The 121,896-nt window shown below is 51.5% G+C and overlaps 1 protein-coding gene across 1 annotated transcript; it reads right to left on the reverse strand.

Annotated features, from left to right (window-relative positions):
* Positions 1-29,618: 29,618 nt before the first annotated feature.
* Positions 29,619-114,797, reverse strand: LOC147109988 (phospholipase A2 inhibitor gamma subunit B-like). The gene is given in 7 exon segments (XM_086002451.1): positions 29,619-29,641; positions 30,199-30,288; positions 39,246-39,410; positions 42,100-42,243; positions 113,097-113,234; positions 113,943-114,059; positions 114,734-114,797. Coding segments are annotated over 7 exon segments (741 nt in total).
* Between the last annotated feature and the right edge of the window lie 7,099 nt (positions 114,798-121,896).

The raw sequence follows: 121,896 nt of genomic DNA on the forward strand, positions 1-121,896 counted from the left end.
TGATGGGGTGAGATGAAGAGGGGTGGGAGGAGGCTGGTTTTGATGGGGTGAGATGAAGAGGGGTGGGAGGAGGCTGGTGTTGATGGGGTGAGATGAAGAGGGGTGGGAGGAGGCTGGTGTTGATGGGGTGAGATGAAGAGGGGTGGGAGGAGGCTGATGTTGATGGGGTGGGAGGAGGCTGGTGTTGATGGGGTGAGATGAAGAGGGGTGGGAGGAGGCTGGTGTTGATGGGGTGAGATGAAGAGGGGTGGGAGGAGGCTGGTGTTGATGGGGTGAGATGAAGAGGGGTGGGAGGAGGCTGGTGTTGATGGGGTGAGATGAAGAGGGGTGGGAGGAGGCTGGTGTTGATGGGGTGAGATGAAGAGAGGTGGGAGGAGGCTGGTGTTGATGGGGTGAGATGAAGAGGGGTGGGAGGAGGCTGGTGTTGATGGGATGAGATGAAGAGGGGTGGGAGGAGGCTGGTGTGGATGGGGTGAGATGATAAGAAGTGGGCGGAGGCTGGTGTTGATGGGGTGAGATGAAGAGGGGTGGGAGGAGGCTGGTGTTGACGGGGTGAGATGAGGAGGGGTGTGAGGAGGCTGGTGTTGATGGGGTAAGATGAAGAGGGGTGGGAGGAGGCTGATGTTGATGGGGTGAGATGAAGAGGGGTGGGAGGAGGCTGGTGTTGATGGGGTGAGATGAAGAGGGGTGGGAGGAGGCTGCTGTTGATGGGGTGAGATGAAGAGGGGTGGGAGGAGGCTTGTGTTGATGGGGTGAGATGAAGAGGGGCGGGAGGAGGCTGGTGTGGATGGGATGAGATGAAGAGGGGTGGGAGGAGGCTGGTGTTGATGGGGTGAGATGAAGAGGGGTGGGAGGAGGCTGGTGTGGATGGGGTGAGATGAAGAGGGGCGGGAGGAGGCTGGTGTGGATGGGGTGAGGTGAAGAGGGGTGGGAGGAGGCTGGTGTTGATGGGGTGAGGTGAAGAGGGGTGGGAGGAGGCTGGTGTGGAGCATGGGTCAGTTGGATCAAATGGCCTGTTTCTGTGCTGTAAATTGCATATCATTCTGTGAAGAGTAACTCAATATCATTCGGAGTTTGTAGATGGTAGGAAGACGGTTAGGCTGATTTGAGTACAGGAGCAAGGATGTCTTACTAGTTGTACAGGGCCTTGGTGAGGCCACACCTGGAGTACTGTGTGCAGTTTTGGTCTCCTTACCGAAGGAAGGATATACTTGCCATAGAGGGAGTGCAGCGAAGGTTCACCAGACTGATTCCTGGGATGGCAGGACTGTCGTATGAGGAGAGATTGGGTCACCTAGGCCTGTATTCACTAGAGTTTAGAAGAATGAGAGGGGATCTGATTGAAACGTATAAAATTCTGACAGGGCTAGACAGACTGGATGCAAGGAGAATGTTTCCCCTGGCTGGGGGGATCTAGAACGAGGCGTCACAGTCTCAGGATACGGGGTAGGACATTTAGGACTGAGATGAGGAGAAATTTCTTCACTCAGAGGGTGGTGAACCTGTGGAGTTCTCTACCACAGAAGGCTGTGGAGGCCAAGTCACTGAATATATTTAAGAAGGAGATCGATAGATTTCTAGACACAAAAGGCATCAAGGGGTATGCAATGAAGGCGAACATACCATTTGCCGTCCTAACTGCTTGCTGTACCTGCATGTTTGCTTTCAGTGACTGGTGTACAAGGACACCCAGATCCCTTTGTACATCAACATTTCCCAATTTATTACCATTTAAATAATACTCTGCCTTTCTGTTTTTCCTACCGAAGTGGATAACTTCACATTTATCCACGTTATACTGCATCTGCCATGTATTTGCCCACTCACTCAACTTGTCTAAATCGCCTTGACGCCTCTTTGCATCCTCCTCACAACTCACAATCCCACCTAGTTTCGTGTCGTCAGCAAACTTGGAAATATTACATTTGGTTTCCTCATCCAAATCATTGATATATATTGTGAATAGCTGGGGCCCAAGCACTGATCCCTGCGGTACCCCACTAGCCACTGCCTGCCACTTCGAAAATGACCCATTTATTCCTACTCGCTGTTTCCTGTCTGTTAACCAATTTTCAATCCATGCCAGTATATTACCCCCAATCCCATGTGCTTTAATTTTGCACACTAACCTCTTATGTGGGCCTTCTGATAATCCAAATACACCACATCCACTGGTTCTCCCTTATCTATTCTACCAGTTACATCCTCAAAAAACTCCACATAGAAAAATAGAAGCATAGAAGATAGGAGCAGGAGTAGGCCATTCGGCCCTTCGAGCCTGCTTCGCCATTCAATGTGATCATGGCTGGTCATCAAAATTCAGTACCCTGTCCCTGCCTTTTCCCCATATCCCTTGATCCCTTTAGCCTCAAGAAATATATCCAACTCTTTCTTGAATATATTTCATGAACTGGCCTCCACCGCCCTCTGTGGCAGAGAATTCCACAGGTTCACCACTCTCTGGGTGAAGAAATTCCGCCTCATTTCAGTCCTAAATGTCTTACCCCTTATCCTTAGACTATGACCCCTGGTTCTGGACTCCCCGGCCATCAGAAACATCCTCCCTGCATCTAGTCTGTCCAGACCTGACAGAATTTTATAGGTTTCGATGAGATCCCCTCTCAATCTTCTAAACTCCAGTGAGTATAAGCCCAATCGACACAATCTCTCCTCATACGTCATTCCTGCCATCCCAGGTATCAGCCTGGTGAATCTTCGCTGCACTCCCTCCATGGCAAGAACGTCCTTCCTCAGGTAAGGTGACCAAAACTGCACACAATACTCAAGGTGCAGTCTCACCAAGGCCCTGTACAACTGTAGCAAGACATCCTTGTTCCTGTACTTGAACCCTCTTGCTACGAAGGCCAACATACCATTTGCCTTCTTAACCGCCTGCTGCACCTGCATGCTTACCTTCAGCGACTGGTGCACAATAACACCCAGGTCTCTTTGCACTTCCCTTTCTCCCAATCTATTGCCATTCAAATAATTATCTGCCTTCCTGTTTTTGCCACCAAAGTGGATAACCTCACATTTATCCACATTATAGTGCATTTGCCATGTTTCTGCCCAATCACCCAACCTGTCCAAATCGTACTGGAGTTTCCCGACATCCTCCTCGCAGCTTACCCTCCCGCCCAGCTTTGTGTCACCTGCAAATCCAGTAGGTTTGTCAAACACGATTTCCCTTTCATAAATCCATGTTGACTTTGTCTAATCCCGTTGATATTTTCTAAGTGTCCTGTTATCACATCCTTTATAATAGACTCTAGCATTTTCCCTACTACTGATGTTAGGCTAACCGGTCTGTAGTTCCCTGTTTTCTCTCTCCCTCCTTTTTTCAATAATGGGGTTACATTTGCCACCCTCCAATCTGCAGGAACTGTTCCATAATCAATAGAATTTTGGAAGATACCAATCAATGCATCCACTATTTCCATAGCTGTGCAGTGTAGATTAATCAGAATGATACCCGGGCTAGAAGGGTTAAATCATGAGGACAGGTTGGCCCAGACTAGGCTTGTCCTCCCTCAAGGTTAGAAGATTAAGGGGTGATCTAATCGAGGTGTTTGAGATGATTAAAGGATTCGATAGGGTAGAGAGAGAGAAACTATTTCCTCTGGTGGGGGGAGTCCAGAACAAGGGGGCAGAACCTTAACATTAGAGCCAGGCCGTTCAGGGGTGATGTCAGGAAGCACTTCTTCACACAAAGGGGGGTGGAAATCTGGAACTCTCTCCCCCAAAAAAGCTGTTGAGGCTGGAGGGGGATCAATTGAAAATTCCAAAACTGAGATTGGTAGATTTTTGTTAGGAAAGGGTGCTAAAGGATCTGGAACCGATGCGGGTTGACGGGGTTAAGATACAGATCGGCCATGATCTGACTGAATGGCGGAACAGGCTCGAGGGGCTGGATGGCCTCCTCCTGTTTCTATGTGGCCAACTGTATCGTTGAGATGATGAGAAAGGTTAAACTGCACAGGTAGAAAATGATGGTGGCAATGCCGGTTGACTCAATGGAATGCAATCGATACGAAGGTGTTAAAATGAAGGGTGGCGTAATAAAACTCACTACGCACTTGGTTCGAGTATAAAGCAAGGCTTTAATCAACTTGTTTCAAAACATGGAGGTCTAGTTATCTTTCACTAGTTCCTGTTTACAAAATGTCCTGGGCATGCTGGGCCCACGCCCGAGTATTTATACTCCTTGGACAGCGCCACCAGCTGGCCGTCCAGTGTTATTTCATGAGTCTTTCTTCATGGATCATAAGGTTCATAACAACGGGTTTGTCTTTTTTCATGAACAGTGGACATATCGACGTACGTCTTCAAAGGCTGTGCTTCTGATTTCGTTTGCCGAGAACCAGATTCTTTCAATATCTACGGCGTCTATCCGACCAACGCCTTCTACTGCTGCAAGAACAACTTGTGCAACATTGAGTCGCGGAACTTCACCCGCTCCACCACGCCCCTCCCCTCAACCACCAGCAAAGCTGGCATTTCCACCCAGCTCAATGCCTCCGTTGGCATCACCCTCTTGCTGGTCTTTCTGAAAGTTGTGCTCTAAACGGAACGCGTCACCTCAACAGCCCCCCTTGACTGCTGGATGGTGCGAGTGTCGCTGGGAGAGAGAATCCCAGCTTGCTCTGTGCGCTCAAATTCTGGCAAGCTGATTGATGGACTCACTCAATCTCCTGCAGACAGGAACCCTTCACTCCACTCCTCTCGTCACTTCACCGGCTCTTTGTTAGAGCCAGACCAAAACTAGTCCCACTGCCCCGCTCTCTCCCAATAGCCCTGTATCAATCCCAAACTAATCCCACTGCCCCGCTCTCTCCCCATAGCCCTGTATCAATCCCAAACTAATCCCACTGCCCCGCTCTCTCCCCATAGCCCTGTATCAATCCCAAACTAATCCCACTGCCCCGCGCTCTCCCCATAGCCCAGTTTCAATCCCAAACTGATCTCACTGCCCTGCTCTCTCCCCATAGCCCTGTATCAATCCCCAAACTAATCCCACTGCCCCGCTCTCTCCCCATAGCTCTGTATCAATCCCCAAACTAATCCCACTGCCCCACTCGCTCCCCATAGCCCTGTATCAATCCCCAAACTAATCCCACTGCCCCGCTCTCTCCCCATAGCTCTGTATCAATCCCCAAACTAATCCCACTGCCCCGCTCTCTCCACAAAGCCCTGTATCAATCACCAAACTAATTCCACTGCCCCGCTCTCTCCCCATAGCTCTGTATCAATCCCCAAACGAATCCCACTGCCCTGCTCTCTCCCCATAGCCCTGTATCAATCCCCAAACTAATCCCACTGCCCCGCTCTCTCCCAATAGCCCTGTATCAATCCCCAAACTAATCCCACTGCCCCGCTCTCTCCCCATAGCCCTGTATCAATCCCCAAACTAATTCCACTGCCCTGCTCTCTCCCCATAGTCCTGTATCAATCCCAAACTAATCCCACTGCCCCGCTCTCTCCCCATAGCCCTGTATCAATCGCAAACTAATTCCACTGCCCCGCGCTCTCCCCATAGCCCAGTTTCAATCCCAAACTGATCTCACTGCCCCGCTCTCTCCCCATAGCCCTGTATCAATCCCCAAACTAATCCCATTGCCCCGCTCTCTCCCCATAGCCCTGTATCAATCCCAAACTAATCCCACTGCCCTGCTCTCTCCCCATAGCCCTGTATCAATCCCCAAACTGATCCCACTGCCCAGCTCCCTCCCCATAGCCCTGTATCAATCCCAAACTAACCCCACTGCCCCGCTCTCTCCCCATAGCCCTGTATCAATCCCAAACTAATCCCTCTGCCCCACTCTCTCCCCACAGCCCTGTATCAATCCCCAAACTAACCCCACTGCCCCGCTCTCTCCCCATAGCCCTGTATCAATCCCCAAACTAATCCCACTGCCCCGCTCTCTCTCCATAGCCCTGTATCAATCCCCAAACTAATCCCACTGCCCCGCTCTCTCCCCACAGCCCTGTATCAATCCCCAAACTAATCCCACTTCCCTGCTCTCTCCCCACAGCCCTGTATTAATCCCCAAACTAAACCCATTGCCCCGCTCTCTCCCCATAGTCCTGTATCAATCCCAAACTAATCCCACTGCCCTGCTCTCTCCCCATAGCCCTGTATCAATCCCAAACTAATCCCACTGCCCCGCTCTCTCCCCATAGCCCTGTATCAATCGCAAACTAATCCCACTGCCCCGTGCTCTCCCCATAGCCCAGTATCAATCCCAAACTGATCCCACTGCCGCGCTCTCTCCCCATAGCCTTGTATCAATCCCCAAACTAATCCCGATGCCCCGCTCTCTCCCCATAGCCCTGTATCAATCCCAAACTAATCCCACAGCCCCGCTCTCTCCCCATAGCCCTGTATCAATCCCCAAACTAATCCCACTGCCCAGCTCTCTCCCCATAGCCCTGTATCAATCCCAAACTAACCCCACTGCCCCGCTCTCTCCCCATAGCCCTGTCTCAATCCCAAACTAATCCCACTGCCCTGCTCTCTCCCCACAGCCCTGTATCAATCCCCAAACTAACCCCACTGCCCCGCTCTCTCCCCATAGCTCTGTATCAATCCCCAAACTAATCCCACTGCCCTGCTCTCTCCCCAGAGCCCTGTATTAATCCCCAAACTAATCCCACTGCTCCGCTCTCTCTCCATAGCCCTGTATCAATCCCAAACTAATTCCACTGCCCCGCTCTCTCCCCACAGCCCTGTATCAATTCCAAACTAATCCCACTGCCCCGCTCACTCCCCATAGCCCTGTATCAATCCCAAACTAATTTCAGTGCCCCGCTCTCTCCCCACAGCCCTGTATCAATCCCAAACTAATCCCACTGCCCCGCACTCTCCCCATAGCCCAGTATCAATCCCCAAACTAATTCCACTGCCCCGCTCTCTCCCCATAGCCCTGTATCAATCCCAAACTAACCCCACTGCCCCGCTCTCTCCCCACAGCCCTGTATTAATCCCCAAACTAATCCCACTGCCCCGCTCTTTCCCCACAGCCCTGTATCAATCCCAAACTAATCCCACTGCCCCGCTCTCTCACCGTAGCCCTGTATCAATCCCAAACTAATCCCACTGCTCCGCTCTCTCCCCATAGCCCTGTATCAATCCCAAACTAATTCCACTGCCCCGCTCTCTCCCCACAGCCCTGTATCAATCCCAAACTAATCCCACTGCCCCGCTCACTCCCCATAGCCCTGTATCAATCCCAAACTAATTCCACTGCCCCGCTCTCTCCCCATTGCCCTGTATCAATCGTCAAACTAATCACACTGCCCCACTCTCTCCCCATAGTCCTGTATCAATCCCAAACTAACCCCACTGCCCCGTTCTCTCCCCACAGCCCTGTATGTATCCCCAAACTAACCCCACTGCCCCATTCTCTCCCCACAGCCCTGTATCAATCCCAAACTAATCCCACTGCCCAGCTCTCTCCCCATAGCCCTGTATCAATCCCCAAACTAATCCCACTGCTCAGCTCTCTCCCCATAGCCCTGTATCAATCCCCAAACTAATCCCACTGCCCAGCTCTCTCCCCATAGCCCTGTATCAATCCCCAAACTAATCCCACTGCTCAGCTCTCTCCCCACAGCCCTGTATCAATCCCCAAACTAACCCCACTGCCCCATTCTCTCCCCACAGCCCTGTATCAATCCCAAACTAATCCCACTGCCCCGCTCTTTCCCCCCAGCCCTGTATCAATCCCAAACTAATCCCACTGCCCCGCTCTGTCCCCACAGCCCTGTATCAATCCCCAAACTAATCCCACTGCCCAGCTCTCTCCCCATAGCCCACTATCAATCCCCAAACTAATCCCACTGCCCAGCTCTCTCCCCATAGCCCTGTATCAATCCCAAACTAATTCCACTGCCCCGCTCTCTCCCCACAGCCCTGTATCAATCCCAAACTAATCCCACTGCCCCGCTCTCTCCCCATAGCCCTGTATCAATCGCAAACTAATTCCACTGCCCCGCGCTCTCCCCATAGCCCAGTTTCAATCCCAAACTGATCTCACTGCCCCGCTCTCTCCCCATAGCCCTGTATCAATCCCCAAACTAATCCCATTGCCCCGCTCTCTCCCCATAGCCCTGTATCAATCCCAAACTAATCCCACTGCCCTGCTCTCTCCCCATAGTCCTGTATCAATCCCCAAACTGATCCCACTGCCCAGCTCCCTCCCCATAGCCCTGTATCAATCCCAAACTAACCCCACTGCCCCGCTCTCTCCCCATAGCCCTGTATCAATCCCAAACTAATCCCTCTGCCCCACTCTCTCCCCACAGCCCTGTATCAATCCCCAAACTAACCCCACTGCCCCGCTCTCTCCCCATAGCCCTGTATCAATCCCCAAACTAATCCCACTGCCCCGCTCTCTCTCCATAGCCCTGTATCAATCCCCAAACTAATCCCACTGCCCCGCTCTCTCCCCACAGCCCTGTATCAATCCCCAAACTAATCCCACTTCCCTGCTCTCTCCCCACAGCCCTGTATTAATCCCCAAACTAAACCCACTGCCCCGCTCTCTCCCCATAGTCCTGTATCAATCCCAAACTAATCCCACTGCCCTGCTCTCTCCCCATAGCCCTGTATCAATCCCAAACTAATCCCACTGCCCCGCTCTCTCCCCATAGCCCTGTATCAATCGCAAACTAATCCCACTGCCCCGTGCTCTCCCCATAGCCCAGTATCAATCCCAAACTGATCCCACTGCCGCGCTCTCTCCCCATAGCCTTGTATCAATCCCCAAACTAATCCCGATGCCCCGCTCTCTCCCCATAGCCCTGTATCAATCCCAAACTAATCCCACTGCCCCGCTCTCTCCCCATAGCCCTGTATCAATCCCCAAACTAATCCCACTGCCCAGCTCTCTCCCCATAGCCCTGTATCAATCCCAAACTAACCCCACTGCCCCGCTCTCTCCCCATAGCCCTGTCTCAATCCCAAACTAATCCCACTGCCCTGCTCTCTCCCCACAGCCCTGTATCAATCCCCAAACTAACCCCACTGCCCCGCTCTCTCCCCATAGCCCTGTATCAATCCTCAAACTAATCCCACTGCCCTGCTCTCTCCCCATAGCCCTGCATCAATCACCAAACTAATCCCACTGCCCTGCTCTCTCCCCACAGCCCTGTATCAATCCCCAAACTAATCCCACTGCCCTGCTCTCTCCCCAGAGCCCTGTATTAATCCCCAAACTAATCCCACTGCTCCGCTCTCTCTCCATAGCACTGTATCAATCCCAAACTAATTCCACTGCCCCGCTCTCTCCCCACAGCCCTGTATCAATTCCAAACTAATCCCACTGCCCCGCTCACTCCCCATAGCCCTGTATCAATCCCAAACTAATTTCAGTGCCCCGCTCTCTCCCCACAGCCCTGTATCAATCCCAAACTAATCCCACTGCCCCGCACTCTCCCCATAGCCCAGTATCAATCCCCAAACTAATTCCACTGCCCCGCTCTCTCCCCATAGCCCTGTATCAATCCCAAACTAACCCCACTGCCCCGCTCTCTCCCCACAGCCCTGTATTAATCCCCAAACTAATCCCACTGCCCCGCTCTTTCCCCACAGCCCTGTATCAATCCCAAACTAATCCCACTGCCCCGCTCTCTCACCATAGCCCTGTATCAATCCCAAACTAATCCCACTGCTCCGCTCTCTCCCCATAGCCCTGTATCAATCCCAAACTAATTCCACTGCCCCGCTCTCTCCCCACAGCCCTGTATCAATCCCAAACTAATCCCACTGCCCCGCTCACTCCCCATAGCCCTGTATCAATCCCAAACTAATTCCACTGCCCCGCTCTCTCCCCATTGCCCTGTATCAATCGTCAAACTAATCACACTGCCCCACTCTCTCCCCATAGTCCTGTATCAATCCCAAACTAACCCCACTGCCCTGTTCTCTCCCCACAGCCCTGTATCAATCCCCAAACTAACCCCACTGCCCCATTCTCTCCCCACAGCCCTGTATCAATCCCAAACTAATCCCACTGCCCAGCTCTCTCCCCATAGCCCTGTATCAATCCCCAAACTAATCCCACTGCTCAGCTCTCTCCCCATAGCCCTGTATCAATCCCCAAACTAATCCCACTGCCCAGCTCTCTCCCCATAGCCCTGTATCAATCCCCAAACTAATCCCACTGCTCAGCTCTCTCCCCACAGCCCTGTATCAATCCCCAACCTAACCCCACTGCCCCATTCTCTCCCCACATCCCTGTATCAATCCCAAACTAATCCAACTGCCCCACTCTTTCCCCCCAGCCCTGTATCAATCCCAAACTAATCCCACTGCCCCGCTCTGTCCCCACAGCCCTGTATCAATCCCCAAACTAATCCCACTGCCCAGCTCTCTCCCCATAGCCCTCTATCAATCCCCAAACTAATCCCACTGCCCAGCTCTCTCCCCATAGCCCTGTATCAATCCCAAACTAATTCCACTGCCCCGCTCTCTCCCCACAGCCCTGTATCAAGCGCAAACTAATCCCACTGCCCCGCCCTCTCCCCATAGCCCTGTATCAATCCCCAAACTAATCCCACTGCTCCACTCTCTCTCCATAGCCCTGTATCAATCACAAACTAATTCCACTGCCCCGCTCTCTCCCCACAGCCCTGTATCAATTCCAAACTAATCCCACTGCCCTGCTCACTCCCCATAGCCCTGTATCAATCCCAAACTAATTTCAGTGCCCCGCTCTCTCCCCACAGCCCTGTATCAATCCCAAACTAATCCCACTGCCCTGCACTCTCCCCATAGCCCAGTATCAATCCCCAAACTAATTCCACTGCCCCGCTCTCTCCCCATAGCCCTGTATCAATCCCAAACTAACCCCACTGCCCCGCTCTCTCCCCACAGCCCTGTATTAATCCCCAAACTAATCCCACTGCCCCGCTCTTTCCCCACAGCCCTGTATCAATCCCAAACTAATCCCACTGCCCCGCTCTCTCCCCATAGCCCTGTATCAATCCCAAACTAATCCCACTGCTCCGCTCTCTCCCCATAGCCCTGTATCAATCCCAAACTAATTCCACTGCCCCGCTCTCTCCCCACAGCCCTGTATCAATCCCAAACTAATCCCACTGCCCCGCTCACTCCCCATACCCCTGTATCAATCCCAAACTAATTCCACTGCCCCGCTCTCTCCCCATTGCCCTGTATCAATCGTCAAACTAATCACACTGCCCCACTCTCTCCCCATAGTCCTGTATCAATCCCAAACTAACCCCACTGCCCCGTTCTCTCCCCACAGCCCTGTATCAATCCCCAAACTAACCCCACTGCCCCATTCTCTCCCCACAGCCCTGTATCAATCCCAAACTAATCCCACTGCCCAGCTCTCTCCCCATAGCCCTGTATCAATCCCCAAACTAATCCCACTGCTCAGCTCTCTCCCCATAGCCCTGTATCAATCCCAAACTAATTCCAGTGCCCCGCTCTCTCCCCATAGCCCTGTATCAATCCCCAAACTAATCCCACTGCCCCGCTCTCTCCCCATAGCCCTGTATCAATCCCAAACTAATCCCACTGCTCCACTCTCTCCCCATATCCCTGTATCAATTCCCAAACTAATCCCACTGCTCAGCTCTCTCCCCATAGCCCTGTATCAATCCCCAAACTAATCCCACTGCCCAGCTCTCTCCCCATAGCCCTGTATCAATCCCCAAACTAATCCCACTGCTCAGCTCTCTCCCCACAGCCCTGTATCAATCCCCAAACTAACCCCACTGCCCCATTCTCTCCCCACAGCCCTGTATCAATCCCAAACTAATCCCACTGCCCCGCTCTTTCCCCCCAGCCCTGTATCAATCCCAAACTAATCCCACTGCCCCGCTCTGTCCCCACAGCCCTGTATCAATCCCCAAACTAATCCCACTGCCCAGCTCTCTCCCCATAGCCCTCTATCAATCCCCAAACTAATCCCACTGCCCAGCTCTCTCCCCATAGCCCTGTATCAATCCCAAACTAATTCCACTGCCCCGCTCTCTCCCCACAGCCCTGTATCAATCCCAAACTAATCCCACTGCCCCGCTCTCTCCCCATAGCCCTGTATCAATCGCAAACTAATTCCACTGCCCCGCGCTCTCCCCATAGCCCAGTTTCAATCCCAAACTGATCTCACTGCCCCGCTCTCTCCCCATAGCCCTGTATCAATCCCCAAACTAATCCCATTGCCCCGCTCTCTCCCCATAGCCCTGTATCAATCCCAAACTAATCCCACTGCCCTGCTCTCTCCCCATAGCCCTGTATCAATCCCCAAACTAATCCCACTGCCCAGCTCCTCCCCATAGCCCTGTATCAATCCCAAACTAACCCCACTGCCCCGCTCTCTCCCCATAGCCCTGTATCAATCCCAAACTAATCCCTCTGCCCCACTCTCTCCCCACAGCCCTGTATCAATCCCCAAACTAACCCCACTGCCCCGCTCTCTCCCCATAGCCCTGTATCAATCCCCAAACTAATCCCACTGCCCCGCTCTCTCTCCATAGCCCTGTATCAATCCCCAAACTAATCCCACTGCCCCGCTCAATCCCCACAGCCCTGTATCAATCCCCAAACTAATCCCACTTCCCTGCTCTCTCCCCACAGCCCTGTATTAATCCCCAAACTAAACCCACTGCCCCGCTCTCTCCCCATAGTCCTGTATCAATCCCAAACTAATCCCACTGCCCTGCTCTCTCCCCATAGCCCTGTATCAATCCCAAACTAATCCCACTGCCCCGCTCTCTCCCCATAGCCCTGTATCAATTGCAAACTAATCCCACTGCCCCGTGCTCTCCCCATAGCCCAGTATCAATCCCAAACTGATCCCACTGCCGCGCTCTCTCCCCATAGCCTTGTATCAATCCCCAAACTAATCCCGATGCCCCGCTCTCTCCCCATAGCCCTGTATCAATCCCAAACTAATCCCACTGCCCCGCTCTCTCCCCATAGCCCTGTATCAATCCCCAAACTAATCCCACTGCCCATCTCTCCCCATAGCCCTGTATCAATCCCAAACTAACCCCACTGCCCCGCTCTCTCCCCATAGCCCTGTCTCAATCCCAAACTAATCCCACTGCCCTGCTCTCTCCCCACAGCCCTGTATCAATCCCCAAACTAACCCCACTGCCCCGCTCTCTCCCCATAGCCCTGTATCAATCCTCAAACTAATCCCACTGCCCTGCTCTCTCCCCATAGCCCTGCATCAATCACCAAACTAATCCCACTGCCCTGCTCTCTCCCCACAGCCCTGTATCAATCCCCAAACTAATCCCACTGCCCTGCTCTCTCCCCAGAGCCCTGTATTAATCCCCAAACTAATCCCACTGCTCCGCTCTCTCTCCATAGCCCTGTATCAATCCCAAACTAATTCCACTGCCCCGCTCTCTCCCCACAGCCCTGTATCAATTCCAAACTAATCCCACTGCCCCGCTCACTCCCCATAGCCCTGTATCAATCCCAAACTAATTTCAGTGCCCCGCTCTCTCCCCACAGCCCTGTATCAATCCCAAACTAATCCCACTGCCCCGCACTCTCCCCATAGCCCAGTATCAATCCCCAAACTAATTCCACTGCCCCGCTCTATCCCCATAGCCCTGTATCAATCCCAAACTAACCCCACTGCCCCGCTCTCTCCCCACAGCCCTGTATTAATCCCCAAACAATCCCACTGCCCCGCTCTTTCCCCACAGCCCTGTATCAATCCCAAACTAATCCCACTGCCCCGCTCTCTCACCATAGCCCTGTATCAATCCCAAACTAATCCCACTGCTCCGCTCTCTCCCCATAGCCCTGTATCAATCCCAAACTAATTCCACTGCCCCGCTCTCTCCCCACAGCCCTGTATCAATCCCAAACTAATCCCACTGCCCCGCTCACTCCCCATAGCCCTGTATCAATCCCAAACTAATTCCACTGCCCCGCTCTCTCCCCATTGCCCTGTATCAATCGTCAAACTAATCACACTGCCCCACTCTCTCCCCATAGTCCTGTATCAATCCCAAACTAACCCCACTGCCCCGTTCTCTCCCCACAGCCCTGTATCAATCCCCAAACTAACCCCACTGCCCCATTCTCTCCCCACAGCCCTGTATCAATCCCAAACTAATCCCACTGCCCAGCTCTCTCCCCATAGCCCTGTATCAATCCCCAAACTAATCCCACTGCTCAGCTCTCTCCCCATAGCCCTGTATCAATCCCCAAACTAATCCCACTGCCCAGCTCTCTCCCCATAGCCCTGTATCAATCCCCAAACTAATCCCACTGCTCAGCTCTCTCCCCACAGCCCTGTATCAATCCCCAAACTAACCCCACTGCCCCATTCTCTCCCCACAGCCCTGTATCAATCCCAAACTAATCCCACTGCCCCGCTCTTTCCCCCCAGCCCTGTATCAATCCCAAACTAATCCCACTGCCCCGCTCTGTCCCCACAGCCCTGTATCAATCCCCAAACTAATCCCACTGCCCAGCTCTCTCCCCATAGCCCTCTATCAATCCCCAAACTAATCCCACTGCCCAGCTCTCTCCCCATAGCCCTGTATCAATCCCAAACTAATTCCACTGCCCCGCTCTCTCCCCACAGCCCTGTATCAATCGCAAACTAATCCCACTGCCCCGCCCTCTCCCCATAGCCCTGTATCAATCCCCAAACTAATCCCACTGCTCCACTCTCTCTCCATAGCCCTGTATCAATCACAAACTAATTCCACTGCCCCGCTCTCTCCCCACAGCCCTGTATCAATTCCAAACTAATCCCACTGCCCTGCTCACTCCCCATAGCCCTGTATCAATCCCAAACTAATTTCAGTGCCCCGCTCTCTCCCCACAGCCCTGTATCAATCCCAAACTAATCCCACTGCCCTGCACTCTCCCCATAGCCCAGTATCAATCCCCAAACTAATTCCACTGCCCCGCTCTCTCCCCATAGCCCTGTATCAATCCCAAACTAACCCCACTGCCCCGCTCTCTCCCCACAGCCCTGTATTAATCCCCAAACTAATCCCACTGCCCCGCTCTTTCCCCACAGCCCTGTATCAATCCCAAACTAATCCCACTGCCCCGCTCTCTCCCCATAGCCCTGTATCAATCCCAAACTAATCCCACTGCTCCGCTCTCTCCCCATAGCCCTGTATCAATCCCAAACTAATTCCACTGCCCCGCTCTCTCCCCACAGCCCTGTATCAATCCCAAACTAATCCCACTGCCCCGCTCACTCCCCATACCCCTGTATCAATCCCAAACTAATTCCACTGCCCCGCTCTCTCCCCATTGCCCTGTATCAATCGTCAAACTAATCACACTGCCCCACTCTCTCCCCATAGTCCTGTATCAATCCCAAACTAACCCCACTGCCCCGTTCTCTCCCCACAGCCCTGTATCAATCCCCAAACTAACCCCACTGCCCCATTCTCTCCCCACAGCCCTGTATCAATCCCAAACTAATCCCACTGCCCAGCTCTCTCCCCATAGCCCTGTATCAATCCCCAAACTAATCCCACTGCTCAGCTCTCTCCCCATAGCCCTGTATCAATCCCAAACTAATCCCGATGCCCCGCTCTCTCCCCATAGCCCTGTATCAATCCCAAACTAATCCCACTGCCCCGCTCTCTCCCCATAGCCCTGTATCAATCCCCAAACTAATCCCACTGCCCAGCTCTCTCCCCATAGCCCTGTATCAATCCCAAACTAACCCCACTGCCCCGCTCTCTCCCCATAGCCCTGTCTCAATCCCAAACTAATCCCACTGCCCTGCTCTCTCCCCACAGCCCTGTATCAATCCCCAAACTAACCCCACTGCCCCGCTCTCTCCCCATAGCCCTGTATCAATCCTCAAACTAATCCCACTGCCCTGCTCTCTCCCCATAGCCCTGCATCAATCACCAAACTAATCCCACTGCCCTGCTCTCTCCCCACAGCCCTGTATCAATCCCCAAACTAATCCCACTGCCCTGCTCTCTCCCCAGAGCCCTGTATTAATCCCCAAACTAATCCCACTGCTCCGCTCTCTCTCCATAGCCCTGTATCAATCCCAAACTAATTCCACTGCCCCGCTCTCTCCCCACAGCCCTGTATCAATTCCAAACTAATCCCACTGCCCCGCTCACTCCCCATAGCCCTGTATCAATCCCAAACTAATTTCAGTGCCCCGCTCTCTCCCCACAGCCCTGTATCAATCCCAAACTAATCCCACTGCCCCGCACTCTCCCCATAGCCCAGTATCAATCCCCAAACTAATTCCACTGCCCCGCTCTCTCCCCATAGCCCTGTATCAATCCCAAACTAACCCCACTGCCCCGCTCTCTCCCCACAGCCCTGTATTAATCCCCAAACAATCCCACTGCCCCGCTCTTTCCCCACAGCCCTGTATCAATCCCAAACTAATCCCACTGCCCCGCTCTCTCACCATAGCCCTGTATCAATCCCAAACTAATCCCACTGCTCCGCTCTCTCCCCATAGCCGTGTATCAATCCCAAACTAATTCCACTGCCCCGCTCTCTCCCCACAGCCCTGTATCAATCCCAAACTAATCCCACTGCCCCGCTCACTCCCCATAGCCCTGTATCAATCCCAAACTAATTCCACTGCCCCGCTCTCTCCCCATTGCCCTGTATCAATCGTCAAACTAATCACACTGCCCCATTCTCTCCCCACAGCCCTGTATCAATCCCCAAACTAACCCCACTGCCCCATTCTCTCCCCACAGCCCTGTATCAATCCCAAACTAATCCCACTGCCCAGCTCTCTCCCCATAGCCCTGTATCAATCCCCAAACTAATCCCACTGCGCAGCTCTCTCCCCATAGCCCTGTATCAATCCCCAAACTAATCCCACTGCCCAGCTCTCTCCCCATAGCCCTGTATCAATCCCCAAACTAATCCCACTGCTCAGCTCTCTCCCCACAGCCCTGTATCAATCCCCAAACTAACCCCACTGCCCCATTCTCTCCCCACAGCCCTGTATCAATCCCAAACTAATCCCACTGCCCCGCTCTTTCCCCCCAGCCCTGTATCAATCCCAAACTAATCCCACTGCCCCGCTCTGTCCCCACAGCCCTGTATCAATGCCCAAACTAATCCCACTGCCCAGCTCTCTCCCCATAGCCCTCTATCAATCCCCAAACTAATCCCACTGCCCAGCTCTCTCCCCATAGCCCTGTATCAATCCCAAACTAATTCCACTGCCCCGCTCTCTCCCCACAGCCCTGTATCAATCGCAAACTAATCCCACTGCCCCGCCCTCTCCCCATAGCCCTGTATCAATCCCCAAACTAATCCCACTGCTCCACTCTCTCTCCATAGCCCTGTATCAATCACAAACTAATTCCACTGCCCCGCTCTCTCCCCACAGCCCTGTATCAATTCCAAACTAATCCCACTGCCCTGCTCACTCCCCATAGCCCTGTATCAATCCCAAACTAATTTCAGTGCCCCGCTCTCTCCCCACAGCCCTGTATCAATCCCAAACTAATCCCACTGCCCTGCACTCTCCCCATAGCCCAGTATCAATCCCCAAACTAATTCCACTGCCCCGCTCTCTCCCCATAGCCCTGTATCAATCCCAAACTAACCCCACTGCCCCGCTCTCTCCCCACAGCCCTGTATTAATCCCCAAACTAATCCCACTGCCCCGCTCTTTCCCCACAGCCCTGTATCAATCCCAAACTAATCCCACTGCCCCGCTCTCTCCCCATAGCCCTGTATCAATCCCAAACTAATCCCACTGCTCCGCTCTCTCCCCATAGCCCTGTATCAATCCCAAACTAATTCCACTGCCCCGCTCTCTCCCCACAGCCCTGTATCAATCCCAAACTAATCCCACTGCCCCGCTCACTCCCCATACCCCTGTATCAATCCCAAACTAATTCCACTGCCCCGCTCTCTCCCCATTGCCCTGTATCAATCGTCAAACTAATCACACTGCCCCACTCTCTCCCCATAGTCCTGTATCAATCCCAAACTAACCCCACTGCCCCGTTCTCTCCCCACAGCCCTGTATCAATCCCCAAACTAACCCCACTGCCCCATTCTCTCCCCACAGCCCTGTATCAATCCCAAACTAATCCCACTGCCCAGCTCTCTCCCCATAGCCCTGTATCAATCCCCAAACTAATCCCACTGCTCAGCTCTCTCCCCATAGCCCTGTATCAATCCCAAACTAATTCCAGTGCCCCGCTCTCTCCCCATAGCCCTGTATCAATCCCCAAACTAATCCCACTGCCCCGCTCTCTCCCCATAGCCCTGTATCAATCCCAAACTAATCCCACTGCTCCGCTCTCTCCCCATAGCCCTGTATCAATCCCAAACTAATTCCACTGCCCCGCTCTCTCCCCACAGCCCTGTATCAATCCCAAACTAATCCCACTGCCCCGCTCTCTCCCCATAGCCCTGTATCAATCCCAAACTAATCCCACTGCTCCGCTCTCTCCCCATAGCCCTGTATCAATCCCCAAACTAATTCCACTGCCCCGCTCTCTCCCCACAGCCCTGTATCAATCCCCAAACTAACCCCACTGCCCCATTCTCTCCCCACAGCCCTGTATCAATCCCAAACTAATCCCACTGCCCCGCTCTCTCCCCATCGTCCTGTATCAATCGCCAAACTAATCACACTGCCCCGCTCTCTCCCCATTGCCCTGTATCAATCCCAAACTAACCCCAATGCCCCGCTGTCTCTTTGCTGGCGAAATATATTAAAACCTCAATGCAAGGCTGTAGGACGATATTGTTTAATAATTCATTGCTGAGATATCTCTGCTTGTAAATTCAGAGCTGCTGCTGGTGTCTGATAGTCATCTTAACTCTTTCAGCAGAATATTTGCTGAATTACAATCCGAGTTCTGTGGGGTTGAATGTGCTCAGTCACTCCGCTCTCTATTGCCCTCTGCTGGTGTGTCTCTGTATCACTGGGCACGGGTGTGTTAAGCCTTTCTGCCCCATCCACGCCAGTCACATTAAAGTCGTCACGTTGCAAAGGGCAGCTGTGGGGGGAGTGGGCCGGGCTGAAGTGCTCTCGCAGAGAGCCGGCACGGGCTCGACGGGCCGAACACTCTCCCTCTGTGTTGTAACCATTCTGTGATGCTGCCATTTTATCTTTCGCCTCGGATGCCTTCATGGGATTATGGGAATCTTAATATAGGGTTTCTTAATATATAGGTAGGTTCGAGTGGAGATAACGGGGCAGATATTGGACTTGGGGAGGCAGCGCGAAACTGGCGCTCTCGTAATGGCCATCCGCGGTACGCCCCATTGTGGAATCGAATATCGACTGGGGCGTATAATGGTCGGGCGTATAAAATGGGCGCAGTATAGAATGGGCGGGGTATATAACAGGCGGGGGTTATACGGGTAGAGTATATCACGGGCAGGGGTATATAACGGGTGGAGGTGTAACGGGCAGTGGGTATAACGGGCAGGGGGTACAAGGGGCGGTGGGTATCAAGGGCGTGGGATACAAGGGGTGGGGGGTATAACGGGCGGGGTGTATAACGGGCGGGGGCTATAACAGGCGGGGCTATAACGGGTGGCTTTGCAATGCCTCCCCGGTTGAATTTCCGCCCCGATTCTGTCCTGTTCTTGGAATCTTGTTTCTTTTAATTAACCTCCCCGAACACCCTCACTCACACTAACGTCTCACCTCCGTACCTGCGATGGGTCCAGACCACAGACAGACAGCTGCCGTCGGGTCTTACTGACCACTGCTTTATAAAGACTCGCGCTCACAGTTAACAGACCACGGGCCTCGGTGATGGACATGCACTCGTTTTCACATGCTAATAATTTCTAGACCATAATAAATTGAAAAGAACTTAAAAACCGGAGACTTTCTTTGGCGTATCTCGGGAGTTAGATTACTGCCGTTAACCCGATTAAAATACACGAGTTAATGTTCGCACCTGCGGTCGAGACAAGAATTAGGAACAATCAATTTTTCTTTTTAATTCATTCACGGGATGTGGGCGTCGCTGGCAAAGCCAGCATTTATTGCCCATCCCTAATTGCCCCTTGAGAAGGTGGTGGTGAGCCGCCTTCTTGAACCGCTGCAGTCCGTGTGGTGAAGGTGCTCCCACAGTGCTGTTAGGGAGGGAGTTCCAGGATTTTGACCCAGCGACGATGAAGGAACAGCCGATATATCTCCAAGTCAGGATGGTGTGTGTGACTTGGAGGTGGAACTTGGAGGTGGTGGCGTTCCCATGTGCCTGCTGCCCTTGTCCTTCTAGGTGGAAGAGGTCGCGGGTTTGGGAGGTGCTGCCGAAGAAGCCTTGGCGAGTTGCTGCAGTGCATCTTGTAGATGGTACACACTGCAGCCACGGTGCGCCGGTGGTGGAGGGAGTGAATGTTTAAGGTGGTGGATGGGGTGCAAATCAAATATAAACTAGGCACTAATAAATCCAATAGGAAATTCAGGAGAAATATCTTTACCCAGAGAGTGTTGAGAATGTGGAACTCGCTCCAACAGGGAGTGGTTGAAGCAAATAGTATTTAAGGGGAAGCTAGATCGACACATGAGGGAGAAAGGAATAGAAGGATATGGTGATGGGGTGAGATGAAGAGGGGTGGGAGGAGGCTGGTGTTGATGGGGTGAGATGAACAGGGGTGGGAGGAGGCTGGTGTTGATGGGGTGAGATGAAGAGCGGTGGGAGGAGGCTGGTGTTGATGGGGTGAGATGAAGAGGGGTGGGAGGAGGCTGGTGTTGATGAGGTGAGATGAAGAGGGGTGGGAGGGGGCTGGTGTTGATGGGTGAGATGAAGAGGGGTGGGAGGAGGCTGGTGTTGACTGGCTGAGATGAAGAGGGGTGGGAGGAGGCTGGTGTTGATGGGGTGAGATGAAGAGGGGTGGGAGGAGGTTGGTGTTGATGGGGTGAGATGAAGAGGGGTGGGAGGAGGCTGGTGTTGATGGGGTGAGATGAAGAGGGGTGGGAGGAGGCTGGTGTTGATGAGGTGAGATGAAGAGGGGTGGGAGGAGGCTGGTGTTGATGGGGTGAGATGAAGAGGGGTGGGAGGAGGCTGGTGTTGATGGGGTGAGATGAAGAGGGGTGGGAGGAGGCTGGTGTTGATGGGGTGAGATGAAGAGGGGTGGGAGGAGGCTGGTGTTGATGGGGTGAGATGAAGAGGGGTGGGAGGAGGCTGGTGTTGATGGGGTGAGATGAAGAGGGGTGGGAGGAGGCTGATGTTGATGGGGTGAGATGAAGAGGGGTGGGAGGAGGCTGGTGTTGAAGGGGTGAGATGAAGAGGGGTGGGAGGAGGCTGGTGTTGAAGGGGTGAGATGAAGAGGGGTGGGAGGAGGCTGGTGTTGACGGGGTGAGATGAAGAGGGGTGGGAGGAGGCTGGTGTTGATGGGGTGAGATGAAGAGGGGTGGGAGGAGGCTGGTGTTGACGGGGTGAGATGAAGAGAGGTGGGAGGAGGCTGGTGTTGACGGGGTGAGATGAAGAGGTGTGGGAGGATGCTGGTGTGGAGCATAAATCCCGGCACGGACTAGATGGGCCAAATGGCCTGTTTCAGTGTTGGACATTTGGTGTAATCCATGTCGTGACTAACACTGGAGAAAATAATTTAAACGGACGTTCTTAAGCGTTCAGGGAACAAGTGGGGCTGTTAGACAGTCTGAAGAATTAAAATGTCAGGATTAATCCCATTCACTGCTGAAACTGGGTTTCAACAAGTGGTGGAGGGACGACAAGCAATGGTCCCACACTTCACTCCGGGACCTGGTGTCAGTGGGTTCAGGTCCTTCCAACACAGGGTTACGACGGGTAGGAAAAGATCAGCGGCTCCATCAAGCCTGCCCCAGTCTGACAATGGCTGGAGCTTCAAGACTCGGCACTTCCGAATCTCCCCTCCGCCCAAGACATGGAATCTCCCGGGAGAGGGGAAACAAACCCCAGGGCCAATTAGGGAGAAAACCAAAGTCTGGAAATCCCTCTCCGACACCCTCAGGCGATCGAAACCAGCCCAGGCGATCGGGGCCCTGCGCATGTTAACTGTTAACCCCCTTACCTCCTATATAATGCAATCACGGCCGCAGTCCAGAACCACTCCAGATCCCTCTGGAAGGAACGGCAGCGAGGCAACACTGAACCACACCAGGTCATTATAAGAAAGACACCGAGTGGCTCCTCAGCCCGACAGTGCGGCGCTCCCTCAGTACTGCCCCTCTGACAGTGCGGCGCTCACTCAGTACTGCCCCTCCAACAGGGCAGCGCTCCCTCAGTACTGCCCCTCCGACAGTGCGGCGCTCCCTCAGTACTACCCCTCCGACAGTGCGGCGCTCCTTCAGTACTACACCTCCGACAGTGCGGCGCTCCTTCAGTACTGCCCCTCCGACAGTGCGGCGCTCCCTCGGTACTGCCCCTCCGACAGTGCGACGCTCCCTCGGTACTGCCCCTCCGACAGTGCGGCGCTCCCTCAGGACTGCCCCTCCAACAGTGCGGCGCTCCCTCAGTACTGCCTCTCCGACAGTGCGGCGCTCCCTCAGTACTGCCCCATCGACAGTGCAGCGATCACTCAGTACTGCCCCTCCGACAATGCGGCGCTCCCTCAGTACTGACCCTCCGACAGTGCGGTGCTCCCGCAGTACTGCCCCTCCCACAGTGCGGCGCTCCCTCTACTGCCCCTCCGACAGTGCGGCGTTCCCTCAGTACTGCCCCTCCGGCAGTGCGGCGCTCCCTCAGTACTGAGCCTCCGACAGTGCGGCGCTCCCTCAGTACTGCCCCTCCGACAGTGCAGCGCTCCCTCAGTACTGCCCCTCCGACAGTGCGGCGCTCCCTCAGTACTGCCCCTCCGACAGTGCGGCGCTCCCTCAGTACTGCCCCTCCGACAGTGCAGCGCTCCCTCAGTACTGCCCCTCCGACAGTGCGGCGCTCCCTCAGTACTGCCCCTCCGACAGTGCGGCGCTCCCTCAGTACTGCCCCTCCGACAGTGCGGCGCTCCCTCAGTACTGTCCCTCCAACATTGTGGCGCTCCCTCAGTACTGCCCCTCCCACAGTGTGGCTCTCCTGCAGTACTGCCCCTCCGACAGTGCGGCGCTCCCTCAGTACTGAGCCTCCGACAGTGCGGCACTCCCTCAGTACTGAGCCTCCAACAGTGCGGCGCTCCCTCAGTACTGAGCCTCCGACAGTGCGGCGCTCCCTCAGTACTGAGCCTCTGACAGTGAGGCACTCCCTCAGTACTGCCCCTCCGACAGTGCGGCGCTCCCTCAGTACCGCCCCTCCGACAGTTAAGGGAATGATATCATGGTGGTAAAATTACTGGACTAATAACGCAGAGACATTAGTTCAAATCCCACCACGGCAGCTGTGGAATTTAAATTCAGTTAATTAAATAAATGTGGAATTTTAAAAAGCTAGTAATGATGACCATGAAACTATCAGATTCTCGTAAAAATCCCATCTGGTTCACTAATATCCTTTCGGGAAGGAAATCTGCCGTCCTTACCCGGTCTGGCCTATATGTGACTCCAGACCCACAGCAATGTGGTCGACTCTTAACTGCTCCTCTGAAATGGCCCAGCGAGGCATTCAGTTGTAAAAAAAACCACTACGGAAAACAATAAGAATAAAACCGGACGGATCACCCGGCATCGACTTCGGCACCAGCTACAGACCAGACAATGGTCTCCTTAATGATGGTGGAGCCCAGCACGTGAGTGTAAAAGACAAGGCTGAAGTGTTTGCAATCCATCTTCAGCCAGAAGTGCCGAGTGGATGATCCATATCGGCCTATTCCTGAGGACCCCACCATAACAGAAGCCAGTCTTCAGCCAATTCGATTCACTCCACGTGATATCAAGAAACGGCTGAGTGCACTGGGTACAGCAAAGTCTGTGGGCCCTGACAACATCGTGCTGAAGACTTGTGCTCCAGAACTAGCCGCGCCTCTAGTCAAGCTGTTCCAGTACAGCTACAACACTGGCATCTACCCGACAATGTGGGAAACTGCTCAGGTATGTCCTGTCCACAAAAAGCAGGACAAATCCAATCCGGCCAATTACCGCCCCATCAGTCTACTCTCAATCATCAGCAAAGTGATGGAAGGTGTCATCGACAGTGCTATCAAGCGGCACTTACTAACCAATAACCTGCTCACTGATGCCCAGTTTGGGTTCCGCCAAGAGCACTCTGCTCCTGACCTCATTACAGCCTCAGTCCAAACATGGACAAAGGAGCTGAATTCCAGAGGTGAGGTGAGAGTGACTGCCCTTGACATCAAGGCAGCATTTGTCCGAGTCTGGCATCAAGGAGCCCTAGTAAAACTGAAGTCAATGGGATTCAGGAAAACGCTGCACTGGCTGGAGTCATACCTAGCACAAAGGGAGATGGTTGTGGTGTTTGAAGGTCAATCATCACAGCCCCAGGACATCGCTGCAGGAGTTCCTCAGGGCAGTATCCTAGACCCAACCATCTTCAGCTGCTTCATCAATGACCTTCCCTCCAACATAAGGTCAGAAATGGGGATGTTCGCTGATGACTGCACAGTGTTCAGTGCCATTCACAACTCTGCAGATAATGAAGCAGTCCATGCCCGTATGCAACAAGACCTGGACGACGTTCAGGCTTGGGCCGATAAGTGGCAGGTAACATTCGTGCCATACAAGTGCCAGGCAATGACTATCTCCAACAAGCAAGAGTCTAACCACCGCCCCTTGACATACAACGGCATTACCATCGCCGAATCCCCCACCATCAACATCCTGGGGGGTCACCATTGACCAGAAACTTAACTGGACCAGCCACGTAAATACTGTGGCAACAAGAGCAGGCCAGAGGCTGGGTATTCTGCAGCAAGTGTCTCACCTCCTGACTCCCCAAAGCCTTTCCACCACCTACAAGGCACAAGTCAGGAGTGTGCTGGAATACTCTCCACTTGCCTGGATGAGTGCAGCTCCAACAACACTCAAGAAGCTCGACACCATCCAGGACAAAGCAGCCCGCTTGATTGGCACCCCATCCACCACCTTAAACATTCACTCCCTCCACCACCGGCGCACCGTGGCTGCAGTGTGTACCATCTACAAGATGCACTGCAGCAACTCGCCAAGGCTTCTTCGGCAGCACCTCCCAAACCCGCGACCTCTTCCACCTAGAAGGACAAGGGCAGCAGGTGCATGGGAACACCACCGCCTCCAAGTTCCCCCCCAAGTCACACACCATCCTGACTTGGAAATATATCGTCCGATCCTTCATCGTCGCTGGGTCAAAATCCTGGAACTCCCTCCCTAACAGCACTGTGGGAGTACCTTCACCACACGGACTGCAGCGGTTCAAGAAGGCGGCTCACCACCACCTTCTCAAGGGCAACTAGGAATGGGCAATAAATGCTGGCCTTGCCAGCAACGCCCACATCCCATAAACAAATTTTTAAAAATGGCACACCAGCCTTCTCACCAACATTTGGGGACTTGTGCAACTCCTTCACCACACAGGGACTGCAGCGGTTCAAGAAGGCGGCATCTTCTCAAGGGCAACTAGAAACATAGAAAAATAGGAGCAGGAGTCGGCCATTCGGCCCTTCGAGCCTGCTCCGCCATTCAATGAGATCATGGCTGATCCTCTATCTCAATACCATATTCCCGCTCTCTCCCCATACCCCTTGATGCCTTTTGTGTCTAGAAATCTATCTATCTCCTTCTTAAATATATTCAGTGACTTGGCCTCCACAGCCTTCTGTGGTAGAGAATTCCACAGGTTCACCACCCTCTGAGTGAAGACATTTTTCCTCATCTCAGCCCTAAATGTCCTATCCCGTATCCTGAGACTGTGACCCCTCGTTCTAGACCCCCCCAGCCAGGGGAAACATCCTCCCTGCATCCAGTCTGTCTAGCCCGGTCAGAATTTCCGGTCGCTTGTCACTTTAGTTCTCTGCTCCACTCCCACTCTGATCTCTCTGTCTTCAGCCTCTTACACTGTTCCAATGAAGCTCAACGTAAGCTCGAGGAACAGCACCTCATCTTTCCATTCGGCACTTTACAGCCTTCCGGACTCAACATCGAGTTCAACAATTTCAGACTATAACCTCGGCCCCTATCCTTTTCAATTTTTCCTCTCTCTCTCACATGGCAGCTGTCAATCATTCAGCCAGTGCCATTTACACTTCTAGACTCATCATTTGTTTCTTAACTTGTCCCATTACCACCATCCCTTGTGTCTCTTAATCTCTCCTGACTTCCACCCTATCACAGACTTTCCCTTTTGTTCTTTCCTCCCCTCCCCCCTTTCCCGGCCCCTACACTTGCTTAAAAACCTGTTCCAGCTTCAGCTTTTTCCAGTTCTGACGAAGGGTCACAGACCTGAAACATTGACTCTGTTTCTCTCTCCACAGATGCTGCCTGACCTGCTGAGTGTTTCCAGCATTTTCTGTTTTTATTTCTCACCCTCCAATTGAATTTAAAATTCAACCATGCTATGATCGCTCTTCCCTAGAGGATCCTTTACTATGAGATCATTTATTAATCCTGTCTCATTACACAGTACCAGATCTAACACAGCCTGTCACTGGTTGGTTCCACAATGTATTGTTCTAGGAAACTATCCCGGATACACTCTATGAACTCTTCCTTCAGGCTACCTTGGCCAACTTGATTTGTCCAATCAATATGAAGATAAAAATCGCCCATGATTATTGCTGTGCCTTTCGTACAAGTCTCTTCTTGATTTAAACTCTGTCCAACAGTATAGCTACTGTTAGGGAGCCTATAGACTACGCCCACCAGTGACTTCTTTCCCTTATTATTTCTTATCTCCACCCAAACTGATTCTAAATCTTGCTCTTCTGAGCCAATATCATTTCTCACTATTGCACTGATCTCATCCTTTATAAACAGAGCTACCCCACCTCCTTTTCCCTTCTATTCTTCCGAAAAATCAAATGTCAAAATATCAGTGTCTCTCTCTTTCTGTATCAGTGTCTCTCTCTTTCTGTATCTGTGTCTCTCTCTTTCTGTATCTGTGTCTCTCCCTTTCTGTATCTGTCTCTCTCTCTTTCTGTATCTGTGTCTCTCTCTCTTTCTGTATCTGTCTCTCTCTTTCTGTATCTGTGTCTCTCTCGCTTTCTGTATCTGTGTCTCTCTCTCTTTCTGTATCTGTCTCTCTCTCTCTTTCTGTATCTGTCTCTCTCTCTTTCTGTATCTGTGTCTCTCTCTCTTTCTGTATCTGTCTCTCTCTCTCTTTCTGTATCTGTGCCTCTCTCTCTTTCTGTATCTGTGTCTCTCTCTCTTTCTGTATCTGTCTCTCTCTCTTTCTGTATCTGTGTCTCTCCCTTTCTGTATCTGTGTCTCTCTCTCTTTCTGTATCTGTGTCTCTCTCTCTTTCTGTATCTGTGTGTCTCTCTCTCTCTGTATCTGTCTCTCTCTCTCTTTCTGTATCTGTCTCTCTCTCTTTCTGTATCTGTGTCTCTCTCTCTTTCTGTATCTGTCTCTCTCTCTTTCTGTATCTGTGTCTCTCTCTCTTTCTGTATCTGTGTCTCTCTCTCTTTCTGTATCTGTGTCTCTCTCTTTCTGTATCTGTCTCTCTCTCTTTCTGTATCTGTGTCTCTCTCTCTTTCTGTATCTGTCTCTCTCTCTTGCTGTATCTGTGTCTCTCTCTCTTTCTGTATCTATGTCTCTCTCTTTCTGTATCTGTCTCTCTCTCTTTCTGTATCTGTGTGTCTCTTGCTGTATCTCTGTCTCTTTTTCTATATGCCTCTCTCTGTATCTGTCTCTCTCTTTCTGTATCTGCCTCTCTCACTTTCTGTATCTGCCTCTCTCTCGCTTCCTGTATCTGCTCCTCTCTCGCTTTCTGTATCTGCCTCTCTCTCGCTTTCTGTATCTGCCTCTCTCTCGTTTTCTGTATCTGCCTCTCTCTCGCTTTCTGTATCTGCCTCTCTCTCGCTTTCTGTATCTGCCTCTCTCTCACTTTCTGTATCTGCCTCTCTCTCTCGCTTCCTGTATCTGCTCCTCTCTCTCTTCCTGTGTCTGCCTCTCTCTCGCTTTCTGTATCTGCCTCTCTCTCGCTTTCTGTATCTGCCTCTCTCTCGCTTTCTGTATCTGCCTCTCTCTCACTTTCTGTATCTGCCTCTCTCTCTCTCTTCCTGTATCTGCCTCTCTCTCTCTTTCTGCATCTTTGTCTCTCTCTTTCTGTATCTGTGTCTCTCTCTCTTTCTGTATCTGTCTCTCTCTCTCTTTCTGTATCTGTGTCTCTCTCTCTTTCTGTATCTGTCTCTCTCTCTCTTTCTGTATCTGTGTCTCTCTCTCTTTCTGTATCTGTGTCTGTCTCTTTCTGTATCCGTCTCTCTCTCTTTCTGTATCTGTGTCTGTCTCTTTCTGTATCTGTCTCTCTCTCTCTCTTTCTGTTTCTGTGTCTCTCTCTCTTTCTGTATCTGTCTCTCTCTCTTTCTGTATCCGTCTCTCTCTCTCTCTCTCTGTATCATTGGCTGTCAAGTGCTTTGGGACATCCTGAAGTCATGAAGCACGCTTGAATAATACAAAGCAATGTTTTTATTAAATAAAAAAGGGAGAGTTGATCTTGGGTTAAAACAGATGGGGTCACAGCAGATTAATAGACAATAAACCACAAGAGGCATTAGCTTGAACAGATTAAAGCCGCATCACTACACTGGAAGCAAACGTTTATGGCCCCGATCGCCAAGGTTGCATTCTGAATGTCTTTCTTTCGCCCACTCGTGAAAGGTGTCGCCTGAAATCCACAGCAAGTGGCAGAGAAAGCGATTGTCCCCTCGCAGTCACATCCCGCTCGAGAGATACCGGTATACAGAGAGAAACTTCCCCGCAGTTGTCAGTCAGGGTCAACACTGGGGGGGACGGGAGGGGCAGGATCATCAGTCAGTGTCAGCCCCGGGATGAAGGTCCCTCAGTCACCAGGACGCCACCAGGGGGAGCTGGAGCCTCAGTCAGAGTGACCAGCAGGGGGAGCAGGAGCCTCAGTCAGAATGACCACCAGGGGGAGCAGGAGCCTCAGTCAGAGTGACCACCAGGGGGAGCAGGAGCCTCAGTCAGAGTGACCACCAGGAGGAGCAGGAGTCTCAAAACAAACTCAATTGCTACTTGGCCCTAAACAGACAATACAACATGGCTGATTACCTGACCATGGTAAAGGATAGGAAACTGAGAAAAACCTTGACAATGTACAGACTTAGTGAACATAGCCTGGCGATTGAAAAAGGTAGACACAGGCAGGCCCGGCTACCAAGAGAGGACAGGATATGCTCTCACTGCAGTCAGTGAGTGGTGGAGACAGAGATGCACTTCCTCACAGCTTGTAGAAAATATCAGGGCATAAGGGAGAATTTCTACCCAAAATTCACAAAAATAGGCCCGGAATTCAGAAATTTGACTGACATCCAAAAACTCCCATACCTATTAGGGGAAGAGAGAAATTGTGTAACCTTGGCGGCACACTATGTTACAGCTTGCCATAAACAGAGGGACAACCACTAAATATAAGAAAAGAGTATATGCAAATTATATGAATGTCTCAGTCAGAGTCACCACCAGGGGGAGCAGGAGCCTCAGTCAGAGTCACCACCAGGGGGAGCAGGAGCCTCAGTCAAAGTGACCACCAGGGGGAGCAGGAGCCTGAGTCACCAAAACACCCGATGCTCTGGAAAACCTGGTTCATCCCTCAGGAAATCACACGGGACCGGAGTCTGCATCTGGAGGAGGGAAAGACAGGAATTCAGATGCATCAGTTTAACATCAACTTGCATTTATCTCGCGTCTTTACAACCTCTCAAGACACGTCACGGAGCGTAAATAGGGCAAAAAGTTGAGACCGAGATATTTGGCCAGTTGAGCAAAAGCTTGGTCAAAGAGGTCGGTTTTAAGGAGGGTCTTAAAGGAGGAGAGAGAGGCGGAGAGGTTTAGGGAGGGAATTCCAGAGCTTAGGGCCCAGGTAACAGAAGGCACGGCCGCCAATGGTGGAGCGATGGAAATCGGGGGATGCGCAAGGGGCCAGAATTGGAGGAGCGCAGAGATCTCGGGGGGTTGTAGGGCTGGAGGAGGTTACAGAGATAGGGAGTTCTGGTCAGACTGCACATGGAGAACTGGGGAGTTGGATATATTGCTGAAAGGGATAAATTTGCAGATCATGGGGAGTGGGACTGATTGGACATGCTCTTCCAAAAGGGCCGGCACAGGCGCGATGGGGCGAGTGGCCTCCTCCCGTGCTGCCTGATTCTATGATTCCAAGTTGAAAGTCTACCATACTGACCTCTTTTCCTGTTGTACCAATATATCAGCAACAATATCAGGATTCCGGCTACGAGTCCAACTACAATTCCCACAATCCGTCCAACACCGGCTGCAGGAGGAATCAGAACAAAGATTGAAAAATAACAATACTGAGGAGAGCTGGGCTACGCCGTTCCGTGATGCTGAGCACAGGTCAGAGGTCAGTGTAGGCCGGGCTCCATCCTCTCTGCAACCAGACCCAATCCCTATTAAACAGGAACACAGGAACAGGAGGAGGCCCATTCAGCCCCTTGGGCCTGTTACACAGGATCAAGAGGAGGCCCATTCAGACCCTCAAGCCTGTTACACAGGAAACGGAGGAGGCCATTCAGCCCCTCAGGCCTGTTACATAGGAACAGGAGGAGGCCATTCAGCCCCTCAGACTTGTTACATAGGAACAGGAGGAGGCCCATTCAGCCCCTCGAGCCTGTTACACAGGAACAGGAGGAGGCCCATTCAGCCCCTCGAGCCTGTTACACAGGAACAGGAGGAGGCCATTCAGCCCCTCGAGCCTGTTACACAGGAACAGGAGGAGGCCCATTCAGCCCCTCGAGCCTGTTACCATAGGAACAGGAGAAGGCCATTCAACTCCTCGAGACTGTTACATAGAAACAAGAGGAGGGAATTCAGCCTCCAAGAGACTGTTACATAGAGACAGGAGGAGGCCATTCAGCCCCTCGGGTCTGTTAGATAGGAATAGGAGGAGGCCTGTTTATATTTAAGATGGAGATAGATAGATTTCTAGACAAAAAAAAATCAAGGGGCATGGGGAGAGAGCGGGAATATGGTATTGAGATAGAGCATCAGCCATGATCATACTGAATGGTGGAGCAGGCTCGAAGGGCCAAAGGGCCTACTCCTGCTCCTATTTTTCTATGTTTCTATGTTCTAGGCCATTCAGCCCCTTGGACCTGTTGCATAGGAACAGGAGGAGGCCATTCAGCCCCTCGTGCCTGTTATTTAGGAACAGGAGGAGGCCCATTCAGCCCCTCGGGTCTGATGCATAGGAACAGGAGGCCATTCAGCCCCTCGCGCCTGTTAGAGGGGAACAAGAGGGGGCCATTCAGCCCCTTGACTTGTAACATAGGAACAGGAAGAGCCCGGTCAGCCCTCGAACATGATACATAGAAACAGGAGGAGGCCATTCAGCCCCTCGAGCCTGTTACACAGGAAACGGAGACCATTCAGCCGCTCGATCCTGTTATATAGGAACAGGAGGAGGCCATTCAGCCCCTCATCTTGTTATATAGGAACAGGAGGAGGCCGTTTAGCCCCTTGGGCCTCTTATATAGGAATACGGAGGATGCCATTCAGCCCCACGGGCCTGTTATATAGGAAAAGATTCGCGAAAGTAAATGTGGGACCCTTACAGGCTGAGACAGGAGAAATTATAATGGGGAATAAGGAAATGGCTGAGAAATTAAACAAATACTTTGTGTCTGTCTTCACGGAAGAAGATGCCAAAAACTTCCCGGAAATAGTGGAGAACCAAGGCTCTAACGAGAATGAGGAAATTAAATACATTAATATTAGTAAAAAAATAGTACTGGAGAAATTAATGGAAAATGAAAGCCGATAAATCCCCTGGAACTGAGGGCCTACATCCTAGGGTCTTGAACGAGTTGTCTATAGAGATAGTGGATGCAATGGCTGTCATTTGCCAAAATTCCATTGATTCCAGAATGGTTCCTGTGGATTGGAAGGTAGCAAATGTAACCCCAGTCTTTAAGAAATGAGGGAGAGAGAAAACGGGGAACTACAGACCAGTTAGCCCGACATCAGTAGTAGGAAAAATGCTAGAATCTATTATTAAGGACGTGGTAACAGGGCACTTAGAAAATGATAATGTGATTGGGCAGAGTCAACACGGATTTATGAAAGGGAAATCATGTTTGACGAATCTGTTAAGAGTTTTTTTAAGTTGTAACTAGCAGAATAGATAAGGGGGAACCAGTGGATGTGGTGTATTTGGATTTTCAGAAGGCATTCGATAAGGTGCCACACAAGAGGTCATTAAACAAAATTAGGGCTCATGGGATTGGGATCATGTATTGAGGATTGGTTAACGGACAGGAAACAGGGAGTAGGAATAAATGGTTCATTTTCGGGTTGGCAGGCTGTAACTAGTGGGGTACCGCTAGGATCAGTGCTTGGGCCTCAGCTATTCACAATCTATAGCAATGAAGTGGATGAGGGGACCAAATGTAATATATCCAAGTTGGCTGATGATACAAAGCTGGGTGGGAATGTAAGTTGTGAGGAGGATGCAAGGAGGCTTCAAGGGGATATAGACAGGCTAAGTGAGTGGGCAAGAACATGGCAAATGGAATATAATGTGGAGAAATGTGAAGTTATCCACTTTGGTAGGAAAAATAGAAAAGCAGAGTATTTTTAAATGCTGAGAGATTGGGAAATGTTGGTGTTCAGAGGGACCTGGGTGTCCTTGTACACGGATCACTGAAAGTTAACATGCAGGTACAGCAAGCAATTAGGAAAGCAAATGGTATGTTAGACTTTATTACAAGAGGATTTGAGTATAAGAGTAAAGATGTCTTACTGCAATTGTGAGACCACACCTGGAGTATTGTGGACAGTTCTGGTTTCCTTACCTAAGGAAGGATATACTTGCCATAGAGGGAGTGCAGCGAAGGTTCACCAGACTGGTTCCAGGGATGGGGGGATTGTCCTATGAGGAGAGATTGAGTAGACTGGGCCTATATTCTCTAGAGTTTAGAAGAATGAGAGGTGATCTCATTGAAACATATAGAATTCTTACAGGGCTTGACAGGGTAGATGCTGGGAGGATGTTTCCCCTGGACTGAGATGAGGAGAAATTTCTTCACTCAGAGGGCGGTGAATCTTTGGAATTCTCTACCCCAGAGGGCTGTGGAGGCTCAGTCGTTGAGTATATTCAAGACAGAGATCGATAGATTGTTGGATATTTAGGGAATCAAGGGATATGGGGATTGGGCGGGAAAGTGAAGATGAGGTAGAAGATCAGCCATGATCTTATTGAATGGCGGAGCAGGCTCGAGGGGCCGAATGGTCGACTCCTGCTCCTGTTTCTTATGTTCTTATACAGGAGGAGGACTGTTACAGGGACACAGATCCCAGTCGTTGGGCGTTTGGTGGTATGTTTTGGGAATAAAACAAAATGCGATTCCTACCCCAGTTACCGGTCTGCCTTTGAGTACTGGTCCCAGGCGTCACTGTGCTGCTCATTCTGTCTCCTGATTCACCAAATCCAATGAAAGAGAGGAGAAATGAAGAGATCATTAAACCAAAGGCTAGAAATTCCACGCTCCTGACTTAATAATCTTCCTGGGATTCATTCCAACAATTTACACAGGAACAGGAGGAGGCCCATTCAGCCCCTCGAGTCTGTTACACAGGAACAGGAGGAGGCCCATTCAGCCCCTCGAGCCTGTTACACAGGAACAGGAGGAGGCCCATTCAGCCCCTCAGGCCTGTTACACAGGAACAGGAGGAGGCCATTCAGCCCCTCGAGCCTGTTACACAGGAACAGGAGGAGGCCGTTTAGCCCTCGGGCCTCTTATATAGGAATACGGAGGATGCCATTCAGCCTCACCGGCCTGTTATATAGGAAACGATTAGTGAAAGTAAATGTGGGTCCCTTACAGGCTGAGACAGGAGAAATTATAATGGGGAATAAGGAAATGGCGGAGAAATTAAACAAATACTTTGTGTCTGTCTTCACGGAAGAAGACGCAAAAAAACTTCCCGGAAATAGTGGAGAACCAAGGGTCTAGTGAGAATGAGGAAATAAAATACATTGGGCTAGATTTTCAGTATAGACAGTTTTGGGGCGCTAACCTTAGCGCCCGCCCGAAGTTAGCGCCCGCCCCAAAGTAGCGCCCCGTTGCCGGAAATTCAGTGGCTTCACCCTAAGAGGTTGGTGGAGCGCTAAAAGAGGCGTTCCACCACTATCTTTAGGCGCTAAGCCGGCGGTGCAGAGCGCAACACCCGAGCTCGGGCGCAGCGCACGGCAGACACTCTGGTGCCAGTGAGCTCTTAAAGGGGAAGGGTGCATGTGTTGTTTTCACAGGCAGAGTCTGGGGGGGAAAACAGGAGGAGGAGGAGGAGGAGGAGGAGGTGGTGGTGGTGGTGGCCGGACACATAAATACACCGTGCACAACAACACACTGGATCCTTCCACACAACACATGCAGACTGCCTTTTATAGTGCAGGAGGAGTGCCCTTTAATTTGCGCTCCCCAGGGTGTGTTGCGTTCCATTTTACAAACGCTCTGGACGCCAGCCGCACAATGGGGCGGTCCGACTGAAGTTTGGATTTGGGGCGGCCAAAGGGCGTTGCACGAGGATGTGACGTCATTTTCTGCGCGCGCATCCGGGCGGCCGCTAAACTTTGCGCCGGCGCTAACGGGCAACTTAATTTGGGGCGGGGCGCAAACTGCGCTGCGCCCGGGCGCTACACGCATAGCGCCCGAAAATCACTTCTCTTAAGGCGCTAACTGCTGGCGCAAGCAACTGAAAATCTAGCCCATTAATTTTAGTAAAAAAATAGTACTGGTGAAATTAATGGGACTGAAAGCCAATAAATCCCCTGGACCCGATGGCCTACATCCTAGGGTTTTGAAAGAGTTGGCTGTAGAGATAGTGGATGCATTGGTTGTCATTTTCCAAAATTCTATTGATTCCAGAACGGTTCCTGCAGATTGGAAGGTGGCAAATGTAACCCCAGTCTTTAAGAAATGAGGGAGAGAGAAAACAGGGAAATTAAGACCAGTTAGCCTGACATCAGTGCAGGGGAAATGCTCAAATCTATTATTAAGGATGTGGTAACAGGGCACTTAGAAAATGATAATGTGATTGGGCAGAGTCAACACGGATTTATGAAAGGGAAATCGTGTTTGACAAATCTGTTAGAGTTTTTTGAGGTTGTAACTAGCAGAATAGATAAGGGGGAACCAGTGGATGTGGTGTATTTGGATTTTCAGAAGGCATTCGATAAGGTGCCACACAAGAGGTTATTAAACAAAATTAGGGCTCATGGGATTGGGGGTAATATCCTAGCATGGATTGAGGACTGGTTAACCGACAGGAAACAGAGAGTAGGAATAAATGGGTCATTTTCAGGTTGGCAGGCTGTAACTAGTGGGGTACCGCAAGGATCAGTGCTTGGGCCCCAGCTATTCACAATGGCCCAGAAATTCGGGTCCCAACGCGCGAGTGCGGACGGAGTACTCACGCGTGGACCCGATGGAAGTGCCGGTTTCTTGCATGCACTACGCATGCGCGGGAAACCGACACTTCCGATCCTCTGAACCAAGGGTTTCAGAGGTCGAACGCGTACGCGCGGGAGTCTGCGCCTGCGCGTTGAACTTCCGCTTTTTTTACAGGTTTGCCCGTGCGAGAAGGCCTCTGCATTTTACACATTAAAAAACCAGAAGGAAGGACTTCATTTTAAAAGGTAAGTGGTCAATTAATTAAAATTAGAACATTTTTTCCACAGGTTTATTATTTTTACATACTTTACAATAAGGTAAGTGTATTTTTAGCCCCGATTTTTTATAAAATTATTTTTTTGAAAAATTTAAATTATTGTTTAAAATAGTTACTTAATGTTATTTATAGTTGATTTAAATAGTGTGATTTTTTTTCAAATTTATTTTAAGGTTGAGTACTGTTTTGGGCGCCCGGAGTTTTCATGAGTTTGACAGTTCTTTCTGTCAAACTCATGAATGGACTTTTCCCTCCTCCGGTTGGTTGCCCAGTGCTCACGTGATCCCAGTCGACGCATCGCACTAACTACGCCGCTGGGTCACGCAAGCACAGCGTGCCGGGAGCTGGACCAGGCCACAGACAGGAAATCCACGCAGGCCCAGGCTTCAACGGCCGGCGCGCTATGTAAGTGTAGGTCGGGGGCTTGCACCCGCAGGAAGCCCCCGACACCAATTTCTGGGCCAATATATCCAAGTTTGCTGATGATACAAAGCTGGGTGGGAATGTAAGTTGTGAGGAGGATGCAAGGAGGCTTCAAGGGGATATCGACAGGCTAAGTGAGAGGGCAAGAACGTGGCAAATGGAATATAATGTGGAGAAATGTGAAGTTATCCACTTTGGTAGGAAAAATAGAAAAGCAGAGTATTTTTAAATGGTGAGATTGGGAAATGTTGGTGTTCAGAGGGACCTGGGTGTCCTTGTACAGGAATCACTGAAAGTTAACATGCAGGTACAGCAAACAATTGGGAAAACAAATGGTATGTTGGCCTTTATTACAAGAGGATTGGAGTATAAGAGTAAAGACGTCTTACTGCAATTATACAGGGCCCTGGTGAGACCACACCTGGAGTATTGTGGACAGTTCTGGTCTCCTTACCTAAGGAAGGATATACTTGCCATAGAGGGAGTGCAGCGAAGGTTCACCAGACTGGTTCCTGGGATAGGGGGATTGTCCTATGAGGACAGATTGAGTAGACTAGGCCTATATTCTCTAGAGTTTAGAAGAATGAGAGGTGATCTCATTGAAACATACAAAATTCTTACAGGGCTTGACAGGGTAGATGCTGGGAGGATGTTTCCCCCTGGCTGGGGAGTCTAGAACCAGGGGTCACAGTCTCAGGATAAGGGGTCGGCCATTTAGGACTGAGATGAGGAGGAATTTCTTCACTCAGAGGGCGGTGAATCTTTGGAATTCTCTACCCCAGAGGGCTGTGGAGGCTCAGTCGTTGAGTATATTCAAGACAGAGATCGATAGGTTTTTGGATATTTAGGGAATCAAGGGATATGGGGATCGGGTGGGAAAGTGGAGATGAGGTCGAAGATCAGCCATGATCTCATTGAATGGCGGAGCAGGCTCGAGGGGCCGAATGGCCAACTCCTGCTCCTGTTTCTTATGTTCTTATACAGGAGGAGGCCTGTTACAGGGACACAGATCCCAGTTGTTGGGCGTTTGGTGGATATGTTTTAGGAATAAAACAAAATGCGATTCCTACCCCAGTTAGCGGTCTGCCTTTGAGTGCTGGTCCCTGGCGTCACTGTGCTGCTCATTCTGTCTCCTGATTCACCAAATCCAATCAAAGAGAGGTGAAATGAAGAGATCATTAAACCAAAGGCTAGAAATTCCACGCTCCTGACTTAATAATCTTCCTGGGATTCATTCCAACAATTTACACAGGAACAGGAGGAGGCCCATTGAGCCCCTCGAGCCTGTTACACAGGAACAGGAGGAGGCCCATTCAGCCCCTCGAGCCTATTACACAGGAACAGGAGGAGGCCCATTGAGCCCCTCGAGCCTGGTACACAGGCACAGGAGGAGGCCTATTCAGCCCCTCGAGCCTGTTAGACATGAAGAGGAGGAGGCCCATTCAAACTCTTCGAGTCTGTTACACAGGAACAGGAGGAGGCCCATTCAGCCCCTCGAGCCTGTTACACAGGAACAGGAGGAGGCCCATTCAGCCCCTCGAGCCTGTTACCATAGAAACAGGAGGAGACCCATTCAGCCCCTCGAGCCTGTTACACAGGAACAGGAGGAGGCCATTCAACCCATCGAGCCGGTTACACAGGAACAGGAGGAGGCCCATTCAGCCCCCTCGAGCCTGTTACCATAGAAACAGGAGGAGGCCCATTCAGCCCCTCAAGCCTGTTACATAGGAACAGTAGGAGGCCATTCAGCCCGTCGAGCCGGTTACACAGGAACAGGAGGAGGCCCATTCTGCCCCTCCAGCCTGTTACACAGGAATAGGAGGAGGCCCATTCAGACCCTCGAGCCTGTTACACAGGAACAGGAGGAGGCCGTTCAGTCCCTCGAGCCTGTTACACAGGAACAGGAGGAGGCCCATTCAGCCCCTCGAGCCTGTTACTCAGGAACAGGAGGAGGCCCATTCAGCCCCTCGAGCCTGTTACATTGGAACAGGAGGAGGCCCATTCAGCCCCTGGAGCCTGTTACACAGGAACAGGAGGAGGCCCATTCAGCCCCTCGAGCCTGTTACCATAGGAACAGGAGGAGGCCCATTCAGCCCCTGGAGCCGGTTACACAGGAACAGGAGGAGGCCCATTCAGCCCCTCGAGCCTGTTACACAGGAACAGGAGGAGGCCCATTCAGCCCCTTGAGCCTGTTACACAGGAACAGGAGGAGGCCCATTCAGCCCCTCGAGCCTGTTACCATAGGAACAGTAGGAGGCCCATTCAGCCCCTCGAGCCTGTTACACAGGAACAGGAGGAGGCCCATTCAGCCCCTCGAGCCTGTTAAACAGGAACAGGAGGAGGCCCATTCAGCCCCTCGAGCCTGTTACACAGGAACAGGAGGAGGACATTCAGCCCCTCGAGCCTGTTACACAGGAACAGGAGGAGGCCCATTCAGCCCCTCGATTCTGTTACACAGGAACAGGAGGAGGCCCATTCAGCCCCTCGAGCCTGTTACCATAGGAACAGGAGGAGGCCCATTCAGCCCCTCGAGCCTGTTACACAGGAACAGGAGGAGGCCCATTCAGCCCCTCGAGCCTGTTACTCAGGAACAGGAGGAGGCCATTCAGCCCCTCGAGCCTGTTACACAGGAAGAGGAGGAGGCCCATTCAGCCCCTCAAGCCTGTTACACAGGAACAGGAGGAGGCCATTCAGCCCTTCGAGCCTGTTACACAGGAACAGGACGAGGCCATTCAGCCCCTCGAGCCTGTTACACTGGAACAGGAGGAGGCCCATTCAGCCCCTCAAGCCTGTTACACAGGAACAGGAGGAGGCCCATTCAGACCCTCGAGCCTGTTACACAGGAACAGGAGGAGGCCATTCAGCCCCTTGAGCCTGTTACACAGGAACAGGAGGAGGCCATTCAGCCCCTCGAGCCTGTTACATAGGAAAATAGGAGACTTGTAACAGGGACAGAGATCCCTTTTTTGTTTCTCTTTCTTTCTCTTTCTTTCTCTCTCTCTCTTTCTTTAGCTTCCTTCGTTCCTCTTTCTTTCTCTCCCACTCCCTTCCTCCCTCGCTCTCTCACGTTATGACGTTGATCTGTCGCGCTCCGCTCTGCGCCGGTTGTCTCTCCCTTACCTGGCTCACGTGTGGCGACGCTCCTGGCGTCCCCGTTGCAGAGGTTTCCCACACAACACGCGGGAAGCTCTTTGACCAACATACGGAAAGCACGAAACTCGCTGGTGCTTTGTCAGCTCAGCTCCGAGGCACAGCCCCTGGTGAAGAACGGTTGCCCGATCGGCACTAGACACAGACGGGAAACAGGTTAGATATCGGGGGGGGGGTTTGATACAACATTCCCCGCCGGTTATAACGGACGTGTTCGTGACAGCGACATTGGCCCGCTATACGCGATGGGCGGTATAACGGGGCCGCACTGTGACAGTGCTCGACTCGTCCCTATACCTGTGCATCACCCTTGCTGCAATTACATCATATTTTATTGCCCAGGAACAGGCCATTCAGCCCAACACTTCTATGCCAATCTCTAGGATCCGCACAAGCCTCCTCCCTACTGTACTTGCATTTATTTACTGTTTCAGAAGACCTTAAGAACTAGGATCAGGAGTCGGCCTTTAGGCCCCTCGAGACTGCTCCGTCATTCAGTGAGATCAAGGTGATCTTCGACCTCAACTCCACTTTCCCGCCTGATCCCCATATCCCTTGATTCCCCGAGAGTCCAAAAATCTATCGATCTCCGCCTTGAATATTCTCAAAGACTGAACATTCACAGCCCTCTGGGGCAGAGAATTTCAAAGATTCACAACCCTCTAAGTGAAGAAATTCCTCCTCATCTCAATCCTAAATGGCCGACTCCTTATCCTGAGTCTGTGACCCCCTAGTTTTAGACTCCCCAGCCAGGGGAAACAACCTTTCAGCATCTGCCCTCTCAATCCCCCTCAGAATCTTATTTGTTTCAATGCGATCACCTCTCATTCTTCTAAACTCCAGAGAGTATCGGCCCATTCTACACAATCTCTCCTCATAGGACAAGCCTCTCATCCCAGGAATCAATCTCGTGAACCTTCGTTGCATTCTCTCCAAGGCAAGTATAAGGAGACCAAAACTGTGCACTGTTCTCCAGGTGTGGTCTCACATCTGTACAATTCTATTAATACTGCCTTACTCTTATACTCCAACCCCCTAGAATTAAAGGCCAACATGCCATTCGCCTTCCTAATTGCTTGCTGTACCTGCATGCCAACTCTCGGTGTTTCCTGTACGAAGACGCCTAAATCTCTCTGAACACCAACATTTAATAGTTTTGCACCATTTAATAAATATTCTGTTTTTCTATTCTTCCTACCAAAGTGAATAACCTCACATTTCCCCACCTTATACTCCACCTTATTGCCCACTCGCTGAACCTGTCTATATCCCTTTGCAGACTCTGTGTGTTCTCCTCACAGCTTACATGCCCACCTAGCTTTGTATCGTCAGCAAACTTGGATACATTGCACTCGGTCCCTTCATCTAAGTCATTACTGTAGATTGTAAATTGCTGAGGCCCAAGCACTGATCCTTGCGGCACCCCACTAGTTACAGCCTGCCAACCGGAAAATGACCCGTTCATCCTTACTCTGTTTTCTGCCCGTTAACCAATCCTCTATCCACGCTAATAGATTACCCACAACCCCACGAGCCCTTATCTTGCGTAACAACCTTTTATGTGGCACCTTATCAAATGCCTTTTGAAAATCTAAATATACTACATCCACTGGTTCCCCTTTATCTACCCCGCATGTTCCATCCTCAAAAAACTCTAATAAATTTGTTAAACATGATTTCCCTTTCACAAAACCACGCTGACTCTGCCTAGCCATATTATCATTTTCTAAGTGCCCTGTTACCACTTCCCCGTTTTCTCTCTCTCCACCTTTCTTGAATCAGATGAAGAGGCACTTTAAACATAATCTGTGCTTTAGTGATGTTGTTTGAGCGATAAATATTGGCCCCAGGGCACTGGGGACAGCTCCCCCCTGCTCTTCTTCCAATAGTGGCCATAGGATCCTTTACGTCCACCTGAAAGGGCAGACAGGGTCTCGGTTTAACCTCTTATCCAAAAGATGGGAACTCCGATAGTGCGGCGCTCCTTCAGTACTGCCCCTCCGACAGTGCAGCACTCCTTCAGTACTGCACCTCCGACAGTACGGCGCTCCTTCACTACTGCCCCTCCGACAGTGCGGCGCTCCCTCAGTACTGCACCTCCGACAGTGCAGAGCTCCTTCAGTACTGCCCCTCCGACAGTGTGGCGCTCCCTCAGTACCGCCCCTCCGACAGTGTGGCGCTCCCTCAGTACTGCCCCTCTGACAGTGCAGCGCTCCCTCAGTACTGCACCTCCGACAGTGCAGCGCTCCTTCAGTACTGCCCCTCCGACAGTGTGGCGCTCCCTCAGTACCGCCCCTCCGACAGTGCAGCGCTCTCTCAGTACTGCCCCTCCGACAGTGTGGCGCTCCCTCAGTGCTGCCCCTCCGACAGTGCGGCGCTCCCTTAGGACTGCCCCTCCGACAGTGCAGTGCTCCCTCAGTACTGCACCTCCGACAGTGCAGCGCTCCTTCAGTACTGCCCCTCCGACAGTGTGGCGCTCCCTCAGTACCGCCTCTCCGACAGTGCAGCGCTCCCTCAGTACTGCCCCTCTGACAGTTCGGTGCTCCCTCAGTACTGCCCCTCGACAGTGTGGCGCTCCCTCAGTACGGCCCCTCCGACAGTGCGGCGCTCCCTCAGTACTGCCCCTCCGACAGTGTGGCGCTCCCTCAGTACTGGCACTCGGTGTCACAGCTTGGTTTACGGGGCTCAAGTCTCTGGAGTGTGAAACTCGAACCTACATCCTTCTAACTCAGAGGCGAGGGCGCTACCCACTCAGCCACAGCTGACACACTGGGGTGCGTGGAATCACTCAAGTCTCACAACCACGGCAGAAGATTCAACCTACACAGATCCTGTTTGCCTGAGAGATTCATGCAGCGGGTCTCCGGGCCAACGCACTTCACTGTTTCTTCATAAGCGCTGCAGGTATCGGACGAGCTGTTAAAACACCCTCTGCATTCCAATCCATTCTGGGTGGTGTCCAGCAGATCTGAAATGGAAACCAGAAAGGGAGATTCTTTTCACCTTAAGAAGACAGACGAGCTTGGTATTTTTGATTTGGTTCATTGTCTTGGTTAGAAATCAGCCCAGAATTCTGCAACAGGACCTTTGACTGTGTGCATCGCAGCAGGAGAAGGCCATTCAGCCCCTCGAGCCTGTTCCGCCATTCAATTAGATCGCAGGTGATCTATTCCTTATTCACCCGTCTTAGCGCAGTATGCCTTGATACCCTTACCCAGCAACAATCTGTCGATGTCAGTCTTGAAAGCTCCAATTATCTGTCTGACCCATTGTTCTTGAATCCTCCACCAAATGAAATACAGTAGAGGGAGCTTTACTCTGTATCTAACCCGTGCTGTACCTGCCCTGGGAGTGTTTGATGGGACAGTGTAGAGGGAGCTTTACTGTGTATCTAACCCGTGCTGTACCTGCCCTGGGAGTATTTGATGGGACAGTGTAGAGGGAGCTTTACTGTGTATCTAACCCGTGCTGTACCTGCCCTGGGAGTGTTTGATGGGACATTGTAGAGGGAGCTTTACTCTGTATCTAACCCGTGCTGTACCTGCCCTGGGAGTGTTTGATGGGACAGTGTAGAGGGAGCTTTACTCTGTATCTATCCCGTGCTGTACCTGCCCTGGGAGTATTTGATGGGACAGTGTAGAGGGAGCTTTACTGTGTACCAACCCCGTGCTGTACCTGTCTTGGAATTGTTTGATGGGGCAGTGTAGAGGGAGCTTTACTGTGTATCTAACCCGTGTTGTACCTGCACTGGGAGTGTTTGATGGGACAGTGTAGAGGGAGCTTTACTGTGTACCAACCCCGTGCTGTACCTGTCTTGGAATTGTTTGATGGGGCAGAGTAGAGGGAGCTTTACTGTGTATCTAACCCATGCTGTACCAGCCCTGGGAGTGTTTGATGGAACAGTGTAGAGGGAGCTTTACTCTGTGTCTAAACCCGTGCTGTACCTGCCCTGGGAGTGATTGGCCCAGTAATTCCGTTCCAAACGCGTGAGTACGGTCGGGGTACTCACGCGTCTGGCCGGAGGAAATGCCGGTTTTCAGCATGCACAGCGCATGCGGAGAAAACCGGCATTTCCTGTCCTCTGAACGAAGGGGTTCAGAGGCAAGCGCGTGCGACTGCACAGGCAGCGCGTGCGCAGTGAACTTCGTCGATTTCATTCATGGATTCAGTGAGGGTAAGTCCTTGCAACTTACACATGAAAAAAGCATGTGTAAAGTTGCTCCAGAGGCTGCAGAGGAAGATATATTTTATCGTGGAGCTTCTGAAAGGCAATATTTTTGTTTGGGAAAGGGAGGAAAGTTATTTTAAGAAATGATGAGGTAAAAGTTTAGAAGTTTAATTTTTTTTTAAATGGGTTTTCAGTACTGTAGGTAGAAGGAGCAATTGTGGCTGTGTGAATTGAATTTGCTGTGTTTAATGTGAAAATGACTGTTCTAAAATATATTCTTTTAAGTAATTATGTATGTATGTCTGTATATATTCCTTTACGTATATGTATATATTCCTTTACTTATGTGTATGAATGTATGTATTTAATTATGATTTTCCAATAAGTTACTTTCTCTGAAAGTCATAATTAAATAAATACATTCATATACATAAGTAAAGGAATATATACATACATATACGCAAAGGAATATATACAGACATACATACATAATTACTTAAAAGAATATATTACTGATGAAAAGTTTCTTTCTTAAAAATGTTGGAGTCATTTTCACATTAATAAACACAGCAAATTCAATTCACATAGCCACAATTGATCCTTCTACCTACAGTACTGAAAACCCGTTTTAAAAAACAAAAATAAACTTTAAAACTTACCTCAGCATTTCTTAAAATAACTTTCCTCCCTTTCCCAAACAAAAATATTGCCTTTCAGAAGATCCACGATAAAAAATATCTTCCTCCGCAGCCTCTGGAGCAACTGTACTCATGCTTTTTTCATGTGTAAGTTGTAAGGACTTAACCTCACTGAAAGCATGAATGAAACCGGCGAATTTTACTGCGGACGCGCTGCCTGTGCAGTCGCACGCGTTCTGCCTCTGAACCCCTTTGTTCAGAGGACTGGAAATGCCGGTTTTCCCCGCATGCGCTGTGCATGCTGAAAACCGGCATTTCCTCCGGCCAGACGCGTGAGTACCCCGACCGTACTCGGGCGTTTGGAACGGAATTACTGGGCCAACATTTTACATGTCAATAAAATGAAAAATGTAAAAATTGCACGATTTGCCCCCTCGCATCTGCGACTGAGGGTCCAAGGAGGTGCATTGCGCAAGAGGTCATCGTCGTATGTATCCTCACACTGTTCCCTTTCGGGAACTGTATGAAGTGGTGGAAGGATTTCTGGCCACGTTAACGCTCCTTCCGTGACCATAACCATCTTCATACCAGCCATTAGGGTGGTTAGTCCTATGGCGCGAGGGTTTTACGGGCTCCCACAACCCATCTGAGGGGGGGGGGGGGGGCCACCCACACCCGCGGACGCAAGTATCCCGCTGGATGTCCACCCAGAATTTATAGTTGGAGCTCCGACTCCACTTGCCGGGACTGGCTGGAGCGGGGTTCAAAACCCTACTCCTTCTGGCCCAGCGGCGGGGATGCTTACCGCTACGCAAAAGGCCCACTCCCCGCAAAAGGTGGCACCCATACGTTTCCTGCGCCTTTTCCCTCCCCGTGACTGGAGCCCTATGCTGCCACTTGAAAGACCAAGGTATCATCTGTCCTTTTTGAGGCGCCTTGGACTTCTCATTACCAATGATGAGCAGGCGCTGCGCCTCCACCTCATTGAGGAGATTGCTGAGGTCATCATCAGTTCAATTGTGAGTTCCTTCAATGCCGTGAATTGTGCTCATTCCAGCCATTTCACGTTGCTAATCTGAGTGGGCCTTTGGCGTAGCGGTAGCATCCCCGCCGCTGGGCCACACGGCATAGGGTTTCGAACCCCGCTCCAGACAGTCCCGGCAAATGGAGTCGGAGCTCCGGCTCTAAATTCTGGGTAGACATCCAGTGGGATATTTGCGTCAGTGGGTGTGGGTGGCTCCCCCCCTCGTATAGGTTGTGGGAGCCCGTAAAACCCTACCGCCATAGGACTAACCACCCTAATGGCTGGTACAAAGATGGTTACGGTCACGGAAGGAGCGTTAATCACGGCCAGAAATCCTTCCACCACTTCATACAGTTCCCCAAAGGGAACAGTGTGAAGACACGTACGACGACGACGTTGCTAATTAAATAAATGGAATGAAAAAAATGCTTTCAGGGCTTTTAAAAGTCTTGAAATCGCTTTAATTCTGTTTAAAACTACTTCAGATTCTTCAAAATAATTTAAACGTTTTTAAAAGTTTATAAAAGTTACCAAAAGCTTCTTAAAAATACAAAAAACCTATTTAAAATGCTGCTCTACATGTAAAAATGCTTTGCAGCTTGTGAGAAGCATTGGGGGCGTGTCCTTTTAAAATGAGACCTCAAGGGGCATGTCTCAGTTGCACAGCGCGCTACAGGCTTCGCGCTGGCTGCACACCTGGGCGGCGTGACGTCAGACGCTGCCCGGGAGTCAACATTTTAAAACAGGAATTCCAGGCGTCCCTGAAGCTCAACGGCCGGCGCGTCGGGTAAGTGCATATCGGGGGCTTGCACGCACGGCAAGCCCCCGACCCGAATTTCTGCCCCATTGATGGGACAGTGTAGAGGGAGCTTTACTCTGTTTCTAAACCCGTGCTGTACCTGCGCTGGGAGTGTTTGATGGGACAGCGTAGAGGGAGCTTTACTCTGTATCTAACCCCGTGCTGCACCTGCGCTGGGAGTGTTTGATGGGACAGTGTAGAGGGAGCTTTACTCTGTATCTAAACCCGTGCTGTACCTGTCCTGGGAGTGTTTGGTGGGACAGTGTAGAGGGAGCTTTACTCTGTATCTAACCCCGTGCTGTACCTGCCCTGGGAGTGTTTGATGGGACAGTGTAGAGGGAGCTTTACTCTGTATCTAACCCGTGCTGTACCTGCCCTGGGAGTGTTTGATGGGGACAGTGTAGAGGGAGCTTTACTCTGTATCCAACCCCGTGCTGTACCTGCCCTGGGAGTGATTGATGGGACAGTGTAGAGGGAGCTTTACTCTGTACCTAACCCGTGCTGTACCTGCCCTGGAAGTGTTTGATGGGACAGTGTAGAGGGAGCATAACTCTGTATCTAACCCGTGCTGTACCTGCCATGGGAGTGTTTGATGGGACAGTGTAGTGGCAGCTTTACTCTGTACCTAACCCGTGGTGTATGTAACCTGTTCCACCTTAAGAGAACTTAAGCCTGTTCCACCTTAAGAGATGTACTACTTTCTCTGGCTGCTGTATACGTAATACCGGTGGTGACCACCAGTATATAAGTACTGTGTAGTGATATTGCTGTTAGTATAGCCCTGACCTCCAACTAGTAAAGACCTGTTAAAACGTTATTCTTGTAGTGTGTGTCAGTAATTAATCTTAAATACAACTAGAACACACAGACTTAACAGTGGCGACGAGTCCGATTCTTACCCTGCGGCAGTTTATATCCACGGCGGCTTCGTCCACAGAACGGGCGTCGAAGAGAGGCATCCACCCTCATCACCCTGCTGGAAGACACGTCGCGCGGCAGACATCGAGAACCCGGAGTGCAGAAGATATCCTGAACTCGAAGCCTCCATCAGCGGCAGTCAGCTATCTTCCTTCTACCTCGGTGGTGGGTAAGCCGGTCAGCGACGCGAGCAGAAAGTCGGCCGCGTTGGCTGTACAGACGGGGAGGGAAGACGGAGGAATAAGGGTGGTGAGATCGATCGCGACCGGAGATAAGGGCCGGGCCGCATTCGGGCCAAAAAGGCGCAGCGTCTGGGGCGACTGAAGGCGCGAGAGCCGCGGTGAAGGCGTACGCAGCCGTTGCTAATAACCGGGCTGCAAGAAGGGCTGCGAGGCGCGACATCGGGGAAGCGCGAATGCCCGAGGGAGCTGCGGTGAAGCGGAGACAGCGTCGGGGGAGTTACTAACCGCTGGGAAAGGGGAGCAGCAGCGGCACGCCAAACGCCATTGCAGCCAGCGGGTGAAGAAGGCGAGCGCGGGAAAGACCGCCAAGCGCGGGAAACCGCCATTTTGTAGGCGGAGGACGAAGACAAGAGCGGGAAGCCGCCATCTTGGAAAAAGGGAAATCACTAAAAAGAAATTGCAACGATGCCTAAACATGGGAACATTAATACCTTTGATAGCGACATCGAAGATTGGGCCTCGTATGTAGAACGCATACAAAATTATTGTAAAGCAAATAAAATCCCAGATGATGAGAAAGCACTAACTTTATTAAACTTAATGGGTGCGAAGACATACGGGCAATTGAAACACCTTTTATCACCAGATGAACTGGCGGAGAAGACGTTCGAGGAGATTGTTACTGTCCTGAGAAATCATCTAAACCCCACGCCGCTGATGCTAGCGGAACGATTTAAATTTTACAGCAGAAAGCAGCTGAAAGATGAAAGCAATGCTGAATATTTAATGGAATTGCGTAAGCTAGCAAAGTACTGTCAGTTTGGAACGGGACTAACAGATGCGCTAAGAGATAAATTTGTGTGTGGATTATTAAAAGAAGATACACAAAAGTGACTGCTCGAGGGGAATGAGCTGACGCTTGAGAAAGCGGTCACTATGGCAGCATCACACGAAGCTGCAGCGAGAGGCACAGCAATAATGTAGCTACGGTCACCGGAACTCAGTACAAATCAATTGGTTTTGAGTACTGTAAAATGTTATCGTTGTGGAAAGACAACGCACGATCAGAACCAGTGTTGGTTTAAAAACCAAGAATGCAGAACGTGTGGCAGGCTTGGCCACATAGCTAAAGTATGCCGGTCAGGAAAGAAGACCAGCAACAAAAAGTCACCGCAAGGAAAATACATAAAGGTACACAAGGTGACAAAGAACAGTTCGAACGAACAGAAGTCAGATTCAGACGCTAGCAGTAATGAACTGGGTAGCTTAAGAGTACACAACGTTGGTAAGGATGCAGATCTCCAGACAATTTGGGTCACTCTTCAGATAGCAGGAGTCCAAGTAAAGATGGAATTGGACACTGGATCGGCATTGACGGTTATGAATAAGAAAGATTACAAAAGGCTATTCCAATATATTCCCCTACGGGATATGGAGATTATATTGAAAACATACACGGGGCAAAGAGTGTACCCCATCGGAAAGATAGAGGTAAAAGTGGTCCTCAAGGGCAAAGAAAGCCAAGTAATGGACTTATATGTGCTACCTGAAGGAGGTCCACCACTACTGGGACGGGAGTGGATTAGGAAAATGAATATGGACTGGCACTCCTTAAAGGCACTAACGGTAGATTCCGGGGAAACAGATGTCAAACCTAAACGATTGTCCAGAATATTGGATGATGGTAAAGAGGTGTTCCAGCAGGGACTGGGAACACTGAGAGGAATTACGGCAAACATCAAGATTGATGAACATGCACACCCAAAATTTTTCAAAGCCAGACCAGTACCCTATGCAATACGACCTGCTGTAGAAGCGGAACTGGAAGCGCTAGAACGTTCAGGTGTACTGTCTAAGGTAGATTGGAGTGAGTGGGCTACGCCCATTGTTCCCGTTATGAAACGTCCTTCGAGCAACAAGCCAGGAGAACCAGGGAAGGTTCGCATCTGTGGAGACTTCAAGATCACCGTTAATCCGGTGCTTCACACGGTGCAGTATCCGCTTCCGCGGATTGAGGATATTTTTGCTTCGTTGTCTGGCGGGAAACACTTCACCAAGATAGACCTGGCGCAGGCGTACTTGCAGATGGAGGTTGAAGAAGAGTCACGCCAGTACCTCACGATCAACACGCATAGAGGTTTGTACCGGTATAATAGGCTGGTTTTTGGAGTGGCATCGGCTCCAGCAATTTGGCAGAGGGCCATGGAGCAGGTATTACAGGGAATTCCAGGCACACAATGTTACCTGGACGATATTCTGATTACAGGAGATGGTGATGAAGAACACCTCGCAAACTTGGAACTGGTGCTCAACAGACTGAAAGAGTATGGACTTGCAGAAATGTGAGTTCTTTCAGAAGCGGATCTCGTACTGTGGTCATGTCATTGACCGGGAGGGGCTTCATAAGTCTCCTGACAAGATAGAGGCAGTTGTAAAGGCTCCCGCTCCGGATAATGTCTCTCAGTTGAGGTCGTTTCTAGGATTGATTAACTATTACCATAAGTTTCTACCGAATCTATCCATGGTACTGCACCCGCTGAACGCTCTTTTACAGAAGGGGGTACCATGGGAATGGAGCGAAAACTGTAAGAAGGCATTTCGCAAAAGCAAAGAATTGATCACCTCAGAGGAAGTGTTGGCTCACTTCAACCCGACACTGCCTATTCGGTTGGCTTGTGATGCTTCTCCATATGGTATTGGGGCAGTACTCTCACACAAGTTGCCAAATGGCATGGAAAGGCCAGTCGCGTTTGCATCCAGATCATTGACCTCCGCTGAGCGCAACTATGCGCAGATCGATAGGGAGGCTCTCAGCCTTGTATGGGGAGTGAAGAAGTTTAATCATTACCTGCAGGGCCAAAAATTCACACTTCTGACAGACCATCAGCCGTTGGTATCCATTTTTAACCCTAAGAAGGGTGTTTCGGTGATGACAGCACAGAGACTCCAGAGATGGTCCCTTTTCCTAGGGGCACATCAATATCAAATAGAATTCAAAGGTACAAAGCGGCATGGCAATGCTGATGGGCTGTCGCCCCTGCCACTACCTGAAGAAGAAGAGACGACGAAAGTTGACCCTGTTGAGTTATTTCATTCGACCATCATCGAGTGTTTACCAGTCACCAATGCAAGTATTGAAAGAGAAACCAGGAACGACCCGACACTGTCCCGAGTCTACGAGGTGACAGTGAAGGGATGGCCAACACATGGTGATCCTCTGTTACTGGCATTCTCGGCAAGGCGAGACCAGCTGTCTGTCTGCCATGGTACTTTGATGTACGGGACAAGAGTGATTATTCCTCCCAAGTTAAGGGAAAGAGTTCTAAAGGAACTGCATGAAGGTCATCTGGGGGGAGTTAAGATGAAAAGTCTTGCTAGGGCTTATGTATGGTGGCCGGGTATTGACCAACAGATAGAGGAGTTGACAAAAAGCTGCGCTGGGTGCCAAAAAGTGCAAAATGCACCTCCGATCGCACCGCTACACCCATGGGAATGGCCTTCAGCCCCATGGCAACACGTACATATTGACTTTGCTGGTCCATTCATGGACTCCATGTTCCTAATTGCGGTGGACGCACATTCCAAATGGCCAGAAGTGATCAAGATGAATACCACTACTTCAGAAAAGACAATTGCGGTGTTAAGAACAATATTCGCAAGGAACGGATTGCCAGAACAGGTCTGTTCGGACAACGGACCACAGTTCGTGTCGGAAGAATTCCAAAAATTCTTAAAGAAGAATGGGGTGAAACATTATACCTCTGCCCCATGTCATCCGGCGACAAACGGGTTGGCCGAGAGATTTGTCCAAACATTCAAAAAGGCAATAAAGGCCATGAACGATGATCAGATTCCGCTACAACACAAGGTGGACAATTTCCTAATGGCATATCGAAACGCCGCTCATGCAGTAACTAACCAAAGTCCTGCCATGATGTTTTATAACAGGAGGTTGCGGTCCAGGTTGGACTTGTTAAAACCAAATGTGCGGAGGGAAGTGGAAAACAAACAGTTCTGGCATATTAATAACAAGACCACTCGAAGTTTCGACGTAGGACAACCAGTGTTGGCAAGGGACGATGGAAACGAAAAATGGCAGTCCGGAACAATTCGGGCCAGACAAGGACCTCTGATGTACACAGTAGATATTGGTAACAATGTGATAAGGCGTCATGCGGATCAACTGGTAGAATCGAGAGCAAGGGTCAAACCCATGGTTGCGACAGAGACAACTGTGGAAGACGTTAATGAAACTGAAGCATCTACCTCGGCAGGGAATGTACCTGATGATGACGTCCAATACATAGGAAACCAACTAGAGGAGTCACCTCAGCAACAAGAATCAGAGACCACTGAAAGGCGTTATCCAACCCGAATCAGAAGGCCTCCTGAGAGACTGAACCTTTGAACTGTTTATACCTGATGTTATATATGTATATATGTTATTATGTTATGTTAAATGGGGATATGACTGTTAAGCTAAAAAGGGAGGATTGTGGTGTATGTAACCTGTTCCACCTTAAGAGAACTTAAGCCTGTTCCACCTTAAGAGATGTACTACTTTCTCTGGCTGCTGTATACGTAATACCGGTGGTGACCACCGGTATATAAGTACTGTGTAGTGATATTGCTGTTAGTATAGCCCTGGCCTCCAACTAGTAAAGAGCTGTTGAAACGTTATTCTTGTAGTCTGTGTCAGTAATTAATCTTAAATACAACTAGAACACACAGACTTAACATAACCCGTGCTGTACCTGCCCTGGAAGTGTTTGATGGGACAGTGTAGAGGGAGCTTTACTCTGTATCTAACCCGTGCTGTACTTGCCCTGGGAGTGTTTGATGGGACAGTGTAGAGGGAGCTTTACGATATATCTAACCCGTGCTGTACCCGCTCTGGGAGCGTTTGATGGGACAGCGTAGAGGGAACATTACTCTGTATCTAACCCGTGCTGTACTTGCCCTGGAAGTGTTTGATGGGACAGTGTAGAGGGAGATTTACGTTATATCTAACCCGTGCTGTACCCGCCCTGGGAGTGTTTGATGGGACAGTGTAGAGGGAGCTTTACTCTGTATCTAACCCATGCTGTACCTGCCCTGGGAGTGTTTGATGGGACAGTGTAGAGGGAGCTTTCCTCTGTATCAACCCGTGCTGTACCTGCCCTGGGAGTGTTTGATGGGACAGTGTAGAGGGAGCTTTACGCCATATCGAACCTGTGCTGTACCTGCCTTGGAAGTGTTTGATGGCACAGTGTAGAGGGAGCTTCACTCTGTATCTAACCCTATGCTGTACCAGCCCTGGGAGTGTTTGATGGGACAGTGTAGAGGGAGCCTTACTCTGTATCTAACCCGTGCTGTACCTGCCCTGGGAGTGTTTGATGGGACAGTGTAGAGGGAGCTTTACTCTGTATCTAACCCATGTTGTACCTGCCCTGGGAGTTTTTGATGGGGCAGTGTAGAGGGAGCTTTACTCTGCATATAAGCCGTGGTGTACCTGCCCTGGGGGTGTTTGATGGGACAGTGTAGTGGGAGCTTTACTCTGTATCTATCCTGTACTGTAGCAGTCCTGGGAGTGTTTGATGGGACAGTGTAGAGGGAGCTTTACTCTCTATCTAACCCGTGCTGTACCTGCCCTGGGACTGTTTGATGGGGCTGTGTAGAAGGAGCTTTACTTTGTATCCAACCCGTGCTGTACCTGCCCTGGGAGTGTTTAATGGGACAGTGTAGAGGGAGCTTTACTCTGTGTCTAACCCGTGCTGTACCTGCCCTGGGAGTGTCTGATGGGACAGTGTAGAGGGAGCTTTACTTTGTATCTAACCCGTGCTGTACCTGCCCTGGGAGTGTTTGATGGGACAGTGTAGAGGGAGCTTTATTCTGTATCTAACCCGTGCTGTACCTGCCCAGGGAGTGTCTGACGGGACAGTGTAGAGTGAGCTTTATTCTGTATCTAACCCGTGCTGTACCTGCCCGGGGAGTGTTTGACGGGACAGTGTAGAGGGAGCTTTACTCTGTATCTAACCCGTGCTGTACCTGCCCTGGGAGTGTTTGATGGGACAGTGTAGAGGGAGCTTTACTCTGTCTAAAGCCCCGTGCTGTACCTGCCCTGGGAGTGTTTGATGGGACAGTGTACAGGGATCTTTACTCTGTATCTACCCCGTGCTGTACCTGCCCTGGGAGTGTTTGATGGGACAATGTAGAGGGAGCTTTACTCTGTATCTATCCCGTGCTGTAGCTGCCCTGGGAGTGTTTGATGGGACAGTATAGCGGGAGCTTTACTCTGTATCTAACTCCGTGCTGTACCAGCCCTGGGCGTATTTGATGGGACAGTGTAGAGGGAGCTTTACTCTGTAGCTATCCCGTGTTGTACCTGCCCTGGGAGTGTTTGATGTGGACAGTGTAGAGGGAGCTATACTGTGTATCTAACCCCGTGCTGTACCTGCCCTGGGATTGTTTGATGGGACAGTGTAGAGGGAGCTTTACTCTGTATCTAACCCGTGCTGTACCAGCCCTGGGAGTGTTTGATGGGACAGAGTAGCGGGAGCTTTACTCTGTATCTACACCCGTGCTGTACCTGTCCTAGGAGTGTTTGGTGGGACAGTGTAGAAGGAGCTTTACTCTGTATCTAACCCGTGCTGTACCTGCCCTGGGAGTGTTTGATGGGACAATGTAGAGGGAGCTTTACTCTGTATCTAACCCGGTGCTGTACCTGCCCTGGGAGTGATTGATGGGACAGTGTAGAGGGAGCTTTACTCTGCACCGAACCCGTGCTGTACCTGCCCTGGAAGTGTTTGATGGGACAGTGTAGAGGGAGCATAACTCTGTATCTAACCCGTGCTGTACCCGCTCTGGGAGTGTTTGATGGGACAGCGTAGAGGGAACATTACTCTGTATCTAACCCGTGCTGTACTTGCCCTGGAAGTGTTTGATGGGACAGTGTAGGGGGCGCATAACTCTGTATCTAACCCGTGCTGTACCCGCCCTGGGAGTGTTTGATGGGACAGTGTAGAGGGAGCTTTACGTTATATTTAACCCGTGCTGTACCTGCCCTGGGAGTGTTTGATGGGACAGTGTAGAGGGAGCTTTACTCTGTATCTAACCCGTGCTGTACCTGCCCTGGGAGTGTTTGATGGGACAGTGTAGAGGGAGCTTTACGCTATATCTAACCTGTGCTGTACCTGCCTTGGAAGTGTTTGATGGCACAGTGTAGAGGGAGCTTCACTCTGTTTCTAACCCCATGCTGTACCTGCCCTGGGAGTGTTTGATGGGACAGTGTAGAGGGAGCCTTACTCTGTATCTAACCCGTGCTGTACCTGCCCTGGGAGTGATTTGATGGGACAGTGTAGAGGGAGCTTTACTCTGTATCTAACCCGTGCTGTACCTGCCCTGGGAGTGTTTAATGGGACAGTGTAGAGGGAGCTTTACTCTGTGTCTAACCCGTGCTGTACCTGCCCTGGGAGTGTCTGATGGGACAGTGTAGAGGGAGCTTTACTCTGTATCTAACCCGTGCTGTACCTGCCCTGGGAGTGTTTGATGGGACAGTGTAGAGGGAGCTTTATTCTGTATCTAACCCGTGCTGTACCTGCCCAGGGAGTGTCTGACGGGACAGTGTAGAGTGAGCTTTATTCTGTATCTAACCCGTGCTGTACCTGCCCAGGGAGTGTCTGACGGGACAGTGTAGAGTGAGCTTTATTCTGTATCTAACCCGTGCTGTACCTGCCCGGGGAGTGTTTGACGGGACAGTGTAGAGGGAGCTTTACTCTGTATCTAACCCGTGCTGTACCTGCCCTGGGAGTGTTTGATGGGACAGTGTAGAGGGAGCTTTACTCTGTCTAAAGCCCCGTGCTCTACCTGCCCTGGGAGTGTTTGATGGGACAGTGTACAGGGATCTTTACTCTGTATCTACCCCGTGCTGTACCTGCCCTGGGAGTGTTTGATGGGACAATGTAGAGGGAGCTTTACTCTGTATCTATCCCGTGCTGTAGCTGCCCTGGGAGTGTTTGATGGGACAGTATAGCGGGAGCTTTACTCTGTATCTAACCCCGTGCTGTACCAGCCCTGGGCGTATTTGATGGGACAGTGTAGAGGGAGCTTTACTCTGTAGCTATCCCGTGTTGTACCTGCCCTGGGAGTGTTTGATGTGGACAGTGTAGAGGGAGCTATACTGTGTATCTAACCCCGTGCTGTACCTGCCCTGGGATTGTTTGATGGGACAGTGTAGAGGGAGCTTTACTCTGTGTCTAACCCGTGCTGTACCTGCCCTGGGAGTGTTTGATGGGACAGTGCAGAGGGAGCTTTACTCTGTATCTAACCCGTGCTGTACCAGCCCTGGGAGTGTTTCATGGGACAGAGTAGAGGGAGCTTTACTCTGTATCTACACCCGTGCTGTACCTGTCCTAGGAGTGTTTGGTGGGACAGTGTAGAAGGAGCTTTACTCTGTATCTAACCCGTGCTGTACCTGCCCTGGGAGTGTTTGATGGGACAATGTAGAGGGAGCTTTACTCTGTATCTAACCCGGTGCTGTACCTGCCCTGGGAGTGATTGATGGGACAGTGTAGAGGGAGCTTTACTCTGCACCGAACCCGTGCTGTACCTGCCCTGGAAGTGTTTGATGGGACAGTGTAGAGGGAGCATAACTCTGTATCTAACCCGTGCTGTACCCGCTCTGGGAGTGTTTGATGGGACAGCGTAGAGGGAACATTACTCTGTATCTAACCCGTGCTGTACTTGCCCTGGAAGTGTTTGATGGGACAGTGTAGGGGGCGCATAACTCTGTATCTAACCCGTGCAGTACCTGCCCTGGGAGTGTTTGATGGGACAGTGTAGAGGGAGCTTTACGTTATATTTAACCCGTGCTGTACCCGCCCTGGGAGTGTTTGATGGGACAGTGTAGAGGGAGCTTTACTCTGTATCTAACCCGTGCTGTACCTGCCCTGGGAGTGTTTGATGGGACAGTGTAGAGGGAGCTTTACGCTATATCTAACCTGTGCTATACCTGCCTTGGAAGTGTTTGATGGCACAGTGTAGAGGGAGCTTCACTCTGTTTCTAACCCCATGCTGTACCTGCCCTGGGAGTGTTTGATGGGACAGTGTAGAGGGAGCCTTACTCTGTATCTAACCCGTGCTGTACCTGCCCTGGGAGTGTTTTGATGGGACAGTGTAGAGGGAGCTTTACTCTGTATCTAACCCGTGCTGTACCTGCCCTGGGAGTGTTTAATGGGACAGTGTAGAGGGAGCTTTACTCTGTGTCTAACCCGTGCTGTCCCTGCCCTGGGAGTGTCTGATGGGACAGTGTAGAGGGAGCTTTACTCTGTATCTAACCCGTGCTGTACCTGCCCTGGGAGTGTTTGATGGGACAGTGTAGAGGGAGCTTTATTCTGTATCTAACCCGTGCTGTACCTGCCCAGGGAGTGTCTGACGGGACAGTGTAGAGTGAGCTTTATTCTGTATCTAACCCGTGCTGTACCTGCCCGGGGAGTGTTTGACGGGACAGTGTAGAGGGAGCTTTACTCTGTATCTAACACGTGCTGTACCTGCCCTGGGAGTGTTTGATGGGACAGTGTAGAGGGAGCTTTACTCTGTATAAAGCCCCGTGCTGTACCTGCCCTGGGAGTGTTTGATGGGACAGTGTATAGGGATCTTTACTCTGTATCTACCCCGTGCTGTACCTGCCCTGGGAGTGTTTGATGGGACAATGTAGAGGGAGCTTTACTCTGTATCTATCCCGTGCTGTACCAGCCCTGGGCGTATTTGATGGGACAGTGTAGAGGGAGCTTTACTCTGTAGCTATCCCGTGTTGTACCTGCCCTGGGAGTGTTTGATGTGGACAGTGTAGAGGGAGCTATACTGTGTATCTAACCCCGTGCTGTACCTGCCCTGGGATTGTTTGATGGGACAGTGTAGAGGGAGCTTTACTCTGTGTCTAACCCGTGCTGTACCTGCCCTGGGAGTGTTTGATGGGACAGTGTAGAGGGAGCTTTACTCTGTATCTAACCCGTGCTGTACCAGCCCTGGGAGTGTTTGATGGGACAGTGTAGAGGGAGCTTTACTCTGTATCTACACCCGTGCTGTACCTGTCCTAGGAGTGTTTGGTGGGACAGTGTAGAAGGAGCTTTACTCTGTATCTAACCCGTGCTGTACCTGCCCTGGGAGTGTTTGATGGGACAATGTAGAGGGACCTTTACTCTGTATCTAACCCGGTGCTCTACCTGCCCTGGAAGTGTTTGATGGGACAGTGTAGAGGGAGCATAACTCTGTATCTAACCCGTGCTGTACCCGCTCTGGGAGTGTTTGATGGGACAGCGTAGAGGGAACATTACTCTGTATCTAACCCGTGCTGTACTTGCCCTGGAAGTGTTTGATGGGACAGTGTAGAGGGAGCTTTACGTTATATTTAACCCGTGCTGTACCCGCCCTGGGAGTGTTTGATGGGACAGTGTAGAGGGAGCTTTACGTTATATTTAACCCGTGCTGTACCCGCCCTGGGAGTGTTTGATGGGACAGTGTAGAGGGAGCTTTACTCTGTATCTAACCCGTGCTGTACCTGCACTGGGAGTGTTTGGTGGGACAGTGTAGAGGGAGCTTTATGCTATATCTAACCTGTGCTGTACCTGCCTTGGAAGTGTTTGATGGCACAGTGTAGAGGGAGCTTCACTCTGTTTCTAACCCCATGCTGTACCTGCCCTGGGAGTGTTTGATGGGACAGTGTAGAGGGAGCCTTACTCTGTATCTAACCCGTGCTGTACCTGCCCTGGGAGTGTTTGATGGGACAGTGTAGAGGGAGCTTTATTCTGTATCTAACCCGTGCTGTACCTGCCCAGGGAGTGTCTGACGGGACAGTGTAGAGTGAGCTTTATTCTGTATCTAACCCGTGCTGTACCTGCCCGGGGAGTGTTTGACGGGACAGTGTAGAGGGAGCTTTACTCTGTATCTAACACGTGCTGTACCTGCCCTGGGAGTGTTTGATGGGACAGTGTAGAGGGAGCTTTACTCTGTATAAAGCCCCGTGCTGTACCTGCCCTGGGAGTGTTTGATGGGACAGTGTATAGGGATCTTTACTCTGTATCTACCCCGTGCTGTACCTGCCCTGGGAGTGTTTGATGGGACAATGTAGAGGGAGCTTTACTCTGTATCTATCCCGTGCTGTACCAGCCCTGGGCGTATTTGATGGGACAGTGTAGAGGGAGCTTTACTCTGTAGCTATCCCGTGTTGTACCTGCCCTGGGAGTGTTTGATGTGGACAGTGTAGAGGGAGCTATACTGTGTATCTAACCCCGTGCTGTACCTGCCCTGGGATTGTTTGATGGGACAGTGTAGAGGGAGCTTTACTCTGTGTCTAACCCGTGCTGTACCTGCCCTGGGAGTGTTTGATGGGACAGTGTAGAGGGAGCTTTACTCTGTATCTAACCCGTGCTGTACCAGCCCTGGGAGTGTTTGATGGGACAGTGTAGAGGGAGCTTTACTCTGTATCTACACCCGTGCTGTACCTGTCCTAGGAGTGTTTGGTGGGACAGTGTAGAAGGAGCTTTACTCTGTATCTAACCCGTGCTGTACCTGCCCTGGGAGTGTTTGATGGGACAATGTAGAGGGACCTTTACTCTGTATCTAACCCGGTGCTCTACCTGCCCTGGAAGTGTTTGATGGGACAGTGTAGAGGGAGCATAACTCTGTATCTAACCCGTGCTGTACCCGCTCTGGGAGTGTTTGATGGGACAGCGTAGAGGGAACATTACTCTGTATCTAACCCGTGCTGTACTTGCCCTGGAAGTGTTTGATGGGACAGTGTAGAGGGAGCTTTACGTTATATTTAACCCGTGCTGTACCCGCCCTGGGAGTGTTTGATGGGACAGTGTAGAGGGAGCTTTACGTTATATTTAACCCGTGCTGTACCCGCCCTGGGAGTGTTTGATGGGACAGTGTAGAGGGAGCTTTACTCTGTATCTAACCCGTGCTGTACCTGCACTGGGAGTGTTTGGTGGGACAGTGTAGAGGGAGCTTTATGCTATATCTAACCTGTGCTGTACCTGCCTTGGAAGTGTTTGATGGCACAGTGTAGAGGGAGCTTCACTCTGTTTCTAACCCCATGCTGTACCTGCCCTGGGAGTGTTTGATGGGACAGTGTAGAGGGAGCCTTACTCTGTATCTAACCCGTGCTGTACCTGCCCTGGGAGTGTTTTGATGGGACAGTGTAGAGGGAGCTTTACTCTGTATCTAACCCGTGCTGTACCTGCCCTGGGAGTGTTTGATGGGACAGTGTAGAGGGAGCTTTATTCTGTATCTAACCCGTGCTGTAACTGCCCGGGGAGTGTTTGACGGGACAGTGTAGAGGGAGCTTTATTCTGTATCTAACCCGTGCTGTACCTGCCCAGGGAGTGTCTGATGGGACAGTGTAGCGGGAGCTTTATTCTGTATCTAACCCGTGCTGTACCTGCCGTGGGAGTGTTTGATGTGACAGTGTAGAGAGAGCTTTACTCTGTATCTAACCCGTGCTGTACCTGCCCTGGGAGTGTTTGATGGGACAGTGTAGAGGGAGCTTTACTCTGTATATAACCCCGTGCTGTACCTGCCGTGGGAGTGTTTGACGGGATAGTGTACAGGGACGTTTACTCTGTATCTAACCCGTGCTGTACCTGCCCTGGGAGTGTTTGATGGGACAGTGTAGCGGGAGCTTTACTCTGTACCTATCCCGTGCTGTACCTGCCCGGGGAGTGTTTGATGAGACAGTGTAGAGGAAGCTTTACTCTGTATCTAACCCGTGCTGTACCCGCCTTGGGAGTGTTTGATGGGACAGTGTAGAGGGAGCTTTACGTTATATTTAACCCGTGCAGTACCCGCCCTGGGAGTGTTTGATGGGACAGTGTAGAGGGAGCTTTACTCTGTATCTAACCCGTGCTGTACCTGCCCTGGGAGTGTTTGATGGGACAGTGTAGAGGGAGCTTTACGCTATATCTAACCTGTGCTGTACCTGCCTTGGAAGTGTTTGATGGCACAGTGTAGAGGGAGCTTCACTCTGTTTCTAACCCCATGCTGTACCTGCCCTGGGAGTGTTTGATGGGACAGTGTAGAGGGAGCTTTACTCTGTATCTAACCCGTGCTGTACCTGCCCTGGGAGTGTTTAATGGGACAGTGTAGAGGGAGCTTTACTCTGTGTCTAACCCGTGCTGTACCTGCCCTGGGAGTGTCTGATGGGACAGTGTAGAGGGAGCTTTACTCAGTATCTAACCCGTGCTGTACCTGCCCTGGGAGTGTTTGATGGGACAGTGTAGAGGGAGCTTTATTCTGTATCTAACCCGTGCTGTACCTGCCCAGGGAGTGTCTGACGGGACAGTGTAGAGTGAGCTTTATTCTGTATCTAACCCGTGCTGTACCTGCCCGGGGAGTGTTTGACGGGACAGTGTAGAGGGAGCTTTACTCTGTATCTAACCCGTGCTGTACCTGCCCTGGGACTGTTTGATGGGACAGTGTAGAGGGAGCTTTACTCTGTATAAAGCCCCGTGCTGTACCTGCCCTGGGAGTGTTTGATGGGACAGTGTACAGGGATCTTTACTCTGTATCTACCCCGTGCTGTACCTGCCCTGGGAGTGTTTGATGGGATAATGTAGAGGGAGCTTTACTCTGTATCTATCCCGTGCTGTAGCTGCCCTGGGAGTGTTTGATGGGACAGTATAGCGAGAGCTTTACTCTGTATCTAACCCTGTGCTGTACCAGCCCTGGGCGTATTTGATGGGACAGTGTAGAGGGAGCTTTACTCTGTAGCTATCCCGTGTTGTACCTGCCCTGGGAGTGTTTGATGTGGACAGTGTAGAGGGAGCTATACTGTGTATCTAACCCCGTGCTGTACCTGCCCTGGGATTGTTTGATGGGACGGTGTAGAGGGAGCTTTACTCTGTGTCTAACCCGTGCTGTACCTGCCCTGGGAGTGTTTGATGGGACAGTGTAGAGGGAGCTTTACTCTGCATATAAGCCGTGGTGTACCTGCCCTGGGGGTGTTTGATGGGACAGTGTAGTGGGAGCTTTACTCTGTATCTATCCTGTACTGTAGCAGTCCTGGGAGTGTTTGATGGGACAGTGTAGAGGGAGCTTTACTCTCTATCTAACCCGTGCTGTACCTGCCCTGGGACTGTTTGATGGGGCTGTGTAGAAGGAGCTTTACTTTGTATCCAACCCGTGCTGTACCTGCCCTGGGAGTGTTTAATGGGACAGTGTAGAGGGAGCTTTACTCTGTGTCTAACCCGTGCTGTACCTGCCCTGGGAGTGTCTGATGGGACAGTGTAGAGGGAGCTTTACTTTGTATCTAACCCGTGCTGTACCTGCCCTGGGAGTGTTTGATGGGACAGTGTAGAGGGAGCTTTATTTTGTATCTAACCCGTGCTGTACCTGCCCAGGGAGTGTCTGACGGGACAGTGTAGAGTGAGCTTTATTCTGTATCTAACCCGTGCTGTACCTGCCCGGGGAGTGTTTGACGGGACAGTGTAGAGGGAGCTTTACTCTGTATCTAACCCGTGCTGTACCTGCCCTGGGAGTGTTTGATGGGACAGTGTAGAGGGAGCTTTACTCTGTCTAAAGCCCCGTGCTGTACCTGCCCTGGGAGTGTTTGATGGGACAGTGTACAGGGATCTTTACTCTGTATCTACCCCGTGCTGTACCTGCCCTGGGAGTGTTTGATGGGACAATGTAGAGGGAGCTTTACTCTGTATCTATCCCGTGCTGTAGCTGCCCTGGGAGTGTTTGATGGGACAGTATAGCGGGAGCTTTACTCTGTATCTAACTCCGTGCTGTACCAGCCCTGGGCGTATTTGATGGGACAGTGTAGAGGGAGCTTTACTCTGTAGCTATCCCGTGTTGTACCTGCCCTGGGAGTGTTTGATGTGGACAGTGTAGAGGGAGCTATACTGTGTATCTAACCCCGTGCTGTACCTGCCCTGGGATTGTTTGATGGGACAGTGTAGAGGGAGCTTTACTCTGTATCTAACCCGTGCTGTACCAGCCCTGGGAGTGTTTGATGGGACAGAGTAGCGGGAGCTTTACTCTGTATCTACACCCGTGCTGTACCTGTCCTAGGAGTGTTTGGTGGGACAGTGTAGAAGGAGCTTTACTCTGTATCTAACCCGTGCTGTACCTGCCCTGGGAGTGTTTGATGGGACAATGTAGAGGGAGCTTTACTCTGTATCTAACCCGGTGCTGTACCTGCCCTGGGAGTGATTGATGGGACAGTGTAGAGGGAGCTTTACTCTGCACCGAACCCGTGCTGTACCTGCCCTGGAAGTGTTTGATGGGACAGTGTAGAGGGAGCATAACTCTGTATCTAACCCGTGCTGTACCCGCTCTGGGAGTGTTTGATGGGACAGCGTAGAGGGAACATTACTCTGTATCTAACCCGTGCTGTACTTGCCCTGGAAGTGTTTGATGGGACAGTGTAGGGGGCGCATAACTCTGTATCTAACCCGTGCTGTACCCGCCCTGGCAGTGTTTGATGGGACAGTGTAGAGGGAGCTTTACGTTATATTTAACCCGTGCTGTACCTGCCCTGGGAGTGTTTGATGGGACAGTGTAGAGGGAGCTTTACTCTGTATCTAACCCGTGCTGTACCTGCCCTGGGAGTGTTTGATGGGACAGTGTAGAGGGAGCTTTACGCTATATCTAACCTGTGCTGTACCTGCCTTGGAAGTGTTTGATGGCACAGTGTAGAGGGAGCTTCACTCTGTTTCTAACCCCATGCTGTACCTGCCCTGGGAGTGTTTGATGGGACAGTGTAGAGGGAGCCTTACTCTGTATCTAACCCGTGCTGTACCTGCCCTGGGAGTGATTTGATGGGACAGTGTAGAGGGAGCTTTACTCTGTAACTAACCCGTGCTGTACCTGCCCTGGGAGTGTTTAATGGGACAGTGTAGAGGGAGCTTTACTCTGTGTCTAACCCGTGCTGTACCTGCCCTGGGAGTGTCTGATGGGACAGTGTAGAGGGAGCTTTACTCTGTATCTAACCCGTGCTGTACCTGCCCTGGGAGTGTTTGATGGGACAGTGTAGAGGGAGCTTTATTCTGTATCTAACCCGTGCTGTACCTGCCCAGGGAGTGTCTGACGGGACAGTGTAGAGTGAGCTTTATTCTGTATCTAACCCGTGCTGTACCTGCCCAGGGAGTGTCTGACGGGACAGTGTAGAGTGAGCTTTATTCTGTATCTAACCCGTGCTGTACCTGCCCGGGGAGTGTTTGACGGGACAGTGTAGAGGGAGCTTTACTCTGTATCTAACCCGTGCTGTACCTGCCCTGGGAGTGTTTGATGGGACAGTGTAGAGGGAGCTTTACTCTGTCTAAAGCCCCGTGCTCTACCTGCCCTGGGAGTGTTTGATGGGACAGTGTACAGGGATCTTTACTCTGTATCTACCCCGTGCTGTACCTGCCCTGGGAGTGTTTGATGGGACAATGTAGAGGGAGCTTTACTCTGTATCTATCCCGTGCTGTAGCTGCCCTGGGAGTGTTTGATGGGACAGTATAGCGGGAGCTTTACTCTGTATCTAACCCCGTGCTGTACCAGCCCTGGGCGTATTTGATGGGACAGTGTAGAGGGAGCTTTACTCTGTAGCTATCCCGTGTTGTACCTGCCCTGGGAGTGTTTGATGTGGACAGTGTAGAGGGAGCTATACTGTGTATCTAACCCCGTGCTGTACCTGCCCTGGGATTGTTTGATGGGACAGTGTAGAGGGAGCTTTACTCTGTGTCTAACCCGTGCTGTACCTGCCCTGGGAGTGTTTGATGGGACAGTGTAGAGGGAGCTTTACTCTGTATCTAACCCGTGCTGTACCAGCCCTGGGAGTGTTTCATGGGACAGAGTAGAGGGAGCTTTACTCTGTATCTACACCCGTGCTGTACCTGTCCTAGGAGTGTTTGGTGGGACAGTGTAGAAGGAGCTTTACTCTGTATCTAACCCGTGCTGTACCTGCCCTGGGAGTGTTTGATGGGACAATGTAGAGGGAGCTTTACTCTGTATCTAACCCGGTGCTGTACCTGCCCTGGGAGTGATTGATGGGACAGTGTAGAGGGAGCTTTACTCTGCACCGAACCCGTGCTGTACCTGCCCTGGAAGTGTTTGATGGGAGAGTGTAGAGGGAGCATAACTCTGTATCTAACCCGTGCTGTACCCGCTCTGGGAGTGTTTGATGGGACAGCGTAGAGGGAACATTACTCTGTATCTAACCCGTGCTGTACTTGCCCTGGAAGTGTTTGATGGGACAGTGTAGGGGGCGCATAACTCTGTATCTAACCCGTGCAGTACCTGCCCTGGGAGTGTTTGATGGGACAGTGTAGAGGGAGCTTTACGTTATATTTAACCCGTGCTGTACCCGCCCTGGGAGTGTTTGATGGGACAGTGTAGAGGGAGCTTTACTCTGTATCTAACCCGTGCTGTACCTGCCCTGGGAGTGTTTGATGGGACACTGTAGAGGGAGCTTTACGCTATATCTAACCTGTGCTATACCTGCCTTGGAAGTGTTTGATGGCACAGTGTAGAGGGAGCTTCACTCTGTTTCTAACCCCATGCTGTACCTGCCCTGGGAGTGTTTGATGGGACAGTGTAGAGGGAGCCTTACTCTGTATCTAACCCGTGCTGTACCTGCCCTGGGAGTGTTTTGATGGGACAGTGTAGAGGGAGCTTTACTCTGTATCTAACCCGTGCTGTACCTGCCCTGGGAGTGTTTAATGGGACAGTGTAGAGGGAGCTTTACTCTGTGTCTAACCCGTGCTGTCCCTGCCCTGGGAGTGTCTGATGGGACAGTGTAGAGGGAGCTTTACTCTGTATCTAACCCGTGCTGTACCTGCCCTGGGAGTGTTTGATGGGACAGTGTAGAGGGAGCTTTATTCTGTATCTAACCCGTGCTGTACCTGCCCAGGGAGTGTCTGACGGGACAGTGTAGAGTGAGCTTTATTCTGTATCTAACCCGTGCTGTACCTGCCCGGGGAGTGTTTGACGGGACAGTGTAGAGGGAGCTTTACTCTGTATCTAACCCGTGCTGTACCTGCCCTGGGAGTGTTTGATGGGACAGTGTAGAGGGAGCTTTACTCTGTATAAAGCCCCGTGCTGTACCTGCCCTGGGAGTGTTTGATGGGACAGTGTATAGGGATCTTTACTCTGTATCTACCCCGTGCTGTACCTGCCCTGGGAGTGTTTGATGGGACAATGTAGAGGGAGCTTTACTCTGTATCTATCCCGTGCTGTACCAGCCCTGGGCGTATTTGATGGGACAGTGTAGAGGGAGCTTTACTCTGTAGCTATCCCGTGTTGTACCTGCCCTGGGAGTGTTTGATGTGGACAGTGTAGAGGGAGCTATACTGTGTATCTAACCCCGTGCTGTACCTGCCCTGGGATTGTTTGATGGGACAGTGTAGAGGGAGCTTTACTCTGTGTCTAACCCGTGCTGTACCTGCCCTGGGAGTGTTTGATGGGACAGTGTAGAGGGAGCTTTACTCTGTATCTAACCCGTGCTGTACCAGCCCTGGGAGTGTTTGATGGGACAGTGTAGAGGGAGCTTTACTCTGTATCTACACCCGTGCTGTACCTGTCCTAGGAGTGTTTGGTGGGACAGTGTAGAAGGAGCTTTACTCTGTATCTAACCCGTGCTGTACCTGCCCTGGGAGTGTTTGATGGGACAGTGTAGAGGGAGCATAACTCTGTATCTAACCCGTGCTGTACCCGCTCTGGGAGTGTTTGATGGGACAGCGTAGAGGGAACATTACTCTGTATCTAACCCGTGCTGTACTTGCCCTGGAAGTGTTTGATGGGACAGCGTAGAGGGAGCTTTACGTTATATTTAACCCGTGCTGTACCCGCCCTGGGAGTGTTTGATGGGACAGTGTAGAGGGAGCTTTACGTTATATTTAACCCGTGCTGTACCCGCCCTGGGAGTGTTTGATGGGACAGTGTAGAGGGAGCTTTACTCTGTATCTAACCCGTGCTGTACCTGCACTGGGAGTGTTTGGTGGGACAGTGTAGAGGGAGCTTTATGCTATATCTAACCTGTGCTGTACCTGCCTTGGAAGTGTTTGATGGCACAGTGTAGAGGGAGCTTCACTCTGTTTCTAACCCCATGCTGTACCTGCCCTGGGAGTGTTTGATGGGACAGTGTAGAGGGAGCCTTACTCTGTATCTAACCCGTGCTGTACCTGCCCTGGGAGTGTTTTGATGGGACAGTGTAGAGGGAGCTTTACTCTGTATCTAACCCGTGCTGTACCTGCCCTGGGAGTGTTTGATGGGACAGTGTAGAGGGAGCTTTATTCTGTATCTAACCCGTGGTGTAACTGCCCGGGGAGTGTTTGACGGGACAGTGTAGAGGGAGCTTTATTCTGTATCTAACCCGTGCTGTACCTGCCCAGGGAGTGTCTGATGGGACAGTGTAGGGGGAGCTTTATTCTGTATCTAACCCGTGCTGTACCTGCCGTGGGAGTGTTTGATGTGACAGTGTAGAGAGAGCTTTACTCTGTATCTAACCCGTGCTGTACCTGCCCTGGGAGTGTTTGATGGGACAGTGTAGAGGGAGCTTTACTCTGTATATAACCCCGTGCTGTACCTGCCGTGGGAGTGTTTGACGGGATAGTGTACAGGGACGTTTACTCTGTATCTAACCCGTGCTGTACCTGCCCTGGGAGTGTTTGATGGGACAGTGTAGCGGGAGCTTTACTCTGTACCTATCCCGTGCTGTACCTGCCCGGGGAGTGTTTGATGAGACAGTGTAGAGGAAGCTTTACTCTGTATCTAACCCGTGCTGTACCCGCCTTGGGAGTGTTTGATGGGACAGTGTAGAGGGAGCTTTACGTTATATTTAACCCGTGCAGTACCCGCCCTGGGAGTGTTTGATGGGACAGTGTAGAGGGAGCTTTACTCTGTATCTAACCCGTGCTGTACCTGCCCTGGGAGTGTTTGATGGGACAGTGTAGAGGGAGCTTTACGCTATATCTAACCTGTGCTGTACCTGCCTTGGAAGTGTTTGATGGCACAGTGTAGAGGGAGCTTCACTCTGTTTCTAACCCCATGCTGTACCTGCCCTGGGAGTGTTTGATGGGACAGTGTAGAGGGAGCTTTACTCTGTATCTAACCCGTGCTGTACCTGCCCTGGGAGTGTTTAATGGGACAGTGTAGAGGGAGCTTTACTCTGTGTCTAACCCGTGCTGTACCTGCCCTGGGAGTGTCTGATGGGACAGTGTAGAGGGAGCTTTACTCAGTATCTAACCCGTGCTGTACCTGCCCTGGGAGTGTTTGATGGGACAGTGTAGAGGGAGCTTTATTCTGTATCTAACCCGTGCTGTACCTGCCCAGGGAGTGTCTGACGGGACAGTGTAGAGTGAGCTTTATTCTGTATCTAACCCGTGCTGTACCTGCCCGGGGAGTGTTTGACGGGACAGTGTAGAGGGAGCTTTACTCTGTATCTAACCCGTGCTGTACCTGCCCTGGGACTGTTTGATGGGACAGTGTAGAGGGAGCTTTACTCTGTATAAAGCCCCGTGCTGTACCTGCCCTGGGAGTGTTTGATGGGACAGTGTACAGGGATCTTTACTCTGTATCTACCCCGTGCTGTACCTGCCCTGGGAGTGTTTGATGGGACAATGTAGAGGGAGCTTTACTCTGTATCTATCCCGTGCTGTAGCTGCCCTGGGAGTGTTTGATGGGACAGTATAGCGAGAGCTTTACTCTGTATCTAACCCCGTGCTGTACCAGCCCTGGGCGTATTTGATGGGACAGTGTAGAGGGAGCTTTACTCTGTAGCTATCCCGTGTTGTACCTGCCCTGGGATTGTTTGATGGGACAGTGTAGAGGGAGCTATACTGTGTATCTAACCCCGTGCTGTACCTGCCCTGGGATTGTTTGATGGGACAGTGTAGAGGGAGCTTTACTCTGTGTCTAACCCGTGCTGTACCTGCCCTGGGAGTGTTTGATGGGACAGTGTAGAGGGAGCTTTACTCTGTATCTAAGCCGTGCTGTACCAGCCCTGGGAGTGTTTGATGGGACAGTGTAGAGGGAGCTTTACTCTGTATCTACACCCGTGCTGTACCTGTCCTAGGAGTGTTTGGTGGGACAGTGTAGAAGGAGCTTTACTCTGTATCTAACCCGTGCTGTACCTGCCCTGGGAGTGTTTGATGGGACAATGTAGAGGGAGCTTTACTCTGTATCTAACCCGGTGCTGTACCTGCCCTGGGAGTGATTGATGGGACAGTGTAGAGGGAGCTTAACTCTGCACCTAACCCGTGCTGTACCTGCCCTGGAAGTGTTTGATGGGACAGTGTAGAGGGAGCATAACTCTGTATCTAACCCGTGCTGTACCCGCTCTGGGAGTGTTTGATGGGACAGCGTAGAGGGAACATTACTCTGTATCTAACCCGTGCTGTACTTGCCCTGGAAGTGTTTGATGGGACAGTGTAGAGGGAGCTTTACGTTATATTTAACCCGTGCTGTACCCGCCCTGGGAGTGTTTGATGGGACAGTGTAGAGGGAGCTTTACGTTATATTTAACCCGTGCTGTACCCGCCCTGGGAGTGTTTGATGGGACAGTGTAGAGGGAGCTTTACTCTGTATCTAACCCGTGCTGTACCTGCACTGGGAGTGTTTGGTGGGACAGTGTAGAGGGAGCTTTACGTTATATCTAACCTGTGCTGTACCTGCCTTGGAAGTGTTTGATGGCACAGTGTAGAGGGAGCTTCACTCTGTTTCTAACCCCATGCTGTACCTGCCCTGGGAGTGTTTGATGGGACAGTGTAGAGGGAGCCTTACTCTGTATCTAACCCGTGCTGTACCTGCCCTGGGAGTGTTTTGATGGGACAGTGTAGAGGGAGCTTTACTCTGTATCTAACCCGTGCTGTACCTGCCCTGGGAGTGTTTGATGGGACAGTGTAGAGGGAGCTTTATTCTGTATCTAACCCGTGCTGTAACTGCCCGGTGAGTGTTTGACGGGACAGTGTAGAGGGAGCTTTATTCTGTATCTAACCCGTGCTGTACCTGCCCAGGGAGTGTCTGATGGGACAGTGTAGGGGGAGCTTTATTCTGTATCTAACCCGTGCTGTACCTGCCGTGGGAGTGTTTGATGTGACAGTGTAGAGAGAGCTTTACTCTGTATCTAACCCGTGCTGTACCTGCCCTGGGAGTGTTTGATGGGACAGTGTAGAGGGAGCTTTACTCTGTATATAACCCCGTGCTGTACCTGCCGTGGGAGTGTTTGATGGGATAGTGTACAGGGACGTTTACTCTGTATCTAACCCGTGCTGTACCTGCCCTGGGAGTGTTTGATGGGACAGTGTAGCGGGAGCTTTACTCTGTACCTATCCCGTGCTGTACCTGCCCGGGGAGTGTTTGATGAGACAGTGTAGAGGAAGCTTTACTCTGTATCTAACCCGTGCTGTACCCGCCCTGGGAGTGTTTGATGGGACAGTGTAGAGGGAGCTTTACGTTATATTTAACCCGTGCTGTACCCGCCCTTGGAGTGTTTGATGGGACAGTGTAGAGGGAGCTTTACTCTGTATCTAACCCGTGCTGTACCTGCCCTGGGAGTGTTTGATGGGACAGTGTAGAGGGAGCTTTACGCTATATCTAACCTGTGCTGTACCTGCCTTGGAAGTGTTTGATGGCACAGTGTAGAGGGAGCTTCACTCTGTTTCTAACCCCATGCTGTACCTGCCCTGGGAGTGTTTGATGGGACAGTGTAGAGGGAGCCTTACTCTGTATCTAACCCGTGCTGTACCTGCCCTGGGAGTGTTTTGATGGGACAGTGTAGAGGGAGCTTTACTCTGTATCTAACCCGTGCTGTACCTGCCCTGGGAGTGTTTAATGGGACAGTGTAGAGGGAGCTTTACTCTGTGTCTAACCCGTGCTGTACCTGCCCTGGGAGTGTCTGATGGGACAGTGTAGAGGGAGCTTTACTCTGTATCTAACCCGTGCTGTACCTGCCCTGGGAGTGTTTGATGGGACAGTGTAGAGGGAGCTTTATTCTGTATCTAACCCGTGCTGTACCTGCCCAGGGAGTGTCTGACGGGACAGTGTAGAGTGAGCTTTATTCTGTATCTAACCCGTGCTGTACCTGCCCGGGGAGTGTTTGACGGGACCGTGTAGAGGGAGCTTTACTCTGTATCTAACCCGTGCTGTACCTGCCCTGGGACTGTTTGATGGGACAGTGTAGAGGGAGCTTTACTCTGTATAAAGCCCCGTGCTGTACCTGCCCTGGGAGTATTTGATGGGACAGTGTACAGGGATCTTTACTCTGTATCTACCCCGTGCTGTACCTGCCCTGGGAGTGTTTGATGGGACAATTTAGAGGGAGCTTTACTCTGTATCTATCCCGTGCTGTAGCTGCCCTGGGAGTGTTTGATGGGACAGTATAGCGAGAGCTTTACTCTGTATCTAACCCCGTGCTGTACCAGCCCTGGGCGTATTTGATGGGACAGTGTAGAGGGAGCTTTACTCTGTAGCTATCCCGTGTTGTACCTGCCCTGGGAGTGTTTGATGTGGACAGTGTAGAGGGAGCTATACTGTGTATCTAACCCTGTGCTGTACCTGCCCTGGGATTGTTTGATGGGACAGTGTAGAGGGAGCTTTACTCTGTGTCTAACCCGTGCTGTACCTGCCCTGGGAGTGTTTGATGGGACAGTGTAGAGGGAGCTTTACTCTGTATCTAACCCGTGCTGTACCAGCCCTGGGAGTGTTTGATGGGACAGTGTAGAGGGAGCTTTACTCTGTATCTACACCCGTGCTGTACCTGTCCTAGGAGTGTTTGGTGGGACAGTGTAGAAGGAGCTTTACTCTGTATCTAACCCGTGCTGTACCTGCCCTGGGAGTGTTTGATGGGACAATGTAGAGGGAGCTTTACTCTGCACCCAACCCGTGCTGTACCTGCCCTGGAAGTGTTTGATGGGACAGTGTAGAGGGAGCATAACTCTGTATCTAACCCGTGCTGTACCCGCTCTGGGAGTGTTTGATGGGACAGCGTAGAGGGAACATTACTCTGTATCTAACCCGTGCTGTACTTGCCCTGGAAGTGTTTGATGGGACAGTGTAGAGGGAGCTTTACGTTATATTTAACCCGTGCTGTACCCGCCCTGGGAGTGTTTGATGGGACAGTGTAGAGGGAGCTTTACGTTATATTTAACCCGTGCTGTACCCGCCCTGGGAGTGTTTGATGGGACAGTGTAGAGGGAGCTTTACTCTGTATCTAACCCGTGCTGTACCTGCACTGGGAGTGTTTGGTGGGACAGTGTAGAGGGAGCTTTACGCTATATCTAACCTGTGCTGTACCTGCCTTGGAAGTGTTTGATGGCACAGTGTAGAGGGAGCTTCACTCTGTTTCGAACCCCATGCTGTACCTGCCCTGGGAGTGTTTGATGGGACAGTGTAGAGGGAGCCTTACTCTGTATCTAACCCGTGCTGTACCTGCCCTGGGAGTGTTTTGATGGGACAGTGTAGAGGGAGCTTTACTCTGTATCTAACCCGTGCTGTACCTGCCCTGGGAGTGTTTGATGGGACAGTGTAGAGGGAGCTTTATTCTGTATCTAACCCGTGCTGTAACTGCCCGGTGAGTGTTTGACGGGACAGTGTAGAGGGAGCTTTATTCTGTATCTAACCCGTGCTGTACCTGCCCAGGGAGTGTCTGATGGGACAGTGTAGGGGGAGCTTTATTCTGTATCTAACCCGTGCTGTACCTGCCGTGGGAGTGTTTGATGTGACAGTGTAGAGAGAGCTTTACTCTGTATCTAACCCGTGCTGTACCTGCCCTGGGAGTGTTTGATGGGACAGTGTAGAGGGAGCTTTACTCTGTATATAACCCCGTGCTGTACCTGCCGTGGGAGTGTTTGATGGGATAGTGTAGAGGGAGCCTTACTCTGTATCTAACCCGTGCTGTACCTGCCCTGGGAGTGTTTTGATGGGACAGTGTAGAGGGAGCTTTACTCTGTATCTAACCCGTGCTGTACCTGCCCTGGGAGTGTTTAATGGGACAGTGTAGAGGGAGCTTTACTCTGTGTCTAACCCGTGCTGTACCTGCCCTGGGAGTGTCTGATGGGACAGTGTAGAGGGAGCTTTACTCTGTATCTAACCCGTGCTGTACCTGCCCTGGGAGTGTTTGATGGGACAGTGTAGAGGGAGCTTTATTCTGTATCTAACCCGTGCTGTACCTGCCCAGGGAGTGTCTGACGGGACAGTGTAGAGTGAGCTTTATTCTGTATCTAACCCGTGCTGTACCTGCCCGGGGAGTGTTTGACGGGACAGTGTAGAGGGAGCTTTACTCTGTATCTAACCCGTGCTGTACCTGCCCTGGGAGTGTTTGATGGGACAGTGTAGAGGGAGCTTTACTCTGTATAAAGCCCCGTGCTGTACCTGCCCTGGGAGTGTTTGATGGGACAGTGTATAGGGATCTTTACTCTGTATCTACCCCGTGCTGTACCTGCCCTGGGAGTGTTTGATGGGACAATGTAGAGGGAGCTTTACTCTGTATCTATCCCGTGCTGTACCAGCCCTGGGCGTATTTGATGGGACAGTGTAGAGGGAGCTTTACTCTGTAGCTATCCCGTGTTGTACCTGCCCTGGGAGTGTTTGATGTGGACAGTGTAGAGGGAGCTATACTGTGTATCTAACCCCGTGCTGTACCTGCCCTGGGATTGTTTGATGGGACAGTGTAGAGGGAGCTTTACTCTGTGTCTAACCCGTGCTGTACCTGCCCTGGGAGTGTTTGATGGGACAGTGTAGAGGGAGCTTTACTCTGTATCTAACCCGTGCTGTACCAGCCCTGGGAGTGTTTGATGGGACAGTGTAGAGGGAGCTTTACTCTGTATCTACACCCGTGCTGTACCTGTCCTAGGAGTGTTTGGTGGGACAGTGTAGAAGGAGCATTACTCTGTATCTAACCCGTGCTGTACCTGCCCTGGGAGTGTTTGATGGGACAATGTAGAGGGAGCTTTACTCTGTATCTAACCCGGTGCTCTACCTGCCCTGGGAGTGATTGATGGGACAGTGTAGAGGGAGCTTTACTCTGCACCTAACCCGTGCTGTACCTGCCCTGGAAGTGTTTGATGGGACAGTGTAGAGGGAGCATAACTCTGTATCTAACCCGTGCTGTACCCGCTCTGGGAGTGTTTGATGGGACAGCGTAGAGGGAACATTACTCTGTATCTAACCCGCGCTGTACTTGCCCTGGAAGTGTTTGATGGGACAGTGTAGAGGGAGCTTTACGTTATATTTAACCCGTGCTGTACCCGCCCTGGGAGTGTTTGATGGGACAGTGTAGAGGGAGCTTTATGTTATATTTAACCCGTGCTGTACCCGCCCTGGGAGTGTTTGATGGGACAGTGTAGAGGGAGCTTTACTCTGTATCTAACCCGTGCTGTACCTGCACTGGGAGTGTTTGGTGGGACAGTGTAGAGGGAGCTTTACGCTATATCTAACCTGTGCTGTACCTGCCTTGGAAGTGTTTGATGGCACAGTGTAGAGGGAGCTTCACTCTGTTTCTAACCCCATGCTGTACCTGCCCTGGGAGTGTTTGATGGGACAGTGTAGAGGGAGCCTTACTCTGTATCTAACCCGTGCTGTACCTGCCCTGGGAGTGTTTTGATGGGACAGTGTAGAGGGAGCTTTACTCTGTATCTAACCCGTGCTGTACCTGCCCTGGGAGTGTTTGATGGGACAGTGTAGAGGGAGCTTTATTCTGTATCTAACCCGTGCTGTAACTGCCCGGGGAGTGTTTGACGGGACAGTGTAGAGGGAGCTTTATTCTGTATCTAACCCGTGCTGTACCTGCCCAGGGAGTGTCTGATGGGACAGTGTAGGGGGAGCTTTATTCTGTATCTAACCCGTGCTGTACCTGCCGTGGGAGTGTTTGATGTGACAGTGTAGAGAGAGCTTTACTCTGTATCTAACCCGTGCTGTACCTGCCCTGGGAGTGTTTGATGGGACAGTGTAGAGGGAGCTTCACTCTGTATATAACCCCGTGCTGTACCTGCCGTGGGAGTGTTTGACGGGATAGTGTACAGGGACGTTTACTCTGTATCTAACCCGTGCTGTACCTGCCCTGGGAGTGTTTGATGGGACAGTGTAGCGGGAGCTTTACTCTGTACCTATCCCGTGCTGTACCTGCCCGGGGAGTGTTTGATGAGACAGTGTAGAGGAAGCTTTACTCTGTATCTAACCCGTGCTGTACCCGCCTTGGGAGTGTTTGATGGGACAGTGTAGAGGGAGCTTTACGTTATATTTAACCCGTGCTGTACCCGCCCTGGGAGTGTTTGATGGGACAGTGTAGAGGGAGCTTTACTCTGTATCTAACCCGTGCTGTACCTGCCCTGGGAGTGTTTGATGGGACAGTGTAGAGGGAGCTTTACGCTATATCTAACCTGTGCTGTACCTGCCTTGGAAGTGTTTGATGGCACAGTGTAGAGGGAGCTTCACTCTGTTTCTAACCCCATGCTGTACCTGCCCTGGGAGTGTTTGATGGGACAGTGTAGAGGGAGCTTTACTCTGTATCTAACCCGTGCTGTACCTGCCCTGGGAGTGTTTAATGGGACAGTGTAGAGGGAGCTTTACTCTGTGTCTAACCCGTGCTGTACCTGCCCTGGGAGTGTCTGATGGGACAGTGTAGAGGGAGCTTTACTCTGTATCTAACCCGTGCTGTACCTGCCCTGGGAGTGTTTGATGGGACAGTGTAGAGGGAGCTTTATTCTGTATCTAACCCGTGCTGTACCTGCCCAGGGAGTGTCTGACGGGACAGTGTAGAGTGAGCTTTATTCTGTATCTAACCCGTGCTGTACCTGTCCGGGGAGTGTTTGACGGGACAGTGTAGAGGGAGCTTTACTCTGTATCTAACCCGTGCTGTACCTGCCCTGGGACTGTTTGATGGGACAGTGTAGAGGGAGCTTTACTCTGTATAAAGCCCCGTGCTGTACCTGCCCTGGGAGTGTTTGATGGGACAGTGTACAGGGATCTTTACTCTGTATCTACCCCGTGCTGTACCTGCCCTGGGAGTGTTTGATGGGACAATGTAGAGGGAGCTTTACTCTGTATCTATCCCGTGCTGTAGCTGCCCTGGGAGTGTTTGATGGGACAGTATAGCGAGAGCTTTACTCTGTATCTAACCCCGTGCTGTACCAGCCCTGGGCGTATTTGATGGGACAGTGTAGAGGGAGCTTTACTCTGTAGCTATCCCGTGTTGTACCTGCCCTGGGAGTGTTTGATGTGGACAGTGTAGAGGGAGCTATACTGTGTATCTAACCCCGTGCTGTACCTGCCCTGGGATTGTTTGATGGGACAGTGTAGAGGGAGCTTTACTCTGTGTCTAACCCGTGCTGTACCTGCCCTGGGAGTGTTTGATGGGACAGTGTAGAGGGAGCTTTACTCTGTATCTAACCCGTGCTGTACCAGCCCTGGGAGTGTTTGATGGGACAGTGTAGAGGGAGCTTTACTCTGTATCTACACCCGTGCTGTACCTGTCCTAGGAGTGTTTGGTGGGACAGTGTAGAAGGAGCTTTACTCTGTATCTAACCCGGTGCTGTACCTGCCCTGGGAGTGATTGATGGGACAGTGTAGAGGGAGCTTAACTCTGCACCTAACCCGTGCTGTACCTGCCCTGGAAGTGTTTGATGGGACAGTGTAGAGGGAGCATAACTCTGTATCTAACCCGTGCTGTACCCGCTCTGGGAGTGTTTGATGGGACAGCGTAGAGGGAACATTACTCTGTATCTAACCCGTGCTGTACTTGCCCTGGAAGTGTTTGATGGGACAGTGTAGAGGGAGCTTTACGTTATATTTAACCCGTGCTGTACCCGCCCTGGGAGTGTTTGATGGGACAGTGTAGAGGGAGCTTTACGTTATATTTAACCCGTGCTGTACCCGCCCTGGGAGTGTTTGATGGGACAGTGTAGAGGGAGCTTTACTCTGTATCTAACCCGTGCTGTACCTGCACTGGGAGTGTTTGGTGGGACAGTGTAGAGGGAGCTTTACGCTATATCTAACCTGTGCTGTACCTGCCTTGGAAGTGTTTGATGGCACAGTGTAGAGGGAGCTTCACTCTGTTTCTAACCCCATGCTGTACCTGCCCTGGGAGTGTTTGATGGGACAGTGTAGAGGGAGCCTTACTCTGTATCTAACCCGTGCTGTACCTGCCCTGGGAGTGTTTTGATGGGACAGTGTAGAGGGAGCTTTACTCTGTATCTAACCCGTGCTGTACCTGCCCTGGGAGTGTTTGATGGGACAGTGTAGAGGGAGCTTTATTCTGTATCTAACCCGTGCTGTAACTGCCCGGGGAGTGTTTGACGGGACAGTGTAGAGGGAGCTTTATTCTGTATCTGACCCGTGCTGTACCTGCCCAGGGAGTGTCTGATGGGACAGTGTAGGGGGAGCTTTATTCTGTATCTAACCCGTGCTGTACCTGCCGTGGGAGTGTTTGATGTGACAGTGTAGATAGAGCTTTACTCTGTATCTAACCCGTGCTGTACCTGCCCTGGGAGTGTTTGATGGGACAGTGTAGAGGGAGCTTTACTCTGTATATAACCCCGTGCTGTACCTGCCGTGGGAGTGTTTGATGGGATAGTGTACAGGGACGTTTACTCTGTATCTAACCCGTGCTGTACCTGCCCTGGGAGTGTTTGATGGGACAGTGCAGCGGGAGCTTTACTCTGTACCTATCCCGTGCTGTACCTGCCCGGGGAGTGTTTGATGAGACAGTGTAGAGGAAGCTTTACTCTGTATCTAACCCGTGCTGTACCCGCCCTGGGAGTGTTTGATGGGACAGTGTAGAGGGAGCTTTACGTTATATTTAACCCGTGCTGTACCCGCCCTGGGAGTGTTTGATGGGACAGTGTAGAGGGAGCCTTACTCTGTATCTAACCCGTGCTGTACCTGCCCTGGGAGTGTTTTGATGGGACAGTGTAGAGGGAGCTTTACTCTGTATCTAACCCGTGCTGTACCTGCCCTGGGAGTGTTTAATGGGACAGTGTAGAGGGAGCTTTACTCTGTGTCTAACCCGTGCTGTACCTGCCCTGGGAGTGTCTGATGGGACAGTGTAGAGGGAGCTTTACTCTGTATCTAACCCGTGCTGTACCTGCCCTGGGAGTGTTTGATGGGACAGTGTAGAGGGAGCTTTATTCTGTATCTAACCCGTGCTGTACCTGCCCAGGGAGTGTCTGACGGGACAGTGTAGAGTGAGCTTTATTCTGTATCTAACCCGTGCTGTACCTGCCCGGGGAGTGTTTGACGGGACAGTGTAGAGGGAGCTTTACTCTGTATCTAACCCGTGCTGTACCTGCCCTGGGACTGTTTGATGGGACAGTGTAGAGGGAGCTTTACTCTGTATAAAGCCCCGTGCTGTACCTGCCCTGGGAGTATTTGATGGGACAGTGTACAGGGATCTTTACTCTGTATCTACCCCGTGCTGTACCTGCCCTGGGAGTGTTTGATGGGACAATGTAGAGGGAGCTTTACTCTGTATCTATCCCGTGCTGTAGCTGCCCTGGGAGTGTTTGATGGGACAGTATAGCGAGAGCTTTACTCTGTATCTAACCCCGTGCTGTACCAGCCCTGGGCGTATTTGATGGGACAGTGTAGAGGGAGCTTTACTCTGTAGCTATCCCGTGTTGTACCTGCCCTGGGAGTGTTTGATGTGGACAGTGTAGAGGGAGCTATACTGTGTATCTAACCCCGTGCTGTACCTGCCCTGGGATTGTTTGATGGGACAGTGTAGAGGGAGCTTTACTCTGTGTCTAACCCGTGCTGTACCTGCCCTGGGAGTGTTTGATGGGACAGTGTAGAGGGAGCTTTACTCTGTATCTAACCCGTGCTGTACCAGCCCTGGGAGTGTTTGATGGGACAGTGTAGAGGGAGCTTTACTCTGTATCTACACCCGTGCTGTACCTGTCCTAGGAGTGTTTGGTGGGACAGTGTAGAAGGAGCTTTACTCTGTATCTAACCCGTGCTGTACCTGCCCTGGGAGTGTTTGATGGGACAATGTAGAGGGAGCTTTACTCTGTATCTAACCCGGTGCTGTACCTGCCCTGGGAGTGATTGATGGGACAGTGTAGAGGGAGCTTTACTCTGCACCTAACCCGTGCTGTACCTGCCCTGGAAGTGTTTGATGGGACAGTGTAGAGGGAGCATAACTCTGTATCTAACCCGTGCTGTACCCGCTCTGGGAGTGTTTGATGGGACAGCGTAGAGGGAACATTACTCTGTATCTAACCCGTGCTGTACTTGCCCTGGAAGTGTTTGATGGGACAGTGTAGAGGGAGCTTTACGTTATATTTAACCCGTGCTGTACCCGCCCTGGGAGTGTTTGATGGGACAGTGTAGAGGGAGCTTTACGTTATATTTAACCCGTGCTGTACCCGCCCTGGGAGTGTTTGATGGGACAGTGTAGAGGGAGCTTTACTCTGTATCTAACCCGTGCTGTACCTGCACTGGGAGTGTTTGGTGGGACAGTGTAGAGGGAGCTTTACGCTATATCTAACCTGTGCTGTACCTGCCTTGGAAGTGTTTGATGGCACAGTGTAGGGGGAGCTTCACTCTGTTTCTAACCCCATGCTGTACCTGCCCTGGGAGTGTTTGATGGGACAGTGTAGAGGGAGCCTTACTCTGTATCTAACCCGTGCTGTACCTGCCCTGGGAGTGTTTTGATGGGACAGTGTAGAGGGAGCTTTACTCTGTATCTAACCCGTGCTGTACCTGCCCTGGGAGTGTTTGATGGGACAGTGTAGAGGGAGCTTTATTCTGTATCTAACCCGTGCTGTAACTGCCCGGGGAGTGTTTGACGGGACAGTGTAGAGGGAGCTTTATTCTGTATCTAACCCGTGCTGTACCTGCCCAGGGAGTGTCTGATGGGACAGTGTAGGGGGAGCTTTATTCTGTATCTAACCCGTGCTGTACCTGCCGTGGGAGTGTTTGATGTGACAGTGTAGAGAGAGCTTTACTCTGTATCTAACCCGTGCTGTACCTGCCCTGGGAGTGTTTGATGGGACAGTGTAGAGGGAGCTTTACTCTGTATATAACCCCGTGCTGTACCTGCCGTGGGAGTGTTTGATGGGATAGTGTACAGGGACGTTTACTCTGTATCTAACCCGTGCTGTACCTGCCCTGGGAGTGTTTGATGGGACAGTGAAGCGGGAGCTTTACTCTGTACCTATCCCGTGCTGTACCTGCCCGGGGAGTGTTTGATGAGACAGTGTAGAGGAAGCTTTACTCTGTATCTAACCCGTGCTGTACCCGCCCTGGGAGTGTTTGATGGGACAGTGTAGAGGGAGCTTTACGTTATATTTAACCCGTGCTGTACCCGCCCTGGGAGTGTTTGATGGGACAGTGTAGAGGGAGCTTTACTCTGTATCTAACCCGTGCTGTACCTGCCCTGGGAGTGTTTGATGGGACAGTGTAGAGGGAGCTTTACGCTATATCTAACCTGTGCTGTACCTGCCTTGGAAGTGTTTGATGGCACAGTGTAGAGGGAGCTTCACTCTGTTTCTAACCCCATGCTGTACCTGCCCTGGGAGTGTTTGATGGGACAGTGTAGAGGGAGCCTTACTCTGTATCTAACCCGTGCTGTACCTGCCCTGGGAGTGTTTTGATGGGACAGTGTAGAGGGAGCATTACTCTGTATCTAACCCGTGCTGTACCTGCCCTGGGAGTGTTTAATGGGACAGTGTAGAGGGAGCTTTACTCTGTGTCTAACCCGTGCTGTACCTGCCCTGGGAGTGTCTGATGGGACAGTGTAGAGGGAGCTTTACTCTGGATCTAACCCGTGCTGTACCTGCCCTGGGAGTGTTTGACGGGACAGTGTAGAGGGAGCTTTACTCTGTATCTAACCCGTGCTGTACCAGCCCTGGGCGTATTTGATGGGACAGTGTAGAGGGAGCTTTACTCTGTAGCTATCCCGTGTTGTACCTGCCCTGGGAGTGTTTGATGTGGACAGTGTAGAGGGAGCTATACTGTGTATCTAACCCCGTGCTGTACCTGCCCTGGGATTGTTTGATGGGACAGTGTAGAGGGAGCTTTACTCTGTGTCTAACCCGTGCTGTACCTGCCCTGGGAGTGTTTGATGGGACAGTGTAGAGGGAGCTTTACTCTGTATCTAACCCGTGCTGTACCAGCCCTGGGAGTGTTTGATGGGACAGTGTAGAAGGAGCTTTACTCTGTATCTAACCCGTGCTGTACCTGCCCTGGGAGTGTTTGATGGGACAATGTAGAGGGAGCTTTACTCTGTATCTAACCCGGTGCTGTACCTGCCCTGGGAGTGATTGATGGGACAGTGTAGAGGGAGCTTCACTCTGTTTCTAACCCCATGCTGTACCTGCCCTGGGAGTGTTTGATGGGACAGTGTAGAGGGAGCTTTACTCTGTAGCTATCCCGTGTTGTACCTGCCCTGGGAGTGTTTGATGTGGACAGTGTAGAGGGAGCTATACTGTGTATCTAACCCCATGCTGTACCTGCCCTGGGATTGTTTGATGGGACAGTGTAGAGGGAGCTTTACTCTGTGTCTAACCCGTGCTGTACCTGCCCTGGGAGTGTTTGATGGGACAGTGTAGAGGGAGCTTTACTCTGTATCTAACCCGTGCTGTACCAGCCCTGGGAGTGTTTGATGGGACAGAGTAGAGGGAGCTTTACTCTGTATCTACACCCGTGCTGTACCTGTCCTAGGAGTGTTTGGTGGGACAGTGTAGAAGGAGCTTTACTCTGTATCTAACCCGTGGTGTACCTGCCCTGGGAGTGTTTGATGGGACAATGTAGAGGGAGCTTTACTCTGTATCTAACCCGGTGCTGTACCTGCCCTGGGAGTGATTGATGGGACAGTGTAGAGGGAGCTTTACTCTGCACCGAACCCGTGCTGTACCTGCCCTGGAAGTGTTTGATGGGACAGTGTAGAGGGAGCATAACTCTGTATCTAACCCGTGCTGTACCCGCTCTGGGAGTGTTTGATGGGACAGCGTAGAGGGAACATTACTCTGTATCTAACCCGTGCTGTACTTGCCCTGGAAGTGTTTGATGGGACAGTGTAGGGGGCGCATAACTCTGTATCTAACCCGTGCTGTACCCGCCCTGGGAGTGTTTGATGGGACAGTGTAGAGGGAGCTTTACGTTATATTTAACCCGTGCTGTACCCGCCCTGGGAGTGTTTGATGGGACAGTGTAGAGGGAGCTTTACTCTGTATCTAACCCGTGCTGTACCTGCCCTGGGAGTGTTTGATGGGACAGTGTAGAGGGAGCTTTACGCTATATCTAACCTGTGCTGTACCTGCCTTGGAAGTGTTTGATGGCACAGTGTAGAGGGAGCTTCACTCTGTTTCTAACCCCATGCTGTACCTGCCCTGGGAGTGTTTGATGGGACAGTGTAGAGGGAGCCTTACTCTGTATCTAACCCGTGCTGTACCTGCCCTGGGAGTGTTTTGATGGGACAGTGTAGAGGGAGCTTTACTCTGTATCTAACCCGTGCTGTACCTGCCCTGGGAGTGTTTAATGGGACAGTGTAGAGGGAGCTTTACTCTGTGTCTAACCCGTGCTGTACCTGCCCTGGGAGTGTCTGATGGGACAGTGTAGAGGGAGCTTTACTCTGTATCTAACCCGTGCTGTACCTGCCCTGGGAGTGTTTGATGGGACAGTGTAGAGGGAGCTTTATTCTGTATCTAACCCGTGCTGTACCTGCCCAGGGAGTGTCTGACGGGACAGTGTAGAGTGAGCTTTATTCTGTATCTAACCCGTGCTGTACCTGCCCGGGGAGTGTTTGACGGGACAGTGTAGAGGGAGCTTTACTCTGTATCTAACCCGTGCTGTACCTGCCCTGGGAGTGTTTGATGGGACAGTGTAGAGGCAGCTTTACTCTGTATAAAGCCCCGTGCTGTACCTGCCCTGGGAGTGTTTGATGGGACAGTGTATAGGGATCTTTACTCTGTATCTACCCCGTGCTGTACCTGCCCTGGGAGTGTTTGATGGGACAATGTAGAGGGAGCTTTACTCTGTATCTATCCCGTGCTGTACCAGCCCTGGGCGTATTTGATGGGACAGTGTAGAGGGAGCTTTACTCTGTAGCTATCCCGTGTTGTACCTGCCCTGGGAGTGTTTGATGGGACAGTGTAGAGGAAGCTTTACTCTGTATCTAACCCGTGCTGTACCCGCCTTGGGAGTGTTTGATGGGACAGTGTAGAGGGAGCTTTACGTTATATTTAACCCGTGCAGTACCCGCCCTGGGAGTGTTTGATGGGACAGTGTAGAGGGAGCTTTACTCTGTATCTAACCCGTGCTGTACCTGCCCTGGGAGTGTTTGATGGGACAGTGTAGAGGGAGCTTTACGCTATATCTAACCTGTGCTGTACCTGCCTTGGAAGTGTTTGATGGCACAGTGTAGAGGGAGCTTCACTCTGTTTCTAACCCCATGCTGTACCTGCCCTGGGAGTGTTTGATGGGACAGTGTAGAGGGAGCTTTACTCTGTATCTAACCCGTGCTGTACCTGCCCTGGGAGTGTTTAATGGGACAGTGTAGAGGGAGCTTTACTCTGTGTCTAACCCGTGCTGTACCTGCCCTGGGAGTGTCTGATGGGACAGTGTAGAGGGAGCTTTACTCAGTATCTAACCCGTGCTGTACCTGCCCTGGGAGTGTTTGATGGGACAGTGTAGAGGGAGCTTTATTCTGTATCTAACCCGTGCTGTACCTGCCCAGGGAGTGTCTGACGGGACAGTGTAGAGTGAGCTTTATTCTGTATCTAACCCGTGCTGTACCTGCCCGGGGAGTGTTTGACGGGACAGTGTAGAGGGAGCTTTACTCTGTATCTAACCCGTGCTGTACCTGCCCTGGGACTGTTTGATGGGACAGTGTAGAGGGAGCTTTACTCTGTATAAGGCCCCGTGCTGTACCTGCCCTGGGAGTGTTTGATGGGACAGTGTACAGGGATCTTTACTCTGTATCTACCCCGTGCTGTACCTGCCCTGGGAGTGTTTGATGGGACAATGTAGAGGGAGCTTTACTCTGTATCTATCCCGTGCTGTAGCTGCCCTGGGAGTGTTTGATGGGACAGTATAGCGAGAGCTTTACTCTGTATCTAACCCCGTGCTGTACCAGCCCTGGGCGTATTTGATGGGACAGTGTAGAGGGAGCTTTACTCTGTAGCTATCCCGTGTTGTACCTGCCCTGGGAGTGTTTGATGTGGACAGTGTAGAGGGAGCTATACTGTGTATCTAACCCCGTGCTGTACCTGCCCTGGGATTGATTGATGGGACAGTGTAGAGGGAGCTTTACTCTGTGTCTAACCCGTGCTGTACCTGCCCTGGGAGTGTTTGATGGGACAGTGTAGAGGGAGCTTTACTCTGTATCTAACCCGTGCTGTACCAGCCCTGGGAGTGTTTGATGGGACAGTGTAGAGGGAGCTTTACTCTGTATCTACACCCGTGCTGTACCTGTCCTAGGAGTGTTTGGTGGGACAGTGTAGAAGGAGCTTTACTCTGTATCTAACCCGTGCTGTACCTGCCCTGGGAGTGTTTGATGGGACAATGTAGAGGGAGCTTTACTCTGTATCTAACCCGGTGCTGTACCTGCCCTGGGAGTGATTGATGGGACAGTGTAGAGGGAGCTTTACTCTGCACCTAACCCGTGCTGTACCTGCCCTGGAAGTGTTTGATGGGACAGTGTAGAGGGAGCATAACTCTGTATCTAACCCGTGCTGTACCCGCTCTGGGAGTGTTTGATGGGACAGCGTAGAGGGAACATTACTCTGTATCTAACCCGTGCTGTACTTGCCCTGGAAGTGTTTGATGGGACAGTGTAGAGGGAGCTTTACGTTATATTTAACCCGTGCTGTACCCGCCCTGGGAGTGTTTGATGGGACAGTGTAGAGGGAGCTTTACGTTATATTTAACCCGTGCTGTACCCGCCCTGGGAGTGTTTGATGGGACAGTGTAGAGGGAGCTTTACTCTGTATCTAACCCGTGCTGTACCTGCACTGGGAGTGTTTGGTGGGACAGTGTAGAGGGAGCTTTACGCTATATCTAACCTGTGCTGTACCTGCCTTGGAAGTGTTTGATGGCACAGTGTAGAGGGAGCTTCACTCTGTTTCTAACCCCATGCTGTACCTGCCCTGGGAGTGTTTGATGGGACAGTGTAGAGGGAGCCTTACTCTGTATCTAACCCGTGCTGTACCTGCCCTGGGAGTGTTTTGATGGGACAGTGTAGAGGGAGTTTTACTCTGTATCTAACCCGTGCTGTACCTGCCCTGGGAGTGTTTGATGGGACAGTGTAGAGGGAGCTTTATTCTGTATCTAACCCGTGCTGTAACTGCCCGGGGAGTGTTTGACGGGACAGTGTAGAGGGAGCTTTATTCTGTATCTAACCCGTGCTGTACCTGCCCAGGGAGTGTCTGATGGGACAGTGTAGGGGGAGCTTTATTCTGTATCTAACCCGTGCTGTACCTGCCGTGGGAGTGTTTGATGTGACAGTGTAGAGAGAGCTTTACTCTGTATCTAACCCGTGCTGTACCTGCCCTGGGAGTGTTTGATGGGACAGTGTAGAGGGAGCTTTACTCTGTATATAACCCCGTGCTGTACCTGCCGTGGGAGTGTTTGATGGGATAGTGTACAGGGACGTTTACTCTGTATCTAACCCGTGCTGTACCTGCCCTGGGAGTGTTTGATGGGACAGTGTAGAGGGAGCTTTACTCTGTGTCTAACCCGTGCTGTACCTGCCCTGGGAGTGTCTGATGGGACAGTGTAGAGGGAGCTTTACTCTGTATCTAACCCGTGCTGTACCTGCCCTGGGAGTGTTTGATGGGACAGTGTAGAGGGAGCTTTATTCTGTATCTAACCCGTGCTGTACCTGCCCAGGGAGTGTCTGACGGGACAGTGTAGAGTGAGCTTTATTCTGTATCTAACCCGTGCTGTACCTGCCCGGGGAGTGTTTGACGGGACCGTGTAGAGGGAGCTTTACTCTGTATCTAACCCGTGCTGTACCTGCCCTGGGACTGTTTGATGGGACAGTGTAGAGGGAGCTTTACTCTGTATAAAGCCCCGTGCTGTACCTGCCCTGGGAGTATTTGATGGGACAGTGTACAGGGATCTTTACTCTGTATCTACCCCGTGCTGTACCTGCCCTGGGAGTGTTTGATGGGACAATGTAGAGGGAGCTTTACTCTGTATCTATCCCGTGCTGTAGCTGCCCTGGGAGTGTTTGATGGGACAGTATAGCGAGAGCTTTACTCTGTATCTAACCCCGTGCTGTACCAGCCCTGGGCGTATTTGATGGGACAGTGTAGAGGGAGCTTTACTCTGTAGCTATCCCGTGTTGTACCTGCCCTGGGAGTGTTTGATGTGGACAGTGTAGAGGGAGCTATACTGTGTATCTAACCCCGTGCTGTACCTGCCCTGGGATTGTTTGATGGGACAGTGTAGAGGGAGCTTTACTCTGTGTCTAACCCGTGCTGTACCTGCCCTGGGAGTGTTTGATGGGACAGTGTAGAGGGAGCTTTACTCTGTATCTAACCCGTGCTGTACCAGCCCTGGGAGTGTTTGATGGGACAGTGTAGAGGGAGCTTTACCCTGTATCTACACCCGTGCTGTACCTGTCCTAGGAGTGTTTGGTGGGACAGTGTAGAAGGAGCTTTACTCTGTATCTAACCCGTGCTGTACCTGCCCTGGGAGTGTTTGATGGGACAATGTAGAGGGAGCTTTACTCTGTATCTAACCCGGTGCTGTACCTGCCCTGGGAGTGATTGATGGGACAGTGTAGAGGGAGCTTTACTCTGCACCTAACCCGTGCTGTACCTGCCCTGGAAGTGTTTGATGGGACAGTGTAGAGGGAGCATAACTCTGTATCTAACCCGTGCTGTACCCACTCTGGGAGTGTTTGATGGGACAGCGTAGAGGGAACATTACTCTGTATCTAACCCGTGCTGTACTTGCCCTGGAAGTGTTTGATGGGACAGTGCAGAGGGAGCTTTACGTTATATTTAACCCGTGCTGTACCCGCCCTGGGAGTGTTTGATGGGACAGTGTAGAGGGAGCTTTACGTTATATTTAACCCGTGCTGTACCCGCCCTGGGAGTGTTTGATGGGACAGTGTAGAGGGAGCTTTACTCTGTATCTAACCCGTGCTGTACCTGCACTGGGAGTGTTTGGTGGGACAGTGTAGAGGGAGCTTTACGCTATATCTAACCTGTGCTGTACCTGCCTTGGAAGTGTTTGATGGCACAGTGTAGAGGGAGCTTCACTCTGTTTCTAACCCCATGCTGTACCTGCCCTGGGAGTGTTTGATGGGACAGTGTAGAGGGAGCCTTACTCTGTATCTAACCCGTGCTGTACCTGCCCTGGGAGTGTTTTGATGGGACAGTGTAGAGGGAGCTTTACTCTGTATCTAACCCGTGCTGTACCTGCCCTGGGAGTGTTTGATGGGACAGTGTAGAGGGAGCTTTATTCTGTATCTAACCCGTGCTGTAACTGCCCGGGGAGTGTTTGACGGGACAGTGTAGAGGGAGCTTTATTCTGTATCTAACCCGTGCTGTACCTGCCCAGGGAGTGTCTGATGGGACAGTGTAGGGGGAGCTTTATTCTGTATCTAACCCGTGCTGTACCTGCCCTGGGAGTGTTTGATGGGACAGTGTAGAGGGAGCTTTATTCTGTATCTAACCCGTGCTGTACCTGCCCAGGGAGTGTCTGACGGGACAGTGTAGAGTGAGCTTTATTCTGTATCTAACCCGTGCTGTACCTGCCCGGGGAGTGTTTGACGGGACAGTGTAGAGGGAGCTTTACTCTGTATCTAACCCGTGCTGTACCTGCCCTGGGAGTGTTTGATGGGACAGTGTAGAGGGAGCTTTACTCTGTATAAAGCACCGTGCTGTACCTGCCCTGGGAGTGTTTGATGGGACAGTGTATAGGGATCTTTACTCTGTATCTACCCCGTGCTGTACCTGCCCTGGGAGTGTTTGATGGGACAATGTAGAGGGAGCTTTACTCTGTATCTATCCCGTGCTGTACCAGCCCTGGGCGTATTTGATGGGACAGTGTAGAGGGAGCTTTACTCTGTAGCTATCCCGTGTTGTACCTGCCCTGGGAGTGTTTGATGTGGACAGTGTAGAGGGAGCTATACTGTGTATCTAATCCCGTGCTGTACCTGCCCTGGGATTGTTTGATGGGACAGTGTAGAGGGAGCTTTACTCTGTGTCTAACCCGTGCTGTACCTGCCCTGGGAGTGTTTGATGGGACAGTGTAGAGGGAGCTTTACTCTGTATCTAACCCGTGCTGTACCAGCCCTGGGAGTGTTTGATGGGACAGTGTAGAGGGAGCTTTACTCTGTATCTACACTCGTGCTGTACCTGTCCTAGGAGTGTTTGGTGGGACAGTGTAGAAGGAGCTTTACTCTGTATCTAACCCGTGCTGTACCTGCCCTGGGAGTGTTTGATGGGACAATGTAGAGGGAGCTTTACTCTGTATCTAACCCGGTGCTCTACCTGCCCTGGGAGTGATTGATGGGACAGTGTAGAGGGAGCTTTACTCTGCACCTAACCCGTGCTGTACCTGCCCTGGAAGTGTTTGATGGGACAGTGTAGAGGGAGCATAACTCTGTATCTAACCCGTGCTGTACCCGCTCTGGGAGTGTTTGATGGGACAGCGTAGAGGGAACATTACTCTGTATCTAACCCGTGCTATACTTGCCCTGGAAGTGTTTGATGGGACAGTGTAGAGGGAGCTTTACGTTATATTTAACCCGTGCTGTACCCGCCCTGGGAGTGTTTGATGGGACAGTGTAGAGGGAGCTTTATGTTATATTTAACCCGTGCTGTACCCGCCCTGGGAGTGTTTGATGGGACAGTGTAGAGGGAGCTTTACTCTGTATCTAACCCGTGCTGTACCTGCACTGGGAGTGTTTGGTGGGACAGTGTAGAGGGAGCTTTACGCTATATCTAACCTGTGCTGTACCTGCCTTGGAAGTGTTTGATGGCACAGTGTAGAGGGAGCTTCACTCTGTTTCTAACCCCATGCTGTACCTGCCCTGGGAGTGTTTGATGGGACAGTGTAGAGGGAGCCTTACTCTGTATCTAACCCGTGCTGTACCTGCCCTGGGAGTGTTTTGATGGGACAGTGTAGAGGGAGCTTTACTCTGTATCTAACCCGTGCTGTACCTGCCCTGGGAGTGTTTGATGGGACAGTGTAGAGGGAGCTTTATTCTGTATCTAACCCGTGCTGTAACTGCCCGGGGAGTGTTTGACGGGACAGTGTAGAGGGAGCTTTATTCTGTATCTAACCCGTGCTGTACCTGCCCAGGGAGTGTCTGATGGGACAGTGTAGGGGGAGCTTTATTCTGTATCTAACCCGTGCTGTACCTGCCGTGGGAGTGTTTGATGTGACAGTGTAGAGAGAGCTTTACTCTGTATCTAACCCGTGCTGTACCTGCCCTGGGAGTGTTTGATGGGACAGTGTAGAGGGAGCTTCACTCTGTATATAACCCCGTGCTGTACCTGCCGTGGGAGTGTTTGACGGGATAGTGTACAGGGACGTTTACTCTGTATCTAACCCGTGCTGTACCTGCCCTGGGAGTGTTTGATGGGACAGTCTAGCGGGAGCTTTACTCTGTACCTATCCCGTGCTGTACCTGCCCGGGGAGTGTTTGATGAGACAGTGTAGAGGAAGCTTTACTCTGTATCTAACCCGTGCTGTACCCGCCTTGGGAGTGTTTGATGGGACAGTGTAGAGGGAGCTTTACGTTATATTTAACCCGTGCTGTACCCGCCCTGGGAGTGTTTGATGGGACAGTGTAGAGGGAGCTTTACTCTGTATCTAACCCGTGCTGTACCTGCCCTGGGAGTGTTTGATGGGACAGTGTAGAGGGAGCTTTACGCTATATCTAACCTGTGCTGTACCTGCCTTGGAAGTGTTTGATGGCACAGTGTAGAGGGAGCTTCACTCTGTTTCTAACCCCATGCTGTACCTGCCCTGGGAGTGTTTGATGGGACAGTGTAGAGGGAGCTTTACTCTGTATCTAACCCGTGCTGTACCTGCCCTGGGAGTGTTTAATGGGACAGTGTAGAGGGAGCTTTACTCTGTGTCTAACCCGTGCTGTACCTGCCCTGGGAGTGTCTGATGGGACAGTGTAGAGGGAGCTTTACTCTGTATCTAACCCGTGCTGTACCTGCCCTGGGAGTGTTTGATGGGACAGTGTAGAGGGAGCTTTATTCTGTATCTAACCCGTGCTGTACCTGCCCAGGGAGTGTCTGACGGGACAGTGTAGAGTGAGCTTTATTCTGTATCTAACCCGTGCTGTACCTGCCGGGGAGTGTTTGACGGGACAGTGTAGAGGGAGCTTTACTCTGTATCTAACCCGTGCTGTACCTGCCCTGGGACTGTTTGATGGGACAGTGTAGAGGGAGCTTTACTCTGTATAAAGCCCCGTGCTGTACCTGCCCTGGGAGTGTTTGATGGGACAGTGTACAGGGATCTTTACTCTGTATCTACCCCGTGCTGTACCTGCCCTGGGAGTGTTTGATGGGACAGTGTAGAGGGAGCTTTATTCTGTATCTAACCCGTGCTGTAACTGCCCGGGAGTGTTTGACGGGACAGTGTAGAGGGAGCTTTATTCTGTATCTAACCCGTGCTGTACCTGCCCAGGGAGTGTCTGATGGGACAGTGTAGGGGGAGCTTTACTCTGTATCTATCCCGTGCTGTAGCTGCCCTGGGAGTGTTTGATGGGACAGTATAGCGAGAGCTTTACTCTGTATCTAACCCCGTGCTGTACCAGCCCTGGGCGTATTTGATGGGACAGTGTAGAGGGAGCTTTACTCTGTAGCTATCCCGTGTTGTACCTGCCCTGGGAGTGTTTGATGTGGACAGTGTAGAGGGAGCTATACTGTGTATCTAACCCCGTGCTGTACCTGCCCTGGGATTGTTTGATGGGACAGTGTAGAGGGAGCTTTACTCTGTGTCTAACCCGTGCTGTACCTGCCCTGGGAGTGTTTGATGGGACAGTGTAGAGGGAGCTTTACTCTGTATCTAACCCGTGCTGTACCAGCCCTGGGAGTGTTTGATGGGACAGTGTAGAGGGAGCTTTACTCTGTATCTACACCCGTGCTGTACCTGTCCTAGGAGTGTTTGGTGGGACAGTGTAGAAGGAGCTTTACTCTGTATCTAACCCGGTGCTGTACCTGCCCTGGGAGTGATTGATGGGACAGTGTAGAGGGAGCTTAACTCTGCACCTAACCCGTGCTGTACCTGCCCTGGAAGTGTTTGATGGGACAGTGTAGAGGGAGCATAACTCTGTATCTAACCCGTGCTGTACCCGCTCTGGGAGTGTTTGATGGGACAGCGTAGAGGGAACATTACTCTGTATCTAACCCGTGCTGTACTTGCCCTGGAAGTGTTTGATGGGACAGTGTAGAGGGAGCTTTACGTTATATTTAACCCGTGCTGTACCCGCCCTGGGAGTGTTTGATGGGACAGTGTAGAGGGAGCTTTACGTTATATTTAACCCGTGCTGTACCCGCCCTGGGAGTGTTTGATGGGACAGTGTAGAGGGAGCTTTACTCTGTATCTAACCCGTGCTGTACCTGCACTGGGAGTGTTTGGTGGGACAGTGTAGAGGGAGCTTTACGCTATATCTAACCTGTGCTGTACCTGCCTTGGAAGTGTTTGATGGCACAGTGTAGAGGGAGCTTCACTCTGTTTCTAACCCCATGCTGTACCTGCCCTGGGAGTGTTTGATGGGACAGTGTAGAGGGAGCCTTACTCTGTATCTAACCCGTGCTGTACCTGCCCTGGGAGTGTTTTGATGGGACAGTGTAGAGGGAGCTTTACTCTGTATCTAACCCGTGCTGTACCTGCCCTGGGAGTGTTTGATGGGACAGTGTAGAGGGAGCTTTATTCTGTATCTAACCCGTGCTGTAACTGCCCGGGGAGTGTTTGACGGGACAGTGTAGAGGGAGCTTTATTCTGTATCTAACCCGTGCTGTACCTGCCCAGGGAGTGTCTGATGGGACAGTGTAGGGGGAGCTTTATTCTGTATCTAACCCGTGCTGTACCTGCCGTGGGAGTGTTTGATGTGACAGTGTAGAGAGAGCTTTACTCTGTATCTAACCCGTGCTGTACCTGCCCTGGGAGTGTTTGATGGGACAGTGTAGAGGGAGCTTTACTCTGTATATAACCCCGTGCTGTACCTGCCGTGGGAGTGTTTGATGGGATAGTGTACAGGGACGTTTACTCTGTATCTAACCCGTGCTGTACCTGCCCTGGGAGTGTTTGATGGGACAGTGTAGCGGGAGCTTTACTCTGTACCTATCCCGTGCTGTACCTGCCCGGGGAGTGTTTGATGAGACAGTGTAGAGGAAGCTTTACTCTGTATCTAACCCGTGCTGTACCCGCCCTGGGAGTGTTTGATGGGACAGTGTAGAGGGAGCTTTACGTTATATTTAACCCGTGCTGTACCCGCCCTGGGAGTGTTTGATGGGACAGTGTAGAGGGAGCCTTACTCTGTATCTAACCCGTGCTGTACCTGCCCTGGGAGTGTTTTGATGGGACAGTGTAGAGGGAGCTTTACTCTGTATCTAACCCGTGCTGTACCTGCCCTGGGAGTGTTTAATGGGACAGTGTAGAGGGAGCTTTACTCTGTGTCTAACCCGTGCTGTACCTGCCCTGGGAGTGTCTGATGGGACAGTGTAGAGGGAGCTTTACTCTGTATCTATCCCGTGCTGTACCTGCCCTGGGAGTGTTTGATGGGACAGTGTAGAGGGAGCTTTATTCTGTATCTAACCCGTGCTGTGCCTGCCCAGGGAGTGTCTGACGGGACAGTGTAGAGTGAGCTTTATTCTGTATCTAACCCGTGCTGTACCTGCCCGGGGAGTGTTTGACGGGACAGTGTAGAGGGAGCTTTACTCTGTATCTAACCCGTGCTGTACCTGCCCTGGGACTGTTTGATGGGACAGTGTAGAGGGAGCTTTACTCTGTATAAAGCCCCGTGCTGTACCTGCCCTGGGAGTATTTGATGGGACAGTGTACAGGGATCTTTACTCTGTATCTACCCCGTGCTGTACCTGCCCTGGGAGTGTTTGATGGGACAATGTAGAGGGAGCTTTACTCTGTATCTATCCCGTGCTGTAGCTGCCCTGGGAGTGTTTGATGGGACAGTATAGCGAGAGCTTTACTCTGTATCTAACCCCGTGCTGTACCAGCCCTGGGCGTATTTGATGGGACAGTGTAGAGGGAGCTTTACTCTGTAGCTATCCCGTGTTGTACCTGCCCTGGGAGTGTTTGATGTGGACAGTGTAGAGGGAGCTATACTGTGTATCTAACCCCGTGCTGTACCTGCCCTGGGATTGTTTGATGGGACAGTGTAGAGGGAGATTTACTCTGTGTCTAACCCGTGCTGTACCTGCCCTGGGAGTGTTTGATGGGACAGTGTAGAGGGAGCTTTACTCTGTATCTAACCCGTGCTGTACCAGCCCTGGGAGTGTTTGATGGGACAGTGTAGAGGGAGCTTTACTCTGTATCTACACCCGTGCTGTACCTGTCCTAGGAGTGTTTGGTGGGACAGTGTAGAAGGAGCTTTACTCTGTATCTAACCCGTGCTGTACCTGCCCTGGGAGTGTTTGATGGGACAATGTAGAGGGAGCTTTACTCTGTATCTAACCCGGTGCTGTACCTGCCCTGGGAGTGATTGATGGGACAGTGTAGAGGGAGCTTTACTCTGCACCTAACCCGTGCTGTACCTGCCCTGGAAGTGTTTGATGGGACAGTGTAGAGGGAGCATAACTCTGTATCTAACCCGTGCTGTACCCGCTCTGGGAGTGTTTGATGGGACAGCGTAGAGGGAACATTACTCTGTATCTAACCCGTGCTGTACTTGCCCTGGAAGTGTTTGATGGGACAGTGTAGAGGGAGCTTTACGTTATATTTAACCCGTGCTGTACCCGCCCTGGGAGTGTTTGATGGGACAGTGTAGAGGGAGCTTTACGTTATATTTAACCCGTGCTGTACCCGCCCTGGGAGTGTTTGATGGGACAGTGTAGAGGGAGCTTTACTCTGTATCTAACCCGTGCTGTACCTGCACTGGGAGTGTTTGGTGGGACAGTGTAGAGGGAGCTTTACGCTATATCTAACCTGTGCTGTACCTGCCTTGGAAGTGTTTGATGGCACAGTGTAGAGGGAGCTTCACTCTGTTTCTAACCCCATGCTGTACCTGCCCTGGGAGTGTTTGATGGGACAGTGTAGAGGGAGCCTTACTCTGTATCTAACCCGTGCTGTACCTGCCCTGGGAGTGTTTTGATGGGACAGTGTAGAGGGAGCTTTACTCTGTATCTAACCCGTGCTGTACCTGCCCTGGGAGTGTTTGATGGGACAGTGTAGAGGGAGCTTTATTCTGTATCTAACCCGTGCTGTAACTAAAGAGAGAGTGTTTGACGGGACAGTGTAGAGGGAGCTTTATTCTGTATCTAACCCGTGCTGTACCTGCCCAGGGAGTGTCTGATGGGACAGTGTAGGGGGAGCTTTATTCTGTATCTAACCCGTGCTGTACCTGCCGTGGGAGTGTTTGATGTGACAGTGTAGAGAGAGCTTTACTCTGTATCTAACCCGTGCTGTACCTGCCCTGGGAGTGTTTGATGGGACAGTGTAGAGGGAGCTTTACTCTGTATATAACCCCGTGCTGTACCTGCCGTGGGAGTGTTTGATGGGATAGTGTACAGGGACGTTTACTCTGTATCTAACCCGTGCTGTACCTGCCCTGGGAGTGTTTGATGGGACAGTGAAGCGGGAGCTTTACTCTGTACCTATCCCGTGCTGTACCTGCCCGGGGAGTGTTTGATGAGACAGTGTAGAGGAAGCTTTACTCTGTATCTAACCCGTGCTGTACCCGCCCTGGGAGTGTTTGATGGGACAGTGTAGAGGGAGCTTTACGTTATATTTAACCCGTGCTGTACCCGCCCTGGGAGTGTTTGATGGGACAGTGTAGAGGGAGCTTTACTCTGTATCTAACCCGTGCTGTACCTGCCCTGGGAGTGTTTGATGGGACAGTGTAGAGGGAGCTTTACGCTATATCTAACCTGTGCTGTACCTGCCTTGGAAGTGTTTGATGGCACAGTGTAGAGGGAGCTTCACTCTGTTTCTAACCCCATGCTGTACCTGCCCTGGGAGTGTTTGATGGGACAGTGTAGAGGGAGCCTTACTCTGTATCTAACCCGTGCTGTACCTGCCCTGGGAGTGTTTTGATGGGACAGTGTAGAGGGAGCATTACTCTGTATCTAACCCGTGCTGTACCTGCCCTGGGAGTGTTTAATGGGACAGTGTAGAGGGAGCTTTACTCTGTGTCTAACCCGTGCTGTACCTGCCCTGGGAGTGTTTGACGGGACAGTGTAGAGGGAGCTTTACTCTGTAGCTATCCCGTGTTGTACCTGCCCTGGGAGTGTTTGATGTGGACAGTGTAGAGGGAGCTATACTGTGTATCTAACCCCGTGCTGTACCTGCCCTGGGATTGTTTGATGGGACAGTGTAGAGGGAGCTTTACTCTGTGTCTAACCCGTGCTGTACCTGCCCTGGGAGTGTTTGATGGGACAGTGTAGAGGGAGCTTTACTCTGTATCTAACCCGTGCTGTACCAGCCCTGGGAGTGTTTGATGGGACAGTGTAGAGGGAGCTTTACTCTGTATCTACACCCGTGCTGTACCTGTCCTAGGAGTGTTTGGTGGGACAGTGTAGAAGGAGCTTTACTCTGTATCTAACCCGTGCTGTACCTGCCCTGGGAGTGTTTGATGGGACAATGTAGAGGGAGCTTTACTCTGTATCTAACCCGGTGCTGTACCTGCCCTGGCAGTGATTGATGGGACAGTGTAGAGGGAGCTTCACTCTGTTTCTAACCCCATGCTGTACCTGCCCTGGGAGTGTTTGATGGGACAGTGTAGAGGGAGCTTTACTCTGTAGCTATCCCGTGTTGTACCTGCCCTGGGAGTGTTTGATGTGGACAGTGTAGTGGGAGCTATACTGTGTATCTAACCCCGTGCTGTACCTGCCCTGGGATTGTTTGATGGGACAGTGTAGAGGGAGCTTTACTCTGTGTCTAACCCGTGCTGTACCTGCCCTGGGAGTGTTTGATGGGACAGTGTAGAGGGAGCTTTACTCTGTATCTAACCCGTGCTGTACCAGCCCTGGGAGTGTTTGATGGGACAGAGTAGAGGGAGCTTTACTCTGTATCTACACCCGTGCTGTACCTGTCCTAGGAGTGTTTGGTGGGACAGTGTAGAAGGAGCTTTACTCTGTATCTAACCCGTGGTGTACCTGCCCTGGGAGTGTTTGATGGGACAATGTAGAGGGAGCTTTACTCTGTATCTAACCCGGTGCTGTACCTGCCCTGGGAGTGATTGATGGGACAGTGTAGAGGGAGCTTTACTCTGCACCGAACCCGTGCTGTACCTGCCCTGGAAGTGTTTGATGGGACAGTGTAGAGGGAGCATAACTCTGTATCTAACCCGTGCTGTACCCGCTCTGGGAGTGTTTGTTGGGACAGCGTAGAGGGAACATTACTCTGTATCTAACCCGTGCTGTACTTGCCCTGGAAGTGTTTGATGGGACAGTGTAGGGGGCGCATAACTCTGTATCTAACCCGTGCTGTACCCGCCCTGGGAGTGTTTGATGGGACAGTGTAGAGGGAGCTTTACGTTATATTTAACCCGTGCTGTACCCGCCCTGGGAGTGTTTGATGGGACAGTGTAGAGGGAGCTTTACTCTGTATCTAACCCGTGCTGTACCTGCCCTGGGAGTGTTTGATGGGACAGTGTAGAGGGAGCTTTACGCTATATCTAACCTGTGCTGTACCTGCCTTGGAAGTGTTTGATGGCACAGTGTAGAGGGAGCTTCACTCTGTTTCTAACCCCATGCTGTACCTGCCCTGGGAGTGTTTGATGGGACAGTGTAGAGGGAGCCTTACTCTGTATCTAACCCGTGCTGTACCTGCCCTGGGAGTGTTTTGATGGGACAGTGTAGAGGGAGCTTTACTCTGTATCTAACCCGTGCTGTACCTGCCCTGGGAGTGTTTAATGGGACAGTGTAGAGGGAGCTTTACTCTGTGTCTAACCCGTGCTGTACCTGCCCTGGGAGTGTCTGATGGGACAGTGTAGAGGGAGCTTTACTCTGTATCTAACCCGTGCTGTACCTGCCCTGGGAGTGTTTGATGGGACAGTGTAGAGGGAGCTTTATTCTGTATCTAACCCGTGCTGTACCTGCCCAGGGAGTGTCTGACGGGACAGTGTAGAGTGAGCTTTATTCTGTATCTAACCCGTGCTGTACCTGCCCGGGGAGTGTTTGACGGGACAGTGTAGAGGGAGCTTTACTCTGTATCTAACCCGTGCTGTACCTGCCCTGGGAGTGTTTGATGGGACAGTGTAGAGGCAGCTTTACTCTGTATAAAGCCCCGTGCTGTACCTGCCCTGGGAGTGTTTGATGGGACAGTGTATAGGGATCTTTACTCTGTATCTACCCCGTGCTGTACCTGCCCTGGGAGTGTTTGATGGGACAATGTAGAGGGAGCTTTACTCTGTATCTATCCCGTGCTGTACCAGCCCTGGGCGTATTTGATGGGACAGTGTAGAGGGAGCTTTACTCTGTAGCTATCCCGTGTTGTACCTGCCCTGGGAGTGTTTGATGTGGACAGTGTAGAGGGAGCTATACTGTGTATCTAACCCCGTGCTGTACCTGCCCTGGGATTGTTTGATGGGACAGTGTAGAGGGAGCTTTACTCTGTGTCTAACCCGTGCTGTACCTGCCCTGGGAGTGTTTGATGGGACAGTGTAGAGGGAGCTTTACTCTGTATCTAACCCGTGCTGTACCAGCCCTGGGAGTGTTTGATGGGACAGTGTAGAGGGAGCTTTACTCTGTATCTACACCCGTGCTGTACCTGTCCTAGGAGTGTTTGGTGGGACAGTGTAGAAGGAGCTTTACTCTGTATCTAACCCGTGCTGTACCTGCCCTGGGAGTGTTTGATGGGACAATGTAGAGGGAGCTTTACTCTGTATCTAACCCGGTGCTCTACCTGCCCTGGGAGTGATTGATGGGACAGTGTAGAGGGAGCTTTACTCTGCACCTAACCCGTGCTGTACCTGCCCTGGAAGTGTTTGATGGGACAGTGTAGAGGGAGCATAACTCTGTATCTAACCCGTGCTGTACCCGCTCTGGGAGTGTTTGATGGGACAGCGTAGAGGGAACATTACTCTGTATCTAACCCGTGCTGTACTTGCCCTGGAAGTGTTTGATGGGACAGTGTAGAGGGAGCTTTACGTTTTATTTAACCCGTGCTGTACCCGCCCTGGGAGTGTTTGATGGGACAGTGTAGAGGGAGCTTTACGTTATATTTAACCCGTGCTGTACCCGCCCTGGGAGTGTTTGATGGGACAGTGTAGAGGGAGCTTTACTCTGTATCTAACCCGTGCTGTACCTGCACTGGGAGTGTTTGGTGGGACAGTGTAGAGGGAGCTTTACGCTATATCTAACCTGTGCTGTACCTGCCTTGGATGTGTTTGATGGCACAGTGTAGAGGGAGCTTCACTCTGTTTCAACCCCATGCTGTACCTGCCCTGGGAGTGTTTGATGGGACAGTGTAGAGGGAGCCTTACTCTGTATCTAACCCGTGCTGTACCTGCCCTGGGAGTGTTTTGATGGGACAGTGTAGAGGGAGCTTTACTCTGTATCTAACCCGTGCTGTACCTGCCCTGGGAGTGTTTGATGGGACAGTGTAGAGGGAGCTTTATTCTGTATCTAACCCGTGCTGTAACTGCCCGGGGAGTGTTTGACGGGACAGTGTAGAGGGAGCTTTATTCTGTATCTAACCCGTGCTGTACCTGCCCAGGGAGTGTCTGATGTGACAGTGTAGGGGGAGCTTTATTCTGTATCTAACCCGTGCTGTACCTGCCGTGGGAGTGTTTGATGTGACAGTGTAGAGAGAGCTTTACTCTGTATCTAACCCGTGCTGTACCTGCCCTGGGAGTGTTTGATGGGACAGTGTAGAGGGAGCTTTACTCTGTATATAACCCCGTGCTGTACCTGCCGTGGGAGTGTTTGATGGGATAGTGTACAGGGACGTTTACTCTGTATCTAACCCGTGCTGTACCTGCCCTGGGAGTGTTTGATGGGACAGTGTAGCGGGAGCTTTACTCTGTACCTATCCCGTGCTGTACCTGCCCGGGGAGTGTTTGATGAGACAGTGTAGAGGAAGCTTTACTCTGTATCTAACCCGTGCTGTACCCGCCTTGGGAGTGTTTGATGGGACAGTGTAGAGGGAGCTTTACGTTATATTTAACCCGTGCTGTACCCGCCCTGGGAGTGTTTGATGGGACAGTGTAGAGGGAGCTTTACTCTGTATCTAACCCGTGCTGTACCTGCCCTGGGAGTGTTTGATGGGACAGTGTAGAGGGAGCTTTACGCTATATCTAACCTGTGCTGTACCTGCCTTGGAAGTGTTTGATGGCACAGTGTAGAGGGAGCTTCACTCTGTTTCTAACCCCATGCTGTACCTGCCCTGGGAGTGTTTGATGGGACAGTGTAGAGGGAGCTTTACTCTGTATCTAACTCGTGCTGTACCTGCCCTGGGAGTGTTTAATGGGACAGTGTAGAGGGAGCTTTACTCTGTGTCTAACCCGTGCTGTACCTGCCCTGGGAGTGTCTGATGGGACAGTGTAGAGGGAGCTTTACTCTGTATCTAACCCGTGCTGTACCTGCCCTGGGAGTGTCTGATGGGACAGTGTAGAGGGAGCTTTACTCTGTATCTAACCCGTGCTGTACCTGCCCTGGGAGTGTTTGATGGGACAGTGTAGAGGGAGCTTTATTCTGTATCTAACCCGTGCTGTACCTGCCCAGGGAGTGTCTGACGGGACAGTGTAGAGTGAGCTTTATTCTGTATCTAACCCGTGCTGTACCTGCCCGGGGAGTGTTTGACGGGACAGTGTAGAGGGAGCTTTACTCTGTATCTAACCCGTGCTGTACCTGCCCTGGGACTGTTTGATGGGACAGTGTAGAGGGAGCTTTACTCTGTATAAAGCCCCGTGCTGTACCTGCCCTGGGAGTGTTTGATGGGACAGTGTACAGGGATCTTTACTCTGTATCTACCCCGTGCTGTACCTGCCCTGGGAGTGTTTGATGGGACAATGTAGAGGGAGCTTTACTCTGTATCTATCCCGTGCTGTAGCTGCCCTGGGAGTGTTTGATGGGACAGTATAGCGAGAGCTTTACTCTGTATCTAACCCCGTGCTGTACCAGCCCTGGGCGTATTTGATGGGACAGTGTAGAGGGAGCTTTACTCTGTAGCTATCCCGTGTTGTACCTGCCCTGGGAGTGTTTGATGTGGACAGTGTAGAGGGAGCTATACTGTGTATCTAACCCCGTGCTGTACCTGCCCTGGGATTGTTTGATGGGACAGTGTAGAGGGAGCTTTACTCTGTGTCTAACCCGTGCTGTACCTGCCCTGGGAGTGTTTGATGGGACAGTGTAGAGGGAGCTTTACTCTGTATCTAACCCGTGCTGTACCAGCCCTGGGAGTGTTTGATGGGACAGTGTAGAGGGAGCTTTACTCTGTATCTACACCCGTGCTGTACCTGTCCTAGGAGTGTTTGGTGGGACAGTGTAGAAGGAGCTTTACTCTGTATCTAACCCGTGCTGTACCTGCCCTGGGAGTGTTTGATGGGACAATGTAGAGGGAGCTTTACTCTGTATCTAACCCGGTGCTGTACCTGCCCTGGGAGTGATTGATGGGACAGTGTAGAGGGAGCTTAACTCTGCACCTAACCCGTGCTGTACCTGCCCTGGAAGTGTTTGATGGGACAGTGTAGAGGGAGCATAACTCTGTATCTAACCCGTGCTGTACCCGCTCTGGGAGTGTTTGATGGGACAGCGTAGAGGGAACATTACTCTGTATCTAACCCGTGCTGTACTTGCCCTGGAAGTGTTTGATGGGACAGTGTAGAGGGAGCTTTACGTTATATTTAACCCGTGCTGTACCCGCCCTGGGAGTGTTTGATGGGACAGTGTAGAGGGAGCTTTACGTTATATTTAACCCGTGCTGTACCCGCCCTGGGAGTGTTTGATGGGACAGTGTAGAGGGAGCTTTACTCTGTATCTAACCCGTGCTGTACCTGCACTGGGAGTGTTTGGTGGGACAGTTTAGAGGGAGCTTTACGCTATATCTAACCTGTGCTGTACCTGCCTTGGAAGTGTTTGATGGCACAGTGTAGAGGGAGCTTCACTCTGTTTCTAACCCCATGCTGTACCTGCCCTGGGAGTGTTTGATGGGACAGTGTAGAGGGAGCCTTACTCTGTATCTAACCCGTGCTGTACCTGCTATCGAGGCATCTGTGTAAACAGTAACCTGGGGAAGGTATTCTGTAGCATCATAAACAAAAGACTTATAAACTTCCTTGAAGAGCACAATGTCTTGAGTAAAAGCCAAATTGGATTCCTGCCAAACTATAGAACATCCGATCATATCTTCACCCTACAGACCCTAATTGACAAACACGTTCACCATAACAAAAGCAAAATCTACGCATGCTTTGTAGATTTCCAGAAGGCTTTCGACTCCATCTGGCATGACGGTTTATTCCTGAAACTTATCGAAAGCGGGGTAGGAGGGAAAACATATGATGTAATTAAATCAATGTATACAAACAATAAATGTGCAGTTAAAATTGGAGACAAACAAACAAAATACTTCCCACAGGGGCGGGGGGTGACGCAGGGCTCGCCAATCTCACCGACACTCTTTAATATTTACATTAATGGATTGGCAAAACTACTTGAACAATCTACAGCACCCGGCCTCACCCTATATGAATCCAAGGTTAAATTCCTCCTCTATGCCGACGACCTGGTTCTGCTGTCACCAACTAAGGAGGGTCTACAGCAGAACCTGGACCTGCTGGAGTCGTACTGCCAGACTTGGGCCCTGACAATAAATCCCCAAAAAACCAAAGTCCTTGTGTTCCAGCAAAGATCCAAACAACATGGACCCACAATAAATTTCACAGTAGGAACAACCAAAATTGAACAAACCACTCACTACACATACTTGGGCTTAAAAATCAGTTCTACGGGAAACTTCAAACTGGCTGTGAATGAACTGAAAGAGAAAGCAAGAAGGGCTTTCTATGCCATCAAAAAATCAATCCAAATAGAAATCCCAATTAGCATTTGGCTCAAAATTTTCAAATCAGTAATTGAACCAATTGCACTCTATGGCAGTGAGGTCTGGGGACCACTAACACAACAAGATTTTGCAAAATGGGACAAACACCCAATTGAGATCCTACATGCGGAATTCTGTAAAAGTATCCTCCGGACTCAAAGGAAAACAGTAAACAACGCATGCAGGGCGGAACTAGGCCAATACCCATTAATAATCACTATCCAAAAAAGAGCCACCAAATTTTGGAATCACCTACAAATGAGCAACCCCCAATGCTATCACTACGACGCCCTGAAATGCCAAGAGCTGACCATAAAGAAGAATACCCTCAGTCAACTAGTCCTGGGACTCAATAAAGTAACTAATAACAATACTAACAATAACCAGCCCCAGGACAGTGACAGGGTAACACAAAGAATTCGACCCAACACAATCGTCGCTAAGCAAAAGGAAAAATATCTGTCATATTGGGCAGAAACAACAAAAACCCAAAGCAAACTCAATTGCTACTTGGCCCTAAACAGACAATACAACATAGCTGATTACCTGACCATGGTAAAGGATAACAAACTGAGAAGAACCTTGACAAGGTACAGGACTTAGCGAACATAGCCTAGCGATCGAAAAAGGCAGACACAGGCAGACCAGGCTGCCAAGAGAAGACAGGATATGCTCTCACTGCAGTCAGGGAGTAGTTGAGACAGAGATGCACTTCCTCACAGCCTGTGGAAAATATCAGGGCATCAGAGAGAATTTCTATCAAAAATTCTCACAAATATGCCCTGAATTCAGAAATCTGACTGACAACCAAAAACTCCCATTCCTACTGGGGGAGGAGAGAAGCTGTGTAACACTGGCGGCACACTATGTTACAGCTTGCCATGAACAGAGGGACAACCAGTAAACTAAGACAAGAGTATATATAAACAAGGCGAAAATATATTTATAAACTCAGGGATATACCTGTTTATACACTGTATGAATGGAACCGCGTTTATGTGTTCAACCATAAATGTATTTTGATGCTTTGGCAACATAAGATGTACCTTATCATGCCAATAAAGCGATTTGTATTGTATTGTATTGTATTGAGTGTTTTGATGGGACAGTGTAGAGGGAGCTTTACTCTGTATCTAACCCGTGCTGTACCTGCCCTGGGAGTGTTTGATGGGACAGTGTAGAGGGAGCTTTATTCTGTATCTAACCCGTGCTGTAACTGCCCGGGGAGTGTTTGACGGGACAGTGTAGAGGGAGCTTTATTCTGTATCTAACCCGTGCTGTACCTGCCCAGGGAGTGTCTGATGGGACAGTGTAGGGGGAGCTTTATTCTGTATCTAACCCGTGCTGTACCTGCCGTGGGAGTGTTTGATGTGACAGTGTAGAGAGAGCTTTACTCTGTATCTAACCCGTGCTGTACCTGCCCTGGGAGTGTTTGATGGGACAGTGTAGAGGGAGCTTTACTCTGTATATAACCCCGTGCTGTACCTGCCGTGGGAGTGTTTGATGGGATAGTGTACAGGGACGTTTACTCTGTATCTAACCCGTGCTGTACCTGCCCTGGGAGTGTTTGATGGGACAGTGTAGCGGGAGCTTTACTCTGTACCTATCCCGTGCTGTACCTGCCCGGGGAGTGTTTGATGAGACAGTGTAGAGGAAGCTTTACTCTGTATCTAACCCGTGCTGTACCCGCCCTGGGAGTGTTTGATGGGACAGTGTAGAGGGAGCTTTACGTTATATTTAACCCGTGCTGTACCCGCCCTGGGAGTGTTTGATGGGACAGTGTAGAGGGAGCTTTACTCTGTATCTAACCCGTGCTGTACCTGCCCTGGGAGTGTTTGATGGGACAGTGTAGAGGGAGCTTTACGCTATATCTAACCTGTGCTGTACCTGCCTTGGAAGTGTTTGATGGCACAGTGTAGAGGGAGCTTCACTCTGTTTCTAACCCCATGCTGTACCTGCCCTGGGAGTGTTTGATGGGACAGTGTAGAGGGAGCCTTACTCTGTATCTAACCCGTGCTGTACCTGCCCTGGGAGTGTTTTGATGGGACAGTGTAGAGGGAGCTTTACTCTGTATCTAACCCGTGCTGTACCTGCCCTGGGAGTGTTTAATGGGACAGTGTAGAGGGAGCTTTACTCTGTGTCTAACCCGTGCTGTACCTGCCCTGGGAGTGTCTGATGGGACAGTGTAGAGGGAGCTTTACTCTGTATCTAACCCGTGCTGTACCTGCCCTGGGAGTGTTTGATGGGACAGTGTAGAGGGAGCTTTATTCTGTATCTAACCCGTGCTGTACCTGCCCAGGGAGTGTCTGACGGGACAGTGTAGAGTGAGCTTTATTCTGTATCTAACCCGTGCTGTACCTGCCCGGGGAGTGTTTGACGGGACAGTGTAGAGGGAGCTTTACTCTGTATCTAACCCGTGCTGTACCTGCCCTGGGACTGTTTGATGGGACAGTGTAGAGGGAGCTTTACTCTGTATAAAGCCCCGTGCTGTACCTGCCCTGGGAGTATTTGATGGGACAGTGTACAGGGATCTTTACTCTGTATCTACCCCGTGCTGTACCTGCCCTGGGAGTGTTTGATGGGACAATGTAGAGGGAGCTTTACTCTGTATCTATCCCGTGCTGTAGCTGCCCTGGGAGTGTTTGATGGGACAGTATAGCGAGAGCTTTACTCTGTATCTAACCCCGTGCTGTACCAGCCCTGGGCGTATTTGATGGGACAGTGTAGAGGGAGCTTTACTCTGTAGCTATCCCGTGTTGTACCTGCCCTGGGAGTGTTTGATGTGGACAGTGTAGAGGGAGCTATACTGTGTATCTAACCCCGTGCTGTACCTGCCCTGGGATTGTTTGATGGGACAGTGTAGAGGGAGCTTTACTCTGTGTCTAACCCGTGCTGTACCTGCCCTGGGAGTGTTTGATGGGACAGTGTAGAGGGAGCTTTAATCTGTATCTAACCCGTGCTGTACCAGCCCTGGGAGTGTTTGATGGGACAGTGTAGAGGGAGCTTTACTCTGTATCTACACCCGTGCTGTACCTGTCCTTGGAGTGTTTGGTGGGACAGTGTAGAAGGAGCTTTACTCTGTATCTAACCCGTGCTGTACCTGCCCTGGGAGTGTTTGATGGGACAATGTAGAGGGAGCTTTACTCTGTATCTAACCCGGTGCTGTACCTGCCCTGGGAGTGATTGATGGGACAGTGTAGAGGGAGCTTTACTCTGCACCTAACCCGTGCTGTACCTGCCCTGGAAGTGTTTGATGGGACAGTGTAGAGGGAGCATAACTCTGTATCTAACCCGTGCTGTACCCGCTCTGGGAGTGTTTGATGGGACAGCGTAGAGGGAACATTACTCTGTATCTAACCCGTGCTGTACTTGCCCTGGAAGTGTTTGATGGGACAGTGTAGAGGGAGCTTTACGTTATATTTAACCCTTGCTGTACCCGCCCTGGGAGTGTTTGATGGGACAGTGTAGAGGGAGCTTTACGTTATATTTAACCCGTGCTGTACCCGCCCTGGGAGTGTTTGATGGGACAGTGTAGAGGGAGCTTTACTCTGTATCTAACCCGTGCTGTACCTGCACTGGGAGTGTTTGGTGGGACAGTGTAGAGGGAGCTTTACGCTATATCTAACCTGTGCTGTACCTGCCTTGGAAGTGTTTGATGGCACAGTGTAGAGGGAGCTTCACTCTGTTTCTAACCCCATGCTGTACCTGCCCTGGGAGTGTTTGATGGGACAGTGTAGAGGGAGCCTTACTCTGTATCTAACCCGTGCTGTACCTGCCCTGGGAGTGTTTTGATGGGACAGTGTAGAGGGAGCTTTACTCTGTATCTAACCCGTGCTGTACCTGCCCTGGGAGTGTTTGATGGGACAGTGTAGAGGGAGCTTTATTCTGTATCTAACCCGTGCTGTAACTGCCCGGGGAGTGTTTGACGGGACAGTGTAGAGGGAGCTTTATTCTGTATCTAACCCGTGCTGTACCTGCCCAGGGAGTGTCTGATGGGACAGTGTAGGGGGAGCTTTATTCTGTATCTAACCCGTGCTGTACCTGCCGTGGGAGTGTTTGATGTGACAGTGTAGAGAGAGCTTTACTCTGTATCTAACCCGTGCTGTACCTGCCCTGGGAGTGTTTGATGGGACAGTGTAGAGGGAGCTTTACTCTGTATATAACCCCGTGCTGTACCTGCCGTGGGAGTGTTTGATGGGATAGTGTACAGGGACGTTTACTCTGTATCTAACCCGTGCTGTACCTGCCCTGGGAGTGTTTGATGGGACAGTGAAGCGGGAGCTTTACTCTGTACCTATCCCGTGCTGTACCTGCCCGGGGAGTGTTTGATGAGACAGTGTAGAGGAAGCTTTACTCTGTATCTAACCCGTGCTGTACCCGCCCTGGGAGTGTTTGATGGGACAGTGTAGAGGGAGCTTTACGCTATATCTAACCTGTGCTGTACCTGCCTTGGAAGTGTTTGATGGCACAGTGTAGAGGGAGCTTCACTCTGTTTCTAACCCCATGCTGTACCTGCCCTGGGAGTGTTTGATGGGACAGTGTAGAGGGAGCCTTACTCTGTATCTAACCCGTGCTGTACCTGCCCTGGGAGTGTTTTGATGGGACAGTGTAGAGGGAGCTTTACTCTGTATCTAACCCGTGCTGTACCTGCCCTGGGAGTGTTTAATGGGACAGTGTAGAGGGAGCTTTACTCTGTGTCTAACCCGTGCTGTACCTGCCCTGGGAGTGTCTGATGGGACAGTGTAGAGGGAGCTTTACTCTGTATCTAACCCGTGCTGTACCTGCCCTGGGAGTGTTTGATGGGACAGTGTAGAGGGAGCTTTATTCTGTATCTAACCCGTGCTGTACCTGCCCAGGGAGTGTCTGACGGGACAGTGTAGAGTGAGCTTTATTCTGTATCTAACCCGTGCTGTACCTGCCCGGGGAGTGTTTGACGGGACAGTGTAGAGGGAGCTTTACTCTGTATCTAACCCGTGCTGTACCAGCCCTGGGCGTATTTGATGGGACAGTGTAGAGGGAGCTTTACTCTGTAGCTATCCCGTGTTGTACCTGCCCTGGGAGTGTTTGATGTGGACAGTGTAGAGGGAGCTATACTGTGTATCTAACCCCGTGCTGTACCTGCCCTGGGATTGTTTGATGGGACAGTGTAGAGGGAGCTTTACTCTGTGTCTAACCCGTGCTGTACCTGCCCTGGGAGTGTTTGATGGGACAGTGTAGAGGGAGCTTTACTCTGTATCTAACCCGTGCTGTACCAGCCCTGGGAGTGTTTGATGGGACAGTGTAGAGGGAGCTTTACTCTGTATCTACACCCGTGCTGTACCTGTCCTAGGAGTGTTTGGTGGGACAGTGTAGAAGGAGCTTTACTCTGTATCTAACCCGTGCTGTACCTGCCCTGGGAGTGTTTGATGGGACAATGTAGAGGGAGCTTTACTCTGTATCTAACCCGGTGCTGTACCTGCCCTGGGAGTGATTGATGGGACAGTGTAGAGGGAGCTTCACTCTGTTTCTAACCCCATGCTGTACCTGCCCTGGGAGTGTTTGATGGGACAGTGTAGAGGGAGCCTTACTCTGTATCTAACCCGTGCTGTACCTGCCCTGGGAGTGTTTTGATGGGACAGTGTAGAGGGAGCTTTACTCTGTATCTAACCCGTGCTGTACCTGCCCTGGGAGTGTTTGATGGGACAGTGTAGAGGGAGCTTTATTCTGTATCTAACCCGTGCTGTAACTGCCCGGGGAGTGTTTGACGGGACAGTGTAGAGGGAGCTTTATTCTGTATCTAACCCGTGCTGTACCTGCCCAGGGAGTGTCTGATGGGACAGTGTAGGGGGAGCTTTATTCTGTATCTAACCTGTGCTCTACCTGCCGTGGGAGTGTTTGATGTGACAGTGTAGAGAGAGCTTTACTCTGTATCTAACCCGTGCTGTACCTGCCCTGGGAGTGTTTGATGGGACAGTGTAGAGGGAGCTTTACGTTATATTTAACCCGTGCTGTACCCGCCCTGGGAGTGTTTGATGGGACAGTGTAGAGGGAGCTTTACTCTGTATCTAACCCGTGCTGTTCCTGCCCTGGGAGTGTTTGATGGGACAGTGTAGAGGGAGCTTTACTCTGTATCTAACCCGTGCTGTACCTGCCCTGGGAGTGTTTGATGGGACAGTGTAGAGGGAGCTTTACTCTGTAGCTATCCCGTGCTTGTAAGGAATGACCCAGATTCTGCCTCGCCTCGCCACCAGAGGGCTCCATGAACTCTCTTAATTGTGTCCTTCTTTATTCATTAATTGTATTCACCTGTGCATTGTTAGATACCTACTATTTAAGTGGTGTTCACTTTATGTTCATTGCTGAGTCTTGAGTTGTTCTGACTGGTGATACTGCTTGCTGGTCTGCTAGCCTGTATTCTGTACTGTTGTTATTTTGTTTGTCAAGTAAAGTCAACCTTTGTTTTGCAACCTAACCTCTGCCTCAGTTTGCCTTACTGCAGTTGGGTCCACCGAGTTCCGGTCCTTACAGCAAGACTGAGCCAAAACATGGACCCAGCAGAGAAGGACCAATGGCCAAGACAAGTTTCTGAACAGCTACAACTGATCTTGAATGAACTGCAGTGTCTCGCCACGGCAGTCTCCCGAAGCCAGAATCTGCTGGAGGGTCTCGTCATCACTTTCCATCAGAGCCAGAAACAGAGTCAGGTGATCCAAGCCGCTCCAGCACCATTACCCGCTCCTACGGTTTCGCCTTCTCCTCTGAGAGAACCCCGATTACCTGCACCTGAGCACTACGATGGTAACCCAGGAGGATGTTGAGGTTTCCTAATCCAGTGTTCCCTGGTTTTCCAACTGCAGGGTTCATTATTTCCCAGTGACTGTTCCCGAGTGGCCTACATCATTTCGCTACTTACCGGCAAGGCGCTTACCTGGGCTGCAGCCGTCTGGGAACAGCAAACGCCGGCATGTTTAAACTACCAACTTTTCTCGGAAGAAATGAGAAGGGTTTTTGATCACCCTGTCAGTGGGAGAGAGGCATCTAACAAACTGCTTCGGCTTCGCCAGGGGGTTCATAGCGTTGCGGACTACGCTATTGAGTTTCGCACTCTCGCTGCAGAAAGCCAATGGAATTCGGAGGCGCTCATCGCCACCTTTCGCCACGGTCTCACGGATGAGATCAAGGACGAACTGGCTTCCAGGGATCCGGTGAGTGATTTGGAGTCTCTTTTTGATATCTCCGTTCGTGTGGATAATCGTCTCCGTGAGAGGCGAAGAGAACGCCACTCCTTTTTCACTCCGTTTCCAGAGACCAGAGCTTTTCCTGCTTCGAAGCCATCTGAGAACCTCCGAGCCATCCCGAGTCCATCCTTGACCGATCCAGAGGAGCCCATGCAGGTGGGAGTAACCCGCCTCTCGCAACCCGAACATGATCACCGAATGAGAGAGGGATCTTGCCTCTATTGTGGGAAAGCTGGCCACTTTTGCTCTTCCTGTCCAGAGTTGGTGGGAAAAGCCAGGGCTCATCCAGGACGGAGGGACCTGAGATGAGCATAACCATCCCTTCCGACCCCACTGTTTCTAGGGTTTTGCTGGCGTCCTCCCTTTTCTGGGGCAATCAACAACATGATCTTAAGGCCCTGGTGGATTCGGGGTCTGATGGTAACTTCATAGATCTGGGGTTAGCTAAACAGCTCAGGATTCCCCTGACCCATCCTGATCACCCCCTCACTGTTGTTGCCCTGGATGGAAGACCCCTGGGCTCTGGAACCATTCACCATCATACTGCCCCCCTGTGTTTGGGCGTGGAAGGACAACATTTCGAGACCATCCAATTCTCCCTTATCCACTCTTCCCAGTTTCCATTAATTCTGGGTTACCCTTGGTTGGCCTGCCATAATCCTCGCTTGGATTGGGCCACCGGCCGGCTTACGGAATGGGGCTCCGCCTGCCATACTACCTGTCTTCGCGCCAAGTCTCCTTCCCAGCCCCAGGAGTTCCCATCACGCTCTGAATTGTCCCGAGTGCCACCCGAGTATGAGGATCTAAAAGAGGTCTTCAGTAAGGTTCGAGCCACATCACTTCCCCCTCATAGGCCATATGACTGTGCCGTTGACCTCCTGCCTGGGACATGCCCACCTAGGGGTAGGATCTTTTCCCTTTCTGCTCCTGAGACCGCCGCCATGGAGGAGTACATCCGTGACGCCCTCGCCGCTGGCTTCATCCGTCCGTCCACCTCTCCTGCTGGTGCCGGTTTTTTCGTCGTGAGTAAGAAAGATGGAGGTCTCCGTCCCTGCATCGACTACCGTGGCCTTAACCGGATTACTATAAAGAACCGTTATCCTCTTCCACTCATGTCAACGGCCTTCGAGCTACTTCAGGGAGCCACGGTCTTCACAAAATTGGACCTCCGCAACGCCTACAACCTCATCCGCGTCCGCGAAGGGGACGAGTGGAAGACGGCATTCAACACACCCACTGGGCACTATGAGTACCTGGTTATGCCCTTTAGATTGACCAACGCCCCTGCTGTGTTCCAGGCGCTCATCAACGACGTTCTCCGAGACATGCTGAATCGCTTTGTTTTTGTCTACCTGGATGACATTCTCATTTTCTCCAAAAATCTTCACGATCATGTCCAGCATGTAAGACAAGTCCTGCAGCTTTTGCTTAACAACCTCTTATTTGTCAAGGCGGAGAAGTGTGAATTTCACGTTTCCACGGTTTCATTTCTGGGCTTCATCAACTCCAGCGGCAACATCCAAATGGACCCTGGCAAGACCCAAGCTGTCCGAGATTGGCCACCACCCACCTCTCTCACAGGTGCAACGTTTCTTGGGGTTTGCTAACTTCTATCGGAGATTCATCAGAAACTTCGGCACCATTGCTGCTCCTCTTAACGCCCTCACCAAGACCGCCTCTACCTGGTTCAGTTGGTCCGCTGAGGCTGCGCAGGCTTTCGAGGATCTCAAGCGGCGCTTCACGTCTGCTCCTGTCCTCGTTATTCCGGATCCCTCACTCCCCTTCGTTGTCGAGGTGGATGCCTCGGATATAGGAGTGGGCGCCGTTTTATCCCAATGGTCTAACGACAACAAACTGCACCCTTGCGCCTTTTTCTCTCGCCGACTCACTCCCGCTGAACGAAACTATGATATTGGGAACAGGGAATTACTGGCAGTTAAGTTGGCACTGGAGGAGTGGAGACATTGGTTGGAGGGGTCTAAACACCCGTTCATTGTCTGGACAGGCCATAAGAATCTGGCCTATATCCAGGAGGCCAAACGACTTAACTCTCGTCAAGCTCGCTGGGCACTTTTTTTAATCGTTTTGACTTTGTCTTGTCATATCGTCCTGGTTCCAAGAATCTCAAGCCTGATGCTCTCTCCAGGCAATTTGATCCACCCGAGCGGGAGAGACAACCAGAACCTATTCTTCCAACTTCTCGAATTGTAGCACCGGTTTGCTGGGGAATCGAGACGCTGGTCAGAAAGGCGCAACAGAGGGAGGCAGACCCTGGCAACGGCCCACCCGGTCGCCTTTTTGTCCCCAACACGACTCGCTCACAAGTCCTGCAGTGGGGGCATTCGTCGCGACTCACCGGTCATCCAGGCGCATCCAGGACGCTGGAGTTTCTTCGCAGAAGGTTCTGGTGGCCCACCATGGAGAAGGACGTAAAGGCATTCGTGGCAACTTGTGCCATTTGTGCACAAAACCAGAACCCTCGATCTCTCCCCCAGGGTTTGCTGCATCCTCTCCACATTCCCACTCGTCCCTGGTCAAACCTCTGTGGATTTCATCACAGGCCTTCCACCATCTCAAGGCAACACTGTCATTCTGGTCATCGTAGATCGCTTCTCCAAAGCATGTCGCTTTCTGCCCTTGCCCAAGCTTCCCTCAGCCCAAGAGACAGCCGAGCTCATGGTCCAGCATGTTTTCAGGTTATTCGGTTTGCCCCTTGACATCGTTTCTGACCGTGGTCCACAATTCGCCTCCCGGTTTTGGAGAGCCTTCTACAAGCTCATTGGAGCTACTGTCAGTCTTTCCTCGGGTTTCCACCCTCAGTCGAACAGTCAAACAGAACGGATCAACCAAGACCTGGAGACGACCCTGAGGTGTCTCGTGTCCGCTAACCCTGCGACCTGGAGTCGTCACATCGTCTGGGCTGAGTACGCGCACAACACGTTGCGCTGCTCCCCCACAGGACTGTCGCCGTTCGAGTGCCAGTTCGGTTTTCAGCCTCCACTGTTCCAGGAGCAGGAGCTCGAGGTGGGGGTTCCGTCCGCGGAGAAGTTTGTCCAGCGTTGTCGGCGGACCTGGAGGAGAGCGCGGTTGGCCTTGCAACGAGCTTCTCGACAACGGCAGATCCAGGCCAACAAGCGGCGCAGACCGGTTCCTTCATTCCGTCCTGGTCAGAGGGTCTGGCTTTCCACGCAGGATCTCCCGCTGCGAGTGGAGTCCCGCAAGCTGGCGCCTCGTTTCATCGGCCCCTTCATGGTGTTGAGGAAGGTCAACCCGGTGTCCTACCGTCTCCAGCTGCCCCGCTCCATGCGGATTCATCCTACCTTCCATGTCTCCCGGCTTCGGCCAGTGGCCAGCAGTTCCCTGGCGCCCGCCACGAGGCCTCCTCCTGCTCCCCGCATCATCGATGGCCAGCCTGCTTACACGGTCCGTCGCCTGATGGACTCCCGCCGGGTTCGCGGGGGCCTCCAGTTCCTGGTGGACTGGGAGGGATATGGTCCGGAGGAACGCTCTTGGGTCCCGGACCGGGACATCCTGGATCGCGATTTAGTACGGAATTTTTTTCGTCGTCACCATGGACTTTCTGGGGGAACGTCAGGGGCCGTTCCTAGGGGGGGGTCCTGTAAGGAATGACCCAGATTCTGCCTCGCCTCACCTCGCCTCGCCACCAGAGGGCTCCATGAACTCTCTTAATTGTGTCCTTCTTTATTCATTATTGTATTCACCTGTGCATTGTTAGATACCTACTATTTAAGTGGTGTTCACTTTTTATGTTCATTGCTCAGTCTTGAGTTGCACTGCCTGGTGATACCGCTTCCTGGTCTGCTTGCTTGTATTCTGTACTGTTGTTATTTTGTTTATGTCAAGTAAAGTCAACCTTTGTTTTGCAACCTAACCTCTGCCTCAGTTTGCCTTACTGCAGTTGGGTCCACCGAGTTCCGGTCCTTACAGTGCTGTATCTGCCCTGGGAGTGTTTGATGGGACAGTGTAGAGAGAGCTTTACTCTGTATCTAACCCCATGCTGTACCTGCTCTGGGAGTGTTAGATGGGACAGTGTAGAGGGAGCTTTACTCTGTATCTAACCCCATGCTGTACCTGCCCTGGGAGTGTTTGATGGGGACAGTGTAGAGGGAGCTTTACTCTGTATCTAACCCGTGCTGTACCTGCCCTGGGAGTGTTTGATGGGACAGTGTAGAGGGAGCTTTACTCTGTATCTAACCCGTGCTGTACTTGCCCTGGGAGTGTTTGATGGGACAGTGTAGAGGGAGCTTTACTCTGTATCTAACCCCGTGCTGTACCTGCCCTGGGAGTGTTTGATGGGACAGTGTAGAGGGAGCTTTACTCTGTATCTAACCCGTGCTGTACCTGCCCTGGGAGCGTTTGATGGGGACAGTGTAGAGGGAGCTTTACTCTGTATCTAACCTGTGCTGTACTTGCCCTGGGAGTGTTTGATGGGACAGTGTAGAGGGAGCTTTACTCTGTATCTAACCCGTGCTGTACCTGCCCTGGGAGTGTTTGATGGGACAGTGTAGAGGGAGCTTTACTCTGTATCTAACCCGTGCTATACCTGCCCTGGGAGTGTTTGATGGGACAGTGCAGAGGGAGCTTTACTCTGTATCTAACCCGTGCTGTAACTGCCCTGGGAGTGTTTGATGGGAAAGTGCTGAGAGTGCATTTTGGGATCAATGATGCTCTGTCACATCATAATTTAATGGTACAGACTCGGTATCAAGTGAATTGATCGGATTCGAGTTTGATTATCCCGCTCTGTAACCTTACCTGCATCTATCTGATTATTACAGAGATCTGAGCGACAGCACTTGCTGACCTTGAAAACAGACACAACTCCAGTGCTGAAATATATGGGTTCAGAGCACGGCCCACAGGAATTACTAATCCAAATAGTGGTCACTCCAGCTGAAAACAAGCACAGGTCAGAGCTTTCTGCTTTGGAACAAGGAAGGAATGAACGAAAGAAAGCGAGAGAGAAAAGAGAGAGTAACCGAGAGAAAGGAAGAAAAAAAGACTTGCATTTCTATAGCGCCTTTCACGACCACCGGACGTCCCAAAGCGCTTTACAGCCAATGAAGTACTTTTGAAGTGTAGTCAGTGTTGTAATGTAGGAAACACGGCAGCCAATTTGCGCACAGCAAGCTCCCACAAACAGCAATGTGATAATGACCGGATAATCCGTTTTAGTGATGTTCGTTGAGGGAAAAAAATAGTTCAGGGCACCGGGAAGAACTCCCCCCCCCCCCCCCCCCCCCCCCCCCTGCTCTTCTTCAAAATAGTGCCATGGGATCTTTTACATCCTCCTGAGAGAGAGCAGATGGGGCCTTGGTTTAATGTCTCATCCGAAAGACTGCCCCTCCAACAGTGCAGCACTCCCTCGGTACTGCCCCTCCGACAGTGCAGCGCTCCCTCGATACTGCCCCTCCGACAGTGCAGCGCTCCCTCGGTACTGCCCCTCCGACAGTGCAGCGCTCCCTCGGTGCCGCCCCTCCGACACTGCGGCGCTCCCTCGGCGCCGCCCCTCCGACAGTGCGGCGCTCCCCCTCGGCGCCAGAGTGAAAGAAAGAAGGAAAGAACAATAGAAAATGTTGGCGAAAAAAGAGGAATTGTTACCGACAACTTGCTTCGATGAAGTGGTGCTGCAGGTGGTGATGTCTGTTCGGCAGATAAGTTGTTGGGGCTCACAGTGACCGGAAAGGGCACTACATTGGTAACAGGTCAGAGGGCTCACTGCGGGGGAGAGAAACAATGCACCACATTGAGTCACCTTCAGAATTCTCCGCTGAATTCAGCAACAGTAAACCTCTCTCTTTACGGAGCCCTCCTGCCCCTAGGATCACGGGCCCACATGTAGAGAACCCGAGACTGTCGGGCTGGCTCTCCAATCCGTGCGCTCGCGGAAAGGGCGGGGGGGGGGATGTTGGTAAGTTCGTACCGCACAGGAGGAGGCCGCTCAGACACCGAGCCACACGGAGAGACCGGCAAACGAGGGAGAAAGGAACAGAAGGAGACGAGGCTGGGGTGAGATGAAGTAGGTGGCAGTCGGGCTGGGTGGCCTGTTTCTGTGCTGTAAATACCATGTAAAGAATTTCTTCAGCGCCTTTCACCACCTCAGGGCATCCCAGAGTGCCTCACAGCTCATGGACTGCTTTTGAATTGTAGCCACTGTTGTAATGTAGGAAACGTGGCAGCCAATTTGCGCACAGCAAGCTCCCACACACAGCAATGCGATAATGACCAGATCATCTGTTTTTAGTGGGGTTGCTTTGAGGGGTAAATATTGGCCCCAGGACACTGGGGGATGACTCCCTGCTCCTCCTGTAATGTTACAGAAGATCAGCTGGTGTCTAAATATCTTTCCCGATTGACGATATTAAATGCTTGTAAATGACAGGTAATCGTACCTTCAGCAAGCGCCATGCAGAAAGCGAAGATGGCGAAAGGCGTTTTGCCTTTTCCCCGCGACATAATCCAGGGCGATCAGGCGAGTTCTGAGACACTTCCCTGTCGACACAAACACCGCCCAAAGTTACCAAGAAAATGATGAATCATCGCACTACCGCTGTGCATTTTGCACTTCTTCATTTCATGCTGTGACGGGGCTGATTAACCCTTTGAAGCAAGGTTCCTCCTGCCCCTTGCAGCCAGCATCCAAAAATGACAGGCAGGGAAAGGCCAACTGGTCCGTCACGCCTGTCCCGCACATGGCTTGTCCATCATGGCTAAAGGCTTCATTGCCGAGCCTCGCCCAGCCGCCTATCCCCCCCCCCCCCCCACCCACCCGACAGTTATGCAATATCCTGGGAGAGGCAATAAAACAGGGGAAAAAAAAACAATGCCAATAAGGAAAGGAAATTACTCTCGACCGTTCCACACCGACTCCCTCAGGGGATGGGAACCAGCCCAGGAGAACACAGGGACCACGCGCTACCGAGAAAGACAGGAGCAGGAGCCGGCCATTCGGCCCTTCGAGCCTGCTCCGCCATTCAATATGATCATGGCTGATCCTCTATCTCAATACCATATTCCCGCTCTCTCCCCATACCCCTTGATGCCTTTTGTGTCTAGAAATCTATCTATCTCCTTGATGCGCTATCAATAACTCGAAAGACTGAGGTTAAGCGAGTAACTAACAGGCTTTTATTAACAAGAGAACAAAGGTGTGCCTCGAGTGGTCGACCGGTCCAGAATACAGAGGGACTGTGGAGCAGTCACCTTTATACCTGGACTCGTGGGAGGAGTCAGCCGAGGCATGTACAGACATGTACACAGTGGAATACAAACAGTGGTTTACCACATCCACCCCTTGTTTAAAAATGAGTCCGGCAGGGTGAAGTGTATTAAAAGTTTGTGTATTGGAGTCTCTCCGGAGGTCTTGTCTGCCACTGTGATCGACGTGGCGACGGCAGGGGTAGTGAAGCTTCCGGCGTCGAGTCCCGCGTAGGCTGGAGCACTGGTGTGTAGTCCTCGTGGGTGTCGAGCGGGTCGCGGGGCCCAGGCGTGCCGTCTGCTGGGGTTGGATATTGGATCGTGGTGGGGGGTGGTAGTGGGTTACTGGGGCCCCCAAGGGTGCGAGGTCTCATATGGAGACTGTGTCCTCCCGCCCGTCCGGGTACGCAATGTAAGCGTACTGGGGGTTGGCGTGGAGGAGGTCGACCCTCTCGACCAGGGGGTCCGTTTTATGGGCCCTCACGTGTCTTCTCAGTAGGACCGGCCCTGGGGACGTCAGCCATGGCGGTAGCAATGCCCCCGATGTGGACTTCCTTGGGAAGACAAACATTTTCTCATGAGGGGGTGGCGTTAGTGGCAGTGCAGAGCAGTGACCGAATAGAGTGGAGCGCATCGGGGAGCACATCCTGCCAGCGGGAGGTCGGAAGGCCCCTAGACTTTAAGGCTAGTAGGGCGGCCTTCCAAACTGTTGCATTCTCTCTTTCCACCTGTCCGTTCCCCTGGGGGTTGTAACTGGTGGTCCTGCTTGTGGCAATACCCCTAGTTAGCAGGTACTGGCGGAGTTCGTCGCTCATAAACAATGAGCCCCGGTCGCTATGGATATAGCTGGGGAAACCGAACAGGGTGAAGAGGCTGTTCAGACATTTAATGACCGTGGCACTGGTCATGCCCAGGCAGGGGATAGCGAACGGGAAACGGGAGTACTCGTCAATGATGTTGAGGAAGTACACATTGCGGTCGGAGGAGGGGAGAGGCCCTTTAAAATCGACGCTCAGGCGTTCAAAAGGGCGAGTGGCTTTTATCAGGTGGGCTCTGTCTGGTCTATAAAAGTGCGGTTTGCACTCAGCGCAGACTTGGCAGTTCTTGGTCATGGTCCTGACCTCCTCAATGGAGTAAGGCAGGTTGCGGGCCTTGATGAAGTGGAAGAACCTGGTGACCCCCGGGTGGCAGAGGTCATTGTGGAGGGCCCTCAGCCTATCGATCTGCGCGCTGGCGCAGGTGCCACGCGATAGGGCATCTGGGGGTTCATTGAGCTTCCCAGGCCGGTACAAGATCTCGTAATTGTAGGTGGAAAGTTCGATTCTCCACCTCAAGATCTTGTCATTTTTGATTTTGCCCCTCTGCTTGTTGTTGAACATAAAAGCAACTGAACGCTGGTCAGTGAGCAGGGTAAATCATTTTCCGGCCAGGTAGTGCCTCCAATGACGCACAGCCTCCACAATAGCCTGGGCCTCCTTCTCGACCGCGGAGTGTCTGGTCTCCGGGCCCTGGAGGGTTCGTGAGAAGAATGCCACAGGTCTCCCCGCCTGATTAAGGGTGGCGGCCAGAGCGAAGTCGGACGCGTCGCTTTCCACCTGGAAGGGGATGGATTCGTCCACTGCGTGCATGGTGGCTTTGGCAATGTCCTCCTTGATACGGTGGAAGGCCGAGCGGGCCTCTGCCATCAGGGGAATAGAGGTGGATTTGATCAGCGGACGGGCTTTGTCTGCATAGTAGGGGACCCACTGGGCGTAGTAGGAAAAAAACCCTAGGCACCTCTTCAGAGCTTTTAGGCAGTGGGGCAGTGGGAGTTCCATAAGGGGACGCATCCGGTCCGGGTTGGGACCGATGACCCCGTGTTCCACAACACAGCCAAGGATGGCGAGGCGGTCTGTGCGGAATATGCACTTCTCCTTGGTATATGTCAGGTTCAGGAGTTGGGCGGTGCGGAGGAATTTCTCGAGGTTTGCGTCATGGTCCTGCAAGTCATGGCCGCAGATGGTCACATTATCTAGGTAAGGGAAAGTGGCCTGCAGCGCGTTTTGATTGACCATCCGGTCCATCTCCCTTTGGAAGATGGAGACCCCGTTGGTAACGCCAAAGGGAACCCTAAGGAAGTGATAGAGGCGGCCGTTTGCCTCAAAGGCAGTATACTGGCGGTCTTCGGGGCGGATGGGGAGCTGGTGGTACGCTGATTTCAGGTCAATGGTCGAAAAGACGCGGTACTGCGCGATCTGGTTGACCATGTCAGCTATGCGGGGGAGTGGGTAGGCGTCCAGCAGGGTGTGGCGGTTTATAGTTTGGCTGTAGTCGATGACCAGGCGTTGTTTCTCGCCGGTCTTAACGACCACAACCTGGGCTCGCCAGGGGCTGGAGCTGCCCTCAATAATCCCCTCCTTCAGGAGCCGCTCCACTTCGGTTTTGATGAAAACCCTGTCCCCGGCACTGTATCGCCTGCTCTTTGTGGTGATGGGCTTACAGTTGGGGGTGAGGTTAGCAAACAGTGGGGGGGGTGGGACTCTGAGTGTGGAGAGGTTGCATCTGGTGCGCGGCGGGCAATTTGGAGGCTGCTGGCTGCGGACTGTGAGTGGGGGGAGGGGGCCACCGTACGCCATCGTAACGCTTTTGAGGTGGCACTGGAAATCCAACCCCAGTAGAACGGCAGCGCAAAGTTGGGGCAGGACCAGCAGTTTAAAATTATTGAACACAGTCCCGTCTACTACTAGTGTCACCACGCAGTAGCCGCCAATGTCCGCTGACTGGGACTCGGCGGCCATAGAAATCCGCTCGTGCGCAGGCAGGACTGGGAGAGAGCAACGCCGCACCGTGTCGGGGTGGAGGAAGCTCTCTGTGCTCCTGGAGTCAAAAAGGCAATTTATTGCATGGCCGTTTACCTTAACGTCCATTTTGGACCGAGCTAGTTGGTGCGGTCTCGTTTGGTCCAGCGTAACAGAGGCCAGCGTAGGGGTCGGTGTGTCGCTGCGGGTATCAGATGGGGGGGGGTTGGCGGCCTGCTGCGTCCCGGCTGGTGTCCAAGATGGCGGCGTCCATGATTCCCATGTGGCTGGAGTCATCCAAGATGGCTGCTGCTGCGGTGGTTCGCACATGGCTGGGGAGGCCCAAGATGGCGGCCCGCACGGCCCACACGCGGCGCTGTTGGGGGCCCAAGATGGCGACTCGCACGGCCCACACGCAGCGCTGCTGGCGTTCGGGGTGGCTTTGGCCTTGCAGACGCTAGCGTAGTGTCCCTTTTTCCCGCAGCCCGAGCAGGTCGCATTCTTCGCCGGGCAGCGTGCTCTGGGGTGTTTGGCCTGGCCACAGAAGTAGCATTTCTGGCCTTGGGACACTGCTGCGGTAGTTGGGCCGTTGCTGGGATGTGGCTGGGGTGGCACGGCGCTATGAGACGGTCCTACCGTGTCCCAAGCTGTCGTTCCCCGCGGCGTCCACGGTGCAGAGGAGTAGGCATCCATGCCCCGGTAGGCTGCGCCCAATGATAGTGCGAGTTCAGAGGCCTTGTTGAGGTCGAGGTCACTCTGCTCCAACAGTCGCTGTCAGGTGTAATTGGACCTGTGGCCCGCCACAAAAGCGTCCCGGATAAGTTCCTCTCTGTACACGGCGGCCTTTACATCCTTACAACCACAGGCCCGGCCAAGCACAGACAGTGCCTGAAGGTATTCCTCGGTCGATTCCCCAGGTTGTTGTTTACGACCCCCCAGGAGGTGCCTGGCGTACACCTCGTTCACTGGGCGCGTGTACTGGTCCTTGAGGAGCTTGAGAGCAGCCGTGTACGAGGTCGCGTCCTGGATGACCGAGTACGCTCGGTGGTTCACTTTGGAGATCAGGACATCCAGTTTGTCCTCATCCGATTTGACCGTTGCAGCGGAGGCGATCAGGAATTTTTCAAAGCACTTAAGCCAGTGAGCAAACTTGGTGGATGCGTCCGCCTCCCGATGGTCTAAGTCCAGGCATGCTGGTGTGAGGATCTTCTCCATTATAAAAAATCTTGTTAATAAAATTGATGCGCTATCAATTACTCAAAAGACTGAGGTTAAGCGAGTAACTAACAGGCTTTTATTAACAAGAGAATGAAGGTGTGCCTCGAGTGGTCGACCGGTCCAGAATACAGAGGGACTGTGGAGCAGTCACCTTTATACCTGGACTCGTGGGAGGAGTCAGCCGAGGCATGTACAGACATGTACACAGTGGAATACAAAAGCCAGCATCCAAAAATGACAGGCAGGGAAAGGCCAACTGGTCCGTCACGCCTGTCCCACACATGGCTTGTCCATCATGGCTAAAGGCTTCATTGCCGAGCCTCGCCCAGCCGCCTATCCCCCCCCCCACCCACCCGACAGTTATGCAATATCCTGGGAGAGGCAATAAAACAGGGAAAAAAAAAAAACAATGCCAATAAGGAAAGGAAATTACTCTCGACCGTTCCACACCGACTCCCTCAGGGGATGGGAACCAGCCCAGGAGAACACAGGGACCACGCGCTACCGAGAAAGACAGGAGCAGGAGCCGGCCATTCGGCCCTTCGAGCCTGCTCCGCCATTCAATATGATCATGGCTGATCCTCTATCTCAATACCATATTCCCGCTCTCTCCCCATACCCCTTGATGCCTTTTGTGTCTAGAAATCTATCTATCTCCTTAAATATATTGGCCCAGAAATTCGGGTCGGAGGCTTCCCGTGGGTGTAAGCCCCCGACCTGCACTTACCTAGTGCGCCGGCCGTTGAGCTGTGGGCCCGCGTGGGATTCCGATCCTGGGCCTGCCCCAGCTCCCGGCGCGCAGTGCTTGCGTATCCCAGGGGCGCAGTTAGTTCGATGCGTCCCCTGGGATCACGTGGGCCATGGGGAGCCAATCGGAGCAGGGAATGCTTCATTCATAAGTTTGACAGGAAGAGCTGTCAAACCCTATAAATACTATAAGCTCCAAAACATCAGTAAAACTTCAAATACATTAAAAAAAAAATCTGATTTTTAAAATAAACTATAAATTACATGAAATAACTATTTTAAACAATAATTTAAATTTTTGAAAAAAATAATTTTATTTTCTAACGGGGTTAAAATTAACTTACCTTTCTTTAAAGTATTTAAAAATAATAAACCTGTGGAAAAAATGTTTTAATTTTAATTAATTCACCACTTACCTTGTAAAAAGCAAGCCTTACGCTTGCTTTTTAAATGTGTAAATTCTGGAGGCTTACCCTCCCAGAGAAACCTGCAAAAAAAAATGAAGTTCGATGCGCACGCGCAGCCTCTCCGGCGCACGCGTTCGAACTCTGAACCCCTGCTTTCAGGGGAACGGAAGTGCCGGTTTCTCGTGCATGCGCAGTGCACGCACAAAACTGGCACTTCCATTGGGCCTACGGGTGAGTACCTCGTGTGTAGTCACCCGTGGAGACCCGAATTTCTGGGCCATTCAGTGACTTGGCCTCCACAGCCTTCTGTGGTAGAGAATTCCACAGGTTCACCACCCTCTGAGTGAAGAAATTTCTCCTCATCTCAGTCCCAAATGTCCTACCCCGTATCCTGAGACTGTGACCCCTCGTTCCAGAGCCCCCTGCCAGGGGAAACATTCTCCCTGCATCCAGTCTGTCCAGCCCTGTCAGAATTTTATACGTTTCAATGAGATCCCCTCTCATTTTTCTAAACTCTAGTGAATACAGGCCTAGTCGACCCAATCTCTCCTCATACGACAGTCCTGCCATCCCAGGAACCAGTCTGGTGAACCTTCGCTGCACTCCCTCCATGGCAAGTTTATCCTTTCTTAGGTAAGGAGACCAAAACTGCACACAGTACTCCAGGTGTGGTCTCACCAAGGCCCTGTATAACTGTAGTAAGACATCCTTGCTCCTGTACTCAAATCCTCTTGCAATGAAGGCCAACATACCATTTGCCTTCCTAACTGCTTGCTGTACCTGCATGTTTGCTTTCAGTGACTGGTGTACAAGGGCACCCAGATCCCTTTGTACATCAGCATTTCCAATCTAGCACCATTTAAATAATACCCTACCTTTCTGTTTTTCCTACCGAAGTGGATAACGTCACATTTATCCACGTTATACTGCATCTGCCATGTATTTGCCCACTCACTCAACTTGTCTAAATCGCCTTGAAGCCTCTTTGCATCCTCCTCACAACTCACAATCCCACCCAGTCTCGTGTTGTCAGCAAACTTGGAAATATTACACTTGGTTCCCTCATCCAAATCCCGCCCAGTTAAGACGGAGATGAGGAGGAATTTCTTCTCTCAGAGGGTCGCGAATCTGTGGAATTCTCTTCCCCAGAGAGCCGTGGAGGCCGGGTCATTGAATATATTCAAGGTGGAGATTGACAGGTTTTTGAAC

Source organism: Somniosus microcephalus, chromosome 12 (genome assembly GCF_052327205.1).
Source record: "Somniosus microcephalus isolate GS21.2 chromosome 12, FLI_Smic_1.0, whole genome shotgun sequence".
NCBI classification, from domain to species: Eukaryota; Metazoa; Chordata; class Chondrichthyes; order Squaliformes; family Somniosidae; genus Somniosus; species Somniosus microcephalus.